This window comes from Mobula hypostoma, chromosome 29 (assembly GCF_963921235.1).
Source record: "Mobula hypostoma chromosome 29, sMobHyp1.1, whole genome shotgun sequence".
Lineage (NCBI taxonomy): Eukaryota > Metazoa > Chordata > Chondrichthyes > Myliobatiformes > Myliobatidae > Mobula > Mobula hypostoma.
Window position 1 is genome coordinate 17,393,297 of NC_086125.1, and position 144,179 is coordinate 17,537,475.

Here is a 144,179-nt window from a genome sequence, read left to right on the forward strand (position 1 = left end):
CATTGTAGAGAGGAGGCCGCTTTGGGAGCACCAGATACACCAGACGCCCTCAGCAGATTCACAGGTGAAGTGTTGCCTCACCTGGAAGGACCGGATGGAGGTGAGGGAGGAGGTGAATGGGCAGGCGTAGCACTGAGGCCGCTTGCAGGGATAAGTGCCGGGGGGATGAAAGGACAAGGGAAACATGGAGGAATCCCTTTGGAGAGTGGAAGTTGTGGACAATGATGTGTTGGATATAGAAGCTCATGGGATGGATGGCTGATAAGGACAAGAGGAACTCTTTCGCTGTTAAAGTGGAGGGAAGATGGGGTAAGCGCAGATGTTCATGAAATAGAGGAGATGTGGGTGAGGGTGGTATCAATAATGGAGAATGGAAGACCCCATTCTTTGAAGAAGGAAATCACCTGATATCCTGAAAAGGGAAGCTGCATGCTAGGAATAGATGCAGCAGAGGCAAAGAAACTGAGAAAAGGGAACAGCATTTTTACAGGAGATAGAGAGGGAAGAGATATAGTCAAATTACCTGTGGAATTGGTATTAAACTACAGAGATGGAGATTGAAAAGGGGGAGAGAGGTGTCCAAAATGGACCAGGTCAATTTAAGGGCGGGGGGGGAGTTAAGAGGCAAAGTTGATAACATTGACAAGCTCAGCATGGGTGCATGAAGAAGCACCAATGCAGTTGTCAATGTAGCGCAGGAAGAGTTGGGGAGTATAATCAGGGAAGGCTTCAAACATGGGCTGTTGTACGCAGTCAACAGAGGCAGGGATAGCTGGGCCTCATGTGCGTACCCATGGCTACCCGTCGAGTCTGGGGAAAGTGGGAGGAGCCGGAGGAAAAATTGTTGATGGCGAGGACCAGTTCTGGGTGAGGCAGTCAGGGTCAGGGAGTTGAAGGCTAGTGAGGACACCAAGAGCATGTGAAGTGTCACAAATGCAGGTAGGAACGGATTGGACCAAGGGGCACCGAACGGAATCGAGATATGAGGACACGGGTTCAGTGCGGCAGGAGCAGGCTGGGACAATAGACCTACTCAGAGAGTCAGATTTATGGATCTTGGGTAGGAGGTAGAAACAAGCAGTGCAGAGTGAGGGAACTATGAGCTTGGTGGCAGCTCTCCAGAGTAGGTGAGGTCAGTGGTGGTGTCCTAAATGAGTACTCTGTATCTGTATTCATCAGCAAGAGGGGCGTGGAGGAAAAGGAAGGCAGCGAGGGGTGTGGGAAACTACTGGAGAAGAGTTTTAGGGATAGGATCTACTCATATCTGGTTAAGGGTAGACTTATTAGGGACAGGCACATGGCTTTGTGCGGGGGAGATCATGTCTTACAAAATTGATGAGTTTTTTGAAGAGAAACAAAGGTAATTGATGGAGGTAGGGTTGTGGTTGTAGTCTACGTGGATTTTATTTATTTGGAGGTAGGGCGCAGAACAGGCCCTTGGTGCCACACCGTCAGAAACCCCCGATTTAACCGGAGCCAAATCACGGGATTTTGTCAAGGTCCCTTATGGAAGATTCATGCACAAGATTGGGCTCCAGAGTTGCGGTCTGTATTCAGAACAGATGCACTCAGTAAAGTCAGAGGACAGTGGAGGAAGGCTGGAGATCTGTGAGCAGGGATCAGTGCTGGGATTTCTGCTGTTTGTGATATGACTTGGAGGTGGTTGGGTTAATAAGACTGCAGGTAACAAGATTTGTGGTGTCACATTGCAGCTGCATGAAACTTTGGTTAGGTTGCGCTTCAGAGAATTCTGTGCAGATCTGATTACATCATGACAGGAAGGATGTAGAGGTTCCAAGGGTTCAGAAGAGGATTACCAGTATGTTGCCTGGATGTGAAGCTAGAAGTATTTAGACAAGCTGCGGTGTCAGAGACTGTGAGGAGACCCGATAGAAATATATAAATGATAGTCATAGTCATACTTTATTGATCCCGGGGGAAATTGGTTTTCGTTACAGTTGCACCATAAATAATTAAATAGTAATAAAACCATAAATAGTTAAATAGTAATATGTAGATTATGCCAGGAAATAAGTCCAGGACCAGCCTATTGGCTCAGGGTGTCTGACCCTCCAAGTGAGGAGTTGTAAGGTTTGATGGCCACAGGCAGGAATGACTTCCTATGACGCTCTGTGTTGCATCTCGGTGGAATGAGTCTCTGGCTGAATGTACTCCTGTGCCCACCCAGTACATTATGTAGTGGATGGGAGACATTGTCCAAGATGGCATGCGACTTGGACAGCATAGACAGTCAGGCTCTTTTCCTGGGTTAGAAACATCAGGTATTAGAGGCTGTTGTTGGGGGGGGGGGGGAAGAGGGGAAAGGAGTTTAAAGATGTGTGGGACAAGATTTTTCTTTTACCCAAAGTGGCTGGTGTCTAGTAAGGACTCCCCAGAGTGGTGATGGAAGCTGATATGTCTGGCTGTAAGATAAACACATGACAATGCAGGGAACAGAGAGATATGGATCATGTGCGGGTAGAAGGATCTAGTTCAGTTAAGCCTCATGATTAGCACAGACATCTGCTGAAGGGCCCGTCCTTTTGCTGTAGTGTTCTATGCTCTATGATCCTTTGCTGGCAGGATGACAAGCCCTCTCTTACCTGTTACTCTGGACACAGTTTACAAGGTTTTCTGCTTTCCAAGGCAACACTCTCTCACCGTCTCCAGTGTTGTCATCAGTTTCTGACCCCTGTTTCCACTGAGTAAAGTTCTTGGAGCAACTTCGACTCTCTCAAGACACAGTCTGCTCATTCAGTCTCTGCTTCTTTCCCTATTCCTGCTGTGGCCCCGTTTCGCCACCTCACCAAGCCCAGAAAGGAAGGATGTGGAATGGAAAGATGGGGCTTGAACCAGAACCCCACAGTACAGCCCAACACATCAGTGCAGAATTATCCCTTCGCCCCTTGCCTCTTCCACTCCCAGCAGACTGTAACTTTGCTGCAGCTCTCCAGGATTGGCCGATCTCCCCAGATCCCCATCCCCCGCCCCGGCAACCCCAGCAGCTTGCTGATCCGCAGTGAAGTCTGCCTCCCCTGAAGAAGGTTGGTGATTGGGTGCAGCTTGTTGATTGGCAGCTGCATGGGACCAATGACGAGTGGACATGCAGGCGGTGGGGTGGTCCGCAACAGGGCCGACAGCCTGCCGCTCTCCGGCTTCTGGGAGGAGCGGGGACTGGGTCAGCCGGTGCAGCGGGCTCCGTGCTGCTTCCTCACAGGGCCCGATCTCCACCTGAGACAGCTCAGGGCTTTCTCCACCACCCCCTATATCCTGATCATCTACTGAGTGCCTTCTGATATTGTGGAAGGCAGAGCTGGGCTACTTGGCATGTGAAACTGCACAGGGACATGCTTAAGGTTCAGTGTGGGCGTCTCTCCCGGTCACAGCACAGTGGTTGTCTGACCAACTACGATGAGCCCTGCAGTGCCAGTGACCTACATCTTGAATGTCTCGTACCGCATTGAAACCTTGGCTGCTGGTCACACATCCTGCCCACATCACACTGAGATCTGCAATGTGTGCGGGTCATGCTCTACACATCTCTGCTCCTGTACCCCTTGCCAAATGACCATCTCCAACCCCTCTCATCCAGCGACTCTTCCCCGTGAAGCCCCTGACCCCAGGCATCGTCTCAGAGCCAGTGACGTGGCCACACGCAGAGAAACCAGTCCGCGGCGGTCACAATGTACTGAGCTGAGCGCGAGCAGGTCGGCTCCTGAACAGACAGCCGATGGTCACCACATCCGTCCTCAATCACAGAGGCCATATCAATTCTCACCTGAAAACTTCCTCAGTGTGTGGAGAGAAAACAATCGCAGTGCAGCAGGCATTTCCTGCACAGCTGCCTATGTGATGGAAAACATGCAGACAGCTCACAGATAAAGCTCAGCACACAGGAAGATCTCACGCTCACTCTACTGAATCACTTCACGTTATACATGTCGGGAGCGGCGGCAACTGACAGCACAGGCTGAACAGAGATAACTTTGCAAATTAGGTCAAAGTATTCGTCCTTTAATAAAAAACTCAATAATTATGCATCAAACTGTATATCAGCTAAAATACCTTCAGGTTTAAAAAATACAGATGCCCTGGTGGTTCAGAGGACACAGAGTGGGTGTGGAGGGGAAAGAGGGAGGGCTGGAGCTGAGGCTAGATGGGGAAGGGGTCGGCAGAGAGGGAGGATGAGGGGGCGAGGGGGCGGGAGACAAGGAAAAGGGCGAAGGGTTGAGAAAGGGGAGAGGAAAAGAGTGGCAGGGGTGAGGGGCAGGGGGAGGAGAAGGGGCGATGGGGAAGGGAAGGGGCAGATGGAGGTGGGGCAGGGGGAGGAAGGGAGGGGAAGGGAGAGGGGAGGGAGGGGGAGGGGGGAGGGGGAAGGGGAGGGGAGGGGGAGAGGGAGAGAGGAGAGGGGAGGGGAGGGGAGGGAGAGGGGAGGGGAGGGGAGGGAGAGGGGAGGGGAGGGGAGGGAGAGGGGAGGGGAGGGGAGGGAGAGGGGAGGGGAGGGGAGGGAGAGGGGAGGGGAGGGAGAGGGGAGGGAGAGGGGAGGGGGAAGGGGAGGGGGAAGGGGAGGGGGAAGGGGAGGGGGAAGGGGAGGGGGAAGGGGAGGGGGAAGGGGAGGGGGAGGGGAGAGGGGGGTAAGGGAGGGGGAGGGGGGAAGGGGAGGGGGATGGGGAGGGGAGGGGTGAAGGGGAAGGGAGAGGGGGAAGGGGAGGGGGAAGGGGAAGGGGAGGGGGGAAGGGGAGGGGGGAAGGGAAAGGGCGGAAGGGTCAGGAGGAGAGAAATAGAGGGAATTAGGGATGGGGAAGGGTTGATGATATTTGTAAGATCTCACGATCACTGGCCTCAGGTGACTGATCCACAGTGTATGGGGCCACAAAGAAGGGCAGGTGCCTGGTCAAAGGGCACTCCCTGAAGGGAGCGAGAGGTCCAGCCACGGGACTTCCAGGGCATGTCTCCATAGTAATGGACTGCGGACGTACAACTGGTGCTCAGGAGGGGTCGAGGGGTCAGCGGTAGTGGAATAAACGACACAGGTGACAGTGGGGAACTCTCCAGACAGGCCCCTCTTTGCTGGTGAGACAGGGAGAGCCATTCCACCCACTTGTGTCACCTCAGTCAAGGGCAGCAGGACGTTACCTCGTATCAGCAGTAACCAGTCTCTGAGCCCCTGAACCCCTTCCCCTGACCTTTAATGACCTCTGCCCTCCCACTGTGACAGTACAGCCTACACAATGGAGTTACCGCCCTGTGAGTCAGTGTTCATGTTTGGCGAGGGCACTTTCTGCATCAGGATATGTGCCCGGTTGCTGGTGGTGGTGAAGCTGGTGTCCCTGCGCCAGGGGAGGCACAGGATGTGTTTGAAGGTCTGCCGCATCTCGTTGTCCCGGAACGAGTAGAGGAGCGGGTTGAACAGGGAGTTGAGCTCCGCCAGCAGCAGGAAATACTTCTCCACCATCAGCACGTTGCACTTCTTGCAGTCCACCCCGTCCAACAGCAAGACCACCAGCCCTGGCGTCCAGCAGATGACAAACGCACCTGAAGGGAGAGGGAGCTGGTTAGACATGGACCACGGAAAGAGGAAGCTCTCCCTCCAACCTCCACCCTCTGAACTCCCAGCCCCCACTGCCCTCCTGCTTCATCCCACTCTCCAACCTGTCGGCAGACCTCATACCCCACTCTCCCTCCTCTAACCTCCAAACTCCCACCCTACCAACCTCCTGACCTCCGACCCTTCCCTCCCCCACTCCACCAACCTCCTGACCTCTGACCTCTTGCCCTCCCACCCCACCTTCCGACCCTCACCCTCTGCTCTCCGAACCCACTACCCCCCATGCTCTGTATCCACTCCACCGTCACCACATCTCCTCCCCGACTGATATAAGAATCAAGAAAGGGCCTTATTGGCCCCTCGGGCCTGTCACCCGGGTGGGCCTCTGCCACATTCCATAATTGTCTCAGTTGCCTGAGGCAGAAGCCCATGATCTGAGTTCTGAAAGAACTCGATGACTGAGCCTCCACACATCTGGAGGATCACCTGCACCTGAGTGTTGGACTGGCACGACCAGAGGTTCAAGAATGATTACTACCCCTCAACCATCAGGCCCTTGAACCAAAGAGGATAACTGCACTCATCTATTGAGACATTCCCACCTTAAGGACTCTTTATCTTGTTATTTCACGCTCTCGCTATTTATTGCTATTTATTTATGTTTGCATTTGCACAGTTCATCTTCCACACTCCAGCTGACCTTTCACTGATCCCGTGACAGTTACTATTCTGCAGATTTGCGGAGTATGCCCGCAGGGAAAGAATCTCAGGGTTGTAAGAGGTGATGTACTCGTATGCACTCTGATAATAAGATTTACTTTGAAACTTGGAGGCCCCGTCTCAAAGCAGAGCAATGGCCACAGTCTTGACGGTACTGGTTTGGAGGTTGCCATTCACAACAATATCCAGAGGGCGCAGTGTACGAGTTGGATCCGGGGTTGGGAACAGATGGGGTATAGATTAGACCCAATCTAGGAAACAGGCAAAATGGAGGCAGGAAACTGGCGAGTGAAACCAGAGCTTATGGAAAGGGACGTGCCCTCAAGATTTAGGATGGAGATGAGGAGAAACTGCTATTCCCAGGGAGAAATGAATCTCTGGAATTCTCTGCCCAGTGAAGCAATTATATTATCTCATTAAATATATTTAAGACGCAGTGAGATAGACTTTGCATAGCAGGGAAGTTAAGGAAAAAGCAAGTGGGTAGAGCCGAGTCCGCAGCCAGATCTGTTCTGATCTTACTGAATGACAGAGGCCTACTCCCGCTCTTATTTGTTATATTCTTAAGGAACAGTATAGAAGGGCAGAAAGGTTATTTCTCAATCCCTGTTCACATTGCACAAGGCTCTGTGGCAATCCTCCCCAGCAATTCCATGCCAGTGTGCTGTTCGCAGCCCCAGACGATCCTGGATGTCTCCCATCTCCAGCACAAAGGACGGCCTTCAGGTTAGGCAGACGGGAGCACCACACTGAGCCCACTCACCCTCACCTTCACACTGCTCAGCAGCAGCAGTCAATGTTACACAGAATGAGCTGAGCTGACAGCTGACCTGAGTGGGTTGGTCGGAAACCAGCTTGGCAAGAACCTAAATAACAAAGTCTAGGTCTCTTGCAGTTGAAGTCAGAAGTTTACACACACCTTAGCCAAATACATTTAAACTCAGTTTTTTTCACAATTCCTGACATTTAATCCTAGAAAACATTCCCTGTCTTAGGTCAGTTAGGATCACTACTTTATTTTAAGAATGTGAAATGTCAGAATAATAGTAGAGAGAATGATTTATTTCAGCTTTTATTTCTTTCAGCACTTCCCCAGTGGGTCAGAAGTTTACATACACTTTGTAAGTATTTGGTAGCATTGCCTTTAAATTGTTTAACTTGAGTCAAACATTTTGGATAGCCTTCCACGAGCTTCTCACAGGAAGTTGCTGGAATTTTGTTCCATTCCTCCAGACAGAACTGGTGTAACTGAGTCAGGTTTGTAGGCCTCCTTGCTCGCACACGCTTTTTCAGTTCTGCCCACAAATTGTCCATCGGATTGAAGTCAGGGTTTTGTGATGGCCACTCCAATACCTTAACTTTGTTGTTCTTAAGCAATTTTGCTACAACTTTGGAGGTACGCTTGGGGTCATTGTCCATTTAGAAGACCCATTTGCGACCGAGCTTTAACTTCCTGGCTGATGTCTTGAGATGTTGCTTCAATATATCCTCGTAATTTTCCTTCCTCATGATGCCATCTATTTTGTGAAGTGCACCAGTCCCTTCTGTAGCAAAGCACCCCCACAACATGATACTGCCACCCCCATGCTTCACGGTTGGGATGGTGTTCTTCGGCTTGCAAGTCTCACCCTTTTTCCTCCAAACATAACGATGGTCATTATGGCCAAACAGTTCAATTTTTGTTTCATCAGACCAGAGGACATTCCTTCAAAAAGTAAGATCTTTGTCCCCATGTGCACTTGCAAACTGCAGTCTGGCTTTTTGATGGTGGTTTTGGAGCAGTGGCTTCTTCCTTGCTGAGCAGCCTTTCAGGTTATGTCGATATAGGACTCGTTTTACTGTGGATATAGATACTTATCTACCTGTTTCCTCCAGCATCTTCACAAGGTCCTTTGCTGTTGTTCTGGGATTGATTTGCACTTTTTGCTCCAAAGTACATTCATGTCTTGGAGACATGACGGCTGCGTGGTCCCATGGTGTTTATACTTGCGTACTATTGTTTGTACAGATGAACATTGTATCTTCAATGTTTGGAAATTGCTCCCAAGGATGAACTAGACCTGACATCATTTTCTGACCTCAATCCGATAGAAAATTTGTGGGCAGAACTGAAAAAGCGTGTGCGAGCAAGGGGGCCTACAAACCTGACTCAGTTACACCAGTTCTGTCTGGAGGAATGGAACAAAATTCCAGCATCTTACTGTGAGAAGCTTGTGGAAGGCTACCCAAAATGTTTGACCCAAGTTAAACAATTTAAAGGCAATGCTACAAAATACTAACAAAGTGTATGTAAACTTTTGACCCACTGGGAAAGTGATGAAAGAAATAAAAGCTGTAATAAATCATTCTCTCTACTATTATTCTTTCTTTCTTTTCAAATCTTTTTATTATTAATTTTAATTTTTATTAAAATTAACAAGAGTACATCAAAGTAGGCAACACTTACAATGTCTCAAGAAAAAAAGTTGTTTTAAAGAATGAAAAAAATTTTGGTGACAAAAGAAAGAAAAAACTCTACTAAGCAAGAAAAAGTGAGGGGGAAAACCTTCATTAGGTGTTCAACTACGAAGCCATGAGTCATACAAAAAGTTTCTAAAGATAAACATCAAACCGCCAGCAAGAGAAAAGATATACCAAAAATTTACAATTAGATCTCAGAGGAAATCTATCAATTAACTCAAATGACAGTAATGGGCAAATGAACCACATCTTTTCTCAAAATGAAACATAGGTTCAAAAGTTCGACTTCTAATTTTCTCCAAACTAAGACATAGCATCACTTGAGAGAACCATTGTGACAAAATGAAGAGCCAATGTATCCTTCCACTGCAACAAAATGGCCCTCCTAGCTATCAATGTAACAAATGCAATAACATGTTGGTCAGACAAAGAGATACCAGGGATATTTTGAGGAATTATTCCAAAAAGCACAGTTAATTTAATAGGTCATAAATTAATTTGAAGTGCTTTAGAAATTGTAGAAAAAACCAACTTCCAGAACTGTTCCAGTATAGAACAGGACCAAAACATGTGTGTCAGTGTAGCTGTCTCAGTTTTACATTTATCACAATAACTATCAACATTAGGAAACATGTTAGACAATCTCTCCTTCGTCAAATAATAATGATGTACAATTTTAAATTGAATCAGTGAATGACTAGCACAAAGAAGAGTTAACCAACTTCAGAATCTGCATCCAGTCTTCCATCATAAAAGTCAAATTAAGTTCCTTTTCCCAATCCTGTTTAATCTTAAATAAAGTAATAATTAGTAAATTATAAATTCTTCCAAAGGAACCCTTCATCAAAGGGTTCATACTCATAATAGTATCTAACAAGTTGGCATCCAATATGTAAGGAAAATTACTTAAATATTTTTGTAAGAAATGTCTAACTTGAAGGTATTGTAAAAAGTGTGAGTATGAAAGAGAATACTTATCAACTAATTGTTCAAAAAACATCAGTCTATCTTCTTTAAATAAATCCAGAAAAGAATTAATACCTTTATTTTTCCAAAGTAAAAAAATTGGATCACTCAAAGAAGGCTTAAAAGCATAATTTTGATAGATTAAACTACAAAGTTTAAATTTTTTAAGATTAAAATAAATTACAAAACTGGAGCCAAGTTTGTAAAGAATGCTTACTCACAGGGTATAAATTTAAATTAGCAACTTTAGCTAATTGTATAGGTAAAGCAGCTCCCAATAACGAGGTTAAATAAAACTTTCACAGCTTTCAATTCCAAATCTATGCAAATTGGCCGATCGTTCTTAACAACCCAGTGTAACCAAAAGGACATATATCGTACATTAACAGCCCAGTAATACATTCTTAAATTAAGCGAGACCTCCAGCCTTTTTCAACTTTTGTAAGTAACATTTACTAATTCTTGGTCTTTTATTATTCCAAATAAAAGATAAAATAATATTATTCTGACATTTCACATTCTTAAAAGAAAATAGTGATCCTAACTGACCTAAGACAGGGAATGTTTTCCAGGATTAAATGTCGGGAATTGTGAAAAACTGAGATTAAATGTATTTTGCTAAGGTGTATGCAAACTTCTGACTTCAACTGTAGCTGTTTTTCAATTGAGCACTTCTGAGTTTTTCTGAGACTTCGAAAACTTTGACTTGGACATGAAGCATTCAGTTTTGTAATGGGTTATGGATTTAACCTGAGAAGGACGATGCCTTGAGTGATCCAAGATACAGAAAACAAGCACAGCACATCTGAAATTCAAATGGAAAATGTAGGAATGGCTCAGGTTGGGCAGCACCGATGGCGGGGCACAGCTGACTCTCTGGAGAAAAGGTCCCTTCTCTCTCTCTCTCCCCCCCCCCCCACAGTTGCTGCCTGACCTGCTCAGTGTTTCCAGTGTTCCTTTTTACTTTATGTCTGACACAGGCAGGAACACTGGCCCCCCCCCCCCCCAGCTCCCTGGACTTTACTGTTCCTCCTGTGGCTCTATAGTCTTCTTGGGAACCAGTGCCCATGGCCTGCGTCCAAGCAGACAGAGCCTAAGAGCCAAGCGAAGGAGAGGCAAGGCGACAGGGCCCAGGCCCAGGCCCAGGCCTAAAAGCAAGAAACAACCCACTGCTTGGCCGATTTAAGCACAGGGCCAGATCGGAAAGGTCAGGTACAGGCCAAATCGAGACGGCGAGGCCTGCGCCTGAGGGTGTATCGAAACAGCACGGTCTGGGCTGGAGAGCAAGGCACAATGCAGGATTTGGCTCATTTAAATGCCAGGCCATATTGTAAAGGCCAGGACGTTGGGGCCAGAAGAGAGGGACAGGGCAGTTCAGTTCACAGCTCGACAAGGCCTACTCGTCTCTCTGCTGAATTAAGACTGTGGCCGGCAACTAACAGGCTCCTGGATCGGCTGTGACTGGCTTCCTGGCTGTGGACTCATATTCATGAACTTCAGTTCTAAATGCTATTTGCATGATATGTATTTCTTTGATATGTATTTCTTTGCACCTTGGGCGTTTGATGTTTTTTTTTAAATGGGGGTTCTACACTGTTTCGCTGTTTTGTGGCTGCCTGTAGGCTGAGGCATCTCAAAGTTATATATAGTGTACTTACTGTGATAGTAAATGCACTTTTAACATTCAAGGTAGTAAGAGCCTCGGGATTCACACCAGCAGGTTCCGAACAGTTATGACCCCTCAACCATCAAGCTCTTGAACCAAAGAAAAGGGGACAACCTCACTCAATTCCACTTGCTCCATCATTGAAATGTTCCCACAGGCTATAGACTCACTTTCGTGGACTCTTCATCTCATGTTATCAATATATATTGCTCATTGTTTATTGAAAAAAAACACAGGACTGAAGTCTTAATATTTGAATGCACGCCGTCTACAAAATAAGTAGATTGATATCCAAGGATACACAATCTATCGAAAGGACAGGCAGGTAGGCAAAGGAGGAGTGACTCTGTTGGTAAAATTGAAATCAAATCTTCAGAAAGGGGTGACACAGGATCAGAAGATACAGAATCTTTGTGGGTAGGGTGAAGAAACTGCAGTGGTAAGAAGACCCTGGTGGGAGTTACTTACAAGCCTCCAAACAGTAGCCAGGATGTGGTCTACAAATTACAGTGGGAGATAGAAAAGGCCTGTAAAAAAGACAATGTTATGTTAGTCAGGGGGAATTTCAATATGCAGACAAGATTAGGAAAATCAAGCCGATACTGGATCTCAAGAAGAAGAATCTGTAGAATGCATATGAGATGGCTTTCTGGAGCAGCATGTGGCTGAGCGCACAAGTGGATCAGCTATTCCAGATTAGGTGTTGTTTAATGAACCGGATAGGGTTAGGAAGCTAAAGGTAAAGGAATCCTTAGGAAATGGTGATCATAATATGATAGAATTCACCCTGCAATTTGAGAGAGAGAGAAGCTAAAGTCAGATGTATCAGTATAGTGGAGTCAAGGGAGTTACAGTGGTATGAGAGAGCAGCTGGCCAAAGTTCATTGGAAGGGGGCACTAGCAGGGATGACGGCAGAACAGCAATGGACTACATCCCAGAGTCCTAAAAGAAGTGTCTGAAGAGATTGTGGAGTCATTTGTAATGATCTTTCAAGAATCGACAGATTCTGACATGATCCCCGAGGACTGGAAAATTTCAAATGTCACTACACACTTCAAAAAAAGGAGGAGGCAGAAAAAAGGAAATTATAGGCCAGTTAGCCTGACCTCAGTGGTTAGAACAATGTTGGTTTCGATAGTTAAGGATGTGGTTTCAGGGTATCTAGAGGCATATGACAAAACAGGCCAAAGTCAGCATGGTTTTCTTATGGGGAAATCTTGTCTGACAAATCTGTTGGAATTCTCTGTAGAAATAGCAAGCAGGATAGATAAAGGAGAATTGGTTAATGTGTGTTTGGATTTTCAGAAGGCCTTTGACAAGTTGCCGTACATGAGGCTGCTAAACAAGAACACAGGGTATTACAGGAAAGATACTAGCATGAATAGAGCATTGGCTGATTGGCAGCAGGCAAAGAATGGGACTAAAGGGATCTTTTTCTGATTGGCTGCCAGTGACTAGTGGAGTTCCACAGGGGTCTGTGTTGGGACTGATTCTTCTATGTTGTATGCCAGTGGTTTCGATGATGAAATTGATGGCTTTGTGGCTAAGTTTGTGGATGATATGAAGACAGGTGGAGGGTCAGGTAATGCTGAAGGAGCACAGAGGCTGTAGAAGGACTTGGATAGATTAGGAGAATGGGCAAAGAAGATGCAAATGGAATACAATGCAGGCAAGTGTATGGTCGTGCACTTTGGTAGAAGGAATAAAACCACAGACTATTTTCTAAAAGGAGAGAAAATTCAAATATCTGAGGTGCAAAGGGACTTGGGAATCTTCACGCAGGATTCCCTAAAGACTAATTTGATGTTTGAACTGAAGGTAAGGAAGGCAAATGCAACGTTAGCATTCACTTCAAGAGGACTAGAACATGAAAACATGGAAGTAATGCTGAGACTTCACTTGGGAGTACTGTGAACAGTTTCGGCCCTTATTTAAGAAAGGATGTGCTGACATTGGAGAGGGTTCAGAGGAGGTTCACAAGAATGATTCCAGGAATGAAAGCATTATATGAGAAGCGTTTGATGGCTCTGGGCATGTAGTCACTCGAATTTAGAAGACTGCGAGTGGGAGGGGGAAGCCTCACTGAAAACCTCCAAGTGTTGAAAGGCCTAGATAGACCGGATGTGCAGGGGATGTTTTCTTTGGTGGGGAAGTCTAGGACCAGAGGGTCTAGGCCTCAAAATTGAGGGATGCCCAGTTAGATCAGAGATGAGGAGTAATTTCTTTAGCCAGAAGGTGGTGAATCTGTGAAATTTGTTATCACAACAGGGCTGTGGAGGCCAGGTCACTGGGTGCATTTAAGGCAGAGGCTGATAGCTTACCCATTAGCCAGGGCATGAAAGGCTATGGGGAGAAGGTAGGAGAATGGGGTTGAGGGGGAAACGATCAGCCATAATGAAATGATGGAGCAGACTCGTTGGGCCAAATGGTCTATTCTGCTCCTATCTCTTATGGTCTTATTTATTTAATAGGCATCCGTTAGTCTCGTGAGACCAGGATTTGCGCCTTGGAAGGTTTCCAGGGCGCAGGCCTGGACAAGGTTGTATGGAAGACCGGCAGTTGCCCATGCTGCAAGTCTCCCCTCTCCACACCACCGATGTTGTCCAAGGGAAGGGCACTAGGGCTGATACAGCTTGGCACAGGTGTCATCGCAGAGCAATGTGTGATTAAATGCCTTGCTCAAGGACATAACACGCTGCCTCAGCCAAGGCTCGAACTAGCGAGCTTCAAATCACTAGACCGACCCCTTAACCACTTGGCCACGTGCCAACACTCTTATTTATTTATTATTACTATTTCTTTATTTTCGTACTTGCACAGTTTGTTGTCTTTTGCACCCTGGGTGAACGCCCAGTTGGTGTGGTCTTTTAATGATCTGTTATGGTTGATATTATTTTACATATTTATTGACATGCCTGCAAGAAATTAAATCTCAGGATTGTATATGGTGACATACAGGTATACAACATTTGATAATAAGTTGATCTTGAATGTTGAACTAAGATCTGCCCTTGAGAGTCTGAGGTCCTGAAAGCTGAGTCTAAGGAGCAAGTCAGCACGTGCAGCTCTCCTCCACCCCCGCCAGGAGTGCAGCTGGTGTCCTTATCACACTGTAGGACTAACGGGAACCGAAATAGATGGGGACCACACACTCCCCCTGAAACCACCCCAATATTCACAAACTCTTCCTTTTCTGTTCCCCTTGCCTCTACTTCTCCAACCACAATTCCAAGGAACAGAATGCTTAAAAATTTGCTCCTCCTGAGAAAATTTTAGATTAAAGGGACTTCCCCTAACCGCTGAGAGAAGCAACTCCCCTTAGGGTGTTCAAGTTTGCACTAAACTGGGTCTGGAGATGCAAGCTCACTCTACTCAAACTTTTGTTAGCTGAAACCCTAGCCTCGCTCAGCAATCAGCTTTCCTCACTGCCTCTCAGATTAACCTTCCTTAAATCCGACACTTCTTAAAGAATAGTTTTCTGTCCTGTTGGCTAATGAGTTGAATTGTCTCAGCATTACCCTTCAATAATTTTCACGTCCCCATCCATGTGCTTTCCAGTGCCCTTCACACAACTACTCTCACACAAGCATGGAGGAGCAACTCGTTTCCTTGAAGTCCTGAGTACAGACTGTAGACAGCAAGTCCCTGCTCCGATCCCATTGCACGCCGACAGCGTCATCTTGAAAATAATTTAGCTTCTGCATGTCCCCAGTTGTAGGCCCAGACCCTTGTGTCAGAGGCCCTTCCTATGCTTGTGTGGTGCTTTATTGAAACTTTTTGAAAATACAAAAACAAACCCTACAGCCACAAGCTCCTTCTATCCAGAAGATAGTAGGAACGGTCAGACAGCATACGTGGAAGGAGACACAAGAGTTTTGGGCCTGGGAGCCTTTGTCAGTGTTTTGTCTTCAACATGAAGTTAACAGCTTCCCTCCCCCACAGATGCTTCCTGACCTGCTGGGTTACTGCCTCAGATTTCCAGTACTCACAGTTACTTTGATTTGTATTCCCCTATGACCCATCTGCTTGTTGCCAGAGTACTCAAAGAATTAATCAATCCATTCCATTTCATCAGATTTCTGATTCTGATCAATAATTACTCTATTCCTGAATAGATTCAGGGCCTGGAGTGGGGCAACTGACATTTTCTCAATGTTTCTTACTTAAAAAAGTGTTGCTTCTTTAAAGGCTCACCCAGCCCAGATAGAGAATGAATCTTACTTTTGATTCTTTGGAACCATCTTTCTCAAAACATTGTGGGAACAGGGTCTTTGATAAGGTTAAAGCAGAACTAGAACAATACTGTGATGAAAGTGTGCGAAAGATGACAGAGGGTGCATTGGCACAGAGAACTGCTACAGTCGGATCAGCCATGACCTCATTAAATGGGCCAGCAGGCATGAGGGGCAGAGTGACCCACTTTACAGTGAGACCGCTTTTAATTGACTACAAATTGCACTGATTCCCACAGAAGTAAAATACATACAAACACCACTCACAGTACAAACCAAAGCTCAGGAAAGGCGGTCAAAACAACCCCCCCCCACCCCGACTCCTAAGCAATAACGAACATGTCTGTTGGAGAAACTTGCCTGTCTCTAGCATTCTGCATGTAATCTTGTGCAAGATCTCAGCATTCCCACAGATTATGGACATAATATTCCAGCCAGATGACATTTTTCAGAACTAAGTTCCAGGAGATTGGAAACAGCCAATGTGACTCTTCTCTTCAAGAAACATAGAAAACCTAAAGCACAATACAGGACCAAAGCTCTGCCTAACATGTCACTACCTTAGAACTACCTAGGCTTACCCACAGCCCTCTATTTTCCTAAGCTCCATATACCTACCCAGGAGTCTCTGAAAAGACCCTATCGTTTCCCCCTCTACCACCGCCACGGGCAGCCCACTCCACGCACTCACCACTCTCTATGTAAGAAACTTACCCCTGACATCTCCTGTGTACCTGCCTCCAAGCACCTTAAAACCATGCCCTCTCATGCTAGCTATTTCAGCCCTGGGAAAAAGCCTCTGACTATCCACACGATCCTCTTATTATCTTGTACACAGAAAGGCGGAGAATTTTGGGCCAGTTTGTTCAACATGTATTGTTGGTATGCTGCTAGAGTTAATAACCACAGAGAAAGCAACTAATCATTTCAGACACAAACAACAGGAATTCTGCAGATGCTGGAAATGCAAGCAACATACATCAAAGTTGCTGGTGAACGCAGCAGGCCAAGCAGCATCTGTAGGAAGAGGCGCAGTCGACGTTTCAGGCCGAGACCCTTCGTCAGGACTAACTGAAGGAAGAGTGAGTAAGGGATTTGAAAGTTGGAGGGGGAGGGGGAGATCCAAAATGATAGGAGAAGACAGAAGGGGGAGGGATAGAGCCAAGAGCTGGACAGGTGATAGGCAAAAGGGATACGAGAGGATCATGGGACAGGAGGTCCGGGAAGAAAGACAAGGGGGGGGGGTGACCCAGAGGATGGGCAAGAGGTATATTCAGAGGGACAGAGGGAGAAAAAGGAGAGTGAGAGAAAGAATGTGTGCATAAAAATGAGTAACAGATGGGGTACGAGGGGGAGGTGGGGCCTTAGCGGAAGTTAGAGAAGTCGATGTTCATGCCATCAGGTTGGAGGCTACCCAGACGGAATATAAGGTGTTGTTCCTCCAACCTGAGTGTGGCTTCATCTTTACAGTAGAGGAGGCTGTGGATAGACATGTCAGAATGGGGATGGGATGTGGAATTAAAATGTGTGGCCACTGGGAGATCCTGCTTTCTCTGGCGGACAGAGCGTAGATGTTCAGCAAAGCGGTCTCCCAGTCTGCGTCGGGTCTCGCCAATATATAAAAGGCCACATCGGGAGCACCGGACGCAGTATATCACCCCAGTCGACTCACAGGTGAAGCGATGCCTCACCTGGAAGGATTGTTTGGGGCCCTGAATGGTGGTAAGGGAGGAAGTGTAAGGGCATGTGTAGCACTTGTTCCGCTTACACGGATAAGTGCCAGGAGGGAGATCAGTGGGGAGGGATGGGGGGGACGAATGAACAAGGGAGTTGTGTAGGGAGCGATCCCTGCGGAATGCAGAGAGAGGGGGGAAGGAAAGATGTGCTTAGTGGTGGGATCCCGTTGGAGGTGGCGGAAGTTACGGAGAATAATATGTTGGACCCGGAGGCTGGTGGGGTGGTAGGTGAGGACCAGGGGAACCCTATTCCTAGTGGGGTGGTGGGAGGATGGAGTGAGAGCAGATGTACGTGAAATGGGGGAGATGCGTTTAAGAGCAGAGTTGATGGTGGAGGAAGGGAAGCCCCTTTCTTTAAAAAAGGAAGACATCTCTCTCGTCCTAGAATGAAAAGCCTCATCCTGAGAGCAGATGCGGCGGAGACGGAGGAATTGCGAGAAGGGGATGGCGTTTTTGCAAGAGACAGGGTGAGAAGAGGAATAGTCCAGATAGCTGTGAGAGTCAGTAGGCTTATAGTAGACATCAGTGGATATATCATTTCAGACATGTAGGTTCATAGGTCGGCACAGCATTGTGGGCCAAAAGGCCTTTACGGTGCTGTAATGTTCTACAAAGCTGAATATAATCAAAGTCTGTCAACAGTTTAATGGAAGGTAAATCATGTTTGACAAACTTGTTTGAAACTTTTGTAGTTATGACAGGGTGAGTTGAAAGAGTGGAACCTGTTGTAGTTTATTTAGATTTTCAAGAGGAATTTGACAAGGTGTTAGCATGGATGAAAATCTGGCCATCTCATAGACAGCAGCGAGTTGGAATAAATTGGACCTTTTCCAAAAACAACTCTTTTCAAACAAACTGGCAACAAATCTTCAGGAATTGGTTTTTGGCCCTCAGTGGTTTACTCTTTCCATCACTAACACGCAGCGGGACAGGAGGGAAAATGGAAAAGTTCCAAGTGGAGAGGCTTGGCGTTATTTTTGTTTTATTTAGCGATACATGCCGGAGCAGACCCTTCTGACCGACTGTCTGGCAACCCGCCTGCCCGTGATGAGGGCACCCCTGGGGGGGACGTTCTATCAAAAGGCTTTTCAGTTTGGAGATGAGAAGAATGAGGGGTGAACATTCAAACACACAAGGTCCTAAGGGGGCACGGTGGGATAGCTGTTGAGATATTTTCACAAGTGGAAGAGTCAAAGATGGTCCCAAGGGAACAAGGGCACAAAATAAGGAGCTTATCAGTCAAAATTGAGGTGTAGAAAGTTCTTCTTTCAGAGGAGGATGAACCTCTGGGATAGTCTGCCCAAGGATTGTGAAGGTCAGATTATCAAATACAGTAAATACTTCAAAGATCGAAAAATTAAGCGTTAGGAGTAACTGGTACAGAGGTGAGTTGAGACCACCCCAATCCCATTTACCAACACTTGCTCCAATGCCTTCTGAGCAGTGATGACTTAAGTCCTCATCTCAATTCTTAACCATTCAGAGAGCCTCTGCCTCCACCAACCACTCAGACTTCCAATTTCCCCCTCGAGGAGAAAATATATAACAAGCAGCAAAGGTCCCAGTGTTGATCCTTGTGGAACACCACTGGTCATAGACATCCAATCACAACCACAACCCTCCATCACACACTGTCTACTACCAAGCCAATTTTAGAATTTTTTTTCCCCCGGACTTTCTTTTTTGGACAGGTGCCCATGTGAGGCCAGATCGTCCAGCAGGTAGAAGGGTTTGGTTGATGATGACTGGCCACTGAGATCATCAAGAACAAAGCGGCAACATACAACTCAATCTCATTTGTCAATGCACCTTTGTTGTAAAACCAGAGGGCACTTCTGGTTGTAGAAGCAAACACCAAGAGCTCTCTCCTCTTTCATCCCAGCCATTTCTGTATCCAGTTGGTTAGCTCACGCTAGTTTCCATGTGGCCTTACCTTCCAGACCAGTCTACCATGCTGTATATTGTCAAGGGCCTTGCTAAACCCTACGTGAGTAATATCTGTCAGCCTACTCTTATTAATCTTCTTGGTCACTTGTTCTAAATTCTTAATCAAATTTGAGACAATTCTCCATACTGACTATCCTGAATCAGTCTTTGGTTTCCAAATGCAGGTCAATCTTGTCTCACAGAATCCCCTCCAATAATATCCAACCCTGATGTTAGGAGCACTGGCCAGCAGTTCACTAACTTGTCCTTGTAGCCCTTCTTAAATAAAGGCATAATTTTTCCGCTTCTAGTCTTCCAGGAGGGTGACTAACTGCCAGGGCCTCAGCAATTTCTTCCCTCTGTCCAAGGATAGACTTGGTCAGCCCCAGAGACATATCCGCCCTACGTGCATTGAGAATGCCAGTATCTCTGTTATAATTTGGAAACGTTTCAAGAATTCCCCGAATTCCCGAATTTCTGTGACCTTCCCCTCAGTAGGTACAGATGAGAACAATTCATTTAAGATCTCACCAAACTCCTACGTCTCTACTCATTGATGGTCATGCAAATACTTAAAGGAACAAATTCTCTTCCTGATTTCCCCTTTTGTCTTTATTATACTCATAGAATCTCTTAGGGGATTCTCCATTACCTGTCTGTCAAAACTACCACATGTTCTCTTTTCACCCGTGTCTGCTCCTTCAGACTTTATACTCATGGATTTGCTTGACCCCAGTTGTCTATACTGACATATGTCTTTTTCTTTTCCCTGATGAGAACTTCAAAATCATCCGTCAGTCAGAATTCCTTAATCCTCCCTGCCTTATCCTTCACTCTAACTGGAACATGTTAACCCTGAACTCTTCCTATCTCACTGCTAAAAACCTATCACTCACCACATGTCCCTTTATCTGCAAACCTCTCCTAATCACCCTTTGTAAGATGCTGTCAAATGCCAACAAAATTAGCTTTGTCCCAACGTAGGGCTTTTAAGTGCGGACCAGTAGTATTGCTTTGCATAACTGATTTAACTCTAAAGGAATTCTGGCCACTAGTGCCCCATTGATACTTTAGTCACTTGCTCTACCTCATTCCCCGACATTTACATATTGTTTCAGAAAACTTTCCTCAAAAGACTCAGCAAAATTCTGCCCCATCCGCACCCCTGGAACTTGGTGGCAATCTCAGTCTATATTAGGGAATTAAAACTTACCTACTAACACAACCCAACTTTCCTACCATTATGTGAGATCCTTATAGATTTGTTTCTTTAATTCCTGGTGCCCAGAGTGCTCACACTCTTATGGGGTGTAGTGGACAGCAAGGAAGACTATCAGAGCTGGCAGTGGGATCTGGGCCAGCTGGAAAAATGGCTGAAAAATGGTAGATGGAATTTAGTGCAAACAAGAGGGAGGAGTTGTACTTGTTGTACTTTGGTAAGACCAACAGGGTACTGAGGAATGCAGTAGAGCAAAAGGATCTGGGAACACAGGGCTGTAATTCATTGAAAGTGGTGTCACATGTAGATAGGGTCTTAAAGAAAGCTTTTGGCACTTTGGCCTTCATAAAAGTACTAAGTATAGAAGATGGCGTGTTATGTTGAAGTGGTATGGGACGTTGGTGAGGCCTAATTTGGAATATTGTGTGCAGTTTTGGTCGCCGACCTGCAGAAAAGATGTAAATAAGGTTGAAAGAGTACAGAGAAAGTTTACAAGGATGTTGCTGAGACTGGAAGACCTGCGTTATAAAAAGATTGAATAGATTAGGATTTAATTCCCTAGAATGTAGAAGGTTGAGGGGAGATTTGATAGAATATACAAATTTATGTGGGATATAGCTAGGGTAAATGCAAACAGGCTTTTTCCATTAAGGTTGGGACTATAACTAGAGGTCATGGATTAAGGCTCAACGAAGGAAAGTTTAAGGGAAAAACATGAGGGGAAACTTCTTTGTGAGAAGTTAACAAGTTTCATGACATACAGTGGCATGCAAAAGTTTAGGCACCCTGGTCAAAATTTTTGTTTGGCCCAATAATCTCACAGAATTGAAGCCTTTTGTAAGGAAGAATGGGCGAAAATCCCCCAAACAAGAATTGAAAGACTCTTAGCTGGCTACGAAAAGCATTTACAAGCTGTGATACTTGCCAAAGGGGAGGGTTACTGAGTACTGCCATGCAGGGTGCCCAAACTTTTGCTTCGGGCCCTTTTCCTTTTTTGTTATTTTGAAATTGTAAAAGATGGAAATAAAAAAAGTTTTCTTGCTTAAAATGTTAAAGAAATGTGTCATCTTCAACTTTATGCCTTTTGGAAATCAGTTCATCTTTTACTCGCTTAACCATTCACAGTAACAGAAGTTTTGACCAGGGGTGCCTAAACTTTTGCATGCCACTGTATGCTGAAGATATTAAACCTGATAATAATGGACTTCAACATCTTCCCCACCACTGAAGTCAAACAAACTGGCCTATAATTTCCTTTCTTCTGCTGCCTCCCTCCCTTCTGAAAGAGTGGAGTGACATTTGCAATTATCCAGTCCTCAGTAACCACTCCAGAATCTAGTGATTCTTGAAAGATCATTACTAATGCATTCACAATCTCTTTAGCCACCTCTTTCGGAACCCTGGGGTGTAGTCCATCTGGTCCAGGCATAATCCATCCACCTTCAGACCTCTCAACTTCTTAAGCATCTTCTCTTTTGTAACAGCAACGACACTCACTTCTGCTCCGACACTCACCCAATTTCTGCAATATTGCTGGTGTCTTCCACAGTGAAGATCGACACAGAATACTTATTTAAATTTGTCCACCATTTCTTTGACCTCCATTACTAACTCTCCAGCATCATTTTCCAGCAGTCCCAACAGGAACTCTCATCCCTCTCTTACTCTTTATAGATCTGAAAAATCTTTTGGCATCCTCTTTGATATCATCTTTTTTCTCCTGATGGCTTTTTTTCCTTCTGTTAGTTTTTAAAAGCTTCCCAATCCTCTAACTTCCCACTCATTTTTGCTTCATCATGTGCCTTCTCTTTTCCTTTTATGCAGTGTTTGACTTCCCTGGACTACCTACCATTAGAATACTTCTTCATCTTTGGGATGTATCTATCCTGCAGCTTCCAGGTTGCCCCAGAAACTCCAGCCATTGTTATTGTTCCATTATCCCTGTTACTGCCCCCTTCCAATCAACCTTGATCAGCTCTTTCCTCTCTCATGACTCCGTAATTTCCAATTTACTCGAATGTGATACTGCCACACCTGGGTTCAACCACAAACTGCTCTGAAGCCATCGCATAAGCACTCTACAAATTCCTCTCTTGGGATCCAACACCAACCTGATTTCCCCAATCTAAGTGCATATTAAAATCCCCCACGAATACTGTAACATTGTCCTTTTCACAACGCCTTTTCTATCCCCCACTGCAATTTGTAGCCCACATCCTGGCAACTGTTCAGAGGTGTGCACATAACTCCAAGAGGGTCTTTTTACCCTTGCAGTTTCTTAGCCCTACCCACAACGATTCTATACCTTCTGATCCTATTGTCACCTCTTTCGGAAGATTTGATTCCATTTTTTTTTAACCAACAGGGCCACCACACCCACTTCTGTCTACCTGCCTGTCTTTTCGATACAATGTGTATCCCTGGATGTTAAGCTCCCAATTACGATCCTCTTTCAGCCACGAATCGGTGATTCAAACATCGTACCTGCCAATCTCTAAATGCGCTACAAGATCACCTACCTTATTCTGTATATGCATGTATTCAAATAGTCCTGTATTCATCGCCCTTTTCAATTTTGTCTCCCTGTTGCACCTCATTGACAGCAATTTCCCCTGATCATCTGCCTGTCCTTCCTAACTGCATTTACTTCTATTCGTTGTTCAGTCGTTAAGCCGAGTCTGTCACTTCGTGACCTCATGGACCAAAGGGGTTTCATGATACAGAAGTAGATGGCCTGGCCTTTATTCCGCCCAGATGCTGCTGCTGCCCAGGTTGGGACCCGGCTGGGTTTGAACTCAGGACCTTCTGCCTTGAAGTCCAGTGCTGATGCCATTACACCACCAACCGGCCTATTTACTTCTATACCAATTGCATACCTTCAGTCCTATCACACCGGTCCCTATCCCCCACCAAGTTAGTTCCTCTCTGCAACAGACATCCCAACCTGCAAAAACTAATTTTAGGGAGGTAGCAGCCCTGCCCCCCGGAACGCCATATCCACCTCCCGCCCCCGCCGTCGACCTCCAAGGGTGTATGGAAATATGTAATACTTTGTTCAGTGATTTTGTCCAATCTGTAAACCAAGTTGGATATATGCAGAAAATGTGACATTAAAATATGTACTTATATTATATTATCATGGAGTCGTTTATTTTATTACAACTTTAAGCAAGTCTACAGGGAGTTTGACCTCATCATGTAGGACATCAGCAGAGTAGCTCCTTAGCAGCTAGCCAGCTAGTTTAAATAACGTTAGCTATGCTAATGAACAAATGATACTTGTTAAACTCACCTCAACATGTCTTTTACAGTCATTTAACCCACCATGGGCAATAGAAAAGTCACTGTTGCAAACAGTGCAGCGAGCAACACTGTCATTATTTTTGAGGTTGAGTTTAAACCCTGCCCACAGAGAAAACTGATAGGTCTACTCAGCACGAAGAGAGACCAATCAAGATGCTCGCTCTCGCTCTCAAAAAAATCAATTTCCGGGACATTGTATATAATTTCCGGGCGTCAGGGAGCTGCTTATGAATATGCGGGAGACTCCCAGAACTTCCGGGAGAGGTGGGATGTCTGCTGCGATCTGCTCAAGCAAGAGCCTTGGAGGTCAAGGCCTGAGCTGCCCAGGTGGCTGGTTGGGCCCTACAACACAGACTGTGAGCTGACTCCGAGAAACCAGTGATGGGGGAGGGAAGGGCTTAGGGAAGGGAGCAAGGTGCAGGGTATTGGAGAGGGAAGTGTGGGGTGGGAGAGGGACGAGGGTTAGCGCAGGGGGGGAGGGAGGGGATTAAGAGCACCGTGTGTGTGTGTGTGTGTGTGCACGTGCGCACTGTAGCTCACACTGTGCCCCACGCAGGAAACCCACATGGTCACAGACAGAACATGCAGACTCCACCCAGACAGCACCTGAGGTCAGGACTGAACCCCGGTCCTTGGCACTGGGTCAGTGGCACCCCGAGGTGCAAATACTGTACTGCCATTGGTCAGAGAAGATTCAAACTTGGTTTGAATCAGGAGGCAGGGCGCAGGGCCAAGACAGAAAGTTGGGTGGCTGGAGGTTCAAGTGAGTAAGTTGAGGGATGGACGAAAGAACACAAGGGCTAATAGGGAAGGAGGCAGGTCCCATGGAAGAGGAGGGATTGGATAAGATCCAGGGAACGCAATCCATTTCTCGGCCCCGATTTGGTTCTGGTACAGGCTCAGGCTCTTGCACTTAGCACAAGGGCCCTGGAAGGGTGATGATCACGTCTGCTCCATGGACAACCAGACCTTGGTCTACCCTGTTACTCCAGCCACATCTCCAATTACTTCCCATCTGGTGTGTCTCTCCAACTCCACACCCCTGTTTGGAGTATCCTGTACAGTTTTGATACAGCAAAGATGTAAATAAGACTGAAAGAGTGCAGAGAAATTTGCAAGGATGTCGCCAGGACTTGAGGAACTGAGTTATAGGGAAAGGTTGAATAGGTTAAGACTTCATCACTGGAACATAAAAGATTATTCCAGAGGATAAAGTCCTAACCTGTTAATATAGTACCATAGAAGATGGCCAAATCAAAGGTGATGGTGAATCAGCATATCGGAGGGAGATTGAAATTCTGACCGAGTGGTGCCACAACAACCTCTCACCCAATGTCAGCAAAACTCAGGAGCTGATTATCGACTTCAGGAGGAGGAAGACAGAGCTTCTTGGGCCAGTCCTTATTGGGAGATCAGAAGCAAAGAGTGTCACTAAGTTTAACCTCAGTGATAACCTCAGTGTTATCATTTCAGAGGATCTGTCCTAGGCCCAGCATACAAGTGCAATTACAACGAAAGCACGACAGTACCTCTTCTTCCTTAGAAGTTTATGAAGCTTCTGCATGACATTTATAACTTTGACAAACTTCTATAGATGTGTGGTAGAGAGCTCATTGACCGGTTGCATCACTGCCTGGTATGGAAACACCAGTGCTCATGAACAGAAATTCCTACAAAACGCAGTGGATACAAGCTCAACCCATCACGGATAAAGCCCTCCCCATCATCAAGCACATCCACCCGGAGTGCTGTCGCAGGAAAGCAGCATCCATCATCAAGGACCCCATCACACGTCATGCTCTCTTCTCTCACTGCCAGAGCCTCAGAACTCACACCACCAGGTTCAGGAACAGTTATTACCCCTCAACCATCAAGCTCTTGAACCACAGGGGATACCTTCAGTCAACTTCACTTGCCCCATCACTGAAATGTTCCCACAACCTATGAACTCATCTCACATTCTCGATATTTATTATAATTATTTATTTCTATTTGCATTTGCAGAGTTTGTTGTCTTTTGCACCCTAGCTGAGCATGCAGTCAGTGCAGTCTTTCATTGATTCTATCACAATTATAGATTTATTCAGTACGCCCAGAAGAAAACAAATCTCAGGGCTGTATATGGTGATATGCTGTATACTGTATGTTCTTTGATAATAAATTTACCCTGAACTTTGCAAATTTCTACAAATGTATCATGGAGAGTATTCTAACTGGCTGCATCTGGTATGGGGGGGGTGGGAGTGGGGCTACTGCACAGGATTGAAATAAACTGCAGATGGTCGTAAAATTAGTCAGCTCCATCTGTAGTATCCAGGGCATCTTCAAGGAGTGGTGCCTCAGAAAGGTGGTATCCTTCATTAAGGACCCCATCACAAAGGACATGCCCTCATTTCATTGCTACCATCAGGAGATACGGAAGCATGAAGGCACACACTCAGTGATTGAGGAACAGATTCTTCCCCTCTGATTTCTGAATGGACATTGAACACATGAACGCTACCTCAATAATTTTTTTTACACTACTTATTTAATTTTAACTATTTAATATATATATATTCGGTTCCAAGTGTGATGCCAAACCAAGCTATTGGACGATTGATGCTAATGAGAGAGATAAGGGAGACAATGGAGAAACATTCAAAATGCTAATAAGAGAGAAGAGAAGGATTAACGGAAAAGAAACACAATTCAGAATATTGACAGACCGGTTGCTTTGAACCTGAACTGTTTGAAGTTTGATGGACAGGTGATACCCCAGCAGGGGGATAAAAAGAGCAGCTTCGCTAAGGCACGGGACACCACGAGGTCGCGAGGTAACGAGACTCTGGAAAGAGCGGTGTGCCCCCACAAGTTGTTAGGAGTTTGGAGGTCCGGTTCGCGGGAACCAACCATAGGCTCACAGGGTGTAAAAGGTACAATCAGTGGGAACCTGGTGTGTGTAACCGCCCTTGCCTGGGTGCTGGGTTCACTGCGGAAGAACGACCGTATCCGGAATGGAGGGGTCACAGTCAGTGACCACAGTGGGATAGAAGACATAAAAGGGTCCACCCGAAACCAACTGCGAAGACATCAAAGGTCTGCCTGAATCAAATTGCATCCCCCTCCCTCTCTCTCTCCAACGGCACAACAGCGATTACTGCGAACTGTACTGAACTCTGTGTCACTTAAGACTGATCATTTTACCCCTAGACTGTGATAGAGCTTGGTTGATCCCTATTACCCTAGTTCTGTGTACATGTGTGTATTATCATTGCTAACCTGTTGCATTTATATCCTTACGATTAGAGTACTGTGTTACTTATTTCTTTAATAAAACTTTATTAGTTCCTAGTAATCCAGACTCCAACAAGTGATCCATTTCTGCTGGTTTGGCAACCCAGTTACAGGGTACGTAACACAAGGTTGTCAAGTTGAGGAGTGGTAGTGGGGACAAGCTCCCACTGCCTAAAAGTGCTCCTCACGGCATGTGCCTCAAATAGCCTCTGACAACCAAGTCCAACTCCTGGCCTTCTCGTGTGGCTTAGCCTCTAAGCCTGGCGGAACTGTTTCTACTGACAGGAGAAGGGGCGAAGGTGGGTCCTGGTGCTTCGGGTAGATGGAGCTCGTCAGCCTGGGAAGGCAGTCCATCTAAGAGAGGGAAAACTCTGATTTCAAACCTCCACTGCCTTGCGGCCATACCCACTCAGGGGAAAGGCTTCGGGAGTAAACCCTGAGGACAAATCCGAAGCTGGGGTCCCTAAGGCAGTCCGACGTTACCTTCAACCTCGTTCTGGCAACTCCTGCGACGACACTGGTGCCAAGCTGTATCGGCCCTTGCCCTTCCCATGGACAACATCGGTGGCGTGGAAAGGGAAGACTTGCTGTATGGGCAACTGCCGGTCTTTCATACAACCTCGCCCAGGCCTGCGCCCTGGAGAGGACACTCCAGCGTCGCCCCACCGCAACAGCACAACACGGATAGACTTTCCAGGCGCAGATCCATGGTCTTGCGAGACTAACGGATGCCACCTACATATATATATATATATATATATATTCATACTATAATTCAGTGTTTCTTTTCCTTTATCATTATGGATTGCATTGTACTGCTGCTAAGTTAATAAATATGCTGGTGATATTAAACCTGATTCTGACTGAGAGAAGATTTGATAAAGGTGCACAAAATTGAGGGGTATCCAGTTAAGATGGCGCCAGCATACAACGCTCCCTCAGTCAACATCTTCCAGATAGCTCATGAAAATATCTTTTTCACTTTAACATTTGTTTTTCACCTTACATGAGTTTCTGAGACTGTTAGAGCCTACGATTTACAGTTTGAAGATCGTTTGAGTAATCCAGAGCTTTGCTGTCTCCAAGAAGATTCCCGGAAGTGAGCGCGCACTCGGACGGCCTAGATGCGAAGAATCTTCGAGACGGGGCATGAGCTGATATCGACTCCATTTCATCGGATGAAGCATCCATTAATTGCCGATTAAAGCATCGAGGAAGATTGAGATCGAGGCGAATGTAGGCGAGCAAGAGTTTCAAAGCCAACCTTTTGATCGCGGCCAGAGAACGAGTCCGTGAACAACCTATCGCAGTGACACGCGGGCAGGCCTAGCGCCGACTGTCTGCTTTTTGATCGCTGCCGGAGAACGAGTCCGTGAACAGCCTATCGCAGTGACACGCGGGCAGGCCTAGCGCCGACTGCCTGCCTTTTGATCGCTGCCGGAGAACGAGTCCGTGAACAGCCTATCGCAGTGACACGCGGGCAGGCCTAGCGCCGACTGCCTGCCTTTTGATCGCTGCCGGAGAACGAGTCCGTGAACAGCCTATCGCAGTGACACGCGGGCAGGCCTAGCGCCGACTGCCTGCCTTTTGATCGCTGCCGGAGAACGAGTCCGTGAGCAACCTATCGCAGTGTGCCTATCTGCCTCGTGTGGTGTCCCTCTCAATGTCAACGGTATCATAGGATGATATCGGGGTTCTGTGGTTATGGATTGGACTATTATGTTATGGACTGTGGACTTCTTCAGACTTATGGTTTTTATATTCTGTTTTTATTTTAAATCCCCTGCTCCTTTTCTATTTTGTTGTGTGGGGTGGGGGATGTTTGGAAGTTGATGTTCTGTTGTGTTCTGTTAGTTTTTTATGTGGAGGAAGAGTTTTTTTTGGGGGGGGTCAATGTTATTGTTCTGTTTTGTGTGGGGAAAGGGGGTTTGGGGTTGCTGATCAGGATGCTGTTCTTTTCTGTGCGGGGGAGGGGGTTAGGGTTTGATGTTTCTCTCTGAACGAGCTTTCATGTTCTTTCTTTGTTTCATGGTTATCTGGAAAAGACAAATTTCAGAGCTGTATTTGGATACATGCTTTGATAATAAATGAACCTTCGAAATGCAAGGAGGTTTCTCCACTGAGGTTAGGTCATGGGTTAAGGGTGAAAGGTGAAATGTTTAAGGGGAACATGAGGGGGAACTTCTTCACTCAGAGGACGGTGAGAGTGTGGGATGAGCTGCCAGTGTGAGTGGTGGATGCGAGATCAATCTCAACATCGAAGAGAAATGTGGATAGGGACATGGATAGGATGGGTATGGAGGGCTACCATCCGGGTGCACGTCGATGGGACGAAACAGATTAATGATTCAGTACAGACTAAATGGGCCAAAGGTCCTGATTCTTTGCTGTAGAGTTCTATGACTCTGAAGTTCACTGTCTGGAGCATTGGCTCATGCAGCACAGATCAGAGTGTGAAGACATGCAGAACCCCATGGTTACGATCCCCTCCTCCCCTCCCCACCCCGTATCTTCAGCGCCACTGGCTAGCTTCCCAGGACCCATGGGTGTAAGGCAGTGTGCTTGTAATGACTCACACAGGGCGTAGTGAAGGGTTGCAAGTAAAATTACACACAGTAAGCAGGGAATGGGCCAACCCTTGCTCAGTGTTCTGCAATTTCTGACCCAGGCTGCCAAACCTGGCTCCAGCTACGCCCTGAGCACAGGGGCCTAGGGCACCGAGGGGCTCCTCCACCCACTGCACACTACTCTTACTGGGGACAAGCTGCAGCAGCCAGATCTCTGGCACTGAGTCTGGTTCTGCAGTGCAGAATGGAGGGTGGAAGAAGAGGAGAGCGGTGGTGATAGGGGACTCGATAGTTAAAGGTACAGACAGGAGATTCTGTGGTCGTGACAGAGACTCCCGGATGGTTTGTTGCCACCCGGGTGTCAGGGTCAGGGACGTCTCTGATTACGTGCACAGCATTCTGAAGTGGGAGGGTGATCAGCCAGATATCATGGTACTCATCGGTACCAATGACGTAGGAAGAAAGAGTGAGTATAGAGAGCTTGGTAGGAAGTTAAAAAGCAGGACCTCGAGGGTGGTAATCTCAGGATTGCTACCCGTGCCACGTGCCAGTGAGGGTAAGAACAGGATGCTCTGGCGGATGAACACGTGGCTGAGGAACTGGTGCAGGGGGCAGGGTTTCAGATTTCAGGATCATTGGGACCTCTTCTGGGGCAGGTGGGACCTGTACAAGAGGGACAGGTTACACCTGAACTACAAGGGGACCAAGATCCTTGCAGGGAGGTTTGTTAGTGCTATTGGGGAGGGTTTAAACTAGATTCACAGGGGGATGGGAACCAGAGTGCCAGAGCAGATAGTGGAGCGGGGGTGAAAATAAATGATGTTAAAAGTTCATGTAAAGTCACAAACAGAAGGGTTGTGTGTGGTGGTAATAATCTTCTGAAATGTGTCTATTTCAATGCGAGGAGTATGGTGGGGAAGGCTGACGAGCTGGGGGCATGGATTGACGCATGGAATTACGACATTATAGCCATTAGCGAAACTTGGCAACAGGAGGGCAGGACGGGCAGCTTAATGTTCCAGGGTTCCGATGTTTTAGGCATGATAGAGGCAGAGGAATGAAGGGTCGGGGGTGGGGGGTGGTGGGTGGCATTGCTAGTCAGGGAAAATGTTACAGCAGTGCTCAGGCAGGACAGATTAGAGGGCTTGTCTACCGAGGCCATATGGGTGGAGCTGAGAAACAGAAAAGGTATGGCCACATTAGTGGGGTTGTATTATAGACCACCCAATAGTCAGCGAGAATTGGAGCAAACCTGCAGAGAGATAGCAGACAACTGCAGGAAACATAAAGTTGTGATAGTACAGGATTTTAATTTTCCACATATTGGTTGGGACTCCCATATTGTTAAAGGTCTAGATGGATTAGAGTTTGTAAAATGTGTTCAGGGAAGTTTTCTAAATCAATATATAGAGATACCAACTAGAGAGGATGCAATATTAGATCTCCTATTAGGAAACGAGTTAGGACAGGTGATGGAAGTGTGTGTAAGAGAACACTTTGGTTCCATATAACCATATAACAATTACAGCACAGAAACAGGCCAACTTGGCCCTTCTAGTCCGTGCCAAACTCTTACTCTCATCTAGTCCCACCGACCTGCATTAAGCTCATAACCCTCCATTCCTTTCCTGTCCATATAGCTGTCCAAATTAACTTTAAACGACAACATCGAACCTGCCTCAACCACTTCTGCTGGAAGCTCGTTCCACACAGCTACCACTTTCTGAGGAAAGAACTTCCCCCTCATGTTACCCCTAAACTTTTGCCCTTTAACTCTCAACTCATGTCCTCTTGTTTGAATCTCCCCCAACCTCGATGGAAAAAGCCTATCCACCTCAACTCAATCTATTCCCCTCATAATTTTAAATACCTCTTTCAAGTCCCCCCTCAACCTTCTACACTCCAAAGAATAAAGACCCAATTATGAGAATATACTTTTACAGTGATCATAACACCATTAGTTTCAACTTGATCATGGATAAAGATTGATCTGGTCCTCGGGTTGAGGTTCTAAACTGGAAAAAGGCCAAATTTGAAGAAATGAGAAAGGATCTAAAAAGCGTGGTTTGGGACAAGTTTTTCTCTGGGTGTAATTGTTAAATGGGAGGCCTTCAAAGGGGAAATTTTGAGAGTGTAGAGTTTGTATGTTCCTGTCAGGATAAAAGGCAAAGTGAATAAGAATAAGGAACCTTGGTTCTCAAGGGATATTGGAACTCCGATAAAGAAGAAGAGAGAGATGTATGACATGTATAGGAAACAGGGAGGAAATAAGGTGCCTGAGGAGCATAAAAAGTGCAAAAAAAACTTAAAAAAGAAATCAGGAGGGCTAAAAGACATGAGGTTGCTCTGGCAGTCAAGGTGAAGGATAATCCAAAGAGCTTCTACAGGTATATTAAGAGCAAAAGGATAGTAAGGGATAAAATTGGTCCTCTTGAAGATCAGAGTGGCCAGCTATGTATGGAACCAAAAGAAATGGGGGAGATCTTAAATGGGTTTTTTGTGTCTGTATTTACTAAGGAAACTGGCATGGACTCTATGGAAATAAGTATTGAGGTCATGGAACCTATACAGATTGAAGAGGAGGAGGTGCTTGCTATCTTGAGGCAAATTAGAGTAGATAAATCCCCAGGATCTGACAGGGTATTCCCTCAGACCTTGAAAGCGACTAGTGTTGAAATTGCAGGGGCCCTGGCAGATATATTTAAAATGTCGGTATCTACGGGTAAGGTGACGGAGGATTGGAGGATTGGAGGATTGGAGGATAAGCTCATGTTGTTCCGTTGTTTTAAAAAGGCTATAAAAGTAATCCGGGAAATTATAGGCCAATAAATTTGACGTCGGTAGTAGGTAAATTATTGGAAGGAGTACTAAGAGATAGGATCTACAAGTATTTGGATAGACAGGGTCTTATTGGGTGAGTCAACATGGCTTTGTGCGTGGTATGTCATGTTTAACCAATCTATTACAGTTTTTCGAGGAGGTTACCAGGAAAGTGGATGAAGGGAAGGCAGTGGATCTTGTCTACATGGACTTCAGTAAGGCCTTTGACAAGGTCCCACATGGGAGGTTAGTTAGGAAGATTTAGTCGCTAGGTATACATGGAGAGGTAGTAAATTGGATTAGACATTGGCTCAATGGAAGAAGCCAGAGAGTGGTAGTGGAGGATTGCTTCTCTGAGTGGAGGCCTGTGACTAGTTGTGTGCCACAGGGATCCGTGCTGCGTCCATTGTTATTTGTCATCTATATCAATGATCTGGATGATAATGTGGTAAATTGGATCAGCAAATTTGCTGATGACACAAAGATTGGGGGAGTAGTGGACAGTGAGGAAGGTTTTCAAAGCTTGCAGAGGGATTTGGACCAGCTGGAAAAATGGGCGGAAAAAATGGCGGATGGAGTTTAATACAGACAAGTGTGAGGTATTGCACTTTGGAAGGACAAACCAAGGTACATACAAGGTAAATGGTAGGGCACTGAGGAGTGCAGTAGAATAGAGGGATCTGGGAATACAGATATAGAACTCCCTAAAAGTGGGGTCACAGATAGATAGCGTAAAGAGAGCTTTTGGTGCATTGGTCTTCATAAATCAGTGTTGAGTATAAGAATTGGAATGTCAGGGGGCGTCATGCGATGACATGGGATTGAGACGTGTAAATCCAGCTCTCCTGTAAAAAATCAGCAAAGTACCGTTTAAACAAAGTAAAGTTAATAAATACTTTCTGAAAACTACTTATAAACTTCGTAAGACTACTCTACGATATGCCTCGTAAACCGCAACAGAAGAAGTCTGTTGTTGTGAAGTCACTGCGAGATGGCAAGAAAAAAGGACCTACTGCAGGGAACAATGGTGGCGGTAGCGGTCTCTCGGAAGAAGATGCCGGAATTGCGCATGCGCAAAGAAGTATGCATGCGCAAATCGACACAACTTAAACTACAAGAACCGACGGCCACTGCAACTGAAAGCAACTCAGAGTCAGAATTGGATATCGCAGAGAATACAGTTGAAGAAAAGGAAGAACTGGAAGAGACTGGAAGTAAAGGAGACGACGGAGACATCAGAGAGGCTTTATTGCAATTAACGGCTGAACTAAGAAAATTGAGAACAGAGCTTAGAGACGTGAAGATGTGCTATGATAAAGCTATGAAAAGACAGGATAAAATGGATAAGAAACTTCAGAAGATGGAAAGAACAATGGAGCATATTAACGATAGAGTGGAAAAAACAGAAAATGATGTGCTCGTCTGGAACACGGAAAGAAATCAACTCTTGGAGAAAGTGGACGTGTTGGAAAATTTTAGTAGACGTAATAATATTAAAATTGTTGGTCTTAAAGAAAGTATAGAGGGAGGTAATCCAATTGAATTTTTTCAAAGATGGATCCCGAAAACCTTGCAAATGAAAGAGGAAGACCGATCAATTGAAATTGAGCGGGTACATAGAGCTCTAAGACCAAAACCACAAGATGACCAATATCCACGATCAATTTTAATAAAATTCTTAAGATTTCAGGACAAAGAAAGGATTCTACAGGCGGCTGCCCAAGCTGCCAAGAAGAGAAAAGGGCCACTGATGATAGAAGGGAAGAAATTTTTTTACCCTGACATAAGTTATGAACTTTTGAAGAGAAGGAAGAAATTTAATCCAGTGAAAAAAGCCCTATGGGATCACGGTTATCAATTTATATTGTGTTATCCTGCAACCTTGAAGATTTTTTTGCCTGGTGGAGAAAAAAGATCTTTTGATGATCACCGGAAAGCAGAGGAGTTTGTGTGAGATTCTTTGAATATTCACCAGATACAAGAACAAACCCAGGGGACCGAGATGGATTGAAGATGAAGACTGGATCAAGGATTAGGCCTGTTGGATTTTTAGGCGGATGAATATATATATATTATTAATTATATGAGGGAGGGGAAGAAAGGTTAAAATTTGAGGAATATTAGCTGAGAATAATTACATTTTTTTTATATATATACAATTTTTTGTTACGGGGGAGCTGGAAGAAACACTGACCAATCGCTACGTTATTCATGTGTGCAAGCGTGGCAATAGCCACGACCCGCACAATGGAGGGGGGTAGTGTTGTGTATCTTTTCATTCACAACATTAGTGGGGGGGTATTTTGTTTTTTCTTTTTGCCTGGATGATTGGGAGGGAAACACATAGCAACATGGTGAAGTTCAAAGAGATTCGCTAGGGAACTATGAGAGTTGAGAAGCTAAGTAATGTTTTAGATTTTAAGAAATAAATATGAAACATTTTTGAATATTTGGAGCCCTTATTTACAGCTCCGATGATAAAGATCTTGGTCCCTTGGGGAAAGTAACAAATATATATAAAATTTATTTTTAATCCCATGGAGCATGTGCAAACCTTCCAATACTCAGGCAGTTCTTTTTTTTCTCTTTTCTCTTTAGGTAGGAGTATATATCGGGGGGGAGGGTAGATATTATTTTCTCATGTATTCACTTTGAAAACTCAATAAAAATTATATTAAAAAAAATTGGAATGTCATGGTGAGGTTGTATAAGACATTGGTGAGGCCGAATTTGGAGTATTGTGAGCAGTTTTGGTCGCCAAATTACAGGAAGAAATTTGGTTGGAAGAGTGCAAAGAAGGTTTACAAGAATGTTGCCAGGACTTGAGAAACTGAGTTACAGAGAAAGGTTGAATAGGTTAGGACTTTATTCCCTGGAGCGTAGAAGAATGAGGGGAGATTTGATAAAGGTATATAAAATTATGATGGGTATAGATAGAGTGAATGCAAACAGGCTTTTTCCGCTGAGGCTAGGGGAGAATGAGGACATGGGTTAAGGGTGAAAGGGGAAAAGTTTAAAAGGAACATTTGGGGGGGGGGGGATTCTTCACACAGAGTGGTGGGAGTGTGGAATGAGCTGCCAGATGAAGTGTTAAGTTCTAACATTGAAGAAAAACTTGGACAGGTACATGGATGAGAGGTGTGTGGAGGGATATGGTCCAGGTGCAGGTCAGTGGGACTAGGCAGAAAAATGATTCAGCACAGCCAAGAAGGGCCAAAAGGCCTGTTTCTGTGCTGTAATGTTCTATGGTTCTGTGGAATGTTAAACTTGTCTCAGCCTGAGTGAAGGAACAAGGGAGTTGCTCTGCGACCTGGATCAGCTTACAGCTATAAGCAAAGATCAAGAGGGCTGCAGTTTGTTTCTTTTGAAAAAGGAGAAAGACAGTCGCGTGTTTTCCCGTCTTCCTGAATGAAAGACCTGCTTGTTCACTCTCAAGGAAGTGCGGCCCTCGCTGTAACCACCCGACAACTGACAGTCTCCTACAGAGCTGGGACTGTCCTGCAGATTCCTGGCCCAGGGTAGCACTGTTTACCTTGTGAAATTTTAAATAAATCACTTCAATGTTCTTAAAGCTTCACAGACTTGCTGTAATCGTTGGCCCTCCCTATCCCTCTTCCCATAACAGAATTCCGGGGCAGAAGCTGCTGAGCTGGGGATGGACCGGGAGACACTACAGAGAATGAAATAAACGTGCCATAATTACAAACAAAACCAAAAAGGAAATGAGGAATTCCTTCCTTAGAATTTGACAGGGAACTCTGCTACAGGAATGGCCTTGGGAAATGGTGGAGACATTTTCTGAAGAAACTAAATGAGTACAGAGACCCCACTGTTATAAGACTATTGAATGGTTCCCTAGTACAATAATGTGGACTCCTGACCTCACAATCTGCCTTAAGATCTTAAAGCTTATTGTCTACCTGCACTGCCAATTTCTCTGTAGCTGTTGCACTTTATTATGCATTGTCGTAGTTTTACCTTGTTCTACTTCAAAGCGCTGTAGCATGACCCGATCTTTATGACCAGTGTGTAAGACCAGCTTTTCACTGTGCCTTAGTACATGTGACAACAATACACACATTTAACTGAGAGGTAACCGGCAGCTCTATCAGACACTGAGGAGACCTCAGAACTGGGAAGGGAGGCAGGGGGTGGGGCGAGGCCCCAGCACACTGCTCTGATCTCCACAAGTATGTCATTAATTAGAAGCAGCTTGCAGTGGCAGGACAGGTTTGCATATGTTTAAAAGGGGAGGAGAAAATTGGAGATCGTGTTTTGTTTTGGGAAGGACCCAGAGCTGAGGGTCACTGTTAAAAGGCAAACGGGGTGGCAAATTTCTCTCGAGGGTTGAGAATACTTGAAATCTGTTCAAAGGATGGTGAGAGCAGAAGTAGACACACAAGGGCATGGGAGGTTGCCCAGGGTGCACTGAAGTGAGTGGTAACTGAAAGCAGGCATGCAGGTACAGCAGGCTGTGAAGAAAGCTAATGGCATGCTGGCCTTCATAACAAGGGGAATTGAGTATAAGAGCAAAGAGGTCCTTCTGCAACTGTACAGGGCCCTGGTGAGACCACACCTGGAGTATTGTGTGCAGTTTTGGTCTCCAAATTTGAGAAAAGACATTCTTGCTATTGAGGGAGTGCTGCGTAGGTTCACCTTAATTCCCGGGATGGCAGGACTGTCATATGTCTAATGATTGGAGCGACTGGGCTTGTATACTCTGGAATTTAGAAGGCTGAGAGGGGATCTTATTGAAACATTTAAGATTATTAAGGGATTGGACACGCTGCAGGCAGGAAGCACGTTCCCGCTGATGGGTGAGTCCAGAACCAGAGGCCACAGTTTGAGAATTAGGGGTAGGCCATTTAGAACGGAGTTGAGGAAAAACTTTTTCACCCAGAGAGTGGTGGATATATGGAATGCTCTGCCCCAGAAGGCTGTGGAGGCCAAGTCTCTGGATGCTTTCAAAAAAGAGATGGATAGAGCTCTTAAAGGTAGCGGATTCAAAGGTTATGGGGATAAGGCAGGAACTGGATACTGATAGTGGATGATCAGCCATGATCACAGTGAATGGTGGTGCTGGCTCGAAGGGCCAAATGGCCTACTCCTGCACCTATTGTCTATTGTCTACAGCAAATAGGTAAACACCATTGGCCTGCTCCTGCTGTCAGCCAGTGTTGAAAGGCAGGAGGGAGAGGAGACATGAGAATGAACAGCAGAGTTAAACCAAATGGCGTGCTCTAATGTCACATCTCAGGATATTGCAAGGACTCGAGCTATAGGGAGAGCTGGGGCAGGTTACCCCTTTATTCCTTGGAACATAGGAACCTGACAGGACATCTTATTGGTGTGTATAAAATCATGAGGGGCATGGATAGGGTTAATGCACACAGTCTCTTGCGCAGGAAAGGGGAACCAAAATCTAGTGGACATTGAGGAGGAAAAGAGTTAAAAGGGATCTGAGAATAACTTGGGAATGTCAGAGGTAGTTTCTAATATACAGAGTGGTAAGTGCATGGTCAGGGGTGGTGATAGAGGCAAATACATTAGTAGCGGCATTTAAGAAACTGTAAGATACACATGGATGAATGAAAAATGAAGAGCAACGTGGGAGGGAAGGGTTAGATTGGTCCGCAAGGAGGGAAAAAGGGCAGCACAACATTGTGGGCCAAAGGGCCTGTACTGTTCTGTACTATTCTACGTTCACACAGAGGGTGGTGCATTTACAGGGCTGCCAGAGGAAGTGACTGAGACAATAACATTTAAAAGACATTTTACTAAGTCCGTGGGTATGAAAAATTTAAAGAGATTTGGACCAAACGCAGGCAAACGGGAACAGGTTGATGGGCACCGTGGTTAGCAATGACAAGTTCGGCTCAAGGGCCTGTTTCATGCCATATGACTTGATGAGTATTATTCTTCCTGGCCGACACAGGATACCGAGCAGACAGATTACAAGTGCAAATCTTACTGAACTCACTGCGGTTCATATTACCAGAGCAATAATCAGAATACAAGTTCAGTTTCTTCACTATATCCGCGACTGAATCAGCGCTGCTTCTTGACATATACTGAACTCAACAATTTTATTGATTTTATCAATTTTGACATCAATTTGCTCCAACTTCTAGCCTGACTTCAAATTTGCTTGATCCATCTGATAGCCCTCTCCTCTTTCTCAATCTCTCTGTCACCATCTCCTGATGTAGATTATCCACTGATATCGTCTATAAACCTACTGATGATCTTAATTATACCTCTTCCCACCCTGCCTCTTGTTTCTCACTTCCTCCACCTCTTCCGCACCTGTATGAAGCTTTCAATACCAGATCATCTAACGTTCCTCCACCTTCAAAGAATGGGGTTCCCCTTCCACTACCATCGATGCTGCCTGCACCTGCATCTCCTTCGTTTCCCACACGTCTGCCCCCACCCCATCTTTCCACCACCAGAACTGGGATAGAGTTCCTCTTGTCCTTCCCTACTCTTCCACAAGCCTCCAAATCCAGCACATCATTCTCCCGCAAACACAAGGAAATCTGCAGATGCTGGAATTTCAAGCAACAGACACAAAAAATGCTGGTGAATGCAGCAGGCTGGGCAGCATCTATAGGAAGAGGTACAGTCGACGTTTCGGGCCGAGCCCCTTCGTCAGGACAAAGGGTCTCAACCCAAGATGTCGACTGTACCTCTTCCTATAGATGCTGCTTGGCCTGCTGCGTCCACCAGCATTTTTTGTGTGTACATCATTCTCCATAGTTTCCTCAATGGGATCCTACCACTAAACACATCTTTCCCTCCTGGCACTTATGCCTGCAAGTGTGACAAGCGCTACATCTGCCCCTACATCTTCTCCCTCACCAGGGCCCCAAAGCTGAGGCGACACTTTGCCTGCGGATCTGTTGAAGCCATCCACTGTCTCTGGTGCTCCAGTACATTGGCGAGACCTGATTTAAACTGGGGACACCACTTTGCCCAGCACCTTCGCTCCATCCTCCACAAAAGGTGGGATTTCCCAATGGTCACCAGTTCAACTTGACTTCCCGTTCGGACACGTTGGTCCACGGCCTCCTCCACTGTCAGGAAGGGGCCGCTCTCAGGGTGGAGGAGCAAAACCTCATATTCCATCTGGGTAGCCTCCAACCTGAGGACAAGAAAACTGATCTTGTTAACTTCCGGTTACACCTCCCCCTCCCCCTTCTCTCCTCTTCCATTCCCCATTCTGGCTTGTGGAATGCACTGCCAGCGAAGGTGGTAGAGACAGATACCATAGGGCCTTTTAAGAGACTCTTAGGTTGGTACATGGAGCTTAGAAAAGTAGAGGTCAATGCAGATGGGAAACTCTACACAGTTTCTAGAGTAGGTTACATGGTCAGCACAATATTGTGGGCCGAAGGGCCTGTAATGTGTTTCTATGTTTTCTCCTAACTGCTGTCAGTTCCCTCTGGTGCCCCTACTTCTTCCCTTTCCACTATGGTCCACTGTTCTGCCCTATCAGATTCTTTGATCTTAAGCCTTTCACCTCTTCGACCTATAACCTCTCAGCTTCTTACTTCACCCAACATCCCCCTCACCTGGTTTCAGTTATTACCTGCTGGTTTGTATTCCTTCCCCTCCCTCAACCTTTTCATTCTTTCTTCCCCCTTCCTCTTCAGTCCTGATGAAGGGCCTCACCGGATATGTTGACTTGTTTATTCCTCTCCATAGATGCTGCCCGACTTGCCATTTCCTCCAGCATTTTGTGGGTTGCTCTGGATTTCAAGTATCTGCAGAACCTCTTGTGTTTACAGGTCAGTTTATCTACTTCTTCTTTGTTATGTTAACTTTAAAATAGCTTCTTTATTACGTTAATCTTCTAAACTGCTGCGTATGTGGATTAAAATGGCTCCTATGTTATAAATGCTGAGAAAGTCTAGCTAGAAACTTGCTTGGGTTAATACAGATGGCAGGGTGCTATTAGCCAATGTGTGTTCATGTATCATTTCTTGGGGTGATAATGCTGTCACATACGACTGGGAACGGGGGTTTTTGGTGGGGAGTCGGACGAGAGACCGGGAGGACGACGGACGTGCGAGAAGGCTCCGGGTGGTCCCGAGCTGTGAGTCGACAGAGTCTGGGTGGTCCCAAAGAAATTCCTGAGCTCCAACTTGTGCACGAAGAACCTGAACTTTGGTAAGTCTGGCGCCTTTTTCCATTCCTTCTTTTTTCTGTGTTGAACTTATATATAGACATAGACTTAGTAATAGCTATAAAGTGTATTTGGTAAAACGTACTGTGTGTGCCGGCTGATGATTGATGTTTGGGATTGATCTGGGTGGCAGTGGTACAGCAACCGACCCAACAGGAAACGTCCAGGCAGGCGCCGGGCGGGATTTCCCCTAGATATATACGAGCCAATATAGCTGAGTGTTACATACTGAACACCCACCAGAAACACTCAGGCAATTCCACAGCCTACCTCTCCCTCAGGAGTGACCCTGTCTCGGCAACATTAACCCTGAGTCTGATCCATTTTGGCTCCTTGCTAGGTAGAGCCTCACTGCCCAAACCCTCCTTGAGGTTTACATAGTATCTTGGCTTTTTCTCAAGCTTAATGGGCTAGTCCTTACCCTCTCAGTGAATTAACAGAACTAAAGCAACCACTTTGGTACAAGCAAATTTGAAGTTAATTGTGTTTGAATCTCAAGGGGAAATCTTGCTGCGCAAAGTTGTTTCTTGCAAGTGTAAGGGGTTTCTTTTTTTATGTCACTGCGTAGTCTAATTAAAATGGTTTCTTTGTTATGTTATAATTGAACGGGCTTCTTTGTTATGTTAACTGCTGAGGAAGTCCTTCCCGCTAGCAGTTTGTTTGGATTATGTTATTGATAAGAGGATGAATGAGCCAATTGCGATAGTTGTTGTGCTTTTGGTGTGTCTGTAAGATATTGTATGCGTGGGGTTTTGGGGGGGAAGGCGGGAGAGGGAGACAGAGGATGGACCAGGTGCTGTGAGTCCGCTAACGGGGTTGGACCCCAAGTGGGGCATTCGGCGAGGAGAGGAGATGGAGACAGACTCGTGTGGAGCGTCTGGTCGACCACCGTTGTTGGTCCAGACGGCCAGTTGAGGTGGTCCGGGGGGGTCGCAGGGTGAAGAAGAAGGGTCCCGAGCTCCAACTGTTCGTGCACGAAGAGATTTAACTTTGATAAGTGTGGCGCCTTTGATTTTCCTTTTATATTTTATTCTCTATTAAATATATAGTTCCAGTAACATCTATAAACTGTAAATCATTTAATCGTATCTGGTGTATTGTCTGTTATTTGGCCGGGGTGGGGTACATCACACAGCATCCACACAAACTGATTACCCAGTTTGCCGGGGCCAAGGGCCGTTTTCCTAGACGACAGCGAGCCAAGCGACCCTGAGGGTGGCCGGGGGACTACACAAGGAATTCAGAGGAAAATTTAGCTCTGGTAATGTGGTGGTGGGGTGGGGGAGAATCTGACTGATGTAATGCTATATAGCGTGGAAGATGTCCTTCAAGTGTTGACACAGCTGGGCTCTAGGAAGTGTTTATTAGTAGTCAGCAAAGTTCGACAAATAGCAATGAGATCACAGTTATACAAATTCAGGGAGAAATAATGACCAACTCCCTACCCTCACAATGGTGCACCCAGCCAGTCGTACTTTAGTTTAAAATTAGGCACCCTGAATACTGCTCTCCCAATAACATCTCACTCCCACATGTTGCATGATCTCAGTGGTTCCAGCATTGCTTGCTCCCATCTGATATACGCAGATACACACCAAAGAGCAAACAATTACTAAAAATACACCACTTGAGAGGTTGTTGTTCCACGTGGAGCCCAGGGAACTGTAAAGGCCTCATTAAGTCTCAAGCAGTAATCTCAACAAAAACACAAACCACAACCGCTGTTGTATTTTGCTTCGCTATCCTGACAAGAGACAGTGGAGGAGCTGCAAGAAAACACACCCCAGCTTGGGTTTGAGCCAAGACAGACCTGGATTGCTCAATACATTCCCCACCACAGGAAAACAGTCCGTGCCCATCGAGTCTGGAAGAATTACTCCTCAATTGCAAATCTAGAGATGGCCAGAAATAACCAGTTATTTAGGACAGTCCCATTTCTGGCTCCTTGGTTCAAAACCACACAGTTCCTCAAGACTCATCCAGGCACTTAAACGTGCATGAGTTTCACTACTTTACCTCCTGTCCCAAAATAAATCTCAGTAAATCATGTTTCGGTAAAGCTTCTAAAACTTAGGCAAACTTCTATAGATACACCATGGGGAGAATCTTGGCCTGGTATGTTAATACCAATGACCAAGAATGGAAAGGCCTACAAAAAGTCGTGGATACAGCCAACTCCATCACGGAAAAAGCCCTTGCCATCATCGAGCTCAACTACAAGGAGCACTGCCTCCAGAAAGCAGCATCCTTCATCAAGAACCCCCACCATCGAGGCCGTGCTCTCTTCTCGCTGCTGCCATCGGGAAGGAGGTACAGGAGTTTTAGTTCCCACACTGTCAGGTTCAAGGACAGTTAGGCTCTGAACCAGTAGGGATAACTTAAATTACAGAGTCATAGAAAGGTACAGCACAGAAACAGGCCTTTCAGCCCATCTAATCTATGCCAAACCATTTAAACCACCCAGTCCCATCAACCTGAACCCAGACCACAGCCCTCCACGTACCCATCCAAACTTCTCTTAAACATTGAAATCAACCTTTCACTCTTAACGCACGGCCTCTGGCTGAAGTCTCACCCAACCTCAGTGGAAAAAACCCTATGTATACCCCTCATAATTTTGTATACCTCTATCAAATCTCCACTCAATATTCTACATTCTAACAAATAAAGTCCAAACCTATTCAATCTTTCCGCGTAACTCAAGCCCTCCGGACCCGGCAACATCGTTGTTAATTTTCTCTGCGCTCTTTCAACCTTATTTACATCCTTCCTGTAGGTTGGTGACCAAGAGAGACAACTCTCCAAATTAGGCCTTACCAAAGTCTTACACAATTTCAACAAAAAAAAATCCCAGCACCTTGAAGGACACAGGTCACTGATCCCTGGGGGGTTTTGCTCCTCAGACACACTAATTTCCTAATAATAATTTTTCATTCATGCCAAGTTCTGAGAACTTGTCACATTTCCATATCAGATCCCATGACCACGATTTTTCCCCATCAATCACATGATCCATGCTGCATTAACTGCATGAAATGTGGATCCTATTAAATTTAAATCATTAATAATAGACAACAAGCAGTGACCTGGAATTAGCCCTGCAAAACCCGACTTCAGCCTTGCTATCACCTAACCCCCATTTGGCCAGTTCTCATTGTACTCTGATCAGTTTATAATGTGAGACCTTCTCAAATGCCTCACTAAATTCCCACGTAAGCAACTGCACATACAACACAACACCTCCCCACTCAGTTCTCCTTGTCGCTGTCCCACTCAAATTAGTTCAGCACATTTTCTATAACAAACCGTGCTGTCCTTGATTTGAAGTGATTATTTAGACTATTCTTCAGATGTTTTCTCAGTAATTTTCTATCACTGAGGTCAGGCAAAGGTATTTATTACTGCCTCAGTACACTGATATGAAGAAGTGATGCATCTGGATGGCATGCAAAACAATATTTTTCACTACGCCTCAACACATGTGACAACGATAAACCAACTTATAAAAAGCCCTGGACTCCACATTTGTCTTGAACCGATGTTTTACTCTTCCTCGTTCCGTCACCCTCTCTTGCCTGAAGACAGTCACTGCATTCAGTATGTTTGTTTCTTCACAGTCCATATCCCAGAATCCAAGATCATACTATATCCTCCCAAAGAGCATCACTTGGCACTTCAGGATTAGATTCCGTCCAGCATTGCTTCATCTATCTTGCACGCTGAGAAGCAACTTTCTCCTATCACCACCATCCTCACTGATAACCGCCCCATCAATATTCGCACCCTCTGCAAACGTACCAGTCATAGCTCTGACATTCACCTCTATAGTTAACGTACACCACAAACTGTAAGGGTCCCAGCACTGATTCCCGGGGCCACGGGGGAGAGGGGAGGGGAGAGTGGGTGGAGGACGGGCTGGAAGGGAGTGGGGGGAAGGGAATTAGGGGGGAGTGGGGGGGAGGAAGGAGAGGGAGGAAGGAGAGGAGGGAAGGAGAGGAGGGAAGGAGAGGGGGAAGGAGAGGAGGGAAGGAGAGGAGGGAAGGAGAGGAGGGAAGGAGAGGAGGGAAGGAGAGGAGGGAAGGAGAGGGGGGAAGGAGAGGGGGGAAGGAGAGGGGGGAAGGAGAGGGGGGAAGGAGAGGGGGGAAGGAGAGGGGGGAAGGAGAGGGGGAAGGAGAGGGGGAAGGAGAGGGGGAAGGAGAGGGGGAAGGAGAGGGGGAAGGAGAGGGGGAAGGAGAGGGGGAAGGAGAGGGGGAAGGAGAGGGGGAAGGAGAGGGGGAAGGAGAGGGGGGAAGGAGAGGGGGGGAAGGAGAGGGGGGGAAGGAGAGTGGGGAAGGAGAGGGAGGGATGGAGCAGGGGGATGGAGGGAGGTGGAGAGGTGGAAAGGCGGGGGGGCGGAGTGGCGGGGGCAGAGGGGCGGGGAGTCGGGGTGGGGAGAGGCAGAGGGGGAATGGGCAGATACTGATACAAATTTACTGACGTCATATGATCATTTTATGATCCTCTGGGATCCATCTGTCCAATGCCCATTATTCAAAGGGATTTCTCAAGGCTTTGATGACCCCTCACCTGGTCTTTCCTGCCTTTGTCCCAGGTTCCCTGGTGACTCACAGTGCTGACCTCAGGGTCTGACCCCTTTTGTTTACCTATTTGTCTTGGATTTGAAGACTGGTTGGGACTCTGGAACTACCAGTGAATGCAGCAGGAATTGCTACTCTCGAGATTAGAACTAGCATGATAAATTTGCAGACAAGCCTGACAGACACTGGATTTGCTAACGGCGTGCGGGAGGGGGAAAAGCTGCGTGATACAGGTGTGGAGGGTGCATGCACTACAGTACACCCAGTATGACTTATCTCTATAAAGAACAGCAGACTCACTCAGAATGATGACTACAGTCTTCATGAGGTTCATCATGGTCTCCTTGTGCCTGGAGTGAAACGTGTGCTGGGACATCCTCTGCACTTTGTGCTGGACGTAACAGAATATTCGCATGTACACCAGCAGCATGACACAGAAGATCACCAGGTTGGAGATGGCCCAGAAAACCAGGTAGCTGCGGCTGTAGAGAGGAGCCATCCGCGAGCAGGTGTCCAGGCTGCACACGCAGTTCCAGCCCATCTGGGGGATGAGCCCCATAACGATGGCGGTGACCCAAATGCAGACAATGAGGAAGGTCACACGCTGGTTGCTCATGTTGCTGTGCAGCTGCATCTGGAAGACGGTCTGGTGGCGCTCCACAGCGACGGCCAGCAGGTTGGCGACAGAGGCCGTCAGGCTGGTGTCGATCAGCCCCTGCCGCAGGAACCAGGTCTGCACCGTCAGCTCCGCGGTGCGCGGGCCCGTGTGAAACATGAGGTACGTGTAGGCCACACCAGAGAAGAAGTCCGTAGCAGCCAGGTTGGCCAGCAGGTAGAAGATGGGCTGGTGGAAGCGGCGGTTCAGGGCTATGGCTGCGATGACCAGCGTGTTGGCCAGTATGACTATCAGACACACCAAGAGGCCCAGGGTAACCACCAGCACGTCCTTCGTCCGCCACTTGTCAGTCAAGTTTTTGTTGGCTGATCTGTAGAAGAAGGGGATGGTCTGGTTGTAGTAGCAGGTATCCATGGCTCCTTCCATCTCAGCTGGGATCAAGTGCACCTGCAACGAAAAACAGCATCAGGTCCACTCTTATCAGTGTCACTCACCACGTAAAGAGGGTGCCCCCAGGCTAGAAAAGCACAATTCTAAACCACCCCGCTCTCCCTAACACCGGTGCTGGGGGAATTATTGGATAAGTAATGTTTTGAAGAGAATGAGATTGATCAGGAATAGCCAGCGAGGAAATCTTGTTGGACCAATTTGATTAAAGCGTTGATTGTGCGTGTCAGTGCAGAGTCGTTGATGTGGTCTTCACAAAAAAGGGCCTTAATGGATCTCGCATGGGAGACTGGTCCAAAAGGATACCGCCCTGGGACAATCTGACAAACTACAGCGTGTAAAATCGTTATTAATCTCCTACCTTAGCTTGCTGGTACTTTCATATAGTCACTTATGTACATGCAATTGCTCAACAAGGCTTTCAGTAACTCTAGTATAAGCTGATTCTGTATTTTTCTAGAAGTTTCTCTGGAGCAGATGTCACACCACTAAATCTGGCTATTCCATAGGTTATTCTAATCACTGGAATGTATTGTTTTTGTCTAGTCTGAGCTCATTTTTAAGAATTGGGACAACCATGACTTTTTTTGTTCTTTGTCTATTTTTCTTCTGTCCATACTTTCTTATATCGCTCAATAAATGACTCAAATAAGCAAAATGTATTATGCCTCATACTTGACTTTCAAATAACCTCTGGATCAATATCACCAAGATCAGACACCAATCTGAGATTGTCTTGATCACAGGAGAGAGGGTGACAGTGAAGGGTTGTTTTTGTGACTGGAGGCCCGTGACCAGTCATGTCCCAGAGAGATCCTTGCTGTTTGCACTACCCATTAATGCAAATATCTAATCAGCCAAACATGTAGAAGCAACATAAAAGCATGCAGACATGGTCAAGAAGCTCAGTTGTTGATCAGACCAAACATCAGAATGGGGAAGCAATGTGATCTAAGTGACTTTGATTATGGAATGATTGTTGGTGCCAGATGGGGTGGTTTGCGTATGTCAGAAACTGAACTGGGATTTTTAAGCACTCAAGATAATCTCCAGCGTTTACAGAAAATGGTGCAAGAAAAAAAAAGACACCCAGTGAGTGATAGTATGGTGGGCAAGAATGACTTGATAACGAGAGAGGTCGGAGGAGAATGGCCAGACTGGTTCAAGCTGACAGGAAAGTGACAGTAACTCAAGTAACCACATGTTACAACAGTGGCGTGCAGAAGAGCATCTCTGAATGCACAACACATCAAAGCTTGAAGTGGATGGGCTACAGCAGCAGACAACAAACCTACAGTGCATTCAGTGGCTATTTCATTAGGTACAGGAGATACCTACTAAAGTGGCCATCGAATGTACATTAATGATGTAAGTGCCCCAGGTATAATCATTCAGTTCGCATTCAATAGAAAAATTAGTGCCATGTTGGTTGTGAGGAGGGTAGACTTCAGCTACGGACTGAGTTTAACAAGATGGGCAGGGAAATGTAAAAGGTGGTACATGTTGGAAGACTGGATGGATCCTAGGGTCCTGAGGAACAGAGAGGTCTTAGTGCAATGATCCCTTGCAGTCAGGACAGATCAATAAGGTGAAGGTGGCGTATAGAAAATGCTTGTCTTCACGAGCTGGGACATATACCACACAGCGGGTAGGTTATGGTACAACAAAGGTATGGTCCATCGTTCTGGTCACCACACTACAGGAAGGATGGGATTACATTGGAGAGGGTGGAGGGGAGATTCACCAGGATATTCCCAGGGATTCAGCTGTGAGGAGAGACAGGTTAGTCTGAAGCAACAAGGGTGCTGATACAGGGTTTTGACCCAAAAAGTCAATAGTTCCCTGCTTGACCCTCTGAGGACAGACTAGCCAAGAATATAAAGCAGGATATCAAAGGTTTTTTTAGTTATTTAAAGAGGAAAAGCAGGGGGAGAGTTGATGATGAACCATTGGAAAATGATGCTGGTGAGGTAGTAATGGGGGACAAAAAAAGGCAGATGAATCTAACGGGTACTTTGCATCTGTCTTCACTGTGGAAGGCACAGCAGAGGTCTGTGAGTCTCGGAGCAGGAATGAGTGTGATTAAAAGAGCGCTAGGCAAACTCAAGATGTAGAAACTACAGAAAGGGTGCAGAGGAGATTTACAAGGATGTTGCCTGGATTGGGGAGCATGCCTTATGAGAATAGGTTGAGTGAACTTGGCCTTTTCTCCTTGGAGCGACGGAGGATGACAGGTGACCTGATAGAGGTGTATAAGATGATGAGAGGCATTGATCTTGTGGATAGTCAGATGCTTTTCCCCAGGGTTGAAATGGCTAACATGAGAGGGCACAGTTTTAAGTTGCTTGGAAGTAGGTACAGAGATGTCAGGGATAGTTTTTTTATGCAGAGAGTGGTGAGTGTGTGGAATGGGCTGCTGGCGACAGTGGATACAATAGGGTCTTTTAAGAGACACTTGGGTAGGTACATAGAGCTTGGAAAAATAGAGGGTTATGGGTAAATCTAGGTAATTTCTAAAGTAAGTACATGTTCGGCACAGCATTGTGGGCCGAAGGGCCTGTATTGTGCTGTAGGTTTTCTATGTTTCCATGTTCTATGTCTTAAGCTGGATAAGTCACCTGGACCAGATGGCTACATTCCAGAGTCCTGACAGAGGTTGCTGGAGAGATAGCAGATGACATTGGTCATGATCTTTCAAGAATCACTTGATTCTATCATGGTCCCGAGGGACTGGAAGATTGCAAATGTCACTCCACTCTTTAAGAAGGGAGGATGGCAAATGAAAGGAAATTATAGGCCAATTAGCCTAACCTCAACGGTAGGAAAAATGTTGGAGTCTATTATTAAGGATGAGATTTTGAGGTACTTGGAGACTGAAGATAAAATAAGTCAAAGTTAGCATGTATTCTGTAAAGTAAATCTTGCCTGACAAACCTGTTAGAGCTCTTTGAGGAAGTGAAAGCAGGACGGGCAAGGGAGGGGCAGTGGATGTCATTTACTTGGATTTTCAGAAGGCATTTGATAAGGTGACACATCAGGCTGCTTAACAAGATTAAATCCGATGACGTTACAGGAAAGATACTGGCATAGATAGCAGAATGGCTGACAGGCAGGAGGCAACGAGTGGGAATAAAAGGGGGCCTTTTCTGGTTGGCTGCTGGTGACTAGTGGTATTCCTCAGGGGTCAGTATAGGAACCGCTGCTTTTCACATTGTTTATCAATGATTTAGATCATGGAATTGCAATGCGATTGCAGCAGGGACTCACACAAATCGTAAGAATGAGCAAAAAAGTGGCAGGTGGAATACAGTGTTGGGAAATATATGATAATGCATTTTGGTAAAAGGAACAGTAGTGGAGACTATTATCTAAATGAGGAGAAGGTTCGAACATCAGTGGTACAGAAGGATTTAGCAATCTTTGCGCAAGACTCTCTCAGAAGGTTACTTTACAGGTTGAGTCTGTGGTAAGGAAGGCAAATGCAATGTTGCCACTTATTTCAAGGGGAGTACTCTGTGTACATACATCTATTGACGCTTCTGGACACATCTTCAGTGATGTTCCTGGAATCATCGGGTGTTTCGGGTCTTTCAACATCATACACCCTCCTCCAGGTGACCCAGCCGGGGCTGATCAGACCCCAGCTTGTGTCCAGATGCCTAGCTACTTATGACCCCATGGCTGCCCTCTTTTGAGCTACAGCCATCTTGAGGCCCTCTCTGCTGCATCGGTGGTACTGCGGATAGCTCTCCTCTTCCTCTCTCCCTCGATGCCCAAAATGCTGAAGGCTCTAACTAAAGAACTGGCTATGAATCCCCTACAACTAACCTCCACTGGGAGACACCTCGCTCTCCATCCAGCCTGTAGAATATAACAGCAAGGAGATAATGTTGGACCTTTAAGAGACTTGTCAAGCTGCACTTAGAGTACTGCCAATAGGTTTGGGCCCCGTTATCTCAGAAAGGATGTGTTGTCATTAGAGAGAGTCTGGAGGAGGTTCATGAGGATAATTCTGGGAATGAGGAGCGTCTGGCAGCTTTGGGTCTGTACTCACTGGAATTTAGAAGAATGTGGGAGGGAGGGGGAGAATCCCATTGAAACCTACTGAATGTTGAATGGTCCAGATACGGTGGATGTGGAGAGGATGTTTCCATTGGTGGGGATATCTAGAACTAGAGGGCACAGCCTCAAAATTGAGGGGCAACCCTTTAGAACAGAGGTAAGGAGGAATATTTTTAGCCAGAGTAATGAATCTGTGGAATGCTCTGCCACTGACTGCAGTGGATGCCAAGTTCCGCGTGTAAGGCGGAAGTTGATAGTTTCCTGATCGGTCAGGGTATCAAAGGATATGGCGAGAAGGCAGGTGTGTGAGGTTGAGTGGGATCTGGGATCAGCCATGATGGAATGGTGGAACAGACTCGATGGGCTGAATGGCCTAATTCTGCTTCTGTGTCTTATGGTCTTGATCAGGGGTTCCCCACCATCTTTATACCATGGACCCCTACCATTAACTGAAGGGTCCATGGTTGGCAGGAAACATTCCCCCAGCAGAGAGGGCACATGTTAGGGATGGCACAGGAGGTTCAGTTGGAAGGAGAGGATTTATTTTCACCACATGGCGGTGGGATTCAAATCTGGAAATATCTGAGTGAAGATAAAGGCAAGTATTCTCAAAACACAAACATGAGAAAAATCTGCAGATGCTGGAAACCCAAAGAAAGACACACGAAATGCTGGAGGAACCCAGCAGGCCAGGTAGCATCTATGGAAAAGAGTACAGTCGACGGTTTAGGCTGAGATTATTCATTGGGTCCTGAAACAACGACTGTGTACTTTGTTTTATAGACGCAGCCTGACCCACCGAGTTTCTCCAGCATTTTGTGTGTGCTATTCACAAAAAGAGTTATGTAATTAGATGATATTTGCAAGAGCAACGCAGGGATGGTACTGCCCAGTGCTGGAGAATGAGATAGATTCTCAAATGTCCAGTTTGGATACAGTGGGCAGAAGAGAATGCTTCCATCCTGAATGGATGACAAGAGACAGTCTCTCCTCTCCACCTCAAAAATAAATTTCTGCTCTTAATATTGTCATTCATAACTGTCCTGACTGGAACTTGCAGAACATAAACGAGCTGGATGACAACATCAATGGGATAGGGAGGAAATGACGATGGGGTGGGAGAAGAGATTGGGAGGAGGGGGAAGGGGGGAGGGAAGAGGGGGAAGGGGGGAGGGAAGAGGGGGAAGGGGGAGGGAAGAGGGGGAAGGGGAAGGGGAGGGGGAGGGAGAAAGGGGAAGGGGAGGGGGAGGGGGAAAGGGGAAGGGGAGGGGGAAAGGGGAAGGGGAGGGGAAGGGGAGGCGGAAGGGGAGGGGGAAGGGGAGGGGGAAGGGGAGGCGGAAGGGGAGGCGGAAGGGGAGGGGGAAGGGGGGAAGGGGAGGGGGAAGGGGAGGGGGAAGGGGAAGGGGGAAGGGGGAAGAAGAGAAGGAGGGGAAGGGGAAGAAGAGAAGGAGGGGAAGGGGGAAGAAGAGAAGGAGGGGAAGGGAGGAGGATGGGAGTGGAAGGGGAGTGGAGGGGTCTAGAGTGGGAGGAGAGAGAGAGGAGCTGCAAGGGCTTGGACTGGTGGTCGTTACCTGGACGGGATACCGAGGCCACAGGGGCTCTGATTTCAGGTGTCTCCAGCAAAAGGCAGTACAGTACAGGGAAGTTGGTGATGGTCAAACCGAGCGGGCGGAAGTCAGGGTATAGTCAGCGGTTTGGATTAGATCAGCTACAGTGAGCACAGGCCAACTGAAAGCCAATCTCTCCACAGAGAGAGTGATGGGCAAGTGGAATGAAGGCACAGTGAGTACAATTACAACAGTTAAAGACATTTGAACAGATACAGAGATAAGAAAGATTTAGATGGATGAGGGCCAAATACAAACAGGATGATATCATGGATGTGTTGGTCCAGTTCTCTGCTATATAATGGCGCGACTCTAACTCTTAGTAATGCTGAGTTTCTCCAGCACATGTGGTTTTTACTTGCAGCTGTAAATGTGGGACAGGAGGTTATAATCAGAATTGAGCAACCAGTGAAATCAGCTGGACCGATTTTTCTGTCTCACCTGTCTCTTATCCCCATATCTTTATCTCTTTAGTCTAGTCTCCTCCAAAAATGCCACAACCACTCACAAACTCTATGTCGCTTCCTGTTAGATAAGGCAATATTATGCATGCGTCACACATCAAAGTTGCTGGTGAACGCAGCAGGCCAGGCAGCATCTCTAGGAAGAGGTACAGTCGACGTTTCAGGCCGAGACCCTTCGTCAGGACTAACTGAAGGAAGAGTGAGTAAGGGATTTGAAAGTTGGAGGGGGAGGGGGAGATCCAAAATGATAGAAGACCGGAGGGGGAGGGATAGAGCCAAGAGCTGGACAGGTGATAGGCAAAAGGGATACGAGAGGATCATGGGACAGGAGGTCTGGGAAGAAAGACAAGGGTGGGGGGGAACCCAGAGGATGGGCAAGGGGTATATTCAGAGGGACAAAAAGGAGAGTGAGAGAAAGAATGTGTGCATAAAAATAAGTAACAGATGGGGTACGAGGGGGAGGTGGGGCCTTAGCAGAAGTTAGAGAAGTCGATGTTCATGCCATCAGGTTGGAGGCTACCCAGACGGAATATAAGGTGTTGTTCCTCCAACCTGAGTGTGGCTGAGAGCTCTTGGCTCTATCCCTCCCCCTCCTGTCTTCTCCTATCACTTTGGATCTCCCCCTCTCCCTCCAACTTTCAAATCCCTTACTCACTCTTCCTTCAGTTAGTCCTGACGAAGGGTCTCGGCCTGAAACGTCGACTGCACCTCTTCCTACAGATGCTGCTTGGCCTGCTGCGTTCACCAGCAACTTTGATGTGTGTTGCTTGAATTTCCAGCATCTGCAGAATTCCTGTTACTATGCATGCGTTACTGCTTTCATCTGGGATAGTCTCTGCCCCATGGCCCAGGCGCAAGAGGTTTTGACTCTCCCTTTCTTCATTTGCTCTGTCTGAGCACAAAAGTACAGTAGATGTGAGAGTAAATCTTCCCCCGTCACGTCTCAGACCAAGGTCCGGACTGCACCAGACATGTCTCCCGGGTTTACATTCACTAGTCTTCTCTGCTGCTTTCTCTTCCTCTCCTCCCGTCCTGGCCAGCACACGCTGCGGGAGTTGTGGAGCGTGGACTAGGCCCGGGTGCGAGACTGAAAGACGAAGCCATGGAGGGGAGCCTGCACGGGCCGCTCTGAACGAGCGCGTGGACGACTGACAGTGAACAGTCAGCTCCGGGGCTACAGGGGTCTCACTCAGCACAGTTTCACAGTGCTGGGGGAGTGGGTGGGGGGGGTAGTTCATTTTTGGGAGCCACTACAGGAGCAGAGTCTTCCATTAGGATCACGGTGACCTGGGCAGCCTGCAGACTGGAGCAATAAAGAGCCCAGTGTTTCGAAACTGGTTCTACTGCTCCCAGGAGAAGCACTTCACACCGGCTCTGAATGAGGCTGATTTTAATCTGAGCTCTTTTTTTTAAAATAATTTGTGGCGGGGACAGAGACTCTCGCCCAGTCTGGGCTGCGTTCAGTTTCCTCGTTGATCCTGTCCACCGCCGTGTGGCTGTTTTTCCTGCTCTCCGTAGGTCTGGGCGTTGACGAGCGGTGTCTGGGCCACACGAGCCGGGCAGTAAATAACATTTTACTCATGCCCACACCGCCGTTTCGCCGTTCCATCTCCCACCTGCAAACTCCTGCTGGCTCGAGGGCTGAGCCAGGGGCAAGTTTGCCTCACCGGCTCTGTGTCCGGGCTGCGGGGCGAGGCTCTGCAATGGTGATGTTGTTGAAGGAAAGTTTGCAGTTGTATACGTCCATATTCGCTTAAGACAGAGACAATGAAGCAGTCCAGCACAGTCCAGCTCTTTAGCACGTACTGTCTCCAATTAACACAATGTCAAATTAAACTAAATCTCTCCTGCCTCAATATACTCGACTATAGTCTTCCCACCCTATCTCCTCCAAAAATGCTACTCCCCATCAGTCAGTTTCTTCGTCTCTGCCACATTTGTTCCCAGGACGCAGCTTTTCTTTCCAGGACATCAGAGATATGCTCTTCCTTTAAAGAATGGGGTTTCCTTTCCTCCACTATTGATGCTGTCTTCACCTGCATCTCCTCTATTTCCTGATCATCTGCATTCACCCCATCTTCTCACCACCTTAACAGTGAGACAGTCCCTCTTGTCCTTACCTACCACCCCATCAGCCTCCATATCCGAGACATTACCCTCCACAACTTCGGCAAACTCCGAAGGGACCCTACTACTGACCATATTTTTACCTCCCCTGCCCCCCACCACTTTCCACAGGGATCGTGCCCTCTGCGATTCCCTTGTCCATCCATCTCATCCCACCAATCTCCCTCCCGCCACTTATTCCTTCAAGCAGCCTAAGCGCCACACCCGGCCATACACCTCCTTCCTCACCTCCAGTCAGGGCCCCAAACAGTTCTTCCAGGTAAGGCAACGCTTAACCTGCCAATCTGTTGGGGACATCTACTGTGTCCAGTGCTCCCAATGCAGCATCCTCCACTTCGGTGAGACCCATCGTAAACTGGGGGCTGCCTCCACACCATCTGACACAAGCGGGATTCCCCGGTGGACAAACGTTTTAATTCCCATTCCCGTTCTGACGTGTCGGTCCATGGCCGCCTCTTGTGCCAAGAGGAGGCCACCCTCAGGGTGGAGGAGCAACATATTCACTTTGGGTATCCTCCAGCCTGCTGGCACGAATATCAATTTCTTCCGGTGAACAAATTCTCCCCCACTCTGACCTTTTGCTTGTTCACAATTCTCCATTACTTTACTCTTGATCCCTCTTCCTTCTCTTTCTCCTGTAGTCCCCTCTCCTCTCCTATCAGATTCTTTCTCCTCCAGTCCCTGACCTTCCCCACCCACCTGGCTTCAGCTTTCATCCCACCACCCTTCTTTCTGAGTCCTGGAGAAGGGCCGCAGCCTGAAGCGCTGACTGCTAGTTCATTTCCACGGATGCTGCCTGACCTGCTGAGTTCCTCCAGCATTTTGTGCGTGTGTGTGCCCACACCTCTCCTTTAAACTTTCCCCCTCTCAGCTCAAATACACACCCTCCAGTAAGTGACAGTTTGACTTTGAGAAAAATATTCTGACCATCTCCCCTTAAATCCCGGCAGCATCCTGGGAAACCACTTCCGCAGCCTTTCCAGAGCATCCACATCTTTCCTGTAATGGGGTGACCCAGAACCACACACGAACTCCAAGTACAGCCCAATCAAAGTTTTATAAAACTGCCATATGACTTTCTGACTCCTATGCACAAAACCCTGATGAATGAAGGCGAGGGTACTAAACTACCTTCTTTACCAGTATATCGAATTGTGTGGCCACTTTCAGGGAGATGTTGACATGAATACCAAAATCCCTCTGACCCTCAGTGCTGTTAAGGCTTTGACATTAATTGACATCAAGGCTTACATACCTTCCCCTTGTATTTGACCTCCCAAAGAGCAACACCTCGCACCTCATGGATGAAACTGCATCTGCCATTTCGCCACTCATATCTGCAACTGATCCATGTCCCGCCGTATCCTTCAACAACCTTCTTCACTGTCTGCATTTCCAATCTTTGTGTCAAAGGCAAACTTATTAACCTACCCATTAAAGTCATGTAACAATTGGTCCCAGGATCTGCAGAGTTTCTTGTCAGTGGATGCTGCTTACTTGGATTTTAAGAAGACAAGGAACCACACATGAGGCTAGTAAACAGGAGCCCATGATATTATAGGAGAGATGCTAACATGGATAGAAGAGTGGCTGACTGGCAGAAGGCAAAGAGTGGGAACACAGGGAGCCTTTTCTGGTGGGCTGCCTGTGACTAGTGATGTTCCACAGAGGTCGGTATGATTTGGGTGACCGAACTGATGGCTTTCTGGCCAAGTTTGCAGACGACACGAAGATAGGTGGTGGGGCAGGTAGTGTTGAGGAAGGAGGAGTCTGCAGATTGACTTGGACAGATGAAGAGATGGAAAAAGAAGTGACAGATATGGACATGGAAACCATAGAAAGGGCGCAGAGGAGACTTACAAGGATGTTGCCTGGATTGGGGAGCATGCTCTATGAGAATAGGTTGATTGAACTCAGCCTTTTCTCCTTGCAGTGACGGAGGATGAGAGGGGACCTGATAGAGGTGCACAAGATAATGAGAAGCATTGATCATGTGGATAGTCAGAGGCTTTTTTCCCCAAGGCTGAAATGGCTAGCACGAGAGGGTATAGTTTTAAGGTGCTTGGAAGCAGATACTGAGGAGATGTCAGGGATAAGTTTTTTATGCAGAGAGTGGTGAGTGCATGGAATGGGCTGCCGGCGGCAGTGGTGGTGGAGGTGGATACGATAGGGTCTTTTAAGAGACTCCTGGATGGCTACATGGAGCTTAGAAAAATAGAGGGCTATGGGTAAGCCTAGGTAGTTCTAAGGTAAGGACATGTTCGACACAGCTTTGTGGGCCAAAGGGCCTGCGTTGTGCTGTAGGCTTTCTATGTTTCTATAGAATATAGTGCAGGAAAATGTATGGCTATGCACATTGGTAGAAGAGGTAGACTATTTTCCAAACATTTACAACTTTATACACCCTAAATAGGAGGGGTGAGAACTCAATCCAGGATGTTTAATAAATCAAAAGGAAATGTGGCAAGATGTTAGAGGAAAACAAGTGTTTCGAGAAGATGTAGAAAAGGAAACAGAAGGATACACAGAAAATCCAGAATTAGTAACAACTGTATACTGTGGATGAAAACAGGGAGATATTTAGGTATATGGTCCATCACACTCAGCAGGAATTGTCCCAAATGGAAAGAGGGATTCCATGAAAATCTGGGGTTTAAAAAAAGTCAGGGGTAATGTTAAATTGAAAAGTAGGGAAGATTTTAAGATCCATCAGTGAAAGACTATACATTCCATCAGAGAGAGAATTGATGACTTTGAGAAAAAATACCAAGACAAGCAGTAAGAGTTTTTGTGAATGTATAAATAGGAAGTAAGCAGCTCGGCTGAACGTAGGACTGCCAGAGAACAGGAGTAGTGAATTAATAACAGTGAACAAAGAAATGTTCAAAGCAGATATGTTGAATTAGTTTCACCACGGAAGATACAACAGATACAAACACTCCAGATAACAAACAGGCTAGTTTCAAATAACAGGGATGGGAACTTAAAAATTCCAATCGATAAACTATCTGTGCCGTAGTAAAGCAGTCAGCATAATCAAAGACCTCCCTGGACTCTCTTTTCCCTCCCCTCTCTGTCGGGCAGAAGATTTCAAATAAGCGGCATTACCAACCTCAAAGACAGCTTCTGTTATCAGACTCTTGTGTTAATCTCTTGGGCAAAGAGATGGACTCTGGACCTCACAGTTACCTCGTTATGATCTTGCTCTTTGCCCTTCGCTCTCCAAGGAGTGTTGCAGTACCATCTCCCTGGCCATTGGATCACGCTGTGGATCTCAGCTGGAGCTGATTTCACACGCTTGCACAGGCAGGTCCCTAACTCACCGGGGTACGAGGCCACCGGCTACCCTCACCTGGTTCAGCCCACCCGTTGAAGAGGTGTGTCCGGGTGCAGCCACTGTCACATGCAAACAGCTACTTGGAGCCACAGGTGAGAGCTGAGTGCCCGGTGGGGACCGAAGATGAGTGAGCTGCCCCAGACAAGCCCCTACACCAGAGGTGCTACCCCTCCCTGGACACCCCATACACTCCATTGTCACATGTACTGAGTTATATTTCACAATAGCAACACGTCAAAAAAAAAAGCTTGGCTTTGCACACTGTCCAGATTGATAACCCCAAATCTAGGTAATACAAAAAGGAAATACAGTAACGGAGTGCAGAATATAGTGTTAAAATTACAGATAAAGTGCAGTGCAGGAAGACAATAAGGTGCAAGAAACACACAAAATGCTGGGGGATCTCAGCAGGTCAGGCAGCATCGATGGAAACGAATCAACGTTTTGGGCCAAGAGCCTTCTTCAGGACTGGAAAGGAAAGGTGAAGGAACCAGAATAAAATGGGGAGGGGGGGAGGTAGAGAGGATACCTAGAAGGTAAGCACAAAATAATCTGCAGATGCTGGGGTCAAAGCAATACTCACAACATGCTAGTCAGTTCACCTGGAACTGACCAGCCTTCTCCTTCCCACCCTCCCCCCACCTTCTTTATAGGGCCTCTGCCCCTTCCCTCTACAGTCCTGACGAAGGGTTCCAGCCCGAAACGTCGACCGATCTTTTCCACGGATGCTGCCCGACCTGCTGAGTTCCTCCAGTGTGTTGTGAGTGATACCTAGAAGGTGTTAGGTGAAGCCAGGTGGGTGGGAATGGTAAAGGGCTGGAGAGGAAGGAACCTGTCAGGAGAGGAGAGTGGACCATGGGAGAAAGGGATGGAGGACGAGACCCAGTGGGAGGTGATGGGCAGGTGAGAAGAGGTAAGAGGCCATAATAGGGAATAGGAGGGGAAGGGGAGGGTATTTTTTATTTTTAACCGGAAGGAGAATTTGGTATTCGTGCCATCAGGTTGGAGGCTACCCAGGTGGAATATGAGGACTACTTCTCCACCCTAAGGGTGGCCTCGTGGCACAGGAGGCGGCCATGGACTGACGAGTCAGAATGGGAATGGGAATCCAGAATTAAAATATTTGGCTACCGGGAAGTTCCGCTTTTGGCGGAAGTAGATGGAGAGATCAGGAGTTCATCTATATTGTACAAAAGATCCGCTCAAGAATCTTCTAACAATGGGATAGAAGCTGTTGTTAATCTTGTCATGAGTACCTCCAACATTTAGTGCCTCTATTTCCAGCATCTGCAGAATGCTAACAACACCTACCACATGGAGGTTAAATTATTCGACACCCTCATGTTGATCTATAAGCATAAATAACACAAATCTCTTTCCTCTAATGCTCTACCTCATTGTATAACACAAAATGCTGGAAGAACTCAGCAGCTCAGGCAGCACCTGTGGAGGGAAATGGGCAGTCAATATTTTGTTCGGCACAGTAGCCTAGTGGTGATCACAACTCTGTACAGTACCAGCGGCCCGGGTTCGGTTCCCACACCGCCTGTAAGGAGTTTGTACATTCTCTCTGTGGCTGCGTGGGTTTCCTCCAAAGATGTACCGGTTGATGGGTTAATTGGTCATTGTAAATTGTCCCGTGATTAGGCTAGGGTTAAATCGGGGGTTGCTGGGCAGTGCAGCCTGAGGACCTGAAAGGGCCTATTCTACACTCAATCTCAATAAATAAATGGGGTGTGTAGAACTTCCTTCTCTCAGTGAGCAGTCAGTATCTGGAATTCTCTGCCCACGAGGGTGGTGGAGACTTGGTCATTACATATATCTAAGGTGGAGGTAGATAAATATTTGAATGATCAAGGAGTTGATGGCATTTGGGGAACTCATACAGAAGAGCATTTGAGGCCAGCATGTATCAGCTATGATCGCATTGAATGACAAAGATGTTTGCGGGGCTGAATGGCCTACTCCTGCTCCTAGCTTCTTGCGTTCACCATCCACCAGACATCCTCATTTGCAGCTTATCCTCAGGATAACCCTGGCTTCACGGTCAAGCAGATTTCCTTTGTTCAATTCATCCAATCACCCCCACCCCCAATGTAATACTAACTTATTCCTACTTGTAATGATTACCCCGTTCTGACAAAAAGAAATATTAACTTTTTGTTCACCTTCCACAGGTACTGCCCCTGCTGAGTCTTAACAACATTTTCTGTTTTCACTCGATGAATAAAATCATCCTTATTTCTTTGTGGGTAAGGACCTTTGGAATGAGTGAGTCAGTGAAACAAGTTGCCTAATTGATCAAAATTCATCTCAAAAACTCAGCATTAGGGTTTTCACTGAATTATGCCTTTGCTGTGGGAGAAATGACAGGATGGGTGGGAACAATGCTGGTCATCATCGGCTTCCCCACCCTGCCCATTTCAGTGACATACCATATCACAGCTGGTCCAGAAACTAACCGTGCTCGCCAATCACCCTTCGGCGAACCAAAAACGCATCCGACTCAGATTCAACCTCATCATCGGCTGCTGTTTGTGGAAGCCTCTTCCAGCTTCCCGCATCCTCCTCCCCACTGCCCCCCCACCCCCAGCAGCCTGTAGACACTTTGATCAGCTTCCAAACCGAGCATATGTCCAAGGCCAGCAGGGCAAGTTCATGCTATCTTAAACTCCAAACAATTTACTCCATCTAAATTCCACAGATTATAGCCCTATCTTCTGCAATCTAATTTAACCCTTGTACTTCTGGTACCATTCTGAGAAATCAACACTTACTCCACTCCATTGTCAGTATATCCATCCCAGCACTCCAAATACACCGCGAGGTGGATGTACAGGCAATGGTGGGGCAGATGTACAGCGCCTGCACATCTCAATACAGTCATAGAGCAACTCGGTACAGATACAGACCCTTCGGCCCAACCAATCCATGCTGACCACATTGCCGACCCAGCTAGTCCCAGTTTCCTGTGTTCACTTCCTGGCCCCCTCCCCTTCGTGTCCTTCTAAAATGACACTGTCGTACCTCCTTCACCCACTTCCTCTGGCAGCTCGTTCCATGTAACCACCACTCTCAGATCCCTTTTAAATCTCCCCCTCTCACCATAAATCTACAGCACTCTGCAAAAAATCTGAGCCATCATCATCACGTGCTATACTCTGCCAGAGCCTGGGCGACCATGTTCTTCTACTTCGATCTGTCGGCAGTCAAACCTCTTGCATCTCTGGCGGTGAGGCTGGTCCACTTCTTGATGTTGGCAATCCAGGTTGTCCTCTGTCTGCCTCGGGAGGGGGTTCCTTCTACTCTGCCTTCGAGCACCGTGCGTTCCACTGTGTCGTCAGTTCTTGAGACGTTTCCAGAATAGCGACATTTCCTTTGGATAACTGTTTCCAGAAGTACTGGTTTCGTGCCAGTCTTTTCAAGGATGTAATTGTTGGATCTCCTTTCAAAGTATGATACCGTGAGGATCCATCTGTATGTCCACAAATCAAGTGCTGTCAACTTCTTTTCTTCAGCTGCTTTGAGGGTCCATGTGTCACAGCCATATAGGGTTACTGGCCAGACGAGACTCCTGAGGAGGCGTATCCTGGTGTCAGTGCTCACAGCTCTATCTTTCCAGATGTTCCAGAGTTTGGTAGTGCTTGTGCGTGCCATTGCTAGCCTTCGCCTTATTTCCTCGCTGTATTCGTTTGTGTCATTTAGTTCTGCACCAAGGTATATAAAGGAGGACACTTGTTCAATCTTGTCGTTTCCGATGTAGATGTCAGCTTGAATTGCAGATTTGCTTATCACCATAACTTTGGTCTTTTTGCCATTTATCAGCAATCCAATTCAGCAGAGACTTTTGCAACATTATTGAGTAGTGCTTGCAGATCTTCATCTGTTGAGGCTAGCAGGGCTGTGTCATCTGCGTATCTCAAGTTACTGATGGTTCTTCCTCCTATTTTAATGCCAGTGTTGTCTGGAATTGCCAGCCTCATGATCATCTCAGTGTAGATGTTAAAAAGGTGTGGAGAAAGGATGCAGCCTTTGCTCCTTTCCTATTTCAGAATGCCTCAGTCTCGCCATATGTGGTCTGAAGGCTGGAGGATTGCGTAGCATACAGTGTTTCTAGAAGAGCCACTAGGTGAGGTGCCACGCCCAGTTGAATCATTGTCGTCCACAGTTTGGTGTATTGAACACAGTCAAACGCCTTTGAGCAGTCTATGAAGCAGATGTACAAGGAGGTATTGACCTCTCTCATTTTCTCCATTATTAGGCGCACGTTGAAGAGCTGGTCCCTGGTACCTCGGCCAATCCTGAAGCCAGCCTGTTTGAGCGCAATTTCTCTATCTACGTAGTTCTTTAGTCTCTCAGAGATGATCATGAATAGAACCTTGCTGGCGTGTGATATCAATGCAATTGTTCTGTAATTACTGCCCTGCAGGAGGTCTCCTTTCTTGGGAATTGGATTGTAGACAGATTTGCACCAGTCTGTTGGCCATTTTCCAGTCTTCCAGATGGCGCAGACAATGCGGTGCAAGATGTGGGCCGTTGAGGTGCCTGTTGCTTTCAGTAGTTCGGCTGGTATGTTGTCTGGACCAGGTGCCTTATTCGTTTTAATCTTCTCGATTGCTCTTTCGACTTCTGACAGTAGTGGCTCTGGTTCATGGTCCAGTGTTGGCCAGTCAATGGCTTTGCCACGGTTTTCATTCTCGTGATTTTCATAGAGTTCCTTGGTATACTCGAGCCACCTTTCCCTCACATCTGCATCTTCTGTTAGAACTTTCTTTCGACATTTTCAATTGCACCAATTCTTGCTGTGAAGTAAGTTCTTTTACTGCAGCATAAACTATCTTGCTATTGGCCTTTGTTGGCTTCATTTTCCACGTTGGAGCAGATGCGTTGTAGGTATGCCTCTTTGTCAAGCCTGCAGCGGCATCTAACTTCACACTTCAGCTCCTTGTATTCCTCACTTGTTCTTCCTTTCTGACCTTTCACCAATCTCTTCTTTTCTACTGCATACAGCGTTTCATTTGTGATCCATTCTGTGTCTTTGTGCTTGCATCACTTTGGAATGTGTTCCTCTGCTGCTGTTGTCAATGCATCTCTTGTTGCGTTCCAACTAGTTCGACCTCTTCTTGTAAGTTCAGCAGGGCTTCAAAACTGTTGCAAACCTCTATGCTGAAAGAGTTTGATATGTCTGAGAGATCATAACTGACTGGTGGTTTTGCTCATTTTACGTTCTTAACCCTGAGCTTCATCTTGGCCAACAGCAGCTGGTGATCAGTCTCACCGTCAGCTCCCGGATATGTCCTGCATTTCAGAATATTTGATTTCCATCTTTTGTTGGTGAGGATATAGTCAATCTGGTTCCTGGTTTTACCATCAGGAGCTGTCCATGTGTATTTGCGCCGAGGGTGTTGACCAAACATTGTGTTCATTATACAGAGGTGGCTTTCTTGACAGAACTCAGCTAGCCATGTCCCCTGTTCATTTGGTGTTCCTAAACCATTGTTTCTCATGACTTCCTTATTCAGAGATGTTTGACCTACTTTTGCATTGAAATCACCCAGAATGAGCAGAACATCAGTTTTCGGAGTATCATCAATGAGCCCTTGCAGGTTGTTGTAGTGTCCCTCAAGCTCTTCCCCCTCAGCACCGCTGGTTGGTGAGTAGTTGACAACGAGTGTGATTGGGAAAGGCTCGCATTGCATGTGGATGGACATTAGTCGTTCGTTCAATGGGTTGTAGCCTAGTCCTGCTTTAGCTATTCCTTGCTTCAAGATGAACGCAACATTACATATATATAAACAAACTTTTGCACAGTTCTGCAGTAATTTTATGTATTGCAGTATACTGCTGCCACAAGTACAAAAAACAAATTTCATGACATACGTGAGTAATGAGAATGCTGATTCTGAGACGGGTCTCTATTGTGGACTGGAGCAGGGAGAGGGGAATCAAATGACCTTGCCCCATGTCTCAGGGCTGGGTGTGATTGCACCCACGCCAGCTCAAGCCCCTGACACTCCTTCTCTACCACCTAATCCACACCCCTCCCACAGTGCTCCAGCTTCGCCATTCCCAACATCCTTTATTTCCGTCAGATTTACAAACGCGCTCTATGCTCCAGGCTAACGCGCACTTTGGAGCAAGGGGAGATCTGTCAGAGGTCTGCAAGCATAGACAAGAGTAGAAGGGGAGCATCTGTTTCCCAGGGTTGAAACGTCTAACACTAGAGAGCATGTATTGAGAGGGGGTAGGTTCAGAGGGGATGTGAGGGGCAATTTTTTTTTTACCACAGAGTGGCGGGTGTCTGGAATGCACTGCCTAGTAAAGGCAAATACATTACAGATTTTTAAGAGACACTTGAATAAGCACATGGATGTGAGAAAAATGGAGGAATACGGACCTTGTGTAGGTAGGAGGGATTAGTGTTTGGGTGTTTTTGATTTGCTTTTTAGCTGGTTTGGCACCACATTATGGGACTAAGGGTCTGTTCCTGTGCTGTACTCTTCTATGCTCTAAATTGCTTAAACAGCAGTTTTACGCTGAATTATTTAACAAGTGCAAACTGCCCCAGTTTTGTGTTATCACTTGATAACATCCTGCTTCATATATCACCGTTATCAACAAGGCACCATGAGTCAATTTGCTCTCAATTTTCTCCCACTGTCATTACAGTTACTTTCCCATCCCCCCAGGCAATCCCCGGGAGGGTGGGGACATCACAAAGTTTCTGAGATGCAAGCCCGTGTCAGAACACCTTCTGGCTCTCAGGACCGGGACTCAAGATTTCTCTGGGATTCAGATGCCAGAAGCTGGACCACACAACAAACTTCCGGAGGAATGCAGCAGGTCCAACAACATCTGTAGTGGCTGGAAATGGTGAGCCAATCATTTGGATGGTTACTCTATATCAGGACCAAGAGAAGATCAGAGATGGTCAGTACGTAGAGGTGAGAAGTGTGTCCAAGAGCAGTGGAAACAACAGGAAGAGAGACTCTCCTCCTACAAGTGCTGCTCGACTTGCTGAGTTCTTCCGACACATTGTCCTATGCTCTGAAGTTCAATCAGTTCCCGTGCTTCCCCTTTGAAACATCCTCTGAATGCTTGCCCTCAGTTTTAAAGGATACCAGCGTATTCTTTAAAGGAGAATCCATTCTATACCCCTCTCAGCCCATCACCCACTGAGTACAGTAATCAGGGTCTCGGCCCGAAACGTCAACTGTTTACCCTGTTCCACAGATGCTGCCTGGCCTGCTGAGGTCCTCCAGCATTCTGTGTGTGTTGCTCGGATTTCCAGCATCCGCAGATTTTCTCTTGTTTGTGATGCTACATATGGGTTACTTAAGGCTCAGGCAAAGCCCGTGAATCGCTTAGTCCTGCATATGCAGTGCCAGCCAGCTCTTCGTCAGATCTTTAACCCACGTGCCCTGCTGAAGCAACGATTCTGCTCAGCTCTGCAAGAGGGGGGATGGTAGGACACAGCACGGAAAGGCAGAGGAGTGACCAGTACAAGTTGAGAACAGGCAGAGAGATGCCACAGTAAACCAGAGCGCTGTAAAATCCCTCAGAAAGTGGGGAACTACGGGCTGAACCAGAGCACACTCAAAGACAAATGAACAGCGTGTCCCTGCTCTGTAACTAAGAGAGGATGTAACTCTGCTCTCAAACGCATCTCCCCCATTTCACATACATCTGCTCTCACTCCATCCTCCCACCACCCCACTAGGAATAGGGTCCCCCTGGTCCTCACCTACCACCCCACCAGCCTCCGGGTCCAACATATTATTCTCCGTAACTTCCGCCACCTCCAACGGGATCCCACCACTAAGCACATCTTTCTCTCCCCCCCCCCCGCTTTCCGCAGGGATTGCTCCCTACGCGACTCCCTTCTCCATTCGTCCCCCCCATCCCTCCCCACTGATCTCCCTCCTGGCACTTATCCTTGTAAGCGGAACAAGTGCTACACATGCCCTTACACTTCCTCCCTTACCACCATTCAGGGCCCCAGACAGTCCTTCCAGGTGAGGCGACACTTCACCTGTGAGTCGGCTGGGGTGATATACTGCGTCCAGTGCTCCCAATGTGGCCTTCTATATATTGGTGAGACCCGACGCAGATTGGGAGACCGCTTTGCTGAACACCTATGCTCTGTCCGCCAGAGAAAGCAGGATCTCCCAGTGGCCACACATTTTAATTCCACATCCCATTCCCATTCTGACATGTCTATCCACGGCCTCCTCTACTGTAAAGATGAAGCCACACTCAGTTTGGAGGAACAACACCTTATATTCCGGCTGGGTAGCCTCCAACCTGATGGCATGAACATCGACTTCTCTAACTTCCGCTAATGCCCCACCTCCCCCTCGTACCCCATCCGTTATTTATTTTTATACACACATTCTTTCTCTCACTCTCCTTTTTCTCCCTCTGTCCCTCTGACTATACTCCTTGCCCATCCTCTGGGTTCCCCCCCCACTTGTCTTTCTCCCCGGACCTCCTGTCCCATGATCCTCTCGTATCCCTTTTGCCAATCACCTGTCCAGCTCTCGGCTCCATCCCTCCCCCTCCTGTCTTCTCCTATCATTTTGGGTCTCCCCCTCCACCTCCAACTTTCAAATCTCTTACTAGCTCTTCCTTCAGTTAGTCCTGACGAAGGGTCTCGGCCTGAAACGTCGACTGCACCTCTTCCTAGAGATGTTGCCTGGCCTGCTGCGTTCACCAGCAACTTTGATGTGTGTGGCTTGAAGTTCCAGCATCTGCAGAATTCCTGTTGTTTGAGGATGTAAGACAATAGGTTGGCAAACAGTCCCTTCCTGCACAGTCACACCATTTGAATAGTGTGACAAAGGAATCACACATACCACCGGTGGAAATAAAATCACAGAGGGGGAGGAAGATGCACGAAGTTTAAAGGTGGACAGGGCCTGATGAGAGGAGTCTCTGGATGGGGGAGAAGCAATGATAGCTGGGGCAAGGCAACTAACTATAGACCTGGGAAGTCAGCAGGTGGGAAATTACTGGAAGAAATTCAGCAGGACAGGATTAATCTACACATGGAAAGGCAGGAACTGATCAAGGGTGGCGTTTAATTTATTTACTGACATGCATCACAGAGTACCCTTGAGCTGCGTCACCCAACAATTCGCCAGTTTAATCCTAGCCTAATCATAGGACAATTCACAATGCCCAATTAACCTCCCGACTGGTATGTCTGTGGACCGTGGGAGGAAACTGGAACACCCGGAGGAAATCCACGCGGTCACGGGGAGAACGTACAAACCACTTACGGGCAGCGGCGGGAATCGAACCTGGGTCATTGGTACTGAAAAGCATTGTGCTAACCACTACACTACCCTGCTGCCCCATTGTTGGGGGTAGTTCTGTCTAAATGATCCAGTTGAATTTATCGAGGTAACAAAGTGCTGTGGTCAACTTGGCCTTCAGTAAAGCCTATGACAAAGTGCCAAGGGAGACCTTTCTGAAAGGTTAGAGCCCATGGGCTCCAGGCAAGTGGATCCACAAAGTTTGGTGCAGAAACTGGGAGGAAGATGGTGTAGGGTTGATTATGTAATTGTGACTAGCAATACACCAAGGCTCAGAGTCACCTACAGTTTGTATATACGTTAATAATTTAATCAGAATCAGGTTTATTATCACTGGCATGTGACGTGAAATTTGTTAGCTTAGTAGCAGCAGTTCAAAGCAATACGTAATATAGAAGAAAAATAATAACAACAATAAATAAGTAAATCTTATTCAGTATACCTTATACAGTATATGTATACTGAATAGATTAAAAAATCATGCAAAAAATACTACGTATTTTAAAAAAAAGTGAGGTAGTGTCCAAGGGTTCAATGTCCAATTAGGAATTGGATGGCGGAGGGGAAGAAGCTGTTCCTGAATCGCTGAGTGTGTACCTTCAGGCTTCTGTACCTCCTACCTGATGGTAACAGTGAGAAATGGGCATGCCCTGGGTTCTGGGAGTCGTTAATAATGGACGCTGTCTTTCTGAAACACCGCTCCTTGAAGATGTCCTGGGTACTTTGTAGGCTGGTACCCAAGATGGAGCTGACTGAAGTGACAACCTTCTGCAGCTTCTTTCGGTCCTGTGCAGTTGACCCCCCCCCCCTCCATACCAGACAGTGATGCAGCCCATCAGAATGCTCTCCACAGTACATCTATGGAAGTTTTTGAGTGTATTTGTTGACATACCAAACCTCTTCAATCTCCTAATAAAGTATAGCTACTGTCTTGCCTTCTTTATGATTACATTGATACGTTGGGACCAGGTTAGATCCTCAGAGATCTTGACACCCAGGAACTTGAAACTGCTCACTCTCTCCACTTCTGATCCCTCTATGAGGATTGGTATGTGTTCCCTCGTCTTACCCTTCCTGAAGTCCACAATCAGCTCTTTCGTCTTACTGACGTTGAGTGCCAGGTTGTTGCTGTGACACCACTCCACTAGTTGGCATATCTCGCTCCTGTATGCCCTCTCGTCACCACCTGAGATTCTACCAACAATGGTTGCATCGCCAGCAAATTTATAGATGGTATTTGAGCTATGCCTAGCCACACAGTCATGGGTATATAGAGAGAGAGTAGAGCAGTGGGCTAAGCACACACCCCTGAGGTGAGCCAGTGTTGATCATCAGCGAGGAGGAGGTGTTATCACCAATCCTCACAGACTGTGGTCTCCCAGTTTAGAAGTCGACATACTTAGATTAGAGGCAGGAATAGTACAAACATCGATGGTGTTAGTGTTAGTGAGGAGGATGGTTGTAGGGGACAGGATGATACTGATCAGTCAGTATAATAGGCAGATGGGATTAAGTTCTGTTAAGTGTCAGAAGATACAGTTTCGGTGTAGGCACAAGGAGTGTATGGCAGGACCATTCCATCCTGACCCCTACAGTGTATCTGGCACCTGGTCCATGCACAGCACTGTTGTCAGGAGAGGATCTCCTGAACTGCCGGCATTCCCACTGATCACAACTTTGGATTTGACGTGGGGGAAATCACCCCTCGTGAATCTGATTGGGTTTAGTTGAGGAAGTGGCAAAGACTGAAGTGGACAGGGCAACGAATACAGTCTACGTGGACGTCAGCAAGGTCCAGCACGGGAAGCTGGTCTGAAAGTCTGACTACATGGGATCCAAACAAAATCGGTTTGGTGTAAGGAGACCAGCAGATGGAGGGCTGTAATTCAGATTGGAGATCTGTGACCAGGGGTGTGCTGCACAGACGTCTGCTGGGTCCTCTGTCGTCTGGATTCTACATAAATGATTTGCGTGAGAACGTGTTTAACGTGGTGGTAAATTTCCAGACAACGCCAGAATTGGTGGCATCGTAGGGAGTGAAGATTAAAATTTGATCAAGATTAACTGGAAGAGTGCTCCAGGGTATGTCAGATGGAACTGAACTCAGACATGTGAGACATGTTACATTTTGGGAAATTAAACCTGGGCAGGACTTGCACAGTGAATGTGACAGTGTCCCCAGCAGCCTTATAACACAGAGAAACCTAAGAACATGGTTCCGGCCAAGTAATAATACAGGTAGACGGGGTGGTGAAGGAATTGTTTGGCACACTGGCCTCCATCATTAAGGACACTGAGCACAAGAGTTGCCATATCATGTTGCAACTTAATAAGTCATAAGTGAGATTACACTCGGAGTACTGCGTGCAGTTCTGGTTGTTCAGCTATGGAAATATAAGCTGGAATTGGCACAGAGAATATTTACTCGTACATCACTGGAACCCGAGGGCTTGAGTTACAAGGAGAGCGTGGATAGAATGGGATATTTTCTCTGGAGCATATGAGAGTGATGGACAACCTCATAGAGCTTTATAAAATCATGAGGGGCACCGAATAGGGCCAGTTCCCCCCGCCCCCAGGATAGGGGAGTCTAAAACTGACATTTGAGAGGGAAAAGTTTGAGAGAGTCGGCTTTTCACACAGAGTATGGGGGGAATATGGAATGAACTGCCAGAGGAAATGGTAGAGGTGTGTGTGTTTGCACCATTTAAAAGACATTCTGACAGGTACACAGATAGGAAAGGTTTGGAGCAGAGGTTTCCAACCTTCCTTTATGCCATGGACCAATACCACTAAATCAAGGGGTCCGTCAACCCCAGACTAGGAACCCCTCATTTCGAAGGATACGAGCCAAACACCGGCAAATTGGACTAGATCCAGTCAAAAAATTAGCCGTCTGGGCCAGATGAGCCAAAGGGCGTCTCCATTCTCTGTGAATCTAGCGCAAACAGCGAATGGCAGGCCTTCTCCGTCAAGAACTCAGCCCTGAGTGTTGCCAAGTTACCAGCCTGAACAAGTTGCAAACAAGGCGTCAGCAGCCACTGTAAATACAGCAGGGGAACCTGATCAATGTGAGCATAAATCCTCTCTCACCAACACATACCAGGTAGCGGACTTCTACTTCCCTCACTTAAGGTTTACAATTCCTTTTGAAAGTGGCTGTGAAACCCACAACTTCACTCTGTAGGGGTGAACGCACAATCAGGAAATCTGTGCAGTAAATGAACGCTTCAGCACCCTCTGCCCCACCCACAGCTCAAAGTCATTGCAAATGCACTCTGTACCTGCTCACACCGGCTCCACTAATTCTGCAGGAAAGCAGCCTCGACCAGAAATTCAGAAGCCCGGTTCAAACCCACCCCACCCCCAGTTACCACAGGGACCACAGATACTACCTTTATAGAGTAAAATCCAAATTTAAAACAAATAAGTTCATTTGGGTCGCTAACCGAAAATCTTACAAAAAGCCTTCTGGTTCACCAGTATCCTTACCAAGTCAGGCAATTCGATGACTCCAGTCCCACTCACATGTTTAACTCTGAAACGCCCTCCAACTTGGCATAGACCAAGTTCATGGTCAACTTCAGGTGGTCAATGAACTCTGGCCTCGCCTCATGTGCCCAGATCCTGAAAGAGGAATAAAATTAAAGTGTTGAAAAATAAGGACGTACCAGTAAATACATAGTTATTTAAGGATGAATATACAGTCATACACATATTTATAGGGTTCTTTGCCATCTCAGCTATAGCAGCTATAACTGGGAAGCAGCATCTACAGTTACTGGGACGCCTAGGTGCAACTCGACTAGCAGCAGTACTCTCAATGGATACAATAAAATATTCCTGTTTCAGCCTGTCACAGCTAAAAAGCACAGCTGCTGCCAAGGTCAGTACAGTCAACAAAGATGTCTTAATGCGTTTAAATGAACTATCACTGCTTAAAACCGACGGTGTTACATGTCCACAGTTTCATTTTCCTGAGAGTCCATAGTTTTGTTTACTGTGGGCGTCACATATCCCCAGTTTTGTCTGACTGAGAGTCCACAGTTTTGTTTCTGTGAGCGTTACCTTATCACGTGTGCCGACAGTATAAAAGAAGGAGTCGAAGGAAAGAGAGAGAGAGTGAAGATCGCAGACTTCGAGCTATCACGGAACAGCTTACGATCGAGAAGGGTAAAGTCTAACGCTTACCCATACCCGAAAGATTGAGTTAATCAGCGGCACACTGTGCATTGTGGAGTCTGTCCTTCATATGATCCATGGGTGTGGATTTCGTGACAGTCACTTTGTGAAGTCGCTCTCCGTGGACTTCAGAAAAGTATTCCTCAGCTGAGATCTTCAGTAACTGTTTCTTCGTTCGCTAGCCGCGGAATCTTTGGAATTCGTCGTGATCGCCTCGTCGCTGCATTGTGAATCCACAAGTCTCCCCTCTCACCTATTTCCTGAGTTACTGGGACTCTCTGGACTGCCACTTTAAGACTGTGCTTGAGTGAGATTTGTTAAGAACCGGTTCTACGTTTGACTGTAAGGGAGCTACAGACGCAAAACACTGTTAACTTCTGTTTAAGGAAGTAGTTTATGTAATTTTCTATATTTTTGAGTAGATGTAAATAAATATAGTGGTTTTAATATTAAAACCTGACTCAATTGTCATCTCTTGCTGCTGGTACGTTATGAAATCGTAACAATGGAAACAACACCGATTGTGGTCGGAAGTGCCCACAGAGGACACCTCGGAGAAGGCGCGGGTGTAGGTTGGGACTATAAGTGCATTTAAGGAAACGGGATTTTAAACTCCCTATACCAACTACCTTACTGGCCAGCATGCAGTCTCAGGTGAATAAAATCAACTATCTCAGAGCCAGTGTGCTGAATCAGAGGGACGTCAGGGCCGCGTGTGTCCTTTGTTTCACCAAATCCTGGTTAACCCCTTGTGTACTGGATGCAGCGATCCGGATCACTGGGTTTACTATACACCATCAGGATAGATCTATAGAGTCTCTCAAAAGCGGAGGTGGAGGAGTATGTCTCATGGTCAACTCCTCCTGGTACACGAATATATCAGTGCTGTCCCAATTCTGCTCACCAGACCTGGAATATCTAGCAGTAAAGTGCCGTCCTTTTTACCTACCGGGGAGTTCTCCATGGTCATTTTGGTAGCAGTTCACGTTCCACCTCAGCCAATGTCAATCAGGCTTCAGATGATCTGAGCAATGGGATCAACATGCACGAAACAGCGCACTCTAACACCTTCACCATCGATCTGGGGGATTTCAACCTGGCCAGTCTGAAAAAATCACTAAGCAATTACCATCAACAGATCACTTGCAATACCAGAGGAAACAACACACTGGACCACTGTTACACCACCGTCAAGAATGCCTACCGTGCTATTCCACGCCCTCACTTTGGGAAGTCTGATCACCTGGCTGTACTCCTACTCCCTGAGTATAGGCAGAGACTGAAGACTGCAGCACCAGCAGTGAGCACCAAGAAAGTATGGACAAGGGAAATACAGGAGCGCCTACAGGACTGCTTTGAATCAGTGGACTGGACTGTATTCAGGGATTCATCTTCGAACCTGGATGAGTATGCTGCAGCTGTTACCGACTTCATTAAAACCTGTGTGGATGAGTGTGTACCCACAAAGACTTACTGTACATTCCCAAACCAAAAGCCATGGATGAAGGCTAGATCTGTGGCATTCAAGTCTGGCGACCCAGGCCTGTACCAGAAAACCAGGAATGATTTGTGGAGGGCTATTTCAAGGGTGAAGAGACAATTTCAAATGAGGTCAAAGGCGACATCAGATGCACAGCAACTCTGACAGGGTCTGCAAGACATTATTTCCTACAAAGCGAAACCCAATAGCATGAATGGTAGCGATGCTTCACTACCAGATGAACTCAATGCCTTCTATGCCCGCTTTGAAAGGGAGAATATAACAACAGCTGTGAAGATCCCTGCTGCACCTGATGACTCTGTGATCTCTGTCTCAGAGGCCAATGTTAGGCTGTCTTTAAAGAGGGTGAACCCTCCCCTCGCGAGGTGGAGGGCCCCGATGGAGTACCTGGTAAGGCTCTGAAAACCTGTGCCAACCAACTAGCGGGAGTATTCAAGGACATTTTCAACCTCTCACTACTACAGGTGGAAGTTCCCACTTGCTTCAAAAAGGCAACAAGTATACCAGCGCCTGAGAAGAATAATATGAGCTGCCTTAATGATTATCTCCCAGTAGCACTCACATCGACAGTGATGAAATGCTTTGACAGGTTGGTCATGACTAGACTGAACTCCTGCCTCAGCAAGGACCTGGACCCATTGCAATTTGCCTATCGCCACAATAGGTCAACGGCAGACACAATTTCAGTGACTCTTCACACAGCTTTAGACCACCTGGACAACACAAACACCTAAGTCAGGATGCTGTTCATCGACTATAGCTCAGCATTTAATACCATCATTCCCAAAATCCTGATTGAGAAGTTGCAGAACTTGAGCCTCTCTACCTCCCTCTGCAATTGGATCCTCGAATTCCTAACCAGAAACCACAATCTGTGAGGATTGGTGATAACATCTCCTCCTCGCTGATGATCGACACTGGTGCACCTCAGGGGTGTGTGCTTAGCCCACTGCTCTACTCTCTATATACATGACTGTTTGGCGAGGCATAGCTCAAATATCATCTATAAATTTGCTGACGATACAACCATTGTTGGTAGAATCTCAGGTAGTGACGAGAGGGCGTACAGGAGTGAGATATGCCAACTAGTGGAGTGGTGTCGCAGCAACAACCTGGCACTCAACGTCAGTAAGAGCTGATTGTGGACTTCAGGAAGGGTAAGACGAAGGAACACATACCAATCCTCATAGAGGGATCAGAAGAGGAGAGAGCGAGCAGCTTCAAGTTCCTGGGTATCAAGATCTCAGAGGATCTAATTTGGTCCCAACATATCGATGTAGTCATAAAGAAGGCAAGACAGCGACTATACTTTATTTGGAGTTTGAAGATATTTGGCATGTCCACAAATACACTCAAAAACTTCTATAGTTGTACCATGGAGAGCATTCTGACAGGCTGCATCACTGTCTGGTATGGAGGGGCTACTGCACAGGACTAAAAGAAGCTGCAGAAGGTTGTAAATCTAGTCAGCTCCATCTTGGGTATCAGTCTACAAAGTACCCAGGACATCTTTGGGGAGCGGAGTCTCAGAAAGGCAGTGTCCATTATTAAACACCTCCAGCACCCAGGGCATGCCCTTTTCTCACTAGTACCATCAGGTAGGAGGTACAGAAGCCTGAAGGCACACACTCAGCGATTCAGGAACAGCTTCTTCCCCTCTGCCATCGAATTCCTAAATAGACATTGAACCCGTGAACACTACCTCACTTTTTTTTAATATACAGTACTTCTGTTTTTGCACATTTGTTTAATCTATTCAATATACGCAATTGATTTACTTGTTTATTTATTTTTTCTCTCTCTGCTAGATTATGTATTGCATTGAACTGCTGCTGCTAAGTTAACAAATTTCACGTCACATGCTGGTGATAATAAACCTGATTCTGATTCTAACTGGTCAAACAAAACTGTTCCAGAAACAACAATGAAGTATCCTTCCACATCTCTACATCTCTGAGTTTCTACCCGGGACTTGCATGACTGACATTAAACTGAAAGAAAGCCATTAACACAAGGAAGGAAGCCATAAACATCACCAGACAACCTTCATTGTTGACCTATACACCAGCGGCGTTGCAAGCAAAAGAAAGAGTAACTGACTGCAGAGCAAACAATCCACAACCAGCGGTAGAAAAAGCCACACAGGGTCAACAAAGTGAATTAAATGATTCCCAGAGTATGAAGGTCCTCAGCTCAAGCTGACAGGTAGGTGTTCCTCTCTCCTTATTCTATGAACTGACGAAAATGAGAACCAAGTGGGGGGAAGGGGGAGGGCAGCTTGAGAACGCGGAGACCACAGTGGCCTAGGCGACAACTTTGATGCCACAGGGAAGGTTCTGAATTCTTCTTGCTCACAGCTGAGCATTCAGAGGAGTATTCTCAAAGAAACCATAACATATACGAGCAGAATGGGACAAATTAGCTCATTTGCCTCATCAAGTCAGCCATTTCATTATGGCTGGTCCACTTTCCCTGAGCTCCAGTCTCCTGCCTTCTCCCCATATCCCTTCATGCCCTGAATGATCATGAATCTATCAACCTCTGCCTTTAATATTCCCAATGACTTCACCTCCACAGCCACCTGTGGCAACGAATTCCACAGGTTCACCATTCTCCGCTAAAGAAATTTCTCCCCAGCTCCATTCCAAATGGAGAGTATAAGAAACATTCCTTCAGCGTATGGTGGTCTTTGCTATACAGTGCAGGAGCTGACGTTTGACTGGAACTGTGATAGAGAATTAACACTCAGCTCATTATTGGCGAGACCCAACGCAGACTGGGAGACTGCTTAACTGAACACCTACGCTCTGTCCACCAGAGAAAGCAGGATCTCCCAGTGGCCACACATTTTAATTCCACATCCCATTCCCATTCTGATATGTCTATCCACGGCCTCCTCTACTGTAAAGATGAAGCCACACTCAGGTTGGAGGAACAACACCTTATATTCCTTCTGGGTAGCCTCCAACCTGACGGTATGAACATTGACTTCTCTAACTTCCACTAATGCCCCACCCCCTCCTTGTACCCCATCCGTTATTTATTTATATACACCCATTCTTTCTCTCTCTCTCTCTCCTTTTTCTCCCTCTGTCCCTCTGACTACACTCCTTGCCCATCCTCTGGGTTTCCCCCCCTCCCCCTTTTCCTTCTCCCTGGGCCTCCCATCCCATGATCCTCTCATATCCCTTTTGCCAATCACCCGTCCAGCTCTTGGCTCCATCCCTCCCCCTCCTGTCTTCTCCTATCATTTTGGATCTCCCCTTCCCACTTTCAAATCTCTTACTAGCTCTTCCTTCAGTTAGTCCTGACGAAGGGTCTCGGCCTGAAACGTCGACTGTACCTCTTCCTAGAGATGCTGCCTGGCCTGCTGCGTTCACCAGCAACTTTGATGTGTGTTGCTTGAATTTCCAGCATCTGCAGAATTCCTCGTGTTTTCGCTCAATATTGCAGATGGGCCAGAGGAACTGCCTACAAGGTCATCCAAAACAGGCAGAAATGGAGGACCTGCAGTCCTGCTGCATCTTTCATTCATATCTTAACTCAGCACCAGTCTCCAGTCCCACCACTACATCTTTTGATCCCCCTCATGTGCACTCTCCAGCCTTTAGGACTTGATACAGAATTGAACAATGACAGAAAACCACTTCCCCGTTTGATTCAGACTAACCAGACCTGATAGAATGTCATTTACTGAAATGTTACTTCTCTCTAGATGCTGCTTGACACATGAGTATTTCCAGTGTTCGGGTCTTAATGCTCCAGAACATCTCTCACTCCTGCTTTCATTCATACGCTCATCTTCAAAGTCCTCAAGTGACTGAGCCTCCACCGACTCTAGGGTACAGAGTTTCAAAGTGAAGACATATCATCTTCATTTCCCAAACTGTACCCACTGGTCCTAGACTTCTCAGTATCAGGGCAAATCTGCTCCTGCACCGCTGCCACACAGGACTAGGGGTCTGGAGTTAACCCTGACTTCTGGTAACTTCCAGTGACCCTTGGTCAACCCTGACCTCTGGTGACCACCGCAGACCTAGGGTTATCCTTGACCTCAGGTGACTACCAATGACCCAGGGTTAACCCTGACTTTTGGTGACCTCCGGCAGCCTCTGGTGCTATGTGGAGTGCCCCTCTCCGGCAGGTATTGTATTTTCCTCCCACAGGTAGGTGAATTGGCCCGGTGCCAGTTGCAGACAACATGCGAGAGGTGGGAGACATGAGGAAGAAGTGATCAAGGGAAATCAGAATCCCTTTATTGTACTTATTTTATAAGTGAAAGACTGAGAAGTGACTGCAAAACTGTGAATTCTAGAAGTTCCTCTCATCCCTGACTTTGGAAAATACAGCTCTGGTCTTCTCACCATCTCATACTGCAAACCACCACTCCTGCAGTAATCTCCACTACACCGTCTGCTGTAACTGTGTCCTCTCTCTGGCAAGGAGACAATTCTGCCCTTCCCCATCCCTTCATTCAGTTCCTCACATAACAAAGGACAACACATCATGCTGCTCTTAAAGGTTGGCTGACAGTGATTTATGTACAAGCACACACCGCTCCCTTTGAATATTAACACTGCCCGACACTTCGCCACTTAACAAATAAATTACTTGTGTGCCAAGGTAGACAAGCCATGCCAGACAACACATGCTGGAACGTTGCGTGCAGATCTGGTGACCACACTATAGGAAGGATGTGAACAAGCAAAAAGTTTCACAGGCACGTTGTTGGAACTGGAGAACTTCAGAATCAGATTTATTAGCACCGGCATGTGTTGTGAAATTTGTTATAAAGAGCTGTAGGGAGAGACTAGAATGGCTGGGATTGTTGTTCCCTGGAGTGTAGGAAGCTGAGAGATGACCTCACAGGTGTACAAACATTTTGAGGGGCTTAGATAGGGTGAATGATCACAGTCTTTGTCGCCCAGGGTTGGGGAATTTACAACTAGAGGACATAGGTTTATGGTTGAGAGAGCCAAGATTTAAAGGGGAACTGAGAAGCTTTTCCACAGAAAATGACAGACAGATGTTCATTCTGAATGTCACTGCTTGCTTTATTGTTTGCACAGTGTGTGGGTTATTTTCCTCTGCTCACTAAGTGTTAGTTGGCCTTTTGTTTAAATCGTTTTTTTGCAGTTTCTTGTTTTGTGGCTGCCTGTAATCAGACGAGTCTCAAGGTTGTGTATAGAATATGTGCTTTGTGAATAAATGTAGTATATGTGCTTTGTTAATACATGTAGTATATGTGCTTTGTGAATAAATATATGTGCTTTGTTAATAAATATAGTATATGTGCTTTGTTAATACATGTAGTATATATGCTTTGTTAATACATGTAGTATATGTGCTTTGTTAATAAATATAGTATATGTGCTTTGTTAATACATGTAGTATATGTGCTTTGTTAATAAATATAGTATATGTGCTTTGTTAATACATGTAGTATATATGCTTTGTTAATACATGTAGTATATGTGCTTTGTTAATAAATATAGTATATGTGCTTTGTTAATACATGTAGTATATGTGCTTTGTTAATAAATATATGTGCTTTGTTAATAAATATATGTGCTTTGTTAATAAATGTACTTTGAAGTTTGAAGTGGTTGAGGTGGGTACAATTACAACACTGAAAGATATTTGGACAAGTACAAGGGTAGGACAGATTTAGAGGGACTAGGAACCAAACACAGGCAGAAAGGACAAGCTCACGATGGTATCTGAGCCAGCATGAATTACCCGGACTGAAGGGTGTGTTCCTTGATTTTTATCTGTGATGTATACAACTGTTGGATAAAAAGGCAGGTGGGTGGGTTAGTAAGTGTGCAGATGACACAAAGATTGTAATTGTGGACAGAATGTGGGGCTGTCAAAGGATAAACCAAGACATAGATCAGTTACAGATATGGGCAAAGAAATGGCAAATGGAGCGTGGTCTGGGCAAGTGAAAGGGCATAATCAATGGCAGAATCCTTAAGCATTAATGTAGGGGGACCTCGGGGTCAAGTCCATAGCGCTCTGCAAGTGGCCATGCAAGTTGACAGGGTAAAGAAGGTACATGATATGCTTGCTTTTATTGGTTAGATATAGACATGTGATGAAATCATGTTGCCGGTGTATAAAACTTACTCTTGGAGTATTGTGTGCAATTCTGGTTGCCTGTTATAGGAAGGACGTGAAGGATTTGGAGTGGGTGCACGTCTAGACTAAAGGGCATGTGCTATAGAGAGAGGCTGGACAAACCTGGGCTATATTTTCTAGTACCAGGGGCTGAGGGTTGACCTGATAAGAAGTGCACATATCTACGAGAGGCACGGATATGGTAGGCAGTCAGAATCATTTACTCGGGGTAGAATTGTCAAATCCCTGAGGCTATGTGCTAAGGTGAAAGGAGATACGCACAGTTAAGTTTTAATTTCACACAGAGACCTGTGGATTCCTGGAACAGGTTGCTGGGGTGTTGGTGTCTAAGAGGCTGTTAGATATTCACGGGAATATGAAGGGAATGGAGGGTTGTGGATCATGTACAGGCGAGAGAGTGTGTGGGCACGTGGCCAAGTGGTTAAGGCATTGGACTAGCGACCTGAAGGTCGTGAGTTCGAGCCACCACCGAGGGAACGTGTTGTGTCCTTGAGCAAGGCACCTAATCACACATTGCTCTGTGACGACACTGGTGCCAAGCTGTATGGGTCCTAATGCCCTTCCCTTGGGCAACATTGGTGTCGTGGAGAGGGGAGACTTGCAGCATGGGCAACTGCTGGTCTTCCATACAACCTTGCCCAGGCCTGTGAAGACTTTCCAGGCGCAGATCCATGGTCTTGCAAGACTAACGGATGCCTTTACAGGCAAGAGAGATTCAGTTTAATTCAGGACTACTTTCAGCGCAAACATCGCGGGCTGAGGATTTGTTCCTGTGCTGTACTGTACTGTATGTTGCATGCTGTGTATTACTATGACTCTAAGCCCACATTTTTCCATTGAATACTTATCTGCCATGTTATGATCACTCCCCGTGAAGTCTCGTTACAACCTCCACCTGACACACATCCTGTCTAGTGCTGTAACGTCAGTAAAGCTGGAAATACAACATTTTGGTCACAGAATCAACTGTCCGATGCAGTAGATAAGCTCAGATCCCTGCAGTATCCTGCAACCCGGCAAGAATCCATTTACCCCCTCACCTTACAGCTGTTAATTACTTCACAATCGCCTTGTGCGGTATTAATTAAATTCTGTAATATAGAAATACAAAAGGTGATTTCATGGAGACATGCATGTAGAAATTGATTAGCATGGATAAAGCCTAGTTAAACGGTCAGATTATGAAATAGTTAACAGATGTTTTGTTCCAGGGCCCATTCGAAGGAAATTTAGTAGTGCATGGGAGGTTCAAGAATTTGTCCTATATTCTGCCATTAGAGAATTGTGTAAAACTGGGTTAGTTAGGTAGTTGAAGCAGGTAGTCCAGAGATGAGGTATGGTGAATAGGATGAATATTGGACGGAGTTGGTGCATTTAGTGAGCAGAGGTGTCAGGATGAAGGTAGCCACTGGGAAATGGTAGAGATCTATATTTAGGAGGGGTTACAATGGTTGAGTGGAGAGCTTGTACATTAGTAACCAGGAAGGGGTTATTAGAGTTGGGGAAAGATGGCTGTTGATAGTTGGGGTGTTGTCAAATGATGATTGGGTTGAATAGTGAGTTGAGGAATAAGGGATGTTGCAGTGAGAGTTGTTGGCAGAGAAGAAATGAGAATTAATCTTAAAAATGACTTGCTTAAGTCTGGTTCTCAGCATCAACCCGATATGATGTTGCAGGCCATATGCTTAAAAATAAAATTCCTGGGAACAGTGTCCGGGCGTGCAGTATCCCTCAACCCAAACAATCCACTTGTCCTCACTCAAATGTCAAATACAGTAGATAAGCACAGATCTCTGAAGTATCCCACAAACCGGGAAAAATCTACTTACCCCACTCCTTGTTTTCTGCTGAATAATCAGCTCCTGGGTTGTTCATCTTTCTCTTCTATGGGAACTTTCCAAACATGGAACAGTGCAGTAACAGGCCCTTCACCCCACAATAGCTTGATTGTCCCAAACTATTTAAACTAGTAATTAAAAGCCTAACTAAACACATTATACTGACACAATGTCCATCCCCATCCATTCTCTATCCTTTCAGACTGCTATCAAAAATCCCAATACAGCACACCTACTGGTTCCCTGATCACTCTGGTTATTCAGTCTTCATAGAAGTCGGCATTGACTCTATCGATCCTGTTATTTTTCTGTTACTTCAACTTTCATTTTAGATCCCAGCATTCCCTGTGTCACTCACAAGGCCAAAGGTCAGTGATTCCCCATTTTCTCCTTCCTTTCTGAAATGGTTGGGTTGTCTGTCAACCATTGGTTGGGTTGAGTGCAATAAAGTTGGACTTCACCTAAACACTAAAAAGACAGAGTACATGGCGTTTAACTGAGGCGAAGGTACTCTCAAGACCATAAAGAGTGATACCATTAAGAAAGTCTTTGACCACAAGTACCTCAGGTCAAGAATGATGAGTTCAGAGAAGGACATAAAGATACGGAAGGCACTGGCGTGGAGGACTATGAACACCATGAAGGAAATCTGGAAGTCGAACCTGACCAGAGGGCTTAAAAAGAGGATCTTCATAGCAGCCATAGAGTCTATTCTCACGTACGGATGCGAGACGTGGACACTCACCAAGACTATGTGAAAGTCTCTAGATGGTTGCTATACACGAATGCTCCAGTTGGCTCTTGGCGTGAGTTGGCAACAGCACATGACGAACGTCCAGCTCTATAACGACCTATTGATGCTCACCACTAAAATTGAGGCGAGAAGACTGCAACTAGCGGGGCACTGTCTACGCCACCCCAACCTACCTGCCAGCCTAGTCATCATATGGGAACCCAAGCATGGGAGGATGAACCCTGGGCGCCCTCTAAAGACTGTGGTCAACACGCTCCTAGAAGACAGCGGTGTGGCTAATGTAGATGAACTGAACACACTGATGAGGGAGAGGGAGAAGTGGAGAGCCCATGATCATGCCCGACGCCGGCCCCCTAGGCCTGAGTCGACGTAGTAGTAGTAGTAGTTTCTGAAATGGCAAGGGTACATTATGAAACATTGAATATTGAAAGGCCTTGATAGCGAGAATGTGGAGAGGATGTTTCCTGTCGTGGGGGAGCCTCGGACCAGAGGGCATAGCCTCAGAATAAAGGGGCATCCTTTTAGAACAGAGCTGAGGAAGAATTTCTTTAGCCAGAGGAATGGTGAATCTATGGAATTTGTTGCCACAGGCAGCTAAGGAGGCCAAGTCATTGGGTATAGTGAAGGCAGAGGTTGGTAGATTCTTGATTAATCAGGGCATGAAGGGATATGGGGAGAAGGCAGGAAATTGGGGCTGAGGGGCAAAATGGCAGAGCAGACATGATGGGCCAAATGGTCTTATTTGCAACCTTCCAAACTGCAATCTGTCGAAACCTGGAACATGACAACCAGAACATTCAGTCTGTAAAGACCATAAGATATAGGAGCAGAAGTAGGCCATTCGGCCCATCGGGTATGCTCCACCATTCAATCATGGGCTGATCCAATTCTTCCAGTCATCCCCACTCCCCTGCTTTCACCCCATACCCTTTGATGCCCTGGCTAATCAAGAACCTATCTCTGCTTTAAATACACCCAATGACGTGGCCTCCACAGCCGCTCATGGCAACAAATTTCACAGCTTTACCACCCTCTGACTAAAGTAATTTCTCCGCATCTCTGTTCTAAATGGACGTCCTTCAATCCTGAAGTCATGCCCTCTTGTCCTAGACTCCCCTACCACGGGAAATAACTTTGCCATATCTAATCTGTTCAGGCCTTTTAATATTTGGAATGTTAAAACCGTCTCAATTCCTGCATTTCAGCTCTTTTGCATTTGTAAATTTCCAAGCCCACTGCAGTATTTTCTGTGCAATAATCCTTGTTATTATTATTTCTGTGCAATAATCCATGTTATATATTATTTCTGTGCAATAATCCATGTTATTATTATTTCTATGCAATAATACATGCCTCAAGATGCTGCTGGACCCACAGAATTTCTGCAAGAATTATTTTTTGTTCATTGGAAGGTATGATGTAGACAGCTGGTGGTTATTGTTCCAAAACAAAAATAATGCACAAGTTGTTTAAAACAGAACATTCCTTTAATGACACAGAAACCCAACAGGAAAATCTGCAATTTTGCTGCCCTCATTTCCCATTGTTCTGTATTCTGCCAAAACTTTTGGCGACCTTTCTCCCTATCCACAGCTCCACCAGCATTCATGTTGTCTGCAAACTTATTATCTGCTCAACTCTATTTTGCCCAGGTCATTTTAATCACGAGGTTCCAGCACTACAGGAAAGCTACCGGTCAGACCTCCAGACCACCATTCCCACCATAACTCTCTTCTCAGTCCAGATCCCTCACCACTGTATAAATGTCAATTAAATCTTCCCTCAGCTTTCACAAGAGTTCCACCCTTTATAAACTATCCTTGCAACTCTAGATCTCCATCACAGAACCATAATCTTTTCTTCAAGTCTTCACGTCCTTCCTGCAATGTGGAGATTAGAACACTGCAGCTGACGCAGAAACCATTATGTGCACAGAATCAGCACCAACCCCCTTACTTGTGTACTCGAGGCCTCCAATTATAAAGCACAGAACACTGGATGCATTCTCAACTTCCCTTTAATGGCCTTTGGAACATCCTAAAGGATGCTGGATGTTTGCAAATGTCTCCATTTGGAGTTCTAGCCAAAAACAAGTGAAGTTGCTGGTGCAGGGAACTAAGTATGAAGAATGATCGGGTAAAGTGGAACCAACAGAGACTCCTTCTCAATTCACTCCTAGAAATCAGTTTGATTGGCGAGTACAATTGTGAAGAAAGCACGGCAGCTTCCTTAGAAGCCTGCAGAGATTCAGCTGACATCTAAAATTTTGAAAAACTTCTATAGATGTGTAGTGCAGACTGTACTGACTGGTTGCCTTCACAGCCTGATATGGAAACACCAATGCCTTTGAACAGAAAATCCTACGAAAGTTAATGGGTGCAGCCTAGTCTGACCCAGGCAAAGCCCTTCCAACTATGAGTGCATCTACACAAAACACTGTCGTAGGAAAGCAGCATCCATCACCAAAGGTCCTCACCACCCAGGCCATGCTCTTTTCTCGCTGCTGCCATCAGCTAGAAAATACAAGAGCCTCACGACTCACACCACCACATTCAAGAACAGCTACTACCCCACAACCATCAGGCTCTTGAACAAAAGGTGTTAACTACATTCACTTGCCCATCCATTGAGACGTTCCCACAACCAATGATCTCAGTTTAAGGATTCTTTATCTTGTTATTTCTTGCTGTTTATTTATATTTTCATTTGCACAGTCTGTTGTCTTCTGCACTCTGGACTATCTTTCATTGATCCTGTTATAGTTACTGATCTATAGATTTGCTGATTATGCCCGAGGGAAATTGAATTTCAGGGTTGGACGCAGTGGTATATATGCACTCTGAAAATAAAATTTACTTTGAACTTTCAGATAAACATCTTGTTTCAGGTAGAATAAAGGACGGAAGAATTTAATAGTTACACATTACACAGCACAGTACAGGCCCTTCAGACCAAAATGCTGGGCAGAACTTTTAACCCTCATGCACAGCCCCAAACCCTCCATTTCTCTTACATCTCTACGAGTCTCATAAATGTTCCCATTATATCAGCCAATACCATCACCCCCAGCAGTGCATTCCACTTCCCCACCACTCTGTGTGTAGAGACCTATCTCTGCTATACTTTCCTCTCCTCCCCCGGTACTGGCCATCGACACCTGGGAAAAAGGTGCTAGATGCCCACTCTCTATCTATGCCTCTTATGGTCATGTCATCTTCAATCGTCATCTCTCATCTTCCTTCGCTCCAAAGGGGAGAGCCCCAGCTCACTCAGTCTTTCAGCGTCATCTCAGGAGGTGACACACCGGGCTGTGAGAACTGATTCCTGTCTTTGCCAACAGAATACACCACGGACTCGCACTGTTACAGTTCAGAGTTCGCAGCTCAATCTCGGCACCCTGTGCAAGGAGTTTGTAGGTTCTCCCATGGAATGTGTGGGTTTCCTCCGGGTGCTCCCGGTTTTCTCCCACAGACCAAAGACGAACCAGTTACTTGGCCACTGTAGATTGCCCTGTGATTAGGCGAGGGTGAAATTGGGATTGCTGGGGTAGCACAGCTCATTGGGACTATTCCGCACTGCATCTCCAAATAAAAATAAATACCTCAGCCCACCAGTAAATCAGCCAGTGGTGGATACCCGCAGACCCACTGGCATGTCGATAATTGAGTCTGTGTTTGGGGGAATGAGAGTGATAAAATAAATAATGTACAAAACACACTCTGAAAATCACAAATAATTGGTTCAGTTCAACAATGCTAACAACCTGCTGTGCTCCACTGACTTGTTCCACCATGGTCATCAATGCCCAAGAGAACAAACAAAGCAACCACTTGAGATCTGTGCTCAGAGTGACAGACAAGGTGGTATAAACCGTAGAATCAGCTGCCAGTGAAAATAGATGAGGCGGATATAGCGTTTAAAAGGCCCTGGGAGAGCGCACCTTAGCTGGCATGGACAAGTTAGGACCAAGGGTCTGTTTAGTTGCTGGGAGGGCACATCACAAAGATGAGATACTAAAACAGAATTTGCAGGAACCAATGGGGGAGGGTGGAGGGGCTGTGGGTTTGGGAGGAGGGAGCTGGAACGGGGAAAGGACACAGTGTCGGTGGGGGAGGGGGAAATGAGGATGGGGGAGGGGAAAGACAAGGCCGGGAGTGATGGTGGTAGTGGGGCCGGGAAGACATGGTCGGGACGGACGGTGGGGAAAGTAAAGGACGGGATACGACGGACGGACGGACGGACGGACGGACGGGGGGGGGCGGTAGAAAAGGAGTAAAGGACGGGTCGGATGGGGGGGTAGAAAAAGAGAAAAGGACGGGTCGGGCGGGGGGTTAGAAAAGGAGAAAAGGACGAGTCGGACGGTGGGGTGAAGAGAAAAGGACAGGTCGGACGGTGGGGGGAAAGAAAAGGACGGGTCGGACGGTGGGGAAAGTAAAGGACGGGTCGGATGGTGAGGTGGGGAGAAAAGAACGGTTCGGACGGTGGGGGGAAAGAAAAGGACGGATCGGACGGTGGGGGGAAAGAAAAGGACGGGTCGGACGGTGGGGGGAAAGAAAAGGACGGGTCGGACGGTGGGGGTAAAGAAAAGGACGGGTCGGACGGTGGGGGTAAAGAAAAGGACGGGTCGGACGGTGGGGGGTAAAGAAAAGGACGGGGGGGTAAGAAAAGGACGGGTCGGACGCTGGGGGGAAAGAAAAGGACTGGATCAATGAGAAAGACTGTGTTGGGGGAGACGAGACGAGGTCGGGGGAATGGATAAGGAGCTGGGGGAGGGGGTTGTGAATTCTTTTGTCTGAAACTGTCCGACTGCAGAAATGTGTTGGGGGATCGGGCGGTGAAGGAGCGGGGGGGACGGTGTAGGAGCGGGGTAGGTTGCTGGGCGTGAGAAGGGTCTGTGGGAAGGGAGGGGTCGGAGCAGTGATCGGTGTCGGGTTTATCCACCGCCGGCCGGAACAGCCGGACTGCGGTTGGTGCCGCCGACCTGTTGCTCAGCGTTCGCGGCTCCGACAGGACGACTGAAGCCGTTTCCCGCACCCAAGATACACGGCGCAACACTACATTGACACCCTCCCCTCCGGTTACTCACAGCAGCTGCTCCCAAGCCGGTTCCCGCCGCACCGTTCTCCAGCAGCACCCCGCCCCCGGATCCAGGACTCCGCCCACTGGGCCAGAGCCCCGCCCCTGGGAATAGAACTACTCCCACCTGACCGGAGTGTCACCCACATGACCAGATCTCCAAACCGAGTACCCCAGGTTCCTCCAGACCACCAGCACCCGTTTATCCCACCACACCTGCCTCTCGTCCCTCAGCCTCCGATGATTGTCCGATCTAGGCCCCTCTGCCCACTCTGCTATCAATCAACAGAGAGTGAGTTAGCACAGCCGGGATCACATGCCCTTCTGCTGTAATCAGAGACTCAGCTTTAGCTGGAAACCGCCAACGGGCCACAAAAAGTAAGATCCCTGTGAGGGATGGAATACTGAAATATTCAACAACAGGTCGGGCTGTGTACCTCCTACTTCGGCCTTTCAAACATCCTGACCCACTGCCACTTGCCATTTAACTGAAATCCATCTCGCAGGCCTTACATTAATCCCTGGAGCATTTGGACAGTAACACACATCGGACTATTGTTTATCGACTGCCCTTCTGCCTTCAATATTATAATTCCAAGCAGTGTTCTGATAAGGGGCTTTGGCCTGATCATTGACTGTTCATTCCCCTTCATAGATGCTACCTGTTGTGCTGAGTTCAGCGACAAATCCATTAATACCATAGTCCAGATCATTGACATACATCGTAAAAAGCAGTGGTTCCCACACCGACCCCTGTAGAACTCCACTGGTAACCGGCAGCCGCCCAGAGTAGGATCCCTTTATTCCCACTCTCTGTTTTCTGCCAACCAGCTGATGCTCCACCCATGCTCGTAACTTCCCTGTAATTCCATGGGCTCTTATCTTGCTAGGCAGCCTCAAGTGCCACACCTTGTCAAAGGCCTTCTGAAAATCCAAGTACATCACATCTACCGCATCGCCTTTGTCTATCCTGCTTGTAATCTCCTCAAAGAATTGCAGTAGGTTTGTCAGGCAGGATTTTCCTTTCAGGAAACCATGCTGACTCTGGCCTATCTTGTCATGGGTGTCCAGGTACTCCATAACCTCATCCCTAACAATTGATTCCAACAACTTCCCAACCACTGATATCAGGCTGACCGGTCTATAGATTCCTTTTTGCTGTCTCCCACTCTTCTTAAATAGTGGAGTAACACTTGCAATTTTCCAGTTATCCAGTACAATGCCAGTATCTATCGATTCTTGAAAGATCATTGTTAGTGCCTCCATAATCTCTCCAGCTACTTCCTTCAGAACCCGAGGGTGCATTCCATCAGGTCCAGGAGATTTATCCACCCTCAGACCATTAAGCTTCCTGAGCACCTTCTCAGTTGTAATTTTCACTGCATTTTCTTCCAGGTGTGGAGCACCTTTGCTTGAGACACTGGTCATAATATTTCACGTATGTTACAGGGTTGTTTTGGTTTCAATAGGTTCAGTGAGTGGCTCAAGGACTAGAGTGAGAGGAAGAGTTCCGACTCGCAAGACAATGATTTCAGTTCAACAGGGTTCATTTAATCCTAGAGAGCTATGAAAACAGGTCCTCTCTGGTCCACCAAGTCTGCACTTCCAGGCGTCCGCACCTGGCCCCAGATTCTACCCTCTCCTACATGCAAAGGGCACTTTACATTGGCCAATTAACCTGCTCAGTTGGGGGGGGGGGTGAGAACAAACCTATGCAGTCACAGGTTTGGAGAATGTGTAGACCACTCAGACTGTAATAGACTTCAAGATGGGTCTGGGTCCCTGAGGCTGAGAGACAGCATCTCCGTGCCACGGAACCCTCCGTTAGCGGGAAATGGGACAACATTTGCAGTGATGGAAATCTGAAGCAAAAGCAGAAAATCCTGGAGATTGTCACCAACATCTGTGGAAAGAGAAAAACTTCGAATCAATGACCACTTGTCGGATCTGGCTTCTGAAGGGTCTTTGAACTGAAATGTTCTTTCCACAGATGCTGCCTGGGCTGCAGAGAGGGTGGGGGTAGAGGGGTGGTGGGGTGGCGAAGGGGGGTGGGGTGCTGGAGAGGGGGCGTGGCGGCAAGGGGGAGGGGAATAGAGGAGAGATGGGGAGAGAGAAGGGGGAGAGGGATATTGTTAGGGGTGTCACCAACCAAGGCATATCAAATAATAACAGTTAGGAAAAGGACCGAAGGAGAGGGGAGATGTGCAGTGATTGGAGTCTGGAATACGCGGTTGGGGGTCTAGTGGAGCAGGTTCAGCTTCAGTGTTCAATTGAGAGGCAGACAAATTAATTTGTGGGCTGTGGGGAGAGGGTGAGGAGCAGGCACCAACACACAGGGCTGGGAGAGACTTGACGCACTGACCAGCTCTGAGTTTGGCTTCTCCAGTGCATAGAGGGGAGCCTATTGTGAGATCACCAGTACACCAAAGTAGGGGGAAGGTTGGTGAATGGCTTCAGACAGGAGGAGTGTTTGGAATGAGACAAAAAGGAGCTGGAGCTACTCAGCAGGTTAGGCAGCATCTGTAGAGGGAGATGGACTGTTGGTATTTCAGGTCAACACCCTCCACCAGGACTCAGTGTTGGATCCTTGCGAGATGCAAAGCGAGGGAGAAAATGTCAAATGTTGCCTCTCCAGTGACAACATGGTAAAGGGAGTGGGCGAAGGTGGGAGTCACACAGCAAGCAGACCCTTCAGGGTACTGAGGTGGGAAGGGTAGGGTTGAATGTGTGTTGAATGTGGGAACTGAAGGAGTGGAAGGTGAGGATAAGTTATCTATAACCTGGATGAGAGGAGAAATCCTGGCATCAAAGGTCAGAGAGCGGTTACTCAGATAGCATGCAAACAGGCACATCGGCCCACCTCGTTCATGCTAACCCAGATGCAAGTCCCAGTTGTCCACATTGGATCCATATCCCTCTGAGCCTCTCCTACCCACAAACCAAATCCCTCTAAACCAACATACCACATGTCGCCATGTACTCTGACATTGGTGGAACCCAAGTGTGGAGGAATGACTGACTTGGTAGAGATGACGATGGGAGTTTATTCGTAATATTTCTAAAAGAACATCGGTGGCTTGGGAAGTGACACCGCGAGGAGTGACATTCTCAAAACTAGTACCCTGTGATTAGCGCTAACTGGGCATCCACTTAAATAATACAAGTAACACGGAACCCCTGAGCATATCAAAATGAACTTAACAAGTTTAAATAGAAGGCACCAGGAGACCACCTTACAAGGAGTGAGTTGCTCAAGACAAACACAAGGAAGTCTAAATGATTAACAACTGGCATTAAACAACAATTAACCAATTCAGGTGCTCTAAAAACCTCGGAGCCCAATGCTCTCCTGTGCCCTGCACAGGCCCAAAGAACTCATTACAGGGCCCCCCTCCCTATGGCTGGCACCTGACAGCCCAGGGAGACCTGAAAGCTTAAAATCCAGGGACAACTTGAAAGACCTGGGGAACTCGGGAGGGACCTAGAGAGGCAGAGGTCTGTGGACCTTGAAAAGCAGAAAGACTTGGGGACTCCAAGAGACAGAGAGGCTTGAGAACCATGAGAGATTGAGACACCTGGGAACCACAAGAGACTGAGACCTGGAAACCTCAAGCAAAACCCGGGAACCTTGTGCAGAGTCCAAAGAGGGAGGTTTGGGAGGCTTTGAGACAGGGAGAACATTTAAAACAAGTTGGAAACATTTTTTTAAAAAACCTTGGTAACATTGAAAACAAATCCTTGGAAACCTTGAATAAAAGCCTTGGAAACGTCGAAAAATGCTGCAGAAACATTGGGGGAAAAAGCTGGGAGATGTTGAATAATGTCTTGAGAACATTAAAAAAAACCATAGGAAACATTGAAAAAAAACAATCTAGGAAACATTAAGAAAAACAATCTCAGAAACATTGAAAAAACCTTAGAAACACCAACAAAAATGTTGAAAACATTGAAAAACCTTGGAAAACCTTGGAAATCTTGGGGGGAAAACTTTGGGAACGTGGGTTGCGCAGTAGCATAATGGTGAGCACAACACTTTACAGTACCGGCAACCTGAATTCAATTCCTACCGCTGCCTCTAAAGAGTTTGTATGTTCTCCCTGTGACAGCTGGGGGGGGGGGCACGGTCCTCCAGGTGCTACAAGTCCAAAGAATGGATCAGCTCATGATAAAATGGCGGAGCAGACTCGATGGGCCGAATGGCCGACTTCTGCTCCTTTGTCTTATGGTCTTATGGTCATACCAGTTGGTAGGTTAATTGATCGTTATAAATTGTCCCATGATTAAGCAACAATTAAATCAGAGATTGCAGGATTGAATGGCCGAAGGGGATTACTCAATAATAAATAAATAACATTGGCGGGGGAGGGAGGGAGGGAGAACAGAAGAGCTTGAATAAAAAGCAGCTTGGAAACCTTCACAATAACATGGAAATCTTGAAAGAATCTTGGAAACATTGGAAAAAACCTTGCAAGCATTGGAGAAAACCTTGGAAATATTGAGAAGACACCTGGAGGCATCGAAAAACAATGGAAATCTTAAAAAAAACACATTTAAATCTTTGAAGGAAAACTTTGGAAACACTCAAAAATCACCTTGGAATATCAAAAAAAATGGAAATCTTGAAAAAACTTTTGAAACTTTGGGGAAAAAGCTCCGGAAACTTTGGAAAAATATTTGAAACATTAATAAAAAACATTGAAAAAAAACGTTGGAAATATTGAAAAATCTTGGAAACTTTAAAAACACCTTGGAAATCTTAAAGAAATACTTTGGAAACTTTGGAAAAAAACATCAAAAACATTGAAAAAGTCCTAGGAAAACCGAAAGATCCTTGAGAGTCTTGAACGCTTGGGCTGGGACGTTCGGGCGGGGGCGCTTAGGCCGGACGCTTAGGCCAAATGCTCAGACACAGAGAAAGCTCTGAGACCCAGCAACTTAAGACCTTGAAAACGTGAAATTCGAAATCTGGGAGGGCCCCTCTCACCGCCAGCCAGGCTAGTTCTTGGTGCCTGTTGGTGAGGTCTGGCGATGAGGCATTTTGCCAGATGACCTGGACAGTCTGCTCAGGGAACCGCCCCACTGTGTCCATCACGTCGTTCTCCTGCAGGGTCTGCAGGACATTCCGTGTCGCCCACTACCTGATGGCCCTGTGGTCAAAGGCGCTGTTCTGGAAGAATTTCTCCACGAAGGCCAAGTAGTGCGGCAACGTCCAGCTGACTGGGGCGTTGCGCGGGAATGGGGCCAGACCCATCCTTCGTAATCAGGGCGACAGGTAGAACCTGGGCACGTGGTGGTGTGGATCTGGGTTCCACACGCAACCTGATGCAGCCACACACGAAGCTGGCCATCAGGGTGAGGGCGACATTGGGAACGTTTTTGCCCCCATTGTCCAGGGACTTGTGCATGGTGGCCCGTCTGACCCGCTCCATCTTGGATCCCCAGACGAATCTGAAGACGGCTCGGGAGATTTCCGAACTGCAGGAGCGGGGGACGGGCCACACTTGCGCCAAGTACAGCAGCTCAGAGCACCTCACACCTGATGGCCATGTTCTTCCCCATTATCGATAGTCCCAGTTTCTGTTTCACTTTGACAGTCCGCTCCAGACAATTGTTATTGCACGCCTCGCACCCCCCCCCCACAACTCCCCGAACCAGATCCCCAACACCCTCATGTAATCAGACCTGATGGTGAAGGGGGACACTGGATCGGTCGGGCCAGTTGCCGAGGAGCATGGCTTCGCTCTTCGTGCGGTTGACCCTGGCCCCCGACGCCAGCTCAAACTGGTCGCAGATGCCAATCAACCTGCGAACTGGCCTCGGATCGGAGCAGGAGACGGTGACATCGTCCATGTACAGGGAGGTTTTCACTTGGGTCCCTCCACTGCCTGGCAGCGTCACCCCTCTTATGCCCTCATCCCTCCTGTTGGCTTCGGCAAAGGGTTCTATGCAGCAGACAAACAAGACATGGGAGGGAGGGCAGCCCTGCCTGACTCCAGACCTGATGGGGAAGCTGTTTCCCACCCGTTGACCTGCACTGCACTACGGATGTCTGTGTAGAGCAGTCTGATCCAATTCCGGATTCCCTCCCCAAATCCCATTTTGGAGAGCACGTCCGCCATGTACGTGTGCGATATCCTGTCGAAGGCTTTCTCCTGGTCCAAACTGACCAGGCAGGCGTCCACCCCCCTGTCCTGCACGTAGGCGATGGTGTCCCTCAGCAGCGTGAGGCTGTCTGAGATCTTCCTGCCCGGTACAGCACAGGTGTGGTCCGGGTGGATCACCTGTCCCAGAGCAGACTTGACCCTGTTGGCGATAGCCTTGGACAGGACCTTGTAGTCCACATTCAGGAGAGAGATGGGCCTCCAATTCTTAATGTCATCCCTTTCCCCCTTCTGCTTGCAGATGAGGGTAATGATGCCCTTCCTCATGGATTCCGACATGCTGCCGGCCAGAAGCATAGCGTTGTACACTTCTAGCAGGTCTGGGCCCATCCAGTTCCACAGGGCCGAATACAATTCATCCGGTAAGCCGTCGCTCCCGGGAGTCCTATTCGACTCAAAGGAACGGTGGAGCCTGTCAGCTCGTTCAGGATCAGTGGCTGGTCCAGACTCTCCCGCTTGCCGTGGTCTAAGACCTGCGTGATAGACGACAGGAAGCTATGGGAGGCTGTGGTGTCTGTGGTCTTTCTGTCATACAGACCGGCGTAGAAGGACCTGCAGATCCTCAGTACGTCTGTCTGCGAGGACGCGACTGAGCCGTCCTCTTCCTTAAGGTTGTGGATCACAGAGCTCCCCCTGTGCACCTTCTGGAAGAAGCGTGAGCACGTCACGTCTCGTCTCGTCCTGTTCCACGGTTTCGACCCTTGATCGGAAGATGATCTTGGAGGATTCGGCGGCGAGGTGCTGCGCTTGCGGCCCTTCACCTCTCGTAATTCCTCCCTGACATCCACCCCCTTCGACTGCAGAAGGAAAAGTTGCTGCAACTCTGTCTGGAGTTTTCGCAGTTCCCTCTGCTCCTGCCTTGCTTTCTGGAAACCTTTGCGGATGAAGAACCTCTTGATGTTCTCCTTGGTGGCTTCCCACTAGAGAACCGGGGAATCAAAGAAGGCTTTCAAGGTTCCCCAATCTCTGTACTCCCTCTCTAGTTCCTTAATGTTCTCTGGGGTCAGCAGCTTAACATTCAGCTTCCACGTCCCCCTTGCCTGCTCTCTAGTCCTCCCGTGGGTGACAGGTGGCTCGCAGAAGGCAGTGGTCAGACAGGAACACCGGCGAGATGCCGGTGGATCTGACCGAGATGGACGCTGAGAGGAAGAGGAAGTCGATCCGGGAGCGGGCTGTGCCGTGCGATCGTGTCCAGGTGACTTGTGGCTGTGCTCCTCCTGTGCAGCTTGGCTGTCTTCACCGTTTCCATCCGGAGTCGGGAGCTACCGTCCAGCCTGCCGTCAGCTCTGCCGAATCGTCCAATTTTTTAACAAAATATACTTTATTCAAAATAAAGTTATTCATACAAGACTGTGCTCTGAAATTTGCAGCTAGAGGCCGCATAGTCATGCTCTTCTTCCGGGTTGAAATCACAACTTACTGTTTCATTTGTTATATTTGTTCAATTTTGATAGTCTGTATCATGATTTTCATCGAGGTTAAATATAAGGTAGCTTGCTCTTGATAGGGTTATTTGCAAGGAACAACATCAGGAAAGGGCAACTTCTTACAAAATTTACACTATTGACTTGAATACCGATTGGTTGAATCGAACGAACTTTATCAATAAGCTTGCTTGTAGCGCTATGCAGATCTGAGTGACGGGACCCTGAAGCTGGGAACCCAGGTATTTACAACTTGAAAAACTCAGAAACACGGAACATAGACTGGAGAAGCTCGGATGGAGAGACTCAGAAGGTATATTAGAGACACTCGGAACGTAAATTTGGAAAAACTCAGAACGTGGACTTGAGAATAAGTGGCATTTTCACCTAAAGCCAGCCCATGTCAAAATGCTGGGTCTATTACTTAACAGCGTCCTTCTGTCACGATGTGCTCTGGCAATATCAGAACCTAAGTGCGGAGAAACGATAGACTCAGATGTAGAGACGGCGATGAGAGCTTATTCATAATAATTCCAAAAGAACATCAACGACACTGCGAGAAGTAGCATTCTTAAAATGAGGATAGTCCGATCAGTGCTAATCAACATCCGCCTAAATAACGCAAGTGACATGGAACCCCTGAGCATATAAAAATTGACGTACAAGCTTAAACAGAAACAAGAGAAAATCTGCAGATGCTGGAAATCCGAGCAAAACAAACACACACACACACACTCACACTCACACTCATACACACACATACACACTCACACACACACACACTCACACACACACACACAATGCTGCAGGAACTCAGCAGGAATCTATGGAAAAGAGTAAACAACCGACATTTCAGCCGAGACCCTTTATCAGAACTGAAGTTTCAAACAGAAGACACTAGGCGTCTGCATTACAAAGAGTGAGTTGTGCAAGAAAAACACATCATCATCATCATCATCATCATCAGGGGCTGTGCCCAGTTTGAGCTTTGACCGCCATGGCCCACACACTCCTGTTTTGGGTCAAGTGGATCTTCATTGGTATTCATTTCCAGTTCTCTGGCTGCTGTCTCCATCATCATTTGTCTTTGCCTTCCACTTACTTTCTTCCCTTTAATCCCTTCCCTTCTTCCCTTCCCTTCATAATTACCGTGCATTCTAACTCTTCTTTCCTAAGCACATGTCCAATGAAGTTGTGTTGCCTTTTCATGATCTCATACATTATTTCTCTTCTTGTGCTCGCTCTGTTCATGACATTCTCATTAGATACTTGTTTCGTCCATGATATTCTTTGCATCCTCCTCAAAAACCACATCTTTGCTGATTCAAATCATTTCCTCATGTTATTAGATATTGTCCAACATTCTGAGCCATATAACATAACTGGATAAATGTAACATTTCAGTACTCTGAGGCGGGTTGTCATGCCTAGTTTGGTATTGGTCAGTATACTCTTCATTCTCATAAAGGTGTCTTTTGCCATCCCTATTCTTCTTTTGATGTCCAAGTCGCACCTGCCATCTGATGTCACCCAGCTTCCTAAGTAGCAAAGGTTCTGGGCTTGTTTTATGTCTTCCCCGTTTATTTTCAGCCTGCAGATAGGATTCTCCTTCTTTTTGGATATCACCATACATTCTGTCTTTTTGCAATTGATAGATAGACCCATTTTTGCATTTTCTTCAACAGCGATATCAATTAAGTTTTGTAGTTCTTCCTCCGTAATTGCAATTAACAGTGTTATCCGCATATCTGAAATTTTTGATGTTTTCACCGCCAACTTTGATTCCCAAGATGTCTCTTATTTTTTTGTAATATTGTTTCACTGTACACATTAAACAAATCGGGAGAAAACACACTCTTGTCTAACGCCTCTCTTGATTTTTGTAAACTGACTCACTTCTCCATCTATTCTTACAGCGGCAGTTTGTTCCCAGTACAGATTTCTGATTAGGCGGAGGTCTTTCGAATCTGTAATATTCATGTTTCCTGTAATATTTCAAATAACTTATTGTGCTTCACTTTATCAAATGCTTTTGTGTAGTCAAAAAAACAAACAAATCTTTTTGCACTTGAATAGCTCATCCTGATAGTATCAATATCGCCTTCGTCTTTTACAAAATCACATTGTTCTTTACCTATTTCAGCTTGTAAAACACAAGGAACTCAAAATGATTAACAATGTCATTAAACAATTAACCAGTGCAGGTGTTATGGAAACCTTGAAGCCCAATGTTCTCTGGTGCCCCACATAGCCTCGAAGAACTCATTACACCATCTCCCTCCAAACCTCTCCTGTCCGTGAACCAACTGTCTCTAAGCCATATGCCACATCTGCTCCAAATCTCTCCTCTCCATGATCCATATCCTTCTAAAACTCTCCCATCCATGAACCAAACCCACCAACTGATAAACCTCATCGTCCTAACCCTGTCCTATCGATGAAACAAATCCCTCCAAAATATATACCATCTCCTTTGAAACCACTCCTATTCTTGAATCAAATTCTTCTAAAACATACTATATCATCTCCTATCTGTGACCAAAATCAAATCTCTCTAAACCATATACCATACGCCTCTGAATGTCTCCCATCAATGAACCAGAGGTCTTTTAAATGTTATCAATTTAAATATGCCTCAGCTACTCCTCTGGCAGTTTGTTGCACAATCTAGAGGACATAGGTTTAAGGTGATGGTGTAAAGACCCAAGTAGAGACCACACTCTGCGTAAAGAACCTTTTCCTCATATCTTTGCCCCATCACTTTAAACCTATGTTCTCTAGATTTTTTTTTGATTCCCTTTCCCTGGAAAAAAAAAGACGGTGTATTTACACAACAAGTGCTTCTCAACCATTTATACACAGGAATCCTATGGCTGACGAACATCCGGGCCATCATGATGTTGAGAAAGATTTGAAGTAATTCCTTCTGAAAAAGCACCTCAGGGTTTCACAGTGAAGCCCAGATACATGTGGACACCTCCCACATTTTGAGAGCAACACACTGAAAACAGCAGGAACCAACAATGAAATCCATCATTGCCTTCAATGGAAAAGGTGTTTGGAGATTAAGACTTCAGACCAGCACAAAACTCCAGGAATTCAGGAGTGACTCCTGACCTCCTAAGTATGTCTGGGCTGGGCTATACACATCAGGTATATCAAGGCAAACCTTGACTCCCCACGTCCTCCAGATCCACTAGAAAGATATGAACCAAAGTGAGAGTGCTGTCACTAACCAACACTTCCTGCACAGAGGCTGTCCCCTCTCTGCAATGGTCATCTGCCCAATACCACATTTCCTGACCTCTCCCCAGATCCCATCTGATCCCCCCAGAGTGTACAATTTGACCCCCCGCAGAGTGTACCATCTCACCCCCCCTCCAGAACGTACCATCTCACCCCACCCTCACAGTGTACTGCCTGACCCCCCCCCCCCACCATCATGCCCCAACTGGAACGGTATCTACAGGTCTGACGTGCTGAGACAGAAGCAGGGTTGAAGCCAGTCACCCTGGATATGCAAGAACCTGGGAGAGAAGGACCGGTGGACATCAGTCCTGAATGTGATTCTGTGGTTGAACATCCGTGCAGACTGGGAGACGACCCTTCTGAAGGAGAATCAGGTTTGCGGAACTAGGGTGGGGGACCGTTGCTCAAACACTTTCATTGCCATAATTGAACAGGTTGGAGGGAGTGAGGAAGTAGACAGTGCTGAGAATTGGCTCACAGAGTGTCTGACATAGAAACGTAGAAAATAGGTGCAGGAGTAGGCCTTTCAGCCCTTCGAGCCTGCACCGCCATTCAGTACGATCATGGCTGATCATCCAACTCAGAACCCTGTACCAGCCTTCCCTCCATACCCCCGATCCCTTTAGCCACAAGGGCCATATCTAACTCCCTCTTAAATATAGCCAGTGAACTGGCCTCAACTGTTTCCTGTGGCAGAGAATTCCACAGATTCACCACTCTCTGTGTGAAGAAGTTTTTCTTCATCTCGGTCCTAAAAGGCTTCCCCTTTATCCTCAAACTGTCCTCGTTCTGGACTTCCCCAACATCGGGAACAATCTTCCTGCATCTAGCCTGTCGAATCCCTTTAGAATTTTATACGTTTCAATAAGATCTCCCCTCAATATTCTAAATTCCAGAGAGTATAAGCCTAGCCGATCCAGTCTTTCATCATATGAAAGTCCTGCCATCCCAGGAATCAATCTGGTGAACCTTCTTTGTGCTCCCTCTACGGCAAGAAAATGCAACATCTAACACATGGATTTACACACAGACCGAAACCTGGGGTGAAACACGGACTGTTGAGTAAAATCACTGTCTGGCCCTCAGAATGTCCGACCCACAGCGAAGCATGTTGCAATCTTGAGCCGTGTTTGATCAAGTCTGCTTCGAATACGAATAAGGAAAGGTACACAGGAGCAGTAGGAGTTGGGACGGATTGCAGTGAGCAATCCCCTCACGTGTTCTGACTGAGAGAACCCGCAGTCGACTGTGGAACTAAAAGGGATCAGTGTGTGACCTAGGGCTCCACTTCAAAGGCTAACAGTGGGAAAATACCCCAGCTACCCCTTCACAAGCTCAGCCAATCACCTAAACTTTAAAGCCACTGTGTGTAAGATCACTCTGTGGTGTAGTACTGAGCCAGCTGATTTGTGCACTGGAAGAAGCTACAGATAGAGATGAGATCATGAGTCAGTGTTTTGTTTCTGGGGAGCCTTTGGGGGATGAATATTGGCCAGGATCCCTGCATTGAGCTTGTGATGTTGTGCTGGGGGGTGTTAAAGCCTGCTGAGAATGAGGGGAGCACTGTAATCCAACAGGCATGAACACGTAACATTCTGGTCTTGTTGAGTTACGGCTGACATGCATCTGGCTCACAATTGCAGGGTTAGAGTTAATTTCTCCATGGGCTCTCTGCCCTTTAAGAGAGGCAGTGGGAGTGAAGGAGGGCCTTTGCTGGAGGTGGTTGGGGGGCGGGGTGTTGGTTGTACTGTCAGTACAGGTTTCCTGTGCAGTGCCTGGCTGGAGCTGGGGCCAGCCACAACCTTGTTATTTCCTGTGGAGGAGGTGGTATCAGAGGTACAAACAGCAGCCCTGCACAAGTGTGGCAATGTTTCACTCAGACAGAAGTAAACATCTTTATTTATCATTCAAACCCAGCTTGGAAAATTCCACTTACAGAGAGTCTCAAAGCTGGAAGGGAAGCTCCCGTCAGCCAGGGGGTTTCTGCCAGTGACCTCAGCCGCAACCTGCTCCGATACAGCAGGACATCTCAAGTAATTCCAAGCACAGGCCAGGCCAGAGTCGAGGGGACAACAGTGGGCTGAAAAGAGTCAGAGAGGCACTTTACATCCCAGAGAGAAGAGAAGTAGAGAGATTAAGCAGGGATTCAGGTGAGCTGGGAAAGGCGGCAGGGGTTAGGGGAGCTGCATGGAGAAGGAAGAACAGTGAGAGGGGTGAGGTGTGAGCGAAAGGCTCGAAGGGGATACCCGGGTTAAATCAGCAACAAAAGGTGGCAAATGAATGTCAGAGGAGAGCAGAGGACAAATTCTGAGGCAGACTACAGATGAGGGCCGATCAGCGAGACACTTCAGTCGTCGTGAAGTTCATCGTGAAAGAGCACGGGGTTCCTCAATCGTGCTCGGGAGAACTTCGTCTGCCAGCAAGCAGCGAGCACCAACGGAGAGTTGGGTGGGGTGGTGGGCAAACATCTGGACCTCGTTTTAGGGAATGAAGCAGGGCGGCTGGAGGGAGCAGAAGTGGGAGAACATTGTTCGTGGCTCCACGAAAAATGAACCGGAAGCAGTTGCAAGCCTGGCCTGGGAGCTTTGAGAGGCCTTTGGACAAGGAAATTCAGAAGGATCTGAGTAAATGTGTTCCAAAACACCACCTCCCCCCACCCCAACTGGCAAGTTGCACTGATAGCATGATAAAAGCAGAATGGAAAGACACAAGACTTTAGTACAACAGTGGGATAGGAAGTGTAGAAGTGAAAATAAAAAAAAGTAGGAGAGCAGAGAGAAATAAAACCAAAAAAGAGTTGTTCTGTAGCTGGGGAGCAAGATCATCCCTGGGGCAGGCCTGTCACGGTCAAGAAAGTGAAGGGTATGTGGAGCTGGAGACGGGAGAATAAGTGTCATTGTGACTGTGGGATGGGATCAACACGGAGCAAGGGGAAATCTTTGGAAATGGATGGATTGCCAACCCTGGGTGAAATATATTCCAGGCTACTAAAGGAAGGAGGCTTCGTGGACACTTTGACTATCAGATATCTCTACGGTAAGGATTAAACCAGAATCAGAGTTATTGATATGTTGTGAAATTTATATGTTTACTAGCAGAAGTACATTGCTATATGTAAAATTATATTAGTTATATTAAATAGAATTAAGGTTATATAATAGGAATAACAAGGTCCTGACGTAGGGTCTCGGCCTGAAACGTCGACTGTACCTCTTCCTACAGATGCTGCCTGGCCTGCTGCGCTCACCAGCATTTTTTATGTGTGTTGTAGGAATAACAAGGTTGACGAGTTCCTGGACTGTTCAGAAATCTGATGATGGTCCCTATGCACTTCAACCCCGCCCCCCCCCCATCAGGAAGACCTTAAGGCTTAAGGTCTCCATTTCTTTCTGGATAGCACATGTAACCAGGTCTCCTCCACTATCACCACTGGCCTCTTCCTGGCAAATTGGTCCTCACCCTCAATAATTTCTCCTTCAGCTCTTCCCACTTCCTCCAAACTAAAAGCTGAATCTATTGGCACCCGCATAAGCCCCAACTATGCCTGACTTTTCTTCTTTCAAATCTTTTTATTATTATCCAAAGATTAACAAGAGTACATCGAAGTAGACAACACTTACAATGTCTCAAGAAAAATTACATTGTTTTAAAGATTGAAAAAATTTTGGTGACAAAAAAAACCCTACTGAGCAAGGAAAAGTGAGGAAAAAAACACCCCGTTAGGTGTTCAACCCCGGAGCCATGTGTCCTACAAAAAGCTTCTAAAGATAAACATCAAACCACCAGCAAGAAAAAAAAATGTACCCAAGATTTCCAATTAGATGGTGGAGGAAATCTATCAATTAACTCGAATGATAATAACGAGCAAATGAACCCCATCTTTTCTCAAAATCAAACATAGGTTCAAAGGTTCGACTTCTAATTTTCTCCAAACTAAGACATAGCATCACTTGAGAGAACCATTGTGACAAAATGGGAGCCGACGTATCCTTCCACTTCAACAAAATGGCCCTCCTAGCTATCAATGTAACAAATGCAATAACATGCTGGTCAGACAAAGAGATACCACGGATATTTTGAGGAATTATTCCAAAAAGTACAGTTAATTTGTTAGGTTGTAAATTAATTTTAAGTGCTTTAGAAATTGTAGAAAAAACTGACTTCCAGAACCATTCCAGTATAGAACAGGACCAAAACATGTGTGTCATTGTGGCTGTCTCAGTTTTACATCTATCACAATAACTATCAACTTTAGGAAACATTTTAATAGACAATAGGTGCAGGAGTAGGCCATTCGGCCCTTTGAGCTAGCACCGCCATTCACTGTGATCACGGCTGATCATCCACAATCAGTACCCTGTTCCTGCCTTCTCCCCATATCCCTTGACTCCACTATCATTAAGAGCTCTATCTAGCTCTTTCTTGAAAGCATCCAGAGAATTGGCCTCCACTGCCTTCTGAGGCAGAGCATTCCACAGATCCACAACTCTCTGGGTGAAAAAACTTTTCTCAACTCCGTTCCAAATTGTCTACCCCTCATTCTCAAACTGTGGCCTCTGGTTCTGGACTCCCCCTACATCGGGAACATGTTTCCTGCCTCTAGCATGTCCAATCCCTTAATAATCTTATATGTTTCAATCAGATCCCCTCTCATCCTTCTAAATTCCAATGTATACAAGCCCAGTCGCTCCAATTTTTCAACATATGACAGTCCTGCCATCCCGGAAATTAACCTTGTGAACCTACGCTACACTCCCTCAATAGCAAGAATATACTTCCTCAAATTTGGAGACCAAAACTGTACACAATACTCCAGGTGTGGTCTCACCAGGGCCCTGTACAACTACAGAAGGACCTCTTTGCTCCTATACTCAACTCCCCTTGTTATGAAGGCCAACATGCCATTAGCTTTCTTCACTACCTGTTGTACCTGCATGCTTACTTTCAGTGACTGATGAACAAAGACACATAGATTTCGTTGTACTTCCCCTTTTCCTAACTTGACACCATTCAGATTGTAATCTGCCTTCCTGTTCTTGCCACCAAAGTAGATAACCTCACACTTACCCACATTAATCTGCATCTGCCCACTCACCCAACCTGTCCAAGTCACCCTGTATTCTCATAACATCCTCCTCACATTTCACACTGCCACCCAGCTTTGTGTCATCTGTAAATATGCTAATGTTACTTTTAATCCCTTCATCTAAATCATTAATGTATATTGTAAATAGCTGCGGTCCCAGCACCGAGCCTTGCGGTACCCCACTGGTCAATGCCCGCCATTCTGAAAGGGATCCGTTAATCCCTACACTTTGTTTCCTGTCTGTCAACCAATTTTCTATCCATGTCAGTACCCTACCCCCAATACCATTTGCTCCAATTTTGCCCACTAATCTCCTATGTGGGACCTTATCAAAGGCTTTCTGAAAGTCCAGGTACATTACATCCACTGGCTCTCCCTTGTCCATTTTCATAGTTACATCCCCAAAAAATTCCAGAAGATTAGTCAAGCATGATTTCCCCTTTGTAAATCCATGCTGACTCGGACTGATCCTGTTACTACTATCCAAATGTGCCGCTATTTCATCTTTTATAATTGACTCCAGCATCTTCCCCACCACTGATGTCAGGCTAACTGGTCTATAATTCCCTGTTTTCTCTCTCCCTCCTTTCTTAAAAAGTGGGATAACAATAGCTACCCTCCAGTCCTCAGGAACTGATCCTGAATCTATAGAACATTGGAAAATGATTACCAATGCGTCCACGATTTCTAGAGCCACCTCCTTAAGTACCCTGGGGTGCAGACCATCAGGCCCTGGGGATTTATCAGCCTTCAGTCCCATCAGTCTATCCAACACCATTTTCTGCCTAATGTGAATCTCCTTCAGTTCCTCTGTTGCCCTAGGTCCTCCGGCCACTATTACATCTGGGAGATTGTTTGTGTCTTCCCTAGTGAAGACAGATCCAAAGTATCTGTTCAACTTGTCTGCCATTTCCTTGTTCCCCATAGTAAATTCACCCGTTTCTGTCTTCAAGGGCTCAACTTTGGTCATAACTAATTTTTTCCTCTTCACATACCTAAAGAAGCTTTTACTATCCTCCTTTATATTCTTGGCTAGCTTACCTTCGTATCTCATCTTTTCTCCCCGTATTGCCTTTTTAGTTATCCTCTGTTCCTGTTTAAAAGTTTCCCAGTCCTCTGGCTTCCTGCCAATTTTAGATGATCTCTCCTTCGTCAAATAGTAACGATGTACAATTTAAAATTGAATCAGTGAACAGATCGAAGAAGAGTTAACCAACTTCAGAATCCGCGTCCAGTCCTCCGTCATAAAAATCAAATTAAGTTCCTTTTCCCAATCTTGTTTAATCTTAAAAAAAGGACGCTTATCCCATTGTAATAGTAAATTATAAATTCTTCCAATGGAACCTTTCATCAAAGGGTTCATACGCGTCATAGTATCTAACAGGTCAGCATCCAATATGTAAGGAAAATTACTTAAATATTTTTGTAAAAAATGTCTAACTTGAAGGTAAAGTAAAAAGTGTGAGTATGAAAGAGAATATTTCTGACTCTTTTTTAACTTTGGAAAAATAAAGGTATTAATTCTTTTCCGGATTTATTTAAAGAAGATAGACTGATGTCTTTTGAACAATTAGTTGATAGATATTCTCTTTCATACTCACACTTTTTACAATGCCTGACTTTTCATCAGCTACATGGAACAACTGTGTTCTAAACCTACATTAGTAATGCTTAGCAATTCTTTCTCTGTCACATTAATAACTGTGTCGGTGCCACTTCAAACACTTATGCTGAGCTCATCATTTTCATCAACCTTGCCTCCAACTTGCACACTGCCCTCATATTTACTCGGTCTGTCTCTGATACTTCTCTCCCCTTTCTCCATCACTCCGGCGACAGACCAGCGACTGACATCATTTACAAAGGTACCGACTCTCACAGCTACCTTGACTATGCTACTTCCCACCCTCTCACCCATCCTGGTGCTTGGAAGTAGGTACAGAGGAGATATCAGGGGTGCATATTTTTTATTCAGTGAGTGGTGAGTGGTGCGTGGAATGGGGTGGTGGAGGTGGAAACGATAGGGTCTTTTAAGAGACTCCTGGACGGCTACATGGAGCTTAGAAAAATAGAGGGTTCTGGGTAAAGCCTAGGTAGTTCTAAGGTAGGGCCATGTTCAGCACAGCTTTGTGGGCCGAAGGGCCTGTCTTGTGCTGTATGTTTTCTATGTTTCTAAAAATGCTATTCCCTTTTCTGCGTTCCCCTTTCTCTGTCACATCTGTTTTCAGCATAAGGCTTTTCATTCCAGAACATCTGAGATGGCCTCTTTTTGTCAAAGAAGGGGGTTTCCCTTCCACCACCATTGATGCACCCTTACTCATATGTCATGTGTTTCCCACACATCTGCCCTGTCCATACTCCCACCATCACAACAGGGACAGGGTTCCCCTTGGTGTCACCTTCACTGTACAAGCCTCTGTATCTTTCTCCCTAATCTCTGCCATCTCCAACATGATCCTGTCACCAACCATATCTTTTCTTCCCCCCTACCCACCTTCCCTTGCGATCACCCTCTGTGGGACACCCTTGTCCACTCGTCCCTCCCCACTGATCTGCAAGTGGGACAAGTGCCACACCTGACCCCATGTCTCCTTGTGCACCAGCATTCACGGCCACAAAAGGTCCTTCCAGGTGAGGTGACACTTCACCTGTGAGACTGTTGGGGTTGCCTACTGCCTCCAGTAATCCCGGTGTGGTCTTTACATTGGCGAGACCTGACACAAAATAGGGGACTGGTTTGTCGAGCACCATTGTTCTCTTCGCCACAAAGGACAGGTTCCCTTGGTGGCTACCCATCTCAGTTTGACTTCCCTTTCCCATTCTGACATGTTAGTCCATGGCCTCCTCTACTTACTTTCTGAGGACTCTCTCAGGTTGGAGGAACAACACTTCATATTCCGTCTGGTTAGCCTCCGAACTAATGGCATGAACATTGATTTCTTGAATTTTCTCTAATTACTTCCCCCCTTCTCCCTCCTCTCTTTTCCCATTCCCTATTCTGCCTCCTCTCTCAGCCCTTCCCTTTCCTTACCTGCCCATCGCCTCCCTCTGGTTCCCCTGCTCCCTCCCTTTCGCCCATGGTCCACAGTTCATTCCTATCAGATTCCTTCTTCTTCAGCCCTTTATCTTTTACTCCTATCACCTCCCAGCTTCTCACTTCATCCACCAACCTCCCCCCTCACCTGGTCTCACCTACCACCTGCCAGCTTGTACTCCTTCCCCTCTCCCCACCTTCTTATTCTGCCTCCTTCCTCCTTCCTTTCCAGCCCTGATGAAGGGTCTCGACATGAAATGCTGACTGTCTATAACCCTCTATGGCTCCTCCAACAGCCCCCCAACATTTTGTGTGTGTGCTTTAGGACAGTGTGAAGAAAAGATGAAATGGGTGCTTTCCTTAATTATCTGAGGCAGACCATCAGAGTAGGGGGGTGAAGCAGGAATGGATTAGAGATTTACTTGGACTACAGCCTCTCACATTCCCTTTGCATACAGTCCTGGCCATCACACTGTAGGACATTTAGGATGGTGGTGAATATTGGTGGCTCGGTTTGAGGCGTTTGATGTTGAGGTGTTCACCGAACTTGGCAATTGGTTTGCAGACGTTCCATCACCAGTCGAGGTGGTATTGTCAGTGTGCAGTTGTTGGTGTTTCTCTGTGGAAATGCTTGTGTTTATGTAAGCCCCCCACACCTCCGGTCAATTTGCCTCAGTCTTGATTGGCTACCCTTCAGTTAACCTTTGCATTCTATTGGGTCGCGACAAGAAAAGCTTGAGAGAGCAAACACACTGCAGCACCACTGAACAAGGGAAGAGAGGCACCTGTACAAAGAGCTCCAGACAATGGTCACCCATGGGATTTCATCAGCAGATACTTACCAAGGAGAGGAAGTCGCTCAGACCTGACTTAATGAGCATTGACACCCGCAACCTTGCCCTATCTCAAGAATGTCTCAGAAATGACAGTTCGACTGCTCAGACCTCACGGTATCACAATCATTCACAAACCAACGGCGACTTTCTGGAAACTTGTCTCAAGAACCAAGGTACCAGTAAAGACAGCCAACAAGAGCAACAGTGCGCAGGTTCAACTGTGAAGACCGCAACAAGGACTACGTCGGCCAGACAGGACGTAAACTCTCAACTCATTTATGGGAACACAAACTGGTGGTATATAGACATGACCTACCATTGCTGATCTCAGTACATGAAGAAAGGATACACCCCAAAGAAGAAGATAGTCCACTCCATCTCAGCCCTTCATAATGATGTACGCTTCCAGTACACTCTTTCCCTGGTGCCTTCTGAATGGCATTAACCAACAAGAAATGGCCAGGTAGAATGATTAAACTTAGAATGCATTCCATGTCACTGTGTCTGCATCCATTCCATTATTGGACAGGGCACCACTAGATATTTTGTGTATATATTGGTTTAGCAGAAACACTACTTGAGAGACAGTCATGTTCATGATCTTGAAGTTGAACTGGAGACATTGAAGTCTTCCTGGCACCTTTCCACTTCATTTCTAACAGTACTCAAGCACAATAAGAGCCAGTACTCCCAATCATTGCATGGGCTAGAATCATGACAGGAGCTCTCAATGATGTCCTGATTCACTGGAGAATGTGTGTATGACACAGCTGGGGTTCCGTGTTTCCTTTGCTGGCTGTTTTCTTGCTTTCAGCTGTGTCAATGAACTGGATCAGTGAATTGGCAAATGGGAGAGAACTAAACTGGAGACTGGTAGGGATCTGAGTTTAATGGTCTGAATGCAAAATACGTAGCATCATCTACTGTTCAGACACGAGCTGATTTGCATCTGAGTTTGGTTTACTCACCTGGTTCCATAAAACTCGTAGTTTGACCTCATGTGGGAGGACGGAGAGGAGAAAAACACGAGTGCAGGAAGTAGAATGGATTAGACCACACTTAGAATATTGTGTCAGGACACTACAGGAAAGATGTGACTGTGCTTGAGTGGGTGCAGAGGAGTTTCACAAGGATATTGCCTGGACTGAAGGACTTTTGTTACACAGAGAGATTGGAAGGCAGGGCATGTTTTTCCTGGCATGAAAGGAGACAAGCGTTGACTTGATAGAGGTTTATAAGATTATAGGAGGGTCAGTTAGGGCCGATAGTCAAAATCTTTTACTCGAGGTATTGGCACCAAACACAAAAGAGCAAAGGTTTAAGGCGAGGGATAAGAGGGATATAAGGGTTGATGTTATTTTTTTTTAATTCACAGGGAGTGGTTGATATCCAGAACAAGCTGCTAGAGGAGGCGGTGAATCCAATTCCTATGTTTAGGAGAAATTTAGACAGGTAATTGTATAGGCAAAGTCTAGAACAATGTGGTCCTAATGCAAGCCTTGCTGGCCTGCTGGCCTTCATAACAAGGGGAATTGAGTATAAGAGCAAAGAGATCCTTCTGCAGCTGTACAGGGCCCTGTTGAGACCACACCTGGAGTACTGTGTGCAGTTTCGGTCTCCAAATTTGAGGAAGGGCAGTCTTGCTATTGAGGGAGTGCAGCGTAGGTTCACAAGGTTAATTCCCGGGATGGCGGGACTGTCATATGTCAAAAGATTGGAGCGACTGGGCTTGTATACTCTGGAATTTAGAAGGCTGAGAGGGGATCTTATTGAAACATATAAGATTGGACACGCTGGAGGCAGGAAGCATGTTCCCGCTGATGGGTGAGTCCAGAACCAGAGGCCACAGTTTAAGAATTAGGGGTAGGCCATTTAGAACAGAGTTGAGGAAAAACTTTTTCACCCAGAGAGTGGTGGATGTATGGAATGCTCTGCCCCAGAAGGCTGTGGAGGCCAAGTCTCTGGATGCTTTCAAAAAAGAGATGGATAGAGCTCTTAAAGATAGTGGAATCAAAGGTTATGGGGATAAGGCAGATCAGCCATGATCACAGTGAATGGCGGTGCTGGCTCGAAGGGCCAAATGGCCTACTCCTGCACCTATTGTCTATTGTCTAAGCCAATGGATTTAGTGTAAGTGGACAAGAAATTTCGCATGGATGTTATGGGCCAAAGGGTGCTTTTCTGGCCATCTCTGACTACCTATGACTCTACAAAGCAAACCTAATGAGACTTCTATCTTGGCAAAGGGAAAGCAATCGTGAAGGAATAAGGAAGACACAAGAAATTGTCTGAAAGATTCTGGAAATCTTGAGCAACACACACAAAACACCGGAGGAACTCAGCAAATCAGGCAGCATCTATGGCTAGAAACAAACAGTCAATGTTTCAGGCCGAGACCCTTCATCAGGACTGGAAAGTTAGGAGTCAGATATCAGAATAGGAAGGCTGGGGAGAGGGAGAAGTATAAGCTAGCAGGTGATAGGTGAGACCAAGTGAGGGGGAGAGGGGATGAGTTAAGAAGCTGGAATGGGTAAGTGGAAGAGATGAAGGACTGAAGAGGAAGTTCTTCCTTCAACTGGGAGTGGCCCCATCCCAGCAGAAGAGGAAGCCACGGACAGACATGTCAGTACAGGAATGGGGCTAGGAATTTAAATGTTTGGCCACCGGGAAATTCTACTTTTGGCAGATGGAGCAGGGGTGCTCAATAAAGCAGCCCGTCTACTTACATCGGGTCTAACCAATGTAGAGGAGGCCATATTGGGAGCACAGAATGCAATAGACAACCTCAACAGGTTCGCAGGTGAAGTCTTTCCTCAACTAGGAAGACTGCTTGGGGTCCTGAATGGAGGTGAGAGGTGGTGAATGGGCAGGTATAGTACCTCTGCTGCTTGCAGGGGTAAATGCCAGGAGGGAGATTAGTGTGGAGGAGAGAATCAAGGAGGGAGCAGAGAGCTGGCAGGTGAGGTAAAGATGCGTTTGGTGTTGGGTCCTTTTAAAGGTGGTGTAAGTTACGGAGAATGTGTTGGATGTGGAGGCTCATGAGGCGGTGGGGAGGACAAGAGGAACTTTATCCTTGTTAAAGCGGCAGGAAAATGAGAAAAGCACAAATGTCCTACAAATAGAGGATGTGGGTGAGAGCAACATCAATGGTGGTGGAAGGGAAACTCAGTTCCTTGAAGGAGGCGGACATCTCTGATGTCTTCAAAAGGGAAGCCTCATCCTGGGAACAGTTGGGGCAGAGATGAAGGAACTGAAAAAAGGAAGTAGTATTTTTACAAGAGACAGCATGAGAAGAGGCATCGTCAAGGTAGCCGTGGGAATTGGTAGGTTTTTAAAAGATAGTGGTAGAGAGTTTGTTTCCAGAGATTGAGACAGAGGGATCAAGAAAGGGGAAGGGAGATGTCAGAAATGGACCGTGAATTTAAGGGCAAGGTGGTAGTTGGAGGAAAAGTTGATGAAATTGACGAGCTCAGCATGTGTGCATGAAACAACACCAAAGCAGTAGTCAATGTACGCAGAAAGAGTTTGTGAGCATTACCAAGGAAAGCTTGGAACATGGACTGTTCCACGTAGCCAACGAAAAGGCAGGTAGAGTCAAGGCCCTTGTGGGTGCCCATGGCCGCTCCTGAGTTTGGAGAAAGTGGGAGGAGCTGAAAGAAAAATTGAGGGTAAGGACCCCGCTGCCAAACAGAGGAGGGTGGTGGTGGAGAGGGGACTAGCTGGGTTTGTTGTTTCGAGAAAGAAGCGGAGAGCATTCAGGCCTTCTTGAAGGGGGAGACCTTCTGACCGTACATCTTTGGAATGTGGGAGGAACTCTGAGAACCCAGAGGAAATCCATGCAGTCACGTGCAAACTCCTTATGGAGAGTGGTGGCATTGAACCTGAGTGTCTGATGCTGTAACAGCCTTACACTAACCGTTATCGTGCTATCGTGCCGCCGTACAATGCTATTGCAGTTAAGGGAACGGCAGGAGGGTTTAATGTTCCATGTTATATCTGGCATGAGAAAGGGAATCCATATACCACGATAAGCACTGAAGGTTTCTGCCTCCACCACCCCCTCGGGCATTGTATTCTAGATTCCAACCCCCAGAGAAATTCTTCTTCCTCAGATCCCCAATAAACTCCATACTCTAAACCTCTGCTCTCTGCTTAAATCATCCACAACTCAGCGTGGTCAGAATAAGAAGATGAATGGAATGCTCCTCCAGCAAGTTGTCCACATCAAAGTTGCTGGTGAACGCAGCAGGCCAGGCAGCATCTGTAGGAAGAGGTGCAGTCGACGTTTCAGGCCGAGACCCTTCGTCAGGGTCCTGCACCTCTTCCTACAGATGCTGCCTGGCCTGCTGCGTTCACCAGCAACTTTGATGTGTGTTGCTTGAATTTCCAGCATCTGCAGAATTCCTGTTGTCCAGCAAGTTGTACCTGGTATATCACATCATTGGACATTCGCCATATTTGGCCTATTATGTCATTGGACATTTACCATGGCTGGCCTATCGTGCCATTGGATGTTTATCATACGTGATCTATCACACCATTGGACATTCACCATACTTGGCCTATCATGTCATTGGACATTTACCATAGCTGATCTATCATGCCATTGAACATTTACTGTACCTGGCCTATCTTGCCATTGGACATTGGCTCACGTGAGTTCCCATGACTATACGTTTGCTTTGGAGTAAGTAGAAGGAGCCGAAAGAGAAGTTGTTGAGTGTGAGAACCAGTTCTTCTCGACGGAGGAGTCTGGTTGTGGAGGAAAACTGGTTAGGTCTGCCGTTGAGAAAGAACCAGAAAGCTTTCTGATGGGGTTGAATAAATACAGGTTCTGGACATCCATGGTGGAAGTGAAATGATCAGGACCAGGGAACTGAAAGTTGATGAAGTAATATAGAGTATGTGAAGTAACAAAGATGTAGGAGGAAAGGGACAAAATGAGGTTGAGATATGTGGACACAAGTTCAGCAGAGGAGAAAGTAGAAACAATACACTTACCAGGACAGTTAGATTTGTGGATCTTGGGTAGGAGGTAGAAACAAGTGGTGCAGGATATGAGAAATATGAGATTGGTGGCAATACATGGAAGGTCTCCAGAGTCAACGAGGAGGTTGGAGATAGTTGAGGAGATAGTGGCATGGTGCTTCTTAGCAGGGTCCCAAACAAGAGTTAAGTATGAGGTGGTGTTCGAGGGCTGCCATCTCAGAAAGGCAGAGATCAACCTACCAGACTACTGTCCTTGTCTGCGGGTTTGATGGTGAAGTTGGGATTGGTACAGACACAGTAGGTTTGGCATGGTGAGTTGAGAGATGAAATTGAGACGGTTGATGTCCCACCAACAGTTAAGAAATGAAAAGATCCAGAGCAGGGTGTCCAAGAGTAGGACTAGGAAGAGGGTTGAAGATGGAAAAGGGTGTGGGAATCCTTGCCAATGAAGTAGGCTTAGAGATGGAGACAATGGAAGAAGAGCTCAGCGTAATGGAGGGTGCAGCACTCACTGAGGTACGGGCGCAGGGGGACATAGTGACGGTCCTTGCTGAGGACACAACATCCCGCCTCAGAGAGGGGAATGTTGGAGGGGACGGTGAAGACACATCAGGGGTTGGAGTTGAGATCAGGATAGGATGTGGGTTGGATGGGTCAGAGTAGGTTTGAAGTGTTTAGGGAAAATGGGAGCTCAAGGAATTGAAGGGGGTCATGGAGTAGGACTCACTGAGACACCAGGGTGGAAAAAGAGCAGCAATAGGACCCAGTGGACTCCACCTGGAGGCATTTGGAGCTGAGGTCCAAGTTAGAGGTGGAGGGGGCTGCCCTTTTCCCCTTTGTCCCATGGTCCACTGTCCTCCTCTTCTTCAGTCCTTAATCTCTTCTACCTATCACCTCCCACCTTCTCACGTCATCCTCCTTTCCCGAACCAACACACCTTCCCCCTCGCCTAGTCGTACATATCACTTGCCAGCTTGCATTTCCCCCCGTCCTCCCCACCACCACCTCATTCTGTCTTCTGCCCCCTTCCTTCCCAGTCCTGATTAAAACATAGAACATAGAAACCTACAGCACGTTACAGGCCATATAACCTACTCTAGAAACTGCCCAGAATTACCCTACCGCATAGCCCTCTGTTTTTTAAATTTTTTTAGTCCTGATGAAGGGCCTCACTCTGACTGTCCGTTTCCTTCTGTAGACGCAGCCTAACAAGCTGGATTCCTCGGGTGTTTTATGTATGATGTCATTGGTTAACTCTAAAGCCACTTCCACACATCTCTGGCATTGAGATTTTATCTCAGCAACTTCCCTTGAGTTTTTTTTTTAAAAAGATAACTGAGTTCCTTCAAGACCTTGGTTATGTGATGCTTCTGGTGGTGTTGTGTCTTCTGTGTAGGCACACAAAGTGATTGTTAATTCCTCTGAAATGCCCTTGTTGATTCTCCTACCTCTTCCTACAAGGGGCCACTTTTGGCCTCGCCAGCCTTGTCCTTCCCCTGTACCAGTGAAGACATTTATTCTTGAGATGCTCTCAGAATATCGACCGAGTGGAGTTGTTTTTGGCAATGTTCATTGTGTTCTCAGTTCTCACCCCCTCTATACCCTGCCCCAATCACACTTTATCCCCTCATTCCACAGAAACACCTCCCTCACCCTGTCAGACTGAAACAAGGGCTGGTGGCAGGATGGGGAGATGGGGATAGAGCCGCTGTCTTACATTCAGAAGGAAATACCTTGGTTCCGGAACAAGAATTAATTCTATTTTTAAGGAAGACCACTCCCAGCCCTTCAAGGGACAGACTTCTGTGGAGGGGTCTCAGCCTCTCCTCACTCCAGATTAATCTGAAGCCGGAGTCCGCATTGAGCCATCGTCCACTCGGGTCAATCGCTACAGCAACTACTGAAGAATCTACTCAACTTCCTTGGACCAGATTTAGACGGACACGGGCTCCTCCCCAGTGCCCTGAGAGCTCACAGTTGACCCAAGGTACCGAGTGCAGTTCAACCACCTGTGGTACCCCTCCAGTCTTGGAGGGTGGGAGAGAGTATGGGCAGATGGAAGCTCAATCCCTTCAACCCACCATGTTCATGTTCAATAGTTGGTCGGTACACTGATGTAATTTGCCAACGGTAACACTGTGCCCTTCTGTCTTCACAATTTAATTGTCTATGTAAATGTGTTTTAAACAGAATGATTACATCTGATTCCAGCACCTTCTCTGTCAGCATGTTCCAGATACTGTATCAGCCTCTGTGTAAAGCACCCGCCCATCCATCTTACCTCTGCCTCTCAAGCTTGTGTATCAGGTCGCACCTCAGCCCACTGCACTCCAAGGAAAATTATCTCAGCTCACCCAATCTCTCCTCAGCACTAAAGTTCTCCAAACAAGGCAATATCCTGGTGAATCTCCTCCATTCTTCCTACAAAGACGAGAACTGTAAACAGTACTCCATGGGTCTAAGCAATGCTTTGTCAAGTTGCAACATAATGTTCCAACTCTTCCACTCTGTATATTTTAAGCTTCAACCTATGAGGGTAATTGTGCTGTACCCCTCCTTCACTACCCTGTACACCTGTGCTGCCACTTTCAGGGAAGTCTGGAATTAAACAAGTCCAGAGTTGAAGGTATATGGTGCGTTGGTCTTCATTAGTTGGAGAATTGAGTTCAAGAGCCACAAGGTAGCTTTATAATGCTCTGATTAGACCACACTTGGAATATTGTGTTCACTTTTGGTCACCTCATTATAGCAAGGATGTGGACGCTTTAGAGATTTACCAGGGTGCAGGATGGATAGGAGGGTATGTCTCATGAGCAAAGGCTGAGCGAGAAAGCCTCAGAAGAAAAGGAGGATAAGACTTGATAGAAGTGTATAAGATTATGAAGGGCATAGATAAGAGTGCACTGTCAGCATCTTTCTCCCCAGGGGACATCATTTTAAGGTGAGTGGAGCAAACTTAGGGGAGATATTAGATGTAGTTTGTTTTTTATTTAAACATAGAGAATATTGTGTCTGGAATGCACTGCCAGACTGCCAGGGGTAGTGGTAGAGGCTGACGGCTTTTAAATAGACATTTAAAAGATTTTTAGGTGGGAACATGGATGTCAGAAAAAAAATGGAGGGTTATGGGCTGTGTAGGAAGGAAGTTTTGATTGATCATGGAGTAGGTTAAAAGTTTGCACAGCTTAGTGGGCTGAAGGGCCTGTATTGTTCTATCTAGTATGATCCTTAAGTGCTGCTGAGCAGAGCGATCTCGGGATTCAAGTTCCTTAAAAGTGGCTACATGGGCCAATGAGGTGGTTAAGGAGGCTTATGGAATGCTTGTTGTTATGAGTCGAGGCACTGAGTTCAAAAATCAAGAGGTTATGTTGCAACTTTATAAAACTCTGGTTGGGACACATCTGGAATATTGCACACAGGTCTGGTCGCTCCGCTATAGGAAGGATGTTGAGGGGAGATCTGAAAGAGGTTTACAAGATTTTGAGAAGCATAGATACAGTGGAAAGAGGCTATCTGTTTCCCAGGGTTGAAATGTCTAAGGCCAGAGAGCATGCATTGAAGGAGAGAGGGGGTAGGTTCAAGGGGGATGTGAACCACCCAAGTTTTTACTTAGAGAATCATGGATGCCTGGAACGTGGTGTCTGGTATGGTGGTAGAGGCAAATTTATTGGAGGCTTTTAAGGGACGTTTGGATAGGCACATGGATGCAAGGAAGGTGGAGGGATATGGGATATGTTGTTAGGAGGGATTAGTGTTTGGGCGTCTCCGATTTGCTGTTTAGCTGGGTCAGCACTATTCTGTGGGCCGAATGGCCTGCTCTTGTGCTGTGGTGTTCCACGTTCTGGCAAGAAGAATGCACAAATTGCCAGAGGCAGCAGAGGGTTGTAGACTTAGCAAGCTCCAGCCCAAACATGAGCCTCCCCAGCACTAAAGGCATCACCTCAAGGCGGCTGCATCCTTCATGAAGGACCTCCACTATCTGGGACATGCACTTTTCGCATTACTACCAGTGGGGAGGTGGTACAGGTGCTAGAAAACTCACACTCAACGTTTTAAGAACAATTTCTTCCCCTCTGCCATTGGACTGACAGTCCATGAACCCAACCGCATGACTTGTCTTTTGTACTATTTATATGAGACGGTCATTTTTACGTCCTGCACCATACTGCAATAGTTTTCATGACATATGTCAGGGATAATAAAGCTAATTCTGACCAAGAGCTGATCAAGCTGTTCCCTCTGCTGGGAGAAGCAACACAAACCAACATCAGAACCTTTACCTTTGGCAAGTATTCAACAACCACAGACTAAACCTGCACTATTTGTGTAAATGAAAATGTGGAGGGGTAAGCATTTGTAATGCATTCGACAGGATATAACTTTACAATTTAAAAGGGATCAAAATGAATTAGGTTAATCCAAACAGCTCATTTCCATGTTGTTATAAATATATAAAACTCCTAAATCAGCAAACATGGTGTGGACTACTGCCACTGTAAGTCAGTGAACAAGGAGAATCAGTGTGCTCTTTAATATTCAGTGTTAAATGAAACGGCTTCTTTCCACATCTAAATGCCAACATAGTTTTTGTTCAATGCATCAGAAGAAACCTTGAGCTTTGAATGTCAAGTGCCTTGGTATTCCCACATCAATGAGGAGAAAGGAGCAATTAATTTTGATTGGCAGCTCACAAGCCAACTCCCAACTAAGGAAGGGAAAGAACATGTTTTTATTTGCTGGGCAATTCAAGGATCATACAAACCAGATGAGAACACCAAACTTTGAGAGCCCCACTTACAGCAGAGAAGATTAAGGGAGATGTAAATTAACAATGCCAACTGTAAAGAAAGTTTCTGCTTATTTGTAAACTTAACATAAACTAGATTTATTGGTTTACAATGTCTCATTGCACAAGAAATCTTCTCAGCCCACCGTGAATTCTTCTTAGAACAGATCTGCAATACAAAAGGTTACAGGAGGTGGAAGGTGCTGAGCCCAGAGCCCATGTCACTGTCATAAAGGATGAATGAAATCTCGCCTCATTTTGGATAAGGTCATCAGAACACAAGGAACAGCAGCAAACAGCCACCTCGCACCTTGAAGCAGTTCTACTACTAACAAAGATCTTGGCTGGCCCAATCTAATCTTCATCACTACTTTCCCTGCTCTTCTTATATCCCCCAATGACCTCTGTCAAACTGCTCACACAAATCTATGTAAACACAAGTCTTTAATATACATACATACATATACAGATAACAGACAGATACACACATATGTAACCCTCTCACCAGGCTCATATACAAACTTGGCTCGACAGAGGACTCAGCTTACAGCCATGTAATCAGTGGTAAAAAGCCTTCTTTTCATGAGCAATGTACATCTAGTGTCAGTATGATTTAGGGTTCAACCAAACAGGAAAGTTGGGATGTTCTGATTAATGGAACACTGATTTAAGAGAATGCTGTGTAAATATTGTCCATACCAAATTATCCGTTGGGCAAGAGAAAACAGATTGTATACCGCATAAAGCTATAAAGAAAGGATATTTACTAACTTCAGCTTTATCAAACTGTTATTAAGGGAAAGAAAGAATAAATAAAAGGTCCCATTATGTTAAAGCAGTCTAAATGTGCACATGACGCTGGACCTCATATCTTCCAGAACTTGGGGATACGAATTGACAATAAACTGGACTGGTCAAAGAACACTGAGGCTGTCCACAAGAAGGGTCAGAGCCGTCTCTATTTCCTGAGGAGACTGAGGTCCTTTAACATCTGCCGGACAATGCTGAGGATGTTCTACGAGTCTGTGGTGGCCAGTGCGATCATGTTTGCTGTTGTGTGCTGGGGTAGCAGGCTGAGGGTGGCAGACACCAACAGAATCAACAAACTTGTTCGTAAGGCCAGTGATGTTGTGGAGATGGAACTGGACTCTCTGACGGTGGTGTCTGAAAAGAGGATGCTGTCTAAGTTGCATGCCATCTTTGTCAATGTCTCCCATCCACTACATAATGTACTGGGTGGGCACAGGAGTACATTCAGCCAGAGACTCATTCCACCGAGATGCAACACTGAGCGTCATAGGAAGTCATTCCTGCCTGTGGCCATCAAACTTTACAACTCCTCCCTTGGAGGGTCAGACACCCTGAGCCAGTAGGCTGGTCCTGGACTTATTTCATAATTTACTGGCATAATTTACATATTACTATTTAACTATTATGGTTCTATTACTATTTATTATTTATGGTGCAACTGTAATGAAAACCAATTTCCCCCAGGATCAATAAAGTATGACTATGACTATGTATAACATACACATACATATGTACACACATACACCCATACACCCACACACACATCTGTAATGATCATGTTGTTTGGAATCGAATGTCCTTGTCTGGTGAACAAGGGCTGAGTGAGTGTGTACCCACAAATGGCACTCCTTTTCCAACGGTCCCACACCCTTCCCACAGTGCTCCACCCTCGCCATTCCCAACATCGCACCAGACTTACAAGCTCGCTCTCTGCTCCACATCGACAAATAGAGTACCGTGAAAATTCTTTGGCACCCTAGATATATATATGTTGCACAGTGCTGTATGTTCAGTAATCCCAAAGATCAACCACCCAAGGGAAGAAATTTGAGCACAATATGATCTGAAATGGGCAACTCAGTATTCTGACTCTATGCTCCCCATCTCCATGTAACCTCACTCAGCATCCACTCAGTGTCCCCCTCAGGAACAAAAATAATCTCCAATTCTGATGGGCTCAAGCCATCATCACTATATTGCAACCCCTTTTATCCCAGGAAACTTCCTTCCACTGCGTCCACAGTATTGGAGCCGTGGTCTCACCAGTGCCCTATACAGTTCCATCAACACACTCTCAATGATCCTACTCCGTGCAATGAAGGCAGCTTGTTATACTTCATCATACCCTGTGATGCTGTTGTACCCTGCAACATCACTCATTTACATTTTCCATTCTCTCTCTCCCCACCCAAGGGGAATTTACCTTCACTTTTCACCTTTCCATCATAATTGCCAACTACCTGATTTTACTCTGGGTCCTGATGAAAAATCTCAACCTGAAACGTTGACGGATTTTCCCACCACAGATGGCTGCTGAGTTCTTTCAGAAATTAATGTGTTGCTGCCTCTGCAGGGTCTTCATGCCCTCCTGACATCTTGCTCAGCCACCTACCTTTGTATCCAGAATAAAGGTTGCTGCAGTATGCATCGCTCTCCCAACCACATCATTTAAAGTAAAATGGTGAGTATCCACACTGATCTACATGGCACAGCACTTGTTAGTGAAGACCAACCCAAAGAGGAGCATTGACCTACTACACACCCTTATCCATGTTATTGTCCCGTTCTTGGGGGCTCATGCAGTGACCTTTGGGACACTTCGCTAAATAAAGTATGGAAATCAAAATGTATCTGCCACTCCCTCTTATCCATTATTTCATCTTCAAACAATTCCAGAAAGTTTCACAACCATTCCGGGTCATAAAACCATCTTAAATGCATAGTTCAAAGTTAAAAGTAAATTTATTATCAAAGTACATATACAACCTTGAGATTCATTTTCTTGTGGGCATTCAGAGCAAACATAATTGAATCAATAAAAGACCACATCCAACAGAGCACACAAAAAAAAACAATATGCAAAAGACAACTACAGTTTTCTAACTGCCCAGCTATTACTCCTGAATATCACCTCCCATTATCGGTAACAATGAACCAGGAAGATAGGCTACAATAAAAAGCAGAGAGAACACACATAACCATAAAACTGCAGTTCCAATGTAACCTGCAGAGTATTCAAACCTGAGGAGACGATGCTCTTGCAGAATAAAGCATCAGAACTTTTAAATTAGATTTCCAGAATGATCCATATTGAGAAAGTTCCCTCGACACAATTTACCACTTGTACATGAACGCTAGCTATCAAAAATATGGTAAGAGAGACACTCATATCAGACAAAACTGTGCTTACAACATCAGAACCATAACTGAGGGGTGAGATATGAACTGATTTCCCATCAGGAGACCCAGTCAAACAAGAGGCTAATGAATCTTCCCAGTCTCTGGAATCCCCTGTCACTTAACGACCATTTATGACAGGTACTTTTACTTTCGATTCTTAACACAGACCACACCTTTTGCTGGATAAGAGACCAGAATGTGTTTGAGTCACTGCAGGCCTCTTTGGTTGCGATGTGTGCTGCCACTGTTGCAATATCGAAGACACTACCCACAACCGTACAACTCTGGTGGGTCGTGTGAGGACAAGCTGTTGTCAGTGACAAGAAGTACAGACTAAAAGTGGGTGTAGATGGGAGAAATGGGAGGGTGTAGAGGGGTGAGGGGAAATGGGAGGGTGTAGAAGGGGTGAGGGGAAGGGGAAGGTGTTGAGGGAAAGGGGAAGGTATTGAGGGGGAAGGCCGATGTCTTTAACATCGTTCAGCACCCCCCTTGTTCTCTCTCTGACCCCTTTCCATGCATCCTATTGGTTGTAAGAACTCCAGGCTTTGAAGTTACAGTCAAAGCCTCACACCACAACGCAAGTACTGAACAGACTGTAATCAGGCTAAAACATCAGGAGGAGTTGAAATATCATCTTTAAAATATTCTTTTAAAACAATTTTTTCGTTTAAAAAAGGTAAATGAAATTTTCAGCAACTTCATTATCACTGGGGGCACATTCACAAGTACCAGCTGAAGAGAGCAACCAAACCGTTAGTTAAAACCTTTGATTAAAAGAGAAGGACCTTTTCCCTGAAAACTGCGGCAGTGCCAAAGTAAGAGCACCCGGGCACAGCGTCAAAACCGGGTAATGACAGGCTAAGAGAGTGGAAAGATGAAAAACCTTCTTTGATGACACTGTCCCAACCAACCAGAATGAAAATGATTAGATTATACACTCACCAGGAATGCCAGAGACCACGTGGGTATAAACAATGGGGATTACTTTAGCTCAATTGAGGAGAACAAGGGTGAAGTAGGGGTGAACTAGGGGTTTGTGGAGGCTGGAACAGACTGTGTGCAGTTTGCTGTAGGGTAATATTTTTGGTAGTTCACAAGCCCTGCCCCACACACTATTGATTGGATAACCAGAGGAACAGATCCTGAAGGCAGCCAACAAACTGCTTTCATCAAAGTATTATTTACAGCTTGTACAATCTGTGGGACATTCCACTCAACATCTAAACTTCTGGGTTATTAAATCAACAGGCAAACACCACCACACCTTCAGCTCTCTTCACTTCTGGCCTTGGGATACAGTGCAAAACATTCATCAGTTTGAAACTGGGACTTAAAAGTTGTGTTTAAAGAATGCACACAAATTTATATTCCCTTGAATTAGGTCAAAGTACAAGTTTTATGGAACCAGGTGAGGAAACTAAACTCAGATACAAATCAGCTCGTGTTTGAACAGTAGTACAGACTTGAGAACATCATTGAGAGCTCCTGTCATGATTCTAGCCCATGCAATGATTGGGAGTACTGGCTCTTATTGTGCTTGAGTACTGTTAGAAATGAAGTGGAAAGGTGCCAGGAAGACTTCAATGTCTCCAATTCAACTTCAAGATCATGAACATGATTGTCTCTAAAGTAGCGCTCCCATCAAACCAATATATACACAAGACATCCAGTGGTTCCCAGTACAAAAAATATATCTGTCATTTTATGTGGCATTTGATCCCAGCGCATAAAGCTCCTTCATGGAGACGTCCCTGGTATCACCACAAAGCAGCCAGGTCATGGTCTTCCCAACATTCAGTGCCTACTTGTAGGCTTTTAATTCTAATGACAGCCGGAATCACAAGTAGCATCTATTGGGGTCAGTTTACCGAAAGGGCCTCTCCACAGGTAGTCACTCCGTGGGGGAGACGGATCTGGATTAGATTTTGCTGAACAACAATTCAGGAGAACAGTGCGATGCTTCTCATACCATCTCATCCACCTCTACACTGAGGTGAACCATAGGGACCTTCCATGAATGGAATGAATGCAGACACATTGACATGGAATGCATTCTAAGTTTAACCATTCTACCTGGCCATTTAATAGGTCGTTGTTCATTAATTCCATTCAGCAGGGACAGGGTTAGGCTGAGATCCAGTACTAATTAACACCATCTCAGGGAAGGGGGATACTTAACACATTCAAAACCCCATAAAACTCAAGATATAGGAGCAGAATTAGGCCACTCAGCCCATCGAGTCTGCTCCACCATTCCATCATGGCTGATACGTCCTCCCTCTCAACCCCATTCTCCTGCTTTCTCCCCATTACTTTTCACACCCTGATCAAACAAGAACAAATCAACCTGCACCTTAAATATATTCAATGACTCTGCCTCCACATCTATCCGTGGCAATGAACTCCACAGATCCACCACACTCTGGTGAAATAAACCTTTTGCTCATCTGTGTTTTAAGTGGATTTCCCTTAATTTTGAGGCTTTTCCTCTGGTCCTGGACTCCCCCACTATAGGAAACATACTCTGCACATCCACTCTAGACCTTCAATATTCAATAGGTTTCAATGAGATCCACCCGCATTCTTCTAAACTTCAGCGATTACAGGCCCAGAGCCATCAAACACTCTTCATATGTTAACCCTGTCATTCCTGGGATCATTCTCATGAGCCTCCGCTGAACCCTCTCCAACACCAGCACACCTTTTCTTAGATAAGGTGCCCAAACTGCTGACAACGCTCCAAGAGCAGTCTGACCAATGCCTTACAAAGCCTCAGCATTGCATCCTTGCTTTTGTATTCTCGTCCTCTCAAAATGTGGCTAAACATTGCACTTGCCTTCCTTACCTGAAAATTAACCTCTAGGGCCTACATAAGGACTCCAAAGTCCCTTTGCACTGCTGATTTTTGAATTTTCTCCTCGTTTAGAAAATAATCCACACCTTCATTCCTTCTACCAAAGTGCATGACCCTACTCTTCCCTATACTGTATTCCATCTGTCCAAATCCTTCTGCAGACTCCCTAATTTCTCAACACCACCTGCCCCTCCACCTATCTGGACTGTGCACCTGTGGACTCAGCTTAGCGTATCAGGGTTTTTTTTTTAAAAGAGTGGAGAAGCATAACATGACCAGCAGAGATATTGAAAAGCAAAGCAGAGAAATCAGAAGTTAACAGACAAGAAAGGAAACAACACTGCAGAAAGATGACCTTCATTTTCTGTGTTGAAATAGAGGGATGGAAGACTGATGACACCTACAGGGATGAGAATTGATCTCTGGATCACTGGCCTCGGACAGCGTAGAACAGATTCCACTGGTTGATAGCGGACTCAACTGAGGGTTAAATTATGAGGACAGGTTACAGTTTAACCTTGTATCCCCATGAGTATGGAAAAGGTTTTCACATTTCTGTAAGGTACAGGAAACTACTTCAGCACAGATTCTGTGCTGGCTGACATTCCTATTCCAACTTTTTCCTGCAGCCTGCTTTCCCATGTTCCTGTCATCCTCCCTCATATTCTACACACTAGACAACTTACAGCAGTCAATCAACCCATGAACCCACACATTTTCGGGATGTGCAAGGACCAGAACACCCAAAGATAGCCCACGTGGTCCCAGAGAGGATGTGCGAGTGGCACACAGACAGCACCTGAGGTCAGGACTGACACTGGAGCTGAGCAGCAACCTACCTGACCACTGTGTGGCTTTAGTGAGGGAGTCCAGGTTGATAGAAACGGCTAATGATAAACGGTGTCCTTTGGTGGGAGGCCAGAGTGAAGAGGCAACTTTTTCTTCACATCAGCCAGATGAGGACTTCATGCACGAACTGTGGGACTCCTCCCCCATGAGAAAGTTATGCAGGCTGCAGGTCAGAGGGTGCTCCCACAATTGAAACCAAGAGATCTGGGAATCAGGATGTCAAGGGATATGGAACCCTGGCGAGTAAGCACAGATCCGACAGATATAACATTGATTCTCAGAACACAAATGAGGCCTCGTGACCTCCCCATCTGCCCACCTTGCATCCGGTGTCCCTGCTGTGATCGAGAGTCAGACAATAGGTACGTGGGTAATGGTCCTGGCTCCACTGCACCTCTTGATCTTGACCCCGCTGATCCCGTGGTGCTGGAATGGAGAAATTACACAGATAACTGAACTGAACACGTCGGACGTAAGGAACATACAAGATACTAGAGATTGCATCTTTCGGGAACAAGGTCAGAATGTGGTCACACTTGCCCTTCCCTTAACACCATCTGATGTGCGGGGAGATCTCCGCCAGTTAGTGCTGGGGGACAAGGTGACAAGGAAGAACATTGAGGCAAATCAGCCGATGATCATATTGGTGCAACAGCCCCCTCTTGTGGTCGCCTGTTCAATCGGAATGGTGGGCAGGAAACTTAGCCAAAGGAACTGACCTCCTCGAATGACCTCCCCATCGCTAAAACAGTGATAACTTACGAGCCACAGATATACATTGTGAAACATGTTAGATATGACACTCATATTGGAAGCACTGAAAGATTTAAGTCAATGAAGTGCTGAGACATGAATAATCACAATGACCTTTCTATAATCTACGTAACAAGATCTCACACCTGCAACAAGGGCGAGCAACTCACTAGTTTTCAGGGGCACTGGCTAAAAGACAAATGAGCTCAGACATGAACTTTCTTGAGTATTCCAGAAATCTACCCACTCAGAGTAGGGTGGAAGGAATCCTTTCTCCCGTTGAGTATTCCAGAGATCTGCCCACTCAGAACGTTGCCAGGAACCCACTCTACTCATTGTATGTAAGGAAGAGTACACCCTAGCACATGGTGTTTACACATTACAGGTAATGGTGACAATTCCATCAGAACTGTACCAGCCCAGATAACTGTGGGTCCGGATATTGGTGACACAGCTACCGTCAGGCGTAACATTAGCTGCTAGCCTTGCTGTGCTTACTGTCAGTGTCTCATCTCTTCCAATCTTCTTAGCTTTGGATTCTCGGGCACCCTACGCCAACACTTAAGCATTTGTCCTTCCGAACAACAGTTTAAACTGACAGCTCTGAACAATTCTACATCACAGATAAATTTACTGTTCTTATAAATCAAATTTTACGGTACACAGACAGGCCATCTAATACTAACAGAACATAGAACAGAGGGTCAGGCCCGTTGGCCCATGATGTTGCACTGAACCAATCAAACATCTAATTAATCCCTTCTGCTTGCCCTTCCATTCTCTGCACATTCACATGTCCATCTAAAAGCCTCAAACATCTGTATCATATTTGCCTCCACCACTTGCCCTGCTACATATTCCACTTACCCCACACACCTCCTTTGAACTTGCCCCCAATTCTTAAATTCGCAGCCCCTAATGAGAGACATTTAAATCCGGGAAAAAGACCCTGTCTGTCTATTCTACCAATACCTCTCAATCTCAGAAACTTCTATCAGGTACTTCCTCATCCTCTGCCACTCCAGAGAAAACAACTCAAGCTGATCCAACCTCTCGTTATAGTGCATGCTCTCTAATCCAGGCAGCATCCTGGTAAACCTCTTCTGCACCCTATTGAAGACATTACCTGGAATAATAAAAGCAAGCATGTTGTACACCTCCTTTACCACCCTATCATCCTGTGCAGCCACTTTCAGAGATCTATGGACTTGGACCCAAAGATCCCTCTATGCACCAACACTGTTAAGGGGCCCATCATTAACCATTCACTGTCCCTTTACATCTGATCTTCTTCCAAAGTCAACACCTTGCATCTGGCCACATGAAACTCCATTACATGGACAGCTTATCCACTGATGTCTACTATAAGCCTACTGACTCTCACAGCTATCTGGACTATTCCTCTTCTCACCCTGTCTCTTGCAAAAACGCCATCCCCTTCTCGCAATTCCTCCGTCTCCGCCGCATCTGCTCTCAGGATGAGGCTTTTCATTCTAGGACGAGGGAGATGTCTTCCTTTTTTAAAGAAAGGGGCTTCCCTTCCTCCACTATCAACTCTGCTCTTAAACGCATCTCCCCCATTTCACGTACATCTGCTCTCACTCCATCCTCCCACCACCCCACTAGGAATAGGGTTCCCCTGGTCCTCACCTACCACCCCACCAGCCTCCGGGTCCAACATATTATTCTCCGTAACTTCCGCCACCTCCAACGGGATCCCACCACTAAGCACATCTTTCCCTCCCCCCCTCTCTCTGCATTCCGCAGGGATCGCTCCCTACACAACTCCCTTGTCCATTCGTCCCCCCCATCCCTCCCCACTGATCTCCCTCCTGGCACTTATCCGTGTAAGCGGAACAAGTGCTACACATGCCCTTACACTTCCTCCCTTACCACCATTCAGGGCCCCAGACAGTCCTTCCAGGTGAGGCATCACTTCACCTGTGAGTCGACTGGGGTGATATACTGCGTCCGGTGCTCCCGATGTGGCCTTTTATATATTGGCGAGACCCGACGCAGATTGGGAGACCGCTTTGCTGAACATCTACGCTCTGTCCGCCAGAGAAAGCAGGATCTCCCAGTGGCCACACATTTTAATTCCACATCCCATTCCCATTCTGACATGTCTATCCACGGCCTCCTCTACTGTAAAGATGAAGCCACACTCAGGTTGGAGGAACAACACCTTATATTCTGTCTGGGTAGCCTCCAAACTGATGGCATGAACATCGACTTCTCTAACTTCCGCTAAGGCCCCACCTCCCCCTTATACCCCATCTGTTACTCATTTTTATGCACACATTCTTTCTCTCACTCTCCTTTTTCTCCCTCTGTCCCTCTGAATATACCTCTTGCCCATCCTCTGGGTCACCCCCCCCCTCCTTGTCTTTCTTCCCAGACCTCCTGTCCCATGATCCTCTCGTATCCCCTTTTGCCTATCACCTGTCCAGCTCTCGGCTCTATCCCTCCCCCTCCTGTCTTCTCCTATCATTTTGGATCTCCCCCTCCCCCTCCAACTTTCAAATCCCTTGCACACTCTTCCTTCAGTTAGTCCTGACGAAGGGTCTCGGCCTGAGACGTCGACTGCACCTCTTCCTACAGATGCTGCTTGGCCTGCTGCGTTCACCAGCAACTTTGATGTATGTTGCTTGAAACTCCATTTGCCATTTCTCCACCATATCTGCAAATGATCGACCTATATCTCACTATGTCATTTGGCAATCTTCTACACCCTACACACATCCACCAATGCATGCATCACTTGCGAACTTACTAACACACCAAGCCAAATCACTTACATACCTCAAGCAGCAGAGGTCCCAGGACGGATCCCTGAGTATCAACACTAGTCACAGATCTCCAGTCAGAACAACTCCCATTACCAACTACCCTTTGTCTATGGGCAAGCCAATTTTGAATTGGTGACCTAAGTTTGAATTTGGTGACGTAATAACTTTAATGTACTTCAAGACCTAACACTATGTTTCCAAGATGCCCTGGCATATTAGCACACTCTACATGCCCTATCCTCTACACCCTTCTCCTTAGTGAATATTGATGCAAAGTATTCATTTAAAACATCACTCACATGCTCCAACTCCAAGCACATGACCCGCTCCTTTAGCAACACACAAAGTGCTGGAGAAACCGGAGGACCAGGTCAGGCAAGACCTATAGAGGGAGTAAACAGTCGATGTTTCGGGCCAAGTCCCTTCATCAGGGCAGATTTCCAGCACATGCAGAATTTCTCGTGTTTGTGTGCCTCTCCTTTGTCTTTGAATGGTCTTAACCCCGCCTTAGTTATCCTCTTTCTCCTGATATCTACAGAACGCCTTGGGATTCTCCATAATCTTACTTGGCAAGGACTGTTCATTCCCCCTCCTGACTTTCCTAATGCCCATCAGTTCTTTTCCAATTTCTTCATAATTCTCAAGTGCTCAGTTGGATTTTAGTTTCCACAACATTACATATTTTTTAGTCTTGATTATTTTCACCACCTCTCCTGACATCCTTCCGTTGTGGAACATACCTGTCCTGTCTTGTACTCTGTCCGGTTAGTCTTTAAGCACCTTCCGCATGTCAGATGTGGACTTGTCCAAAAACAGCTGTTCCCAGTTAACTCTCCCCTGCTTATGTCCAATACTCTCTTAATTGGCCCTGCATCCATTTAATACTCTCCTGCAAGATGCATACTTATCTATAGTTATCTGAAAACTTGAGTTGTGATCAAAGTATGCACCAACTAAAAGGTCAGTCACCTGTCCAGGCTCATTATCCAACATCACTTCCAGTATGGCCTCTCCTCCAGTTGGACTACACCCATTGGTTCAAGAAGCCAAGCTAAAAAATTCTCCTCTATCTAAACCTCTGGTACTAAGGAGATCTCAGTGTCAACCAAGTCTTTGCAATGACCACAACATCATCATTCCATGTTCTAATGCATGTGCTAAATACATCACCCTTACAGGTACCCTTAATACTCCTAGCATTAAAATAAACTCACTTCACCCGGTCAATACTACTGTGACAATTAGCTTGATCCTGCCTGTTCTTCCTTGTAGACATCTACCTTCATCTCAGTCCCTCCACTTTCTGACTTACGGTTCCTGTGCTCCTGCCAAAACTAGTTTAAACCTTCCCAGCTGCACTGGTGAACCTCCTCGGCCAGGATACTGGATCCTCTCCAGTAAAGATGGTATCTATCTGTCTTGTAAAGCTTGTCCTAGAAGGGATTCCAATGGAATACAACAACCTGAAACCTTGCGCCACTTCCTCAGCCACACATTCGGCAGCTTTATCTTTTTATTCCTGCCCTGGCTCGCACCCAACACTGGGACTATCTGGAAACTATTACCTTCAAGGTTCTGCTTATCAGCTTCTTTCCTAACTCCCCAAGCTTGCTGCACAGGACATTTTCCCCCTTTATACCCGTGTCATCGGTGCCAGTGTGCACAAGGCTTTCTGGCTGTTCATCCCCCACCCTGAGGGTGTTTTACAGCCGCTCAGTTATCTTTAACTCTGGCACCCAGGAGATAACACACCATCATGGCTTTTCTTTTGTGGCTACAGAATCTCTCCTGTCTCCCTAACTATTGAGTCTCCTAACACTCAAGTTTAACGTATGTACAACCTTGAGATTGGTACGAAACAAAGAAACCCAATAGAGACGATTGAAAAAGACCATCATGCATCAAATGTCCAGGGGAAAAAAAAACAAATTGTGCAAACCAAAGTAAGCAAATAACATTCAGAACTGAAGTTCACAAAAGCGAGTCCACAGCCACGAAACCAGTCATCCAGAAGCCCGTTGGTTGCAGACCACAACCTTAATTTAGTGCAGAGGTGAGTAAACCTCACTGATAAGTGAGCTGAACACTGGCTGGCCCTCAGCCCCAGCACTGACACCCTGACCTTTTCAATCTGACCTGGCATTTAAATTAGCTAAACAGCACGCCATTCCTCGCTGTCAGAACCTGGCCCTGCCACTTCGATATGCTCTTGGGCATGGGATCTACATTATCTGTTGTACAATCACTCTGCCTGACTTTACCTGCAGCTGCTCAGTGACAGTACCTCTGATCTCCTGTACCCAGAGAGCTAACGACCCCTCAAAGGGGTATACATCGCTGAGGGAAATGGTTACAGGGGAACTCTACACTGTCTGCCTGCTGCTTCTACCTTTCCTGGTAGTCATCCATCTGCTGCCTGAAACTTAGCTGTGACTATGTCACTAAAACGTCAATTATGTTCTCAACATCTTGGACAATTCCAAGTACATCCAGTCCAGCTTCAGCCCCTTCATGTGGGGAGCTGGGTGCATTTCTAACAGGTGACATCATTGGGGATAGTGGCAGTCTCCTTGATCCCCACATCCTGCAGGAGGAGCATGCCAATGCCTGCACTGACATCCCAGCTACTCTAATCAGAGAATAATTTTAACAACCTTACCTACACTTGCTTGTTCCTCTGCTGTGAGTCAAATCCTCAGCACTTGTGGCTCATACACAGCCACTCCAAAATGACCACTTTGCTGGACTCTGCTTCCCTTTTTATACCTGCAAGATGCTTTCTAAAACACTACTGGTTCCTCCCCTCTGCTACTGAGGTCAGACCAGATCTTTCCCAACAAAGCCATGCCGATTTTCTTCAATCAATTCATGGCCTGTTCCTACGAATTTTTCCCCTTCTATTTTTGCCTTATTTATCTTAAGGTGCCACACATGAGGCTACTTAACAAGGTAAGAGCCCATGGAATTACGGGAAAGTTACATATGCGGATAGAGCATTGGCTGATAGGCAGGAAACAGAGAGTGGGAATAAAGGGATCCTATTCTGGTTGGCTGCCGGTTACCAGTGGTGTTCCACAGGGGTCCGTGTTGGGGGCGCTTCTTTTTATGTTGTACATCAACGATTTGGATTATGGAATAGATGGCTTTGTGGCTAAGTTTGCTGATGATACGAAGACAGGTGGAGGGGCCGGTAGTGCTGAGGAAACAGAGAGTCTGAAGAGAGACTTGGATAGATTGGAAGAATGGACAAAGAAGTGGCAAATGAAATACAATGTTGGAAAGTGCATGGTCATGCACTTTGGCAGAAGAAATAAACGGGCAGACTATTATTTAAATGGGGAAAGAATTCAAAGTTCTGAGATGCAACGGGACTTGGGAGTCCTCATGCAGGATACCCGTAAGGTTAACCTCCAGGTTGAGTCAGTGCTGAAGAAGGCGAATGCAATGTTGGCATTCATTTCTAGAGGAATAGGGTATAGGAACGGGGATGTGATGTTGAGGCTCTATAAGGTGCTGGTTAGACCTCATTTGGAGTACTGTGGGCAGTTTTAGTCTCCTTATTTAAGAAAGGATGTGCTGATGTTGGAGAGGGTACAGAGAAGATTCACTAGAATGATTCTGGGAATGAGAGGGTTAACATATGAGGAACTTTTGTCTGCTCTTGGACTGTATTCCTTGGAGTTTAGAAGAATGAGGGGAGACCTCATAGAAACATTTCGAATGTTGAAAGGCATGGACAGAGAGGATGTGGCAAACATTGTTTCCCATGATGGGGGAGTCTAGTACGAGAGGGCATGACTTACGGATTGAAGGGCGCCCATCGAGAACAGAGATGCAAAGAAATTTTTTTAGCCAGAGGGTGGTGAATCTATGGAATTTGTTGCCACGGGTGGCAGTGGAGGCCAAGTCACTGGGTGTATTTAAGGCAGAGATTGATAGGTATCTGAGTAGCCAGGGCATCAAAGGTTATGGTGAGAAGGCGGGGGAGTGGGACTAAATGGGAGAATGGATCAGCTCATGATAAAATGGCGGAGCAGACTCGATGGGCCAAATGGTTGACTTTTACTCCTTTGTCTTATGGTCTAATTTATTTTTAAAATATACATTATAATTTATAGTTTTTATTATTGTGTATTGCAATGTACTTCTGCTACAACACAACAAGTTTCAGGAAATATGCCAGTGATAAAGAACCTGATTCAGATTCTGACGTCAGAATCTTTCTCTAATAAATTCCCTGCCACTAACAAGATCCCTGCTGCCCTTCTTGGGATAAAGGCATTTAGGGGCACATTTATTGTACTGCATTCAATTCCAAGCTTCATATTGGATGGATGTGGAGTGTTTGGTGAGGGTGCAGAGATTGACCAGGATTGGAGAAGGAGGCTGTAGCTTTTGTTGGACTCCAGATCAAGGTTTCTTTGGGGGGCTTTTGTTATTGTTTGCATGGTGGGGGGGTTTGGTGGGGCAGTGCTTCTGCTGGCACAAATGGGGGGGGGTTTAAACTAATTTGGCAGCAGGATGGGAACTGGAGTGATAGTACATGAAGGTGGATAGGGTGGTGTGGCTTTACTGGTAAAAAATGAAGTTAAATCATCAGAAAGAGGTGACATAGAGACAGAAGGTGTTGAATTGTTCTGGCTAGAGCTAAGGAACTACAATGGTAAAAAGACCCTGATGGGAGTTACATACAGACCCCCAAACAATAGTAATAATGTGGTCTACAAATTACAATGGGAGATAGAACGTTAACAAATTTCACAACACATGCCGGTGATAATAAACCTGATTCTGATTCTGAAAATGCATGCCAAAAGGGCAATGTTACTATAGTCATGGGGGATTTCAATATGCAGGTAGATTGGGCAAATCAGGCTGGCGCAGGATCCCAAGAGGGGGGATTTTCTAGAATGCCTACGGGATAACTTTTTAGAGCAGCTCATGGTTGAGCCCACGAGGGTATCAGCTATTCTACATTGGGTGCTGTGCAATGAACCAGAACTGATTAGCGAGCTTAAGGTAAAAGAACCCTCTGGGTAAGTGATCATTATATGATTGAATTCACCCTGAATTTGAGAAGTAGAAGCTAAAGTCAGATGTATCAGTATTACAGTAGAGTAAAGAAAATTACAGAGGCATGAGAGAGGAGTTGGCCAGACTGGATTGGAAAAGAACACTGGCAGGGATGATGGCAGAGCAGCAGTGGCTGGAATTCCTGGAAGCAATTCAGAAGGGACAGAATATATAAACCCCAAAGAAGTTTTCTAAAGGCAAGATGACAAACCCATGGCTAACAAGGGAAGTCAAAGCCAACATAAAAGCCAAAGAGAGGGCATATAATAGAGCAAAAGTTATTTGGAAGTTAGGGGATTGGAAAGCTTTTAAATAGCAACATAAGGCAACTAAGAGTCATTAAGAAGGTAAAGACAGTAAGCTAGCTAATAATTATAAAGAAAATACTGAAAGTTTCTTCAGATACATAAAGTGTAAAACAGAAGTAACAGAGGACATCAGACCACTGGAAAATGATCTTGGAGAGGTAGTAATGGGGGACAGGGAAGTGGTGGATGAACTGAATAAGTATTTTGCATCAGACGTCACTGTAAAAGACACGAGCAGTGTGGTGGCACTTCCAGGTGTCCCAAGTCATGAAGTTACCATTGCTAGAGAGAAGGTTCTTGGGAAACTGAAAGGTCTGAAGGTGGAGAAGTCACTGGGACCAGATGGTCTACACCCCAGGTTCTGAATGAAGTGGCTGAAGAGATTGTGGAGACATTAGTAACACTCTTTCAAGAGTCAGTAGATTCTGGAATGGTTCCAGAAGACTGGAAAGTTGCAAATATCACTCCACTCTTCAAGAAGGGAGAGGGGCAGAAAAAAGGAAATTATAGACCAGTTAGTTTGATCTCAGTGGTTGGTAGAATGTTGAAGTTGATTGTTAAGGATGAGGTTTCGGGGTACATGGAGGCACTGTGATAAAATAGGCCATAGTCAGCATGGTTTCCTCAAGGGAAAATCTTTCCTGACAAATCTGTTGGAATTCTTTGAAGAAATAACAAGGAATATAGACAATTAGTGGATGTTGTGTGCTTGAATTTTCAGAAGAGCTTTGACTAGGTGTCACACATGAGGCAGCTTAACAAGCTTTGAGCCCATGGTATTACAGGAAAGATTCTAGCATGGATAAAGCAATGGCTGATTGGCAGGAGGCAAAGAGTGGGAATAAAGGCAGCCTTTTCTGGCTGGATGCCAGTGGCTAGTGCTGTTCCACAGGGGTCTGTGTTGGGACTGATTCTTTTTACGTTATATGTCAATGATTTGGATGATGGAATTGAAGGCTTTGTTGCAAAGTTTGAAGAAGATATGAAGATAGGTGGAGGGGCACGTAGTTTTGAGGAAATAGGAAGGCTACAGGAGGGCAGACAGATTAGGAAAATGGGCAAAAGAAGCGGCAGATGGAATACAATGTCAGGAAGTGTATGGTCATGCACTTTGGTAGAAGAAATGAAAGGGTTGACTATTTTCTAAATGGAGAGAAAATACAAAAAACTCAGGTACATAGGGACTAGGGAGTCAATGTGCAGGATTCCCCGAAGGTTAATTTGCAGATTGAACCTGTGGTGAGGAAGGCAAATGTAATGCTAGCGTTCATTTCAAGAGGACTAGAATATAAAACCAAGGATATCATTTTGAGACAGTATAAAACACTGGCGATGCCTCACAGAGTATAATGAGCAATTTTGGGCCCTTTATCCTAGAAAGGATATGCTGACATTGGAGAGGTTCAGAATACTGGTGAGAATACTGACTGGTTGCATCACAGCATGGTATGGAAATACCAATGCCCTTGAACAGAAATTGCTACAAAACGTAGTGGATATGGCTCAGTCCATCACAGGTAAAGCCCTCCCCACCACTGAGCACATTTCCACAGAACTCTGTCACAGGAAAGCAGCATCACCAGGGACCACATCACCCAGGTCATGTTCTCTTCTTGCTGTTGTCATCAGGAAGATGACACAGAAGCCTTAGTACTCTCACCACCAGGTTCAGGACCACTTATTACCCCTTCAAACATCAGGCTCCTGAACCAGAGGGGATAATTTCCCTCATCCCATTACTGAACTATTCCCACAATCTGGGGACTCACTTTCAAGGACTCTTCATCCCATGCTCTCAATATTTATTGTGCTTTTTTTAATATTCATCTCACATTCTCAATACTTATTGTGTTTTTTTTTAATATTTGCACAGTTTGGTGTCTCTTGCACATTGGCTGTTAATGCTGTTGGGTGCAGTCTCTCATTAATTCTGTTATGGTTACTGGATTTTCTGTGTATGCCCGCAAGAAAACAAATCTCAGGGTTGTATATGGTAACATATGTAATTTGATACTAAATTTACTTTGAATTTAAACCATTTACTGAGGATCAATAGCATGCCTTTCTGCACCGAACGAAGTCACGAGCTCAATAATATGCAGCACGAAATGATACAACTTCCCAAACACGAGGAAATCTGCAGATGCTGGAATTTCAAGCAACACACATAAAAATTGCTGGTGAGCGCAGCAGGTCAGGCAGCACCTCTAGGAAGACTGTACCTCTTCCTAGAGGTGCTGCCTGACCTGCTGCGCTCACCCGCAATTTTTATGTGTGTTGCTTCAACTTCCCATACCTTGGTCTCAATTCCTGTCTTCATGATCGTACCCACAAAGGTGAGCACATTACTGATAATCAGCAGAACGTACCAACCATTGATAAACTCCAAGCAAATGGTGTAGGACACCTTTTTGTGCTTCAACTGGAAAAATTCCCCAAATTGCTGAATTTAAAAAAAGGAAGAATTTTACTGAATCCTTCAACATCCACAGTTTTAAATCTCTGGGCACCTCAGACTCGCTGCCAATCTACGGCGACTGATATATACTGTACAGTGCTGCTGGGGTGGGTGAGGAAACAGTGGACATGCCAAGGGAGATGTTAACATCTCAGGTCCTCAGCTGAGCACACACTTATTGCTACAGAACACTCCTGTTGTACAGAGAATTAACAATGAGACCATTGATAGGTCTGGAGAGAGAATCAAAGTCTTTTGCCCAGGATGGAAATGTCAAATACTGAAGGGGAAAGTTTAGGGATGAGTTACAAGGCCAATTATTTTTATGTATGGAGAACAGTAGGTGTTTGGAATGGACTGCAAGGGAAGTGATGGAAGCAAACACAATACTAATGTTTAAGCGGCATCCAGATTGGTCCTGGAACAGACAGGAAAGGGAGGGATTTACAGCAGGCAGATCAGATTAGGTAAAATTGGCATCATGGTCAGTATAAACCTTGTTCGCGTAGGCCTGCCCCTGTACTGTTTTACATTCTTATCTGAGGGCTAAAGTTGGTTGGAGACTCAAACACCCATTGCCCTGTGTGAAATGGATCCAGTAACTGAATGTGAATGACAGCCATGCTTTGCGGAGCACTGAAGGGATTGTTTTAGAGCTATACTTGATAGCTCTAAATCCGGTCATTAAACACTTGAACAGAAAAGTCATCAAAAACCAGACTCAGGGACTGCCCACCAACCTTAGCATGGCCTCACTGATAAAATACAAAGTTTAACTGTTAATTTTGCTATTCCCTGTATTTCTTCACCATAGCCCTTTATATTTCAAGGAAGACATGTGTTTTTGTTACTCTAATTCTCTTTCAATAAAGACCAAAACTTCTTGCATTCCCAGTTCTCAGCTTTCAGTTATTTCTGTTGAATGGCATCTGGATCCCTCTCAACACAAATGTCTAGCAATCTCAGAAAATGCATCTGTAGAGAATGAAACAGCTGCTGTTTTAACTGGGAAAGAGGGAAACCAAATTTCAGAAACCCATTAACTCAATTAGATCTCACCCTATCAGAGAAAATCGGATTGTGTTTTATCCTTCATGGCCTTCTGTCCCTGGAACCCAACTTGTCTCTTTCCTGGGACATGAAGGGGCCCTGATCTAAAACAACTGCTTCCGTTTCCACGATACTGTCTACTGTCAACCCTTTGCTTCTAGATTTCAAACAACTACCGTCTTTTTTCAATCCCACACTATAGTGCATAACATCATCTTTCCATTTTATGCTCCATCTGCCACATCCTTAACCACTCACCATTCTCCAGAGCACCTCTACACCTTTAAAGCCAATACTCTTATCAGGTTGCAAACAACAGGAATTCTGCAGATGCTGGAAATTCAAGCAACACACATCAAAGTTGCTGGTGAACGCAGCAGGCCAGGCAGCATCTCTAGGAAGGGGTACATCCTAAGTGTCCTGTTACAATTGTTGAAAGGGAATGAATGCAACTTTTCCCCTACTCATTCTGAGATTAGGCTAACTAGTGTGCAAGCTCTTTCTCTTTCACTCATGTCATGGGTGGGGGTAGATTTGCTGCTTCCCATCCATAGGAAGCTTGGAAGATGACAACCAGTGTACCTATCATCTCTGCAGCTACCTTACAAAACCCTGAAATACAGATGACCCTTTGGATTTATCAGCTTTCATCCATCTCTACTAACGTTGGAAACAACATGACATGTGTACTCACGGCTTCCAGCTTGACTCCACGGATGATTGACCTCAAGCACAGAATAAAGGACGCCAGGCACAACGCAATGACACAGGTGTCTAATATCAGGAGGCTACTCTCATTCCCACCTGGTATTTGGAGTGGAAAGAGATAAGCAGGAGAAAGAAATTAACCTTCAATTAAATCAGTGTTGGGTCCATTGTTATTTGTCATCTATATCAATGATCTGAATGATAATGTGATACATTGGATCAGCAGATTTGCTGATGATACAAAGATTGGAGGTGTAGTGGACAGTGAGGAAGGTTTTCAAAGCCTGCAGAGGGACTTGGACCAGCTGGAAAAATGGGCTGAAAAATGACAGATGGAGTTTAATACAGACAAGTGTGAGGTATTGCACGTTGGAAGGACAGACTAAGGTAGAACATACAGGGTAAATGGTAAGGCACTGAGGAGTGCAGTAGAATAGAGGGATCTGGGAATACAGATACAAAATTCCCTAAAAGTGGCGTCACAGGTAGATAGGGTCGTAAAGAGAGCTTTTGGTACATTGGCCTTTATTAATCAGGGTATTGAGTATAAGAGCTGGAATGTTATGATGAGGTTGTATAAGGCATTGGTGAGGCCGAATCTGGAGTATTGTGTTCAGTTTTGGTCACCAAATTACAGGAAGGATATTAATAAGGTTGAAAGAGTGCAGAGAAGGTTTACAAGGATGTTGCTGGGACTTGAGAAACTCAGTTACAGAGAAAGGTTAAATAGGTTAGGACTTTATTCCCTGGAGTGTAGAAGAATGAGGGGAGATTTGATAGAGGTATATAAAATTATGATGGGTATAGATAGAGTGAATGCAAGCAGGCTTTTTCCACTGAGGCAAGGGGAGAAAAAAACCAGAGGACATGGGTTAAAGGTGAGGGGGGAAAAGTTTAAAGTGAACATTGGGGGGGGCTTCTTCACACAGCGGGTGGTGGGAGTATGGAATGAGCTGCCAGACCAGGTGGTAAATGCGGGCTCTTTTTTAACATTTAAGAATAAGTTGGACAGATACATGGATGGGAGGTGTATGGAGGGATATGGTCCGTGTGCAGGTCAGTGGGACTAGGCAGAAAATGATTCGGCACAGCCAAGAAGGGCCAAAAGGCCTGTTTCTGTGCTGTAGTTTTTCTATGGTTTCTAAATATTTCCTCGTTCATAGACCCACCAAAACTACTTAAGAATGATTAGGAGCTTGAGGCTTCTCAATTTTTCTACAATTTCAAGTTGCGCAAGTTATAATTGTCCATGTAAAGCCAAGAGTATTTCATTAAGTGGAGAATTTATTCATGGAAACATGGGAAGTTAAAATAGGCCTTTTGACCCACCATTCAACAAGTTCATGGCTGTCCATTTCTGTCAATACCATAATGCCATGCTCCACTTATACCTGACCCCAAAGGAAAATTCATCACCATACAGCATGCACGGGCCCTTTAGCCCACCAAGTCCATGTCACCCATCAGACACCTATTCCCACTAACCCTACACCAGTTCCATTTTATTCTCCCCATGTTTTCAACACTTTAGATCTTACCATGTACCTACACACAAGGGACAATCTTCCGTGACTAGTTAACCTACCAACTGACATTTCTTTTTGATGTGGCTACAAACTTGGGCACCTTGAGCAAACAGAGAACATACAAACTCTGGAAATCGGCATTAAGCCCAGGTTATCTCCCAACAAGATACACACAGGGCTCGGCATATGGTACTGAACTCAACAACTTCTGATACCAGTCCTTCCAGCATGTGCTAGAACTGGCCAGGTGGGAGGCAAGGTCAGAATCTGCAACATTAACTCAGTCTTCCTCTCCCATGGACGACCTGGCCTACTGGGTATCTCCAGCATTATCTCTATTTTGTTACACCTTCTCTAGATGACAAGATACCATGAATAAGCCTTTGTCACCTTCCCTCAGCCAATATCAGGCCATTTGTCCCAATTTACCTTGGCTTCCTCCTTCATATCTCTCCTCTGCTCTTCACCTCTTTCCTTTGCCTGCAGAAGATTATTGATCTGAAACATTAACGCTATTACTCCCTCCACAGAACATACCCAAGTATTGCAAATATTTTCTGCTTTTGTTACACATTATCTTATTATTTCACCTTCCTGCTTGGGGGAGTTTGGAAGGTGGATTCCTAAATTCCAATCTGCTTCAGACAAAGGATTTGGACCACTTTGGAATGTCCTGAAAGAGGTCTTTTAAACTGGTCTCTTTCCTCCAAATACCAAACATGAAAAGAGGGAATAATATTACGATCAGCCTCCGGATTTTATGTTAGGGAAAAGTAGTGTTGCTAGTGACACCTGGTGGATACTTTTGGAAATGCCACGTTGGGCAGGAGGTGCTTCAAGAAAAATGCATTTTACAGCTGAGGTCACAAGCTCACACAGTGGAGACCTGGTCATATTGTGGTCCCAATGGGATGCTTCTCAAGACGAGAGAAGGGCAGAACACCCTTCGCCCACAGCCAAGTAATCCGCTGCTCAGCTACTGGCCCCATTCACAATGAATGCTGCTTTCTAGCCAGTATTAAATTATCTAACGGACATGAATTCTTGAAAGGAAGTCACAGTACAGCATGAAATCATTTTTAACCAACCTCATTATATGGGGGGTTAACTCAATCATCATGAGAAGAAGCAGAGAGCAGCTTTTCAGTCCATTGTAACTGTACCAGGGTATTCCCACATTACTCCCTACATCCCTAAGGCCCAAATATCAATCCAACTGCCCAATATCCCCAAGGCACAAATATCAATCCAACTGTCCAGAAAAAAAACCTGTTCGTCTCCCCACCCCAACATACACAGGCCCATACCAGTACCTACACTCCTCCCTTGTGACTCTTCACCAATCCCAAAGCCCATACTCCTCTCCCACTGCTCTACCTACAGCACTCTACCAACAGCACTCTACCAATCCCACCGAACACGGCTCTGTATCAATCCCACTGACCCATACTCTTCTATAGCCCTGTATATGCTAAATTAAATACAATTATACACACATTAACTCTAAAATAATTCTGTTGCTTCGTCCTTTGACTGTATCCCAATCTTAACATAGGACCATAAGATATAGGAGCAGAATTAGGCCTAATGGCCCATCGAGTCTACTCCACCATTTCATCATGGCTGATCCATTTTCCCTCTCAGCTCCAATCTCTTGCCTTCTCACCCTACCCTCTTCATGTCTCGACTATCAACGTCTGCCTTAATTTTATTGTCCATCCTACTCAACTCCAAAGCCCTGCGCCAGTCCTAATCTAATCTCACTGCTTTATTCACCCCATTGACTGAGGCGAACCATCAGTGTACAGATCTGTGAGTGCAGCTGCTATTACTAGGGAAGGTCTGAGAGTAGATAAGCCACCTGGACCAGATGAACTACACCTGCGGGTTCTGAAAGAGGAAGTTTAAGAGATTATGGAGGCATTAGTAATGATCTTTCAAGAATCACTAGGTTGTGGAATGGTTCCAGAGGACGGGAAAATTGCACTGTCATGCCACTCTTTAGGAGGGAAACATGAGATTAGGTGAGAATCACTGCTGTGTACCTTACTTCATAGAAACATGGTTCACCCCACCATATCAGACACAGCACTGCAGCCTAATGGATTCACCATTCGTCACAATGGCAGGACAGTTGAGTCTTCTAAAGGTAGGGGAGCACACTTTATAATTAATTCATCACGGTGCACAGATGGTTCTGCCTTAGTCCCAATCAAGCAGTTGGAAGCATCTAACGGTCAAGTGCCATTCACTTTATCTGCCAAGGAAATTTTCCAGTCATCCTGGTAGCGGTGTACATTTCACCTCTGGTTAATGTCAGGAAGACACTGGCAGAGCTGAGCACCCTCATCAGCAGTCATGAAAGAGTGCACGCTTATGCCTTCTCGATCATTGTGGGGAATTTCAACCAGACCAGTTTGAAGAAGTCTCTGAACAGCTCCCACCAACTACCACGTATGGAACCAGAGAAGCCAACACACTTGACCACTCATACACCATCATCAAGAACACATGCTGCGCCATCCCTTGCCCACACTTTGGAAAATCTAATCACCTTGCTGTACATTTACTCTCAGCATACAGGCAAAGACTAAAGATTGCAGCACCAGCAGTTAGGGCCAAGAAAGTATGGTCAAGGAAAGCCAAGGAGCACTTATAGGACTGCTTTGAGTCAGTGGACTGGGCAATATTCACAGATTCATCTTTGTATCTGAATGAATATGCCACAGTTGTCACCAACTTAATCAAGACCCGTGTGGACGGAGTGTGTGCCTCCGAAAACATACCACACATTTTCAAACCAAGAGCTGTGGATGAACCAGGAGATTCATAGTCAACTGATGGCGAGATCTGTGGTATTCAAGACTCTTGATCCAGAAAGATACAAGAAGTCTAGGTATGACCTCGGGAAGGCTATTTTAAGAATGAAACAATAATTCCAGTTGAAGTTACAGACAGAATCAGATGTACATAATCTCTGGCAGGATTTGCCGGCCATTACTTCCAATAAAGCGTGACCTAACATCATGAATGGTTGTCACTCTTCACTTCTGGATGAGTCAAGCACCTTCTATGCATGCTTTGAAAGGGAGAATAAAAATACACCTTGGCGAATTCCTGCAGCACCTGATGACCGTGTGATCTGTGTTGGAGGTCAATGTTGGAACATCTTTCACAAGGCCGAATCCTTGCGAGGCACCAGGCCCTGATAGTGCACATAGTAGTTCATGGAAAACCTGATCAGGAGCCTGAATACACACACACACTCAACATCTTAGGAATAGCTTCTTCTCCTCTGCCATCAGAATTCTGAATGGACAACAATCCCATGTACATGACCTGACTATTTTTTCCTCTCTTTTCACAATATTTATTTAATTTAATTTTTAAAAATATGTGCAGTGGATTCCAGTTAATTGGGCCATCAGTTAATCAGGGCAACCGCTTACTTGGACAACTCTTAAAGAACAAAAACTAATTGAGAAAGGATTCCCTCACTTTATTTGGGACACACTCGAGTACGATGCTTGCTTTTTTTTGCCGGTGGGTTGGGGGGGGATCGTTGCTCGCTGTCGCTTACGTGCGGGGGGGGGCACTTTGGGGTTTTCACGTTTGGTTGTCGTTCATTCTTTGGGGAACTTCTCTGTTTTCGTGGATATATGCGAAGAAAAAGCATTTCAGGATGTATATTGTATACATTTCTGTGACATTAAATTACACCTTTGATCCTTTGAACAATGCTGCTTAATTGGGGCAGGATACTGTTGCCTAACAGCTTTTAACTAGCATCAGACACGTGCACTTGTGTGGCTAAAAAACACAACCCTGTTTCGAGAGATAGTTTTTAAAATACTGTCAGTTGTGTGAGCTTGTGGTTAATAAGTAGTGATTTTTGTCACTGACAGTTGACAAGAAATAAGCAGAAAGACAATTCAGAGCTGCTTTGCTCACTGTGGTTTCAAGCACTCTGGTTTGGAGATGCCAGAAAAGGCTGGGAGTGAAACTGAAACGATTTCACTCCTTCAAGAAGTTAGAAACTATGAAGAATTTGGAAGTATCAACAATCATCTTGAATGTTACAATGAAAATGAAGATTTGAAGGATGCAGTCACCGAAAGCACTGTATGAAGGCAAGGTGATATCTGTACTAGGTGTCTGCACTGATTTTGTTCATTTACAGTCAAAAGAATGTGACACTGATTAATTCCTCTGTCGACAAGTATTAGGAACTAATACATTTTTATAATGATGATAGTATTGATAGTGTTCTAACTTGTCTGTGTTTCATTTAAACACATAATTTGATACTCAATTTACCTTTTTATACTTTTTTAACTAGTTTAATTGGGGCAGCTGTTTAATTGGGCCAAAATGCACTGATCCCAATGTGTCCCAACTAACTGAAATCCACTGTGTTTCTTATAGTAATTTATAGGTGTTTTTAAAAATTATGTATTGTCATCTATACCTGCTACAAAACAAAATTGATGACAAATGCAGGTGATATTAAACCTGATTCTTCATTTAGGATCCAGGTGTCATTGGCAAGGCTGGTGTTTTTTGTCCTTCACTGATAGAACTTGGTGGCTTTCAGAGGGCAAGAGTCAACCACACTGACAGGCGGGCTAGTCACAACCAGGAGAAGCGTGGATGATCGCTTACTCTGAAAGATGCCACTGAACCAGGTGGGTTTTTGGTCAACTTCACTCAAAATCTTTGGAATTGTGGAGCCAAGAGAGCTGTGAAGAGTCAGACTCTGAATATATTCAGCAAAGAAATCATTAGATTTTAGATATGGACAGAATCAAGGATAGGGTTGCTGTAGGAAAGTGAAACTGAGGCTATGATCCTACTGAATCACAGAGCAGATTGAGGAGATGAGAGACCATTTCTTGCTTCTGCTCTGTATTATGTACAGAGCTCAGTGCTCACTATAGGACTATAATACATCCAGAGATGGAAAGCTGCAACAACACTTGAGAAGCTCAACGTTTCTGAATCAAAGCAATTTCCTGTACTCCACAGAAGGAACACAATCACCCTTCCATCATTCCCACAGCATAGCTCAAGAACAGCTTTTGTCCCGCTGTTGTAAATATTCCTTTTGTATGATGAAGATGAGCTCTTGATTTCACTTTGCACCTTAGGGTCCAAAAAAGTTCTTCTAAGGGTGTAAAGGACCAAGACCCAAATACCAAACCAAAAGGGCTATTTTAAAAGTCAGAAATCATTGTAATCCAAGAATAAAGTATCTGGCTCACTATTTGCAGAGTTCATACGGTTGTTTGCACCCCGCTTCCAAAAAGTCTGCTGTTAAGCTGACTGGCAAAATAATCCATTGTAAAAATAAAAGGGCCTTCTCCAGCTGCTGGTAACTTGTAAGCTGTGGTCAAGCATTGCATCACCCTCACTTCAGAAGAATGTGGGTTGTAGTTAGAGATGGAGTCTAATAAAATTTTAAACGGTCAACTGCATTCATCGCAGGCAGTCACTTGTGGGAGAGACAGCACAAGATTTAAAAAGAACTCAGGGCTTTTCAGCACTCTTCAGTGATCTACAATCATAGCAATCTATTAGGCAAAGGACAATAAAAAGAAGTGAGGTGCAAACAGAATGGCTAGTGTGTGAATGGGCCAACGTCAGGGTGGTCAGACTTTGGCTCAAGATGCTCAGGGAAGAAGGCTCTAAGTTTCTAATAAGTTTTTTTTTTCTTTGTCTATTAGTGTATACTATTGCAGTGAGAATGGATCAGTTAGTTAATGGATCCATGTTCCTCGTGTGAGATGTGGGAACTCTGGGAGGCCTCCAGTTTCCCTGACAACTACATTGAGCTACAGCTCCTTAGAGGTTGTGTTGGGGAACCAGAGCTACAGCTGGATGACATTTGGCTCATATGGAGAATGAGGTGATAGACCAGAGCTACAGGGAAGTAGACACCCCAAAGTTGTAAGAGGAAGGTACCGGGGAGACTGTCAGGAGAGGGAAGAGCAGAGAACCCCCATGGCCATTCCCCTCAATAATGTATACTGTTTTGGATACTGTTGGGGGAGGGAGATGGCCTACTAACAAGAAGCTATTGTGTCTCTGGCAGAGTTCAGCTCAGTGGCTCAGAGGGGAGGTGGAGGGAAGAGGAGTGCAATAGTACAATAGGGGATTCCATCCATAGTTAGTTTAACTTAGTGATGGGATCCAAAGTGATATTTATTCAGATTAACCTACCAGCTAAAAGCTAGCAACATATATCAAGTTATTTTGTATTGTAATTTGAAGAGATATTTAGAAAATAGGCAAGAGTCCAAATCCTAACAGGAAAGAGCCTAATGGAAGCAAACCAACCAACCTGTTCAACTGTGTCGAAAATA

The 144,179-nt window shown here is 45.9% G+C and overlaps 1 protein-coding gene across 10 annotated transcripts; it reads right to left on the reverse strand.

Annotated features, from left to right (window-relative positions):
* Positions 1 to 4,592: 4,592 nt before the first annotated feature.
* On the reverse strand, positions 4,593 to 120,711 carry LOC134339423 (lysophosphatidic acid receptor 2-like). Of its 10 annotated transcripts, XM_063035908.1 has the most exons (5): positions 70,896 to 71,011; positions 70,675 to 70,809; positions 69,948 to 70,223; positions 45,506 to 46,268; positions 4,593 to 5,535 (listed from the first exon to the last, which is right to left on the reverse strand). In XM_063035908.1, exons 4-5 carry the CDS (start codon positions 46,245 to 46,247, stop codon positions 5,225 to 5,227), a joined length of 1,053 nt encoding a protein of 350 aa, XP_062891978.1. In that variant the 5' UTR covers positions 46,248 to 46,268; positions 69,948 to 70,223; positions 70,675 to 70,809; positions 70,896 to 71,011; the 3' UTR covers positions 4,593 to 5,224. The 10 variants fall into 10 exon arrangements, with proteins under 10 accessions (XP_062891978.1, XP_062891981.1, XP_062891980.1 ...); XM_063035905.1 differs by lacking the exons at positions 69,948 to 70,223; positions 70,896 to 71,011 and adding an exon at positions 120,392 to 120,711 and having other exon boundaries at positions 4,594 to 5,535; XM_063035904.1 differs by lacking the exons at positions 69,948 to 70,223; positions 70,896 to 71,011 and adding an exon at positions 86,685 to 86,748 and having other exon boundaries at positions 4,594 to 5,535.
* Positions 120,712 to 144,179: the final 23,468 nt, after the last annotated feature.

What these genes read in the sequence shown, in the direction of transcription:
- LOC134339423 (XM_063035901.1), bottom strand. Translation starts at nt 55,972, where the DNA reads ATGACTTTAATGGGTAGGTTAATAAGTTTGCCTTTGACACAAAGATTG. An exon ending in AGGTCAAATACAAGGGGAAG is followed by an intron (nt 46,269 to 55,783) that starts GTATGTAAGCCT and finishes TTTTCGTTGCAG; the next exon opens with GTGCACTTGATCCCAGCTGA. An exon ending in GACTGTAGTCATCATTCTGA is followed by an intron (nt 5,536 to 45,505) that starts GTGAGTCTGCTG and finishes CTCTCCCTTCAG; the next exon opens with GTGCGTTTGTCATCTGCTGG.